Here is a 122,233-nt window from a genome sequence, read left to right as displayed (position 1 = left end):
CCGTATTTGGTTGTGTTGTGAGTATTGGGACGCACGTGAGTTGTAAACCTGATGAAGATGTTTTCTTATTCGCTGGTGTTTTTTTTTCTATTTGCATGTGTTTTTTTCTGTTTGCATGCGTTTTTTTCTGTTTGCATGCGTTTTTTTCTGTTTGCATGTGTTTTATTCATTTGCAGCGCGTTGAGCTCTCTCGGCCACCGTAATTTTGCCATGAAATGTCATTATGATTCTTGCTGACAAAAGCAATGATGGACAAAAGATCACAATTAGTGAGCCGAGGACATCTTTGAGGGCTCGTACTTGAACATGCTGTCTGGTTCAGAATGAGGATGTGTCATCATGCGCTCTATCCAGCACCTGTTTGGCCACAGGTCCTGTAGCTAAAGGTTCGCTGTATGCACAGCTCAGACTGTGAAAATGACATGATAGAGCTGCATTTAGAATCCCTGACTCATTCTCCAACTAACTTTTGCCTTTATAGATTTTGAGATGGGGAACAATATAAAGGGAAAGTGTCAGAGATTTCTTTGTCAAGGGATGGTTACCTAGCAACCAAACATCCAATCAGCGCAAAACAATGTCAGAGTGACTTTCCTGGCAAGAGTTTCACATGAAAATATATAATTATTTATATACTTTGTCTTTTTCGTACAATATATAGTGAAATTAACACATTCCAGTGTTCCCTGATGTTGTTTTAAGGAAAACAAATGGGGAAAACTATTTGGATTGTGATGGATTTGCATTAAATTAGTTTACAGCAGTTGCACACCAATTAAACTATAGGTGGTTTATGGGATGACAGTGTCATGTGTTAACAAAAAGATGATGATCCTGTTGTTCACCACTAAGGGAAAAAAAAAAGATCACAGATGTTGAGACAAGGCAACCTAAATAAATTCCGTAAGCCTTTTAAAAAAAAAAATACTATAAACAAAAGACAAACATACGGTATAGTGTTTATACGTATATGTGACACACACACACACACACACACACACACACATATATATATATATATATATGTATATATATATATATATATATATATATATATATATATATATATATATATATATATATATATATATATATATATATATATATATATATATATATATATATATAATACTCTGAAATTCTCTGGTCAAAAACCTTGAAACTCCATTTGAGCTTCATTTTGGTAAAATGTACCAAGTTCTGTCATGAAAATCTAGATTGCACAGGCTGATAGGTCCTTAACGCAACCTGATGAATTTTACATTGTGTGATACATAGTGTGATACATCTATCACTACATAACATGGCACAAGCTGATTGGTCCCTGTCATGTTTGAAGCCAATGAGCTCGCTGCTCAACATTTATATAGCTGGTTAGCATTTGCTATAGCAGTTTGAAACCCTTCTGAAACCCTCCATCTTCCCCAGCTCCACCTGTATAGATCTGCTATGGGTAATTTTATATAGGCTACTTGTATAAAAAAAAAAAAAAAAATCTTACTAACCCCTATTTTTTGAATGGTAAAGTAGATAAAGTTAAATATGCCATAAAAATAAGCAAGTCTACATAACTGGGTAAGATTATCCTAATCACAGAAATATCTGGCATACACTGTTACAAGTCAACATTAGTTCTCATGATTCAGATTTTTTTGCCAAAAGTGCATATCGGCAAACTAATCAAATGTAAACAAGTCATAATTAGAGGAATATTAATAAATCAGTTGAAATTAAGCAAAACTGTGATGTAAAAAGGCATTGAAAAAGTGCTCAGAAAAAATTAAGAAAAGAAATGGAAGGTGTGTTTTAGAGTCAAATGCAGTCCGTGCCAGCCACAGTCATGCTAGCCAAAACGCACGTAGCCTACACATATGGGCTGTTATGTACAGGCTGCTTTTATCAACAGCTCTGTGAACACCTAAAAGATCCAAAAGCAGTGTGATGTGTTTGTCAAGGGACACTACATTCAGTGCTGCTTTTCACAGGTACCTTTAAACACTATGGGAAAAAAGTTCCTCACCTCCCACTGGATATTCAACTTGAGATTAAGCTGAACTCATCTGCAGTAACACGTCTCTCTTTAGGGTCTCACAACAGTTGAAAGGGTTTTGATACTGACAGACTGAAATGATGTCGTCAAACAGTGGAAAATTATTCCTCAGAAAAAGCACAACCAGTAGATATATATTTTTCATGAAATTCACTCTTGGAGACCAATAAACCCTTGACACTGAAGCCAGAGTAGACCTTTTGCAACAAAATACTGCCATCAGACTGCTGTACACAAACTTCACCGTGTTATTCGCTTGTGGTTGTCAGCGAGCGTTTGTTCATTTTTCACTCAATGTCAAAATCGCAACCGAAAGCAAAGTGGTATCTAGAATGCATTTCCTTGAGGCGATACCTTTGCATCACCAAGGCCTATTATTACACTTGCAGGCTTTCTGGAAAAAAACTTCAGCTGGCAAGTTTAAAACAAGATTGGCTTCTGACCGTTTCGTGAACCCAGCCTCTGGTGATATACAAGCATGTAAATCTGCTTTCTATGGTCTGAGACTGCCTCTCTGAGACCTACTCAGATCAAAGTTTCACTTCTTAACTAGTGCACATGGCTAATGCAGCCTCACTTTAGCTAAGTACCATTTTAATGGTACTTCTAATATGTATGATCAAATGTTGCTCAAATTAGGGGAGATGTGTGAGATACGGAGCCTAAGAGAATAAGCTTGCACTGTTATGTAACTTTGAATTCATTACACTCACTTCTGCTAATAAATGTGTTTGTTTCGTGTGGTGATTTAGACACGATTTTTTTTATTCTTAAAGGGATAGTTCACTTTGAAATTAAATGTTGGTATGTTTTAGCTTACCTCAAGGGCATCCAAGATGTAGGTGTCTTTTTTTCCGCAGTAGTTTCAATTTTGATATTTTTAGGTCAAACCGTTCTTGTCTGTCAGTCATATAATGCAGGTCTATGGTCACCCCCTCAAAGAGCATGCACAGAGTCCAAATTAAAACAATTCCCCGTCGTCCAAATTAAACAATTCCCCATCGTAAGTACACATTGATGGCCTAAGACACGAAATGAGCGGTTTATGTGAGAAAACGAACAGTATTTATATCGTTGTTACCTCTTGAACACAACCACGTCCAAGTGATCTGAGGGCGCGGGCGGGTATAGATGTATACACTAGATGTCGCCTTGGTTACGGTTTCGTTCCAATGAACTGCAGTATTCAAGGCGACATCTAGTGTATATGTCTATACCCGCTCGCGCCCTCAGATCACTTGGACGATCACTTGGACCTGCATTAAATGACTGACAGACAAGAACGGTTTGACCTAAAAATATCAAAATTGAAACTACTGCGGAAACAAAGACACCTACATCTTGGATGCCCTTGAGGTAAGCTAAAACAAACCAACATTTAATTTCAAAGTGAACTATCCCTTTAACTTCATCCTTGATGTGGTGATGCAATAAAAGTCAATTGGAAGAGCATACAAAAGGTCAAAAGGTGTGTGTAGCAACGATGAAAAAAACAAATCAAGTAAAAAACAAACAAAGACAACATCATGCTGCACACATAGTGCAACTTGTCTCTCATGCTGAGTTACCAAAATGACCCCATTATCTGTGCATTTCTGATGGAGGGAATGGTCATTTCTGCCATAGATGTCTGTCCACCATGTTATTGTTTCTCTTTTTCTTCTCCTTTGTCTCTCTTAAGACATGGGACACCAATAAAGCCTGGTGTGCATGCAGTGCTTTCTAATGAAAGTGTGTTGGGTTCATTATTGATTCAAATGCAATGTGAAAAGAGAGAATAATGTCACTGAGAGATTAACAAGGCAATATCTGTTGCTGAGGAAACAGGTTGCTGGGCTACTGAGCACTTCTTTCTTTCTTTCTTTCTTTCTTTCTTTCTTTCTTTCTTTCTTTCTTTCTTTCTTTCTTTCTTTCTTTCTTTCTTTCTTTCTTTCTTTCTTTCTTTCTTTCTTTCTTTCTTTCTTTCTTTCTCGTATTCACAACCACCCATTAATGACGTGCAAAACAATCCATCCATCGTTTATTTGTCTATCTATCCATCTATACGTCTGTCCGTCTGTTCATTTGCCCATCTGTCTGTCCATCTATTCTTCTGTCTATCCGTCCGTCCGTCCGTCCATCCATCCATCATCCATCCATCCATCCATCCATCATCCATCCGTCCGTCCGTCCGTCCGTCCATCCATCCATCCACTTCCATCCATCCTTCTCTCCATCTATTCATTCGTATTTCTGTCCATCCATCCATTCGTCTGTCTATCCATCTATCCATCCATCCATCCGTCCATCCGTCCATCCATCCATCCGTCCGTCTATCTGTCTGTCTGTTTATAAATCCATCCATCATCCATCAATCTGTCTTTTTGTCTCTGACTGAATGCTGTACCCGCTGTGTATGTGAAAATCACAAGCACAGCATAATATAAGCTTTAAAACTATGCTGATTCTGAAATAATGGAAAAGGTCAGATCTTACAGTTGAGCACAAGCTGAGACTTTCATTAAACTCCCACAGTGGCATGAGGAGATGAATGAGAGGAGTAGACAGATGAGATGTGGGTGGTTGGTGCACGTTCCTCAAGTAGATTCCTCCCACAGACTCCTGCCAGTGCGAGTCACACCCCCAGTCAGAAGGCTACGATACACAGGACTGTACTACAGTAGAAATTATGCAAGGTCTCTCTTCAGAATCAGAGGCGGTCTAGGTCCTCTTCTGAGATGGCCTCTGGTGGAGGTCAAGTAAAACAGAGAGGAGAGAGGAAATAACTCCTGCTCTATTGCTATGGCAACTGTTCTGTGAGAGGAGAAAGGTTTAAGAGAGCATATTGAACAGGAGGCTTGCACAAATGCCTTTCTCTTCTGCAGAGAATTAAAAGGTGCTAAAAGAGTGCTATTCATTACTTTACATTGATACAGTAAGGGCAAACTGTACTTCAAAACATGAGGACTCTTCAAATGTATTCAAATGTAAATATATATTCTATCTAAAACTAATTGAGGATTCAATAAATAGCCTAAATGAGACAAAAAGAAAGAGCTGAATGTATCAACATACTGTGCAATGATGCAAGTGAATAAAATACACTCCAGCTGACGTATTTCCCAACGTTTTAAAAAGTTCATTCATCTGCAAAACAGATGAATGAACACCATTCACTGTAGCCTTCATTGGTAGAAAAAATTGAAATATTGATGAAATGGCCATTTTCAGAGATACAGTAGCAGATGTTCTTTTCTTTATTTCTAATTTCATCATCATGATCTATCACATTCTATTGTAATTACTAATTACCAAAATGTATCATTACAAGACATGATTTCTCAGGCTCAAGGTGTCTCAGAAGATCAATAAAAAGACAGACAGATAGACAGAACAGTTATTGTTTTACACAGTACAGATTTGTCAGGCACATCAGACACACAACTCTGTGAAAGAAAGAAGAGAAACTTGTTAACGGAGACTTTTAAAGATTTTCACATTTTACAATGCAATACACCATGAGCAACACTGATAATCTGCCAAACATTCATTATTCAAATAATTTCTCAGGCTCAACATCCAAGCAAACAGGCAAAACCATCTCTGAACCTGAATGTACATATATTCTTCTTATGACATTGCTATGTAAAGTGTAAAAACTCATGAGAAGCTGACTTTCAACTTGACTTTTCCATATTCTTTAAAAGTAAAGGATATGAAAAGCCCTTGCCCCAAGGTTGCATTAGGAATCTTCCTGCATTAGGAAGCCCAGTACCTGCAGTCTTCTGCTGAGAAAGACAACAATACTTTCCATTATTCCACTGATAGCACCTATTGTACATCAGACACTTGCACTTCAAAGGATGCTTCACAATTTAAAGATGTCTGAGCTACCAAGTGTATTACTAAAGGACATGTCTGAAGTCTCACGCCATTGTACATGTATAACAAATGCAAAAAAAAGTTCTCCTTTTATTTCCAAATTAAAACATGATCAACTGATGAAAGTAAGTCAGTAACAAACAGAACATGACAATCAAGATCAAAAGACAAGGAAGCACAGCACCTCGCCACTTGGTCTATCTTGAAGAAAACAACCGAGTGGAACTGAGCAACTGTCTAGCATATTCATAACAACATTCAGCTCCAGTCACTTGCTAAAAGCTTTAGTTTTCATGCTACAGCAGTTTGGAAGTGTTCTGCCCCTCACAAACTCTTCTGTACGTAACAGCGAGGTCTTGAGCTCACAGATGCTCTTGTCCTCTGTGGGACACACGTCAGGCCCACTGAGATCTCGAATGTTCATTCTATTCACACTCACTAAAAGCAAAAAGTGGTTAAAAATGCAACCAGTGAGTAACAAGCACAAGCGTTTGCTTTTTGCAAGACATTTGCTTTTTGTGTCATGAGAGAGAGTTTTGATAAAAACATACTTGTGTAGTCAACTTGATTCAAAAACTCATTGAAATCTTAGCACAAAAGTATTGCAATAACCTAAAGCACATTCAAGTTCTCAGACTCCTCAATTCTCCAGAAGATTACTAAGAGTGCCAAATACCGCTGTCAAACAGGTGTTTCTGCGCCACAAACGGAATAGCTGTTTTCAAACAGGATTTCACACACATTCCACCCATCTCCCACTGGTCAGACAAACATATCTAGTCCTGCTGCACTACTGGTTGAGCCAAAATGGCTGTTTCAGGATAGTTGGGATGCTTAAAAAAAAGGTTCTTGTTTTGATAGTGCTACAGAACCAGTAGTCTCAGCCTCAGACCCAGATTGGCTGAACTGCATATGGCACGCAAAATTGGAAGCACTTCAGGAGTTTCTAAGTCGTCATCTAAATGGTTGAATCCTACAGGATTTCTGGGAGATGTGTGTGTCGCATTTTTTAACAGTCTGCCTGGAAACAAAGGCGCTGTGATGCCAAACCCCCTCATGGAAGTGTGACAATGAACGCTTATCGGGATCAACTAAACATTGGATTTAAAATACAGTTTTGTGCCCCTAAACATGATGCGGAACAAAACAAACTCTTATTGGTTGCTTTACATGTCAGTTAGACGGCCTCTGGACGGTCCTTGGCCAATGAAAGCTGCTATGGAGTCCAGACCTTCCGTCGTCAGTCTGAAGTTCTGGCAACGCGAGACTACCAAACCAGTGTTTACACTTTTCAGGGAAATAAACATATGAATGGCTAACTTACAGTCTTTGTATATTGTCTGTAAATAACTGTAAAGAAATAGCATTAAAAAGCTGAACATAAGATTAAAGTGGTGTTCTCATTGTATCACACAGCTTGTGTACTGTACACTCAGACCTTAATAAGAGGGAAAGATCATCCATTAAATGCAAGAGTACTACCTTTAGACATTTGAAAGACATATTTGATCATTAAACCAAAGGGGAAAAAAGGTTTAATAAAAAGAGAGCAGGTGTTTTATCCTGTAGGAACTTGTCTGCATCTGTCACTGTCAGCAACACACTTTGAAAATGACAAACTACTTCAGGTACTGGCAGCGATATTGACATAAACATCAATTTCCCTCCCACCAAGGTTTTGTTATTCTACAGAATAAATCCTGATTTGAATATATATATATATATATATATATATATATATATATATATATATATATATATATATATATATATATATATTGTTTATTTTTTCACAAACATCATTACAGTTTTTGCCCTCCTGAAGCTCAAACAGTACCGCATGATTCTAGCAACGCCAAGGTTCATGGGTTTGATTCCCAGGTTATAAACTGATAAAATGTATGCGATCACTTTGGATAAAAATGTCTGCCAAATTCATATATGTTAATATTTCAAATGCGAAAAATGTGAAGTGTAATTTACAGAAAATACAAACAAAGCAGAGGCTATTTACCAAAATTATTTCAGGAAATATCTGAATTTCATTATTCACTTTAGATTTATTTTATTATATAGAATCAGGTATTCCAGAGAGCCATGTAATAAATTAAAATTGTATTAACACATTCTGGAAACTTCAATTCTCGAGGGACTTAGTTACAGGCAGAGCAATGTAAAGGTTGAGAAAACACACTTTCAAGCTTTCTAGGAGAGACACGGTGTACATCCACAGAGAAATTGCTGATTTCACAATCTCCCGACACCAAGAACGTTAGCAAATGCACTGATGTGATCCACCACGTCCTCTGTCCTTCTGTAGCCGACACAATACCTCTCGCTGTAGACATCTTCCTGACAACAGTACTTACAGGGATTCCTGTGCCGTACCGAAAAACGCAATCATCTCTGTCCAGGCTTTATTGTCTGAGGGGGATGAAAAGCTCTTCCCAGCGTTTGACCGTTATCTCAGAACGACGTTAAACAAGGTCATCTTCTATCTTGTAAGATGGATGGAGTTATTATTAAATATCTTTGCAGGCTAATGCAGGATGCCTGTCTGCACAGAGTGGCATTAAAGTTTAATGCATGAGGTGTTCCGACACAAAGAGGGAAAAAGATAAAAGTAAACCAAGAATATTTTGGGAAGATGAATCCCCTTCATCCGCAATTTGACACAAGATTACTCATGGAATATTTACAACAAAACTCAACTATTTTTTTATTTGCTAGACAGTCTCCTGGCAATATGCATCTGCTGGTCTCCCTGCCTGCTTCAGTACGACGTGCACATATTTTTTTATGCTGTTCACAAACATAAGTGGAAAATGAAGCACACTCTAAATCCTTTTTAATTGGTCCTTTGATTCCACAAAGTCCTGATAATGACGGGTCAACAAGCACAGGGAAGTTTTTTTCCCCCAGCTGAGACGCTGTTGTTTCAGGTTAGACTTATTTTCTTTTCCCTCTTTTACCCATTATAATTTCTTTCTTTTCTGTGTTTAATTCTCACTCCTGCACAACCATAACAATAAATGGCGGGAGGGCCAGTGTCAAACGGAGGCTTATCAGTCTAAAACACACGTGCTTTCTTTTATCATCAACTTTGCATACTCTTCTCACATTGGAATGCCCTTATTTTTGGTGTTCGTGTCATGTGTAATTTTATTTCGCAGCACCCCGGCCAATGAATATTAAATTGAGGAGCGAGTGGCCCTTGTTCTAACTGATTTGTATTGGTTTGCTGTTCTGTTGGTCAAGTCAGTCTAATCTACATTGCCATTACTTCAAAACAGAATAGTGAAATTAATTGAATCTTTTGAAAAGAAAAGAAAAGAAAAGAAAAGAAAAGAAAAGAAAAGAAAAGAAAAGAAAAGAAAAGAAAAGAAAAGAAAAGAAAGGCGCATTAATTAAGAGATTTATTTTTGGAATAGTTTAAAGTCTTACAGCAGCACACAAGCTGTGATAAGCAAATTCTTTATTAATTGCAGCCGCTTTATTCTGGACTTCAGTTAAATGAGCCTGTACTGAGGAACAAAGAAAAATAGGTGTGGGCCAAAATTTATATGGTTGTCATGAATTATTATTATGTATTTATTTTTTTTTTCATGCATGCATGTTGGTTCTATAAATGACCAGGTTCAGTATCCATTAAATGCCATTTAATGTGAACAAACATACAAGCAGAACTTTTACATTAGCATGGCATGAACTAAAATCGCCTTATTTCCTTTGAATGTAAGTTGTTTGAAAAAACAAGGCATGAATTCCCATTTTCTTGTTGTTGGGACACCACTGAGTCACAATGCAATTCATTTCAAGTTTTCTTTTGTGGAAACTAGAAAGCACATTGCAACAAGATGTTCTGTGCAAATTTGAACAAAGTAACACTTGATGGATATATCGTGACCATTCATGAGATTCTGGGAATTTCTGTTCCAGTCACACTGAGGTAAAATATCTATGACATACTTCATTTCTGAATTCAGAAGAAACAGAGAGACAGGAGGGAAAACATCAGACCTTCTTTGTGGAAGGTACATTTCCCACACAGCAGCTCATGGTGCTTTCAAACACTGCTAAAAATTTCAAACATTTCTATAAACTACCAATGAATCACTAATGTAAGACCGTCAAAAGTGCATACACATATACACACGCTTTGGGTTTTAAATAAATTAATACATTAGATTTATCAAACGCCACAGTAAATACATTTATAAAATTGACTTACAAAAAAATCTATTTCAAATAAACTTTCTTTACATCAAAAAATCCTGAAATAAACATATCATGGTTTCCAGCGCAACAGTTTTCAATATTGATAATAATAAAACATATTTCTTAACACCAAATCAGCATATTAGAATGATTTCTGAAGGATCACGTGACACTGAAGACTGGAGTAATGATGCTGAAAATCCAGCTTTGCCATCACAGGAATAAATTGCATTTTAAAAATATATTCAAAAAGAAAACAGTTATTTTAAATTGTAATAATATTTCACTATATATCTGTTTTTACTGTATTTTTGATCAAATAAATGCAGCCTTGGTGATGATAAGAGACTTCTTTCTAAAACACATACACTTGCACAGAGGAAAAAGGGGAAAAAAAATCCTTGTGTCAGTTGACAGGGAAAAAAAAAACCTATTTGCATGTACAGTATAATTGCATGCTGACAAGACTGTAGAATGAAAAAGAAACAGCAAAGCCAACAAACAAGTAAACTTTGGATGTCAAAGCACACAATGCATTTCTGAATATTTAAAAAGAAAATAATATATAAACAAAGCATAAAACTGATGAGTACAAATTGCACCGATGCCACTTTTGTGGCATGACGTCATTTAAGACACAGTAATGGCATTATAACAACTTCGCTATCTAATTTTGTTTAAGAGGCACATTACTTATTACTTTAGATGGGTTTATGTTGCTTTTTAGCCCTTATCAGGTGGCCTATTTACGGTTATGCTTTTAATAAGATAAAAGAAAGAATGTGAGTAATAACTCTAAGAGCAAACAATGTCTAAAATAAGCAGGAACAGTCATAAAAGTGAAACATTTCCATCAATACAATTGATTTTATAGGAAAAGCTCAGCGTTTATTCTGGCCTTCCCCCACCTGCCGCAGTAAGTTCTGTAATATCCAGTGATGGATTCGTTATAGCTTGTTTTCCCCGCCGTGTTGAGCATACAGCAGGTAATTAGTTTACTGAAACTAATGTCTTGTGTTACTTCTGCACCAAAGTCCTGCTTCACTTCACTAATTGACTGAGTAATTACACCAGTTATCTGAAGCCATATCAACATATCGGCCTGCTGACTAAGTGCCTTTTGATTCATTAACGTATACAGAGAATGACTCTATCAAACTTGTCCATTGTTATTTTTATTTTTAAAGCTACAGTCAGTAATGTTTGGTTCAAGTTTCATTGTCTTTTACATGGATTGTAAATGTGTGTACCATGGCTTAATTTAGCTTATTAACCACATGGCACATCAAACTAAAGTAGTTTATCTCTTATTTTGTTATTTTTTCGTCGCCCCCCACCAGTAAAAATTTTCATCATGCACATTTAAATGTATATGCATGGCTTTGTTGTTAAAATTTAAACTATCCACTTAAAGCTACAATATGCAAGAATTTTTTGCCACGAGAGGGCGCTACATTCCAAACAACAACAACGGCGTAGCTTGATGACGATGTGAAGGAGCGTGGAATGATGGGAACTGTCGTTTTAAACTCCACCGTGGATGTAAATCAGTCAGACGGGAATCGAAAAATCATGTTCATGGATGAGGCTAAGTTCTATTTTTATAATGACATGCTTTTTGTGGCGAGGGGGGCGTGGTTCAGCGTGGTCTGTAATGGGAGAGAGAAGAGACGAGCGTGGGATGCAAGTAGGTCAAATGCAAATGACGAACACCTGTGTCTTATTGCTGTGATCCGCGTGGAGAGACCGCTTATAAGCCGCGCTGGAACGAGAGAGAGACTGAAGAGAAAATTGGACGCAGAGAAAGAAAACCGGTGGATCCGAGCTCTCATTTTTGAGCTGTTTTGTGCCGTCGCGGTTGCCACGGTGAATGCGCGTTGTGCACGACTTTTGTTTGTTTTGCTTTATTTTAATAAAGTCCCAGTCACGCCGACCCCTGTCTTCTTCCTTCCTGACTCTTAAACCTCATCACACTTTTATTTCATTAAAATTAATTAACTGCAAGAAAAGTAAGGTTTAATACTACATTGGTTATCATAGATGTTACTGTACTGTATGTCGAATTCATTGTTGTGATAACGCGGTGCAGTTTTACGTGTTCTAAACAATTGTTGTAAAAGTACATTCGAACAAACCCACATCATTTGCCAAAATACTGATTAATCTTTATGTATAACACATGCTATTATTTATTTACATGGCCATAAACACCAGACGTGATAAACAATGTCAATGAACTAAACACAAATCTAAAGCAATAATACTTCCCTTACATAAACATAACTATTACAGAATGCTACATTTGGAAAATATAAATTTAAGCATGCTTTGTCGACAGAACCAGCTGCAATCGGTAAAGAATAATTGTGTTCCATAACGACTGCACGAAACAAGCTAACGTTTGTTGCTTGATAGACGCTACAACTACAACTTCCGCATTTGTCCAGGACTCCACGCAGTACGAGCGGAAACCGAGGGTAACGCGGATATGACACAATTGACTGGCGACTTAATATATAACACTGGCCTTGAGATTATGGGATATTTTAAAGCAAAATTCTTGCATATTGTACCTTTAACACATTGGTTTTCCTTCTCTTAAATGAAGCGTGGCAGTCCAGTGATGTGCACAAAAATGTTCTCTTAGGTATTAACAACTCAAAGTGTTGTGCTGTTGATGGAGAGGAATATTTTTCATTTAAATAATAATAAAGAGAATTACACATTTTAATTATGCAATGGCATGTCATCTTATTATGAAAATTATTTTAAGAAATCCGCATGAATGGCTTGTAAAAAAATATGATTGCAGGCTTTTCTGGTTAGTGTGTCTGTGAGAAAATAAACAATAAAATTTTCAATCACAAAGGCGTTGATGCCGTTGAGTGCTTTTGTACACATGGCAGAGTCGCTGTAAAATGAAGAAAACAAACCCCAGTGTTTATTAGAACAATAATACTAAATTAAAGACCACACAATTAATGGAGTGGAAAAATTAACATAATTAATCACACAATTTTTTTTGAATGAAACATTTCTGAAAAAAAACATAATTTCTGCATTTCACATTCAACAATGAATGCTTAGCATAGTGCAGAATCGGCTGACAACAAATCACCAGCAGGTGCTTTCAGGTTGACAAGTCTAGACAATGAGTGAATTGTTTTGAAAAAGCTATTTCCTGTAAAAAATCTCCAGCATATGATTGGTCATATAGATATGACATATATATAAGGGTTATTGATTGGTTGATCGGTTTCTGAAATGCAATAAACATTTCAAATGTTGTTGTTGTTGTTGTTGTTGTTGTTGTTGTTTTTCTCCATGACAGCTGTCCCCAAAAACCGTTAACCAAGTTGACACCTGCCATTTGGTACAGATGCTGATTTCTCACAGACTTTGGTGTCCTGCTTTGGCCTTCAAACACATTTATTTCGACATTAACGACAGATCCAACTTAACCCTTCAACCCCTGAATTTGGAACATTTTGCTTCTCATGCCAGTTGCAGAAAATGTAAAAGTCAATAAAAATGCAATTCACTGTGTGAAATTGGTTTATGGCCCCATGAAGGTTGGACATTGGGTAGTCATGGCTACCGGCGGGCAAATTACACTATAGTTTGCATTTAAGATGCTGTGTTAGAAGGTCACAGCTTCAATATTCTCAAAGTGAGAAAGCTTTTCAATATTGGTCATACGCATGCACTTTTTATTCATCATTTAGAAAATGCAACTGTACATTATCATAGCACACTTGAGCTCTAAGGTCTATAGGCCAAGGTTTTTTATACAAAACATTTTCTACCTTAAAGGGTGTTAAACCATAACCAAAGTTAAACTCACAAGAAAATACCAGATATTCATGAGACCAGCTAAACAATCAATAGCAATAACAATGGGGCTTTTTGAAAACACAATTATGTTTAACTACCTTATTTGTTCTCCATTTTGTGTTACGGCTCCCAATCACATTTGTGCTGATGCCATTACTGAAGAGAAATATGCCTCTGTAGAGAATGTAGTTATTTCATTCAGTGTTGAATTAGCTCATTTCAGTCCTTGGAGCTCTGGAGGGTCTAGATCTATTAACGGTCATATCACCATGTTAAGACACTGTAACTCATTATTAACGGTGATAAGAACACATCAGTCTCAATTAAGCCTCCTTTTTATTGTGTTTTAACCTCCTCGTCTCTTTCAAGTTTCCAACGAGCAGCAGAAAAATGTAGAAAAATTTCAAATCTCACATTTGCATTGTGGCTCTCCCAGTTCATCTCCAACACGTGTGGCGTGAGCCTCGAACCCTTTCTGTTGATGCTTCAATTACAGCTGTGTGATGAAGTGAAGTTCGCAGGCTAAAATTTGGAGCTCATTGTTTTGAAACTGATTTTGAAATCCCACTACTGGGATCTGTTTCTATTTGGCTCTATGGATGTCTCTCAAACAAAGAGGACTCCCTGAAGCCTGGAGCTCATGAGTGATTAGCACAATTAATGATACTATCGACATGGCCATTTGGTGTTACCAATGGCAACATGGGAAGTAAAACTAGGAAAAAAAGAAGAAGAAAAAAAATCAGGCTCAAACTGCAGTGCCATGAGAGCTGCAATACTGCAAAAATCAGGCTTTACTGCAAAATAAAATTGTACTGGGGTGCAACAGCTGGAGCAGTACACTTAAAAGGACAACTTTGGACAATCTACTGCTAAAATGTGCATATTAGTACCTTAGAGTAGTAAAATGTACTTTTAAGGTATTACAAGGTACAATTCCGTACATAGTGTTGGTGTTAAGGTGGAGTTAGAAGGTTGTATAAGTCTGCCGCCCAAAGAAAAAAAAAAAGAGGTGTCAAACTTTTTAAGGATTGGCATTTTTGTAAATTTCTGAATTTTTATTATCCAGATTGGATTTAAGCAGGTTGATTTTTATATTTGTAAAACCTTGGTGTATAAAGTCCAGGGGTCAGTTGCATGAAAAAAAATACCAAACTAGCATTTAGCCAAGAGGTAATCAGTCTTACTTATCAGAGTCAAATGAGACCAGTCTATGTTTTTATGTAACTGAATTCAACAACGTATCGCTAGTCTTAAAGAAAAGAATTAGAGGATCATTTTGAAAAACTGTTCTAAGCCTCAGAACTTGGTGTAAAATAAAAGTGAGCACATGGAATTTACAAAAGCTATAATTTACAAGAGTATGGATGAATGCTATTATTGAAACGAGTGAATGGGAATGTTTTAAGCATAATAAAAAAATAATAATAATTCTCAAATCATCCAGCAGTTTGACTCCTACACGTATCATGTGTTTGAAATCAACTGAACGTCCATAGCATGTCTTTATTTAGCAGACGTACTAGCAACAGGCCACAACAATATATCTAAAAAAATAACACTCTGGACACGATTCACTCAGATTAAATATTCACTGTATTTCATGCAGAGAAGACCTGACCAGTCTTGATAATAATATAAATAATGCTGAAACAAATCCATTGTCCAATTTCACATAATAATGTTTGAAACTTTGCCAGCATTTTTAAAACATCTACTGGTAATTCCATGATCTTTTAGGCTATGACATAGCAGTAGTTTAGTTCATCAGAGCATCATATAAAATCTGAATTTTAATCATTTTAGTTTTTCTGTGAGTTTGACATTTGTTTCACCCAACAAGTTTGTTGTAAAAATAGCTGAGAGGAAATGGATTCTATGCACACAGCAACTTGGTTCTTGTTAAATTTACAAATGGTCTGTTCTCTCCATTAAGACCATCAAGAGAACTGAATGGTGTAGAGAGACAGCAAAGGAAGGACATGAAGAGTCAGGCTGGCTTGGAAGATGGGAGAGAGATGGCAGCCGGCCAGTATCTGCTGTTCGGTGAAATTGATCAAGGTAAGGGGAGCTGGGTTCAGAATAATTGAATTAAGGCTGACAGAAGCACTGACCAAACTCTTCAGACACAGGTGATACTACAAGGTCATATCATACAGGATATGGACCATCATAAATGGTGAAAAATAGCACAGAGGGGAAACGAATGACAGTGTTAGATTATGTCTAACATTACCTTGATTGCAGTACGGTTGGGTCACTAGATTAGCCACAATTACATAATAAGTGGTACTAATAATGGGTGAACAAAGGTATAGCAGGACACTTAAACTTAATCACCCATAATTTCACGTATATGCTTCCATTACTATAAATCTGCATTAATCTGAAATTATGCAATTACATTGATGTGTCCATTTGATTCATGTTTCAAAAACAAAGCCAGGGACAAAATATCAGAAAGTGCCTCACTTTATATGTACTGACTATCGTTTACTTTTAACAAATATAAATTCAACTGTAGTCTTTGCACGGAAGAATTTAATCCACAACAACAAATATGAATTCAAAAACCTCCCATGGACTGCTGTAGGCTAGTAAAAATCGTACTTATTAAGTTGATTTATGTCATGAAAAGAGGACTGAATGCATTAAAAAGGAATGCGAGAATGTGAGATTACTTGCAAACATTCAGCCAAACGTCAAAGACTGAAATCATGATATTTTTAATCTATTGTAATGCTGTAATCTTTTGACAGCCCAAATTCATTGAGCAAAAAAGATTTTGTTCCTCCTTTATAAATGCAGCAAATAGTCTGAGGTGACAAAATTAACTCTCAGCCTTGAATGTGACAGAACGTCACTGCAGTAACTCCTTGCTAGACAGGTTTTTCCTTCATCAGCTCCTTACGCACACAGATAATGCTCTCCGCAGGTACACCGTCTCATCATGGCCAATTGTTTCCCCCTGTGAGTGCTTTATCTAAGCTGGTCTGAGACTGTTCAGCCTCATTGAACATCAATGGCCCTCCTCTTCATCCCCTCTTACCGAGCCATCAGCGCCAACATCCCTTGGCATCAAGGCTGTAACAAAGGCAGGGATTCTGCTGCACCACAGGAAGTGGAGGAAAAATGGGGGAACAGACGAACAGAGGAAACCTCAGACAAAATGAGAGAACATGGTAGATTTGACAGAAGCAGAGTGGGGGATTTTTGCTAAAAGTGTCACTCCTGTGAGTGGGGAAATTATATTTTGACCTTGTGAACTAGAGGTGTTTTAATAGGAAAGTCACTTTAAGTTATAATATAGTAAACAATATTTAAGTGCTCTAAAAATTGAGATCCAATCAGACATTCTGACAAAAGCAGGTTGTATGAACATACATGGATGAGCCGAAACATTATGACCACCTGCCTCGTGCATCGATGAGCCTTGGACGCCCAACACCCTGTTGTTGGTTTGTGGTTTGTCCTTCCTTGGACTACTGTTGGTAAATTCTCACCACTGCTGACCGGAAGCAGCCTTGCTCCATCGCCTTGCCATAAGAATTTGGCCCTTGTCAAAGCCCATTTCTCCTGCATCCAATACATTGATTACGAGAGCTGATTGTGTTTGCTTACCTTCTTATCTACCCAGACCTTAAGATGTGGCCTAGTTAGGAGATGATCAACGATATTCGCTTCACCTGTGACTGGTTTTAATGTTTTGGCTCATCACTGTACCATAAACTACAGCTGTGTAATTTGAAATATAACGTACAGATTTAAGCAGAAAGAGTCAATTTGACTCAAAGCGAGTCTTTTAAGGTGAGCATGCAACTTCCCGATGATGCAATGATACGGTCCATGTGACTGAATTGAGTCCCCCATCTATTTCACACTTTGCGAGCAGCCCAATTGCCATATTTATCACAATGACTCAAGACACGTAAAAGTATGTAATTCATCAACACTTCATTGTAACATCAGGCAGAAAAAAGGCAAGGTTCCAATCCATGACAGGGTCCTCATCTGAGCCCACTGAGGTTCTAATTTGTCACAGAGATTCATAACAAAACCTGTCTCTCTAAACACACTTTAATTTTCCAACTCCACCTGGGCCATGAGAACACCTGCCTTTGTAAAAACCCTTCTAGCAGTGAAGTCTGAATAAATTCCAGATATGCTCAAATGCAATTCATTGCAATGCTGAAACCAAACAATGACTTGGAGCCATATGCCTGTAACATTTGTACCGTCGAATCCTAATAAAGAATTAATGAAGCCCGGATCAAACCATCAAGCTGTTGCCATCTCATTTGTGCTGGACTAAAATATTTCCACCAAAATCTGCAGGGATTGTTGCAACCAAAAGCCACCTTCCTAAAAAAATTATGGTACCAGGTGGACCTATTCATATAGAGTGATTTCCTGTTATGGGTGGAAAGCCCATGGTTAATGACATGTCAGAATCCAGAATATTGATTCTACTGTATTGTTGGTTCACTACAATAAGGATTCCTGCCCAGCCAATAGATGAGCGCCAACCAATGAGATTGCCGTTTGCGCATTAGTTCCGCCCACTACCAGAGAAACCGGCATATCTTCAACTTGTTCTCAAAAGCTGAATAATTTCAAATGAACTCCATTATTTTGACAGGAAAATACGAAAAAGAATATCCGTCGATAGACCGTCGATTCTTCGTGGTATGTAAGAATCTCGCTCTCTCTCTTTGCGTGTGTGTGAGAAACACAGCACTCTTAGCAAAACGACGGCGAGTTGTGCGCATTCACACTAGTGTTTACAGTACGTCAAATACAGGTACCCTGCACATCCATTGAGCTGAAATACTACAGATTGCTTCATGAAGAGCGAAACTCTCAAGCGCTGTTGAGCGAGTGAAAATATATCTATGCTAAACTTATACTTCTAACACACACACACACACACACTGGCGAGTAAAATCTAAGAATGTATTAGCCAATGGCTAATGATAGACATTATTTAGTCGCCCAGAGTGAAGATTTAGTCGCATATGCACTCGCACTAGCATTGTAGGGGGTTGAAAAGTGTGCTGAAACTCGCGGTTATCATAAGGGGTGTGACATTTCGGTAGACCAATCACATGGTACTGATCCAGCCGACCATCAGAGCACACTGCGCTTTTCAAAGGGAGGGGCTTCAGGAACTAAATAGAGTGTTTCTGACAGACTGGGAAGAGAGGTATGTGAAAAGGTTTTTTGAACATTCAAACATGAAAACCTTATCTAATAGACCCCAAAAACAAAACCAAGACTTCGTAAAGGGCATGTAATGGCCTCTTTAAAACAAGTCCTTACCTTTAACCTGAACACCAATACGAAAGTAGACATCTGAGCTACTGAGGTAACGCTCCACCAAAATATAGTACCACTGCTCCCAGGATGGCAGTGGGACCTCTAGCTCACAGGGAACATTCTCTCTGCAGTCCATTGCGCTGGAGTTATGCACCGGCGGGGCTCTCGAACGGATCTTCAGCAGAACCGGACAGCTCTCCCCACTCCTGTTCTTTGTATTGCAGTCCACAAGCTGTACCTTCACCCGAGAGATGTAGTTTGGGATGAACACTCTGCCAGGTACAAAGAAGAGAAAGGTAGAGGACATCTGCTTTAAAGCTACACTGACTGTAGCTGACATTGTCTACAGAGACTGCACTGAACAAAATTAGTACGCTTATTGAAATGCCAAGGAAACATTTGAATGGGAATGTGTTTTTGTACTCTCAGGAGAACTTTAAACCTCAGCACATTTCAACAAACTTGTTGACAACGCATAAAACAGTCAAGTGATATCGCTTGGTCTTAATTTTCTACATCAATAACAATTAATCAGGAAGCTAATGCAAGTTGCCCTTTTCAATTGAACAGAGATTGAGAACGACCGTGAAATTAGAATAAATAATTAATCAAAACTATATTTTTGGCCATGACGCCATTGGCTTTGTCTGTTGGTTTTTGATAATTAACGATATGATAACGATACGATAATTGACGATATGAACAGCACACCAACTGCTCAATCAAACAGAACACAATTTGTTTACAGATCCGCTGGATTGCTTTGGGAAAAAAGCGTCTTGGAACTTGATCTTTGCAATTTGCCTTGAAATTAAAACCATAAAAAAATAATTTATTGCATGGTTAATCTATCCCTTCGTTCAATTTTATGCAGCATTGTTTTGCATTTCACAACTGATTAAATACTATGTCCAAGTTTGAATAATACAAATTCTTATAAAAACTTAATTTAATCTTTGTCAGTCTCAATGACTAGAGCTATATAAAATAGTGTATACTAAGATCCAGACATCCATTAAACAGCTAATGTTCAAGTCTCACAATATGCAATTTACTGTCCCTCCGTAATGTCCACAGGAAACCAGCTTTTAATGATACAAAAAGCCCATCTTCATAATGTCCAGTGCTCAAGGTCTTTTCTGTGTACTCTGGTGTTTATGAATGCATTTCATCACCTCTCCCTCCTCCATTTTCCTCTTTTTCATTTAGAAAGACTTTATTTGCTAATTGAGAGGAGAGCTTTAATATCTGAACCTAATGAGAGTAGAAGCCTGAAATGGAGGGAAGCTTGAGAGAAGGATGTGTGTGGAATGGTAAAGTGAGCAGAAAGAGGCAGAGAGAAGGTGAGAGAAATGCAGAGTGTGTGCGTTTGAGTATCTGATAAGGAAAGGAAGTCTGCAAAGGCACCAATAAAGAAATGTTCACATCTTAAAATAATGAATTATTACACCACTTTTCAAGAGTTTGGGCCCAGTAAGATTTTGCATTTATTTGATCAAAAATACAGTAATATTGTGAAATTTTATTTCAATCTAAAATAACCATTTTCTATTTGAATATTTAAAATGTAATGTGTTCCAGTGATGTCAAAGCTGAAATTTCAGCATCATAACTCCAGTCATAAGTGTCACATGGTCCTTCAGAAATCAGTCTAATATGCTGATTTGCTGCTCAAGAAACAATTCTTATTATTATAAATGTTGAAAACAGTTGTGCTGATTATTATTTTTGTGGAAACCGTGATAAATAAATAAAAATCAGGATTCTCTGATAAACACATTTATGAACATTTATTTGAAATATTTTAAAATAAACATTATAAATGTCTTTACTGTTACTTTTGATCAATTTAATGCACCCTTGATAATTAAAAGCCTGGTAAACCCTACATAATGGGGACAAAGTGTCCCCATAAAGATGGCAATATCCGAAATCCTTGTCCTTGAGGGGACATGTTTTGGTCCTCATGAGGAAAAGGAAAAGTTATATTTTTTGAGGTTTATGGGTAGGGTTAGTTTAAGGGGATAAAATATACAGTTTGTACAGTATAAAAATCATTACATCTATGTAAAGTCACCATAAAACGCACGCGCGCGCGTGTGTGTGTGTGTGTGTGTGTGTGTGTGTGTGTGTGTGTGTGTGTGTGTGTGTGCGTGCGTGTCATTTAAAATTAGTCACTCACTTGTAGAGTACAGATCTATTGTGAAGAGGAATCATCTGGTCAATGAAGTAACCAGGATACAGCACTGAAATGCCAATGAGCCTCTGAACAATGAGCTGAGGTTGAAAGAGGTACTGACATTCCTCATGAAGACCCTGCACAAAAAAGTGAAACAAACAGGAAATGGATTAGTTACAAGCTAAATCCACCCAGTATCCACATTCAAATAGACTGAGCCATGAAATACAGTATCACAACAAAACACATGTGTACATGCATATCATGATATGGAAATGCCCGTGGAAGGAGGGCAACTCCCACTGAGAGCCTTATGATCACTTCAAATGGAGGGAAAATGTCATTGCATATGCATCGCTTCTGATGATTTGCTGTGTGATATTTCTTATGCCCAACTACACAACAACTCCCACCTCAGACTCTAAAGAAAAAGATCAAACACTATTGTCATTTCTCCACTTGGTGAATAATTCAGATAAAAGATTTTGAACTGTCTACCATTTTAACTGATACCAAACAAGTGGAGTATCCAACCAATAGCTTGCATTTATTAATACTCCTCTACATTTACGTCTCTTCATATAGAAGACACTTTTATGAAAAGTGACTTAAAAATGAGGAATACAACATAAGTGATTCATCTTAAAGTGGCAGGAATGCTTTCTTTTTTTTTTGAGAATATAAAGAAGTGCTGGGAATTAAAAATTCATGGATAAAAAAAAAAAATAATAATAATATAGAGCTCAGGGGGAATCTGATGCATTTATTTTGCCGAATCGGATTATGCCAGACATAAAACGATCTGTCAAAAAACATTGGTTGCTTGTTGAAAGTGTAAGGTCTTAAATCCAGCACCTGTGTAAACAACAAATGGAAATCTAACCATTAAAAAAAAATCAGGTCAGTATAATTTTTTTATTTATTAATAAATAAATAAAAGAAATAAATACATGCATTTTGCAAGGACACATTAAATTGATCAAAGTGGCAGTAAAGACATTTCTATTTCAAATAGATTCTGTTGTTTTTATTTTTTTTAATTGTCAAATAATCTTGAAACAAACGAAGGTATCACGGTTTCCACAAAAATATTAGGCAGCACAATTGTTGTTTACATCGATAATAATTAATATTTAATAATAATATTTATAACAGGAATAACAGTATTCTAGAATGATTTCTGAAGGATCATGTAACACTGAAGACTGGAGTTTTCATCAAAGGAATAAATTCTATTTTAAAATAGAATTTTAAGTTATAATAATGTCACAATATTTGTACTGTATTTCTGATCAAATAAATGCTGCCTCTGTGAGCATAAGAGACTTCTTTCAAAAACATTACATAAATCTTATCGACCCCAAACATTGAATTGAATGTCACTGATATCTACAGTGTATGTACAGCTTTACAACTGACTACTAAAAACTGAACTGTTTTGTATTCACCTTTACAGGATCCAGGTTGGTAGTACTATCAAGAGATTCGTAACTGTAAAAAAACACACTGATTTCAGCATACGACAGATGTTGTGGTGTTAGCTCTAATTAAAGATCCGACAAGTTTTATAGATTCACAGACAGTTTTCACAGTGCAATTGCACGAAGAAAAGGCAGGTGGAAGGATAAAAGATGAAGAGGAGGTGGGAGAATTTACAAATTACAAGGTGGCAAATTACAATGCAGCATTTCATCATGGAAACCTCGGCTTCTCTCACGCAGGTACTTCTGCCCTAAACACATTCATCATTGTCAAAAGGCGTAGTACAACCCCTCCTCCCCTCTCGGCCAACCCTTTTCTTGCCATCTTCACAGAGAGACACAATCACACAAAACATGCAGGTTTTAAATATGTAGGAATCATGCTAAAAGAATACATTATCTTTCCCGAGTGCACATTCCCCTTTTTCTGTCGTTTGTACTGGACAACATCCAGAGACGTGGGGTCATTTTCACTGGCTTTTTCTATATGCACAGCGCTTTCGAATGTCAACCGCATATCACTGCTGGCTTCCTGTTGAGGTCAGTCAGCCATGTTATTACTTCATAAGGTAGGGGGAGAGAGTCTGCTGCCACATCTGTCAGTTCAATGCAGTTGAACAATAACCGATTGACGGCAACTTGCAATACTGAAGAGAGGGGGCGGGGCAACGGAAAGAGCTAATTGGCTTGCAGTGGATTGTGATTAATTATGCTGTGGGTTTCACTTCCTAAATAGTCATCCTGTCAACAACAAATGTGTCTGTGCTGCATTACACTTTCAAAATTCTCCATGATGTGATTTAGTATATCATGAACATATTATTGTGAAATTAACAAAGGCTTGCATCCACTAAACACTGGGACACGGATGACATGATTATGACATTGTGCATTAAAACATAGCTGGTAACATTACTGTATAATACATCATCGTGCATTTTCATTGTACAGTAGCTGTTGAAAACTGCAGTGAAATAAGCGTTCATAAGAACTTGCCCTGCATTTTTTTGGTTAAGAACACTACCATTTTTTTTTAACACTACCAATCAAAAAGTTTGGGGTCAGTAAGATTTTTTTATATATATATAATTGGCTTATATTGAGCAAGGACTGGGGTAAAGACTTTTATACTGTTACCAAAAATGTAATTTATAATTATAATTTTTTTTTTTATCAAAGAATCCTAAAAAAAAAAAAAAAAAAATATATATATATATATATATATATATATAAATATATATATATATATATATATATAGTATGGTTCTCCAAAAATAGTAAGAAGCATAACTGTTTATATTGGGGGGGGGGGGGGTTGTACTTTTGTCTGTATTTATTGTCCTATACTGTTGTCATTTAGTTCTTGTGATTGTCTAGAATGTGACTTGTAGAATCTCAGTAGAATAAAATTGCAGAAAAAAAATCTAAATCCTATAAAATACTTTACGCATCATGCACATTAGAGATGATAGACAATTAAAAGTTAAAAAGAGAAAAATTCGATTTTGTCTTTTGGGAGACTTAAACATACATTTCTGAAGTAAATGTAATGAGCTGCCGAAGCATTTTTGTAATTTTCAAGGGACTATATGTTTCAGTGCACTCGAGCGATTTTGACAACGGGAGACCTTAGAAGCGACTGACTCCCTGGCCAGTGCACTGACGACGTCCCATTCAAAAAGTAAGCAAATCATCCACCATTTATTCTTTGCAGCTTTCATTATGAGAGTAAACATCAATATCAATATTTTCAGAAGAAGCAGCTAATCAAATCCACATATTTTTCATCATTTGCTCTAATGCTTAACCTAATCTCCTAACATCTCAGAACCTTCAGTTCATAAATAGCCTTGACACACTAGAGGTATTTGTTGTAATGGCTGCAGAACACATTCTCATTTAATTAAGATCTATTTGGTGGATTTGCACCACTGGGCAGGTGTCATCGCATAGACGGTAAAGTCATGTGTCGCTCATTATCTCTGGTGCATTATCAAGGTCTAATTCGCTCTCAGCTTGATTAGACGACTCATTCATTTCTGTAAATCACTACGCCAGCCATACACCAGAACTAAGATAGTCTCAATGTCTCCTAGGTAATAAGTGAGACATTTACATGGACAGGCAAAGATTAATTCATTGCTCTTCAATTGATGGCTTTAACAATCCTTTTGTTTTCTTTCTTTACAAAAAGCTTAATATTTTTCGTAGACTGCAGTTGCCCAATGCTATTGCTCTAGTAAACAGTTTATATGTAGGCCTATACTGTACATAGTATGCAAATTTCACCTGGATTACTATAATACCAGAATTTTTTGCCAGACAATATTACAACAGTTTTACACAAAGGTTGCACTGGGGCCTAATGTTTTTGAAATAATCCTTTTATGCTCACCAAGGCTGCATTTATTTGATCAAAAGCACAGTAAAAACAGCAATATTGTGAATACCATTTTTTTATCTTAAGGTCCCCCTGTAGTCAATCATTTTATCCCTTAAAACTTATTTTTGATCACCAAAAGGACATGCAAAAAAAAAAAAAAAATTGTCATGCCTTAAAATAGCTTTAAATGTACACCCTTGCTTCATTTAATATACGCGGTCCATGGATATGCTAATTAGCCCCGCCTCCACTCACTCACACCATTTTTACTCAAGTTACTATAAACCCTGCACAAAGGTCTCGCTCTTTACAACGTCGGACACATAACGGTTATTAATATGATTAACCTTTTGCTTGACTACGTTATCAAGCAGCTAATAATGTGTTCCTAATGTTACACAAACCATGTTCCTTTTCGCCACCTCAGAGTCAGAAAGCTGCCTTCTAAAAATCAGCATCCATATAAACGCTTTGAACAACTTAGAACATCAGTGGAGAAAGGCATAGTTCATCATAACATCATAATATACATCGTATACATAATTCACCTGCTATATTGCTAAATGTACCCGATTTTTCACATCAACAGAAAAATATACCGGGATAACCTGGCTTCTCTTGAGACTCCACTGCTAGTCATAGTTAATGATATGCTAAAGCCCGCCCACACGTTGACGTGATTGGCTACAAGGTAGTTTGTGACGTCAGAAACAGCGATTTCAAACTGCGTTTATGAGACTGTCTTTGGTTCACTGCAGTTTTAAGGAGAAAATACTCAGCAATGGTGTTGACATGACTTTACACATGGTTTGTCTGAAAGCATATTAAAAACACCACATATACATATAAACAACATTTAATACAAACACAAAAGGGAGTCTTTATGTGTAATTTATTCCTGTGATGTTAAAGCTACATTTTCAGCATCATTACTTGTCACATAATCCGTCAGAAATCATTCTAATATGCTGATTTGCTGATCAAGAAGTATTTATTATTATTATCATCAACAAAGTTGAAAACAGTTGTGCTGCTTATAATTTTTGTGGAAACTGCTACATTTTTTTGACAGGATTCTTTGATAAAGTATTTATTTGAAATAGAAAATATTTCCAAGATTATAAATGTATTTAATCCCACTTTTGATCAATTTAATGCATCCCTGCTGAATAAAAAAATCATGCTGTCCCCAAACTTTCCATTAGTAGTGTAACTATGATAATATAATGGACTGGAATGGAATATAACAGATTGCTTGAGGGAGGAAATTGTTCTTAAATCTATAATGTCTGCCGAAGGGAAGTAGTTTGTAGGGAGTATTTCGATCAGCAAGTATTAGGTTTATTAAGGATTAGTGTCTTTCTGCCACGGATTCAATGTTTCATGTTAAAAGAGTAATTTTACTACTACAGAGTCTGCATGCAAGTAAATGAAAAAAAAACATCAGTTCTTAGCTTAAAATGGCAGATTGGAATTGTAGGTGGGATAATAGTGATGGAAAAGCAAAACAGCGACCATTAAACAACAAACTGAAGAAGGAGCCCCATCTGTTGTTTGTCCATGGCTGAATACATAAAGCAGGCACAGCTGGTGCTGGTGGAGGCAGACACGGCCTTGATTCTGTACCCCCGCCCTGCTCCCATCCGCCCCGCGATTTTTGCATTGTGTCTGACATGCAAGATTTGTCAACTCGTGACGCCTCTGCCCCCTTACAAATTCTTCATTGATCTGATTTGATTAGGGGGGATGTTTGCTACTCATGTGCCAGTGCAGACACACAGCACAGACAAAAGGAAGAGAGAGAGAAAAAGATGCAAATAATTGCTTCCCTTTTCACAGCACAAATTTGGCAACTTTGAGCAACTAGTGAAATAATTAGAGCCCTCTGTGCAAGCGTGCAGAGCACCAAACAGTACACAGAATTGATAGCGGCCTGTTGTTGGCATTTTGCATGTCTAATGTGGTCTCCAGCTGTGTGAGGGATAATATCTCTGACATGCTGCTCATGCAGAACGAGGAGGAGGAGTCCATATGGCCAATGAGAAAAAGATTTCTTTATTATTTATGGTGGATCACGGTTGACTCAAAACATGTGCCTGGTAATGCAACTAACCCAAAATAAAAGAAATCTCTCTCCTCTCTGTATATGATTGCACTTGAAAAAGTACTTGTGCATGAACCCGCAGCATATAAGGAACTAAGGCAGTTGAGCGTAGCTTTTCAGCCTGGTATGAAAAACATTTATCATTTGTCAAGGAACAGAACTGCAGGGATCCACAGTCTCATTACTGGTAAAGTCTGGTGTTCCCCCACAATTCTCCACTTCTGCTCTGTGCTTTGGCTCCCAAGTCTAGAAATAAATCAGCGATGACAGAAAAGTTCTGCTTTCTTACTTCTATCAACAGTTGGGTGGTTGTAGCAATCCTTTTTCGCTTTACATTAGATGCGTCACCAAGCCACCGGTATTGACGACGACCCTGGATCACAAAACCAGTCACAAGTCGCACGGGTATATGGCAATAGGCAACAATACATTGTATGGGTCAAAATTATCGATTTTTCTTTTATGCCAAAATCATCATGTTCAATGAAGATATTTTTAAAATTTTCTACCGTAAATATATATAAAAAAATATTTTTTGTGAGTGAATGCAACAATATCGCGAACATAAATGGACAACTTTAAAGGCGATTTTCTCAATGATTCGATTTTTTTTGCACCCTCAGATTCCAGATTTTCAAATAGTTGTATCTTGGCCAAATATTGTCCTATCCTAACAAAACATACATTAATGGAAAGATTATTTATTCAGCTTACAGATGATGTATACACCTTAATTTTAGAAAATTGACTCATGTGACTGGTTTAGTGGACCAGGGTCACATATGATAATGTAAATAATCTAGCACCAGTAATCTGGTTGACACTTATTAATGTAGTTGGCATATTGCACCTCATCACTGCTTGCCACTCGTCATAAAACGTGAAAAGATGAATAGCTACTACTGCAGCTCAAATCATGTTGGAGAAGATGACAGGAGATGAAAGCAAGACACTTTACTCGCACACAAAAAAAAAAAGTTAGCTCATCCGTGTGGGAGTTTTTTGGATCCTGTAAAAATGGGATGTTAAATACCCCAGTCTGCAGCAAGGTCTGATCAAAAGTAGTTTCTAAAAAAAAAAAAAAAAATTTTTTTTAAATCATTCAGATTTAGAACAACATAAGGGTGACTAAATGATAAGAGTGAACTGTCCTTTAAAGGCGAAGTAAGTCATCTTTTCACCACTGTCTTCACAGAATTGAATTTCAAATCTAATTACTGTTCTCAAACAGATTTTAAACATTTTCTATTGGCTAGACAAACCCCCAAATTCACACCATTTGTTGAGACAGTGCTGTGTGTCAAGCTGGCTAAGATGTAAACTAAATAATATTTTGATAGAGCAACGTTATTATTTCTAGTGTAACTGAACTTATTTCATAATTGATGAACTTTCATTAAACTGAACTGAATCAACACTGAACGGAATAATGGCACTATTGCCTTCTGTAGAGCTGCTTTACAGCAGAATTTTAGTGTTATATATATATGAAGTCTGCATCATTGATTAATATTTTCCTGTTTATTACCGTGAAGCTGCTTTCAAACAATCTGTATTGTATAAAGCACTATAGAAATAAAGGTGACTTGACTTATTTATACTTTTCAGTGGAATCAACCTACGGTATGATTGAATGCCTTAAAGTTTGGATGTGTTAACTCTTTCCCCGCCACCAATTAAAAAAAAAAGTTGTCAGCCACCCACCGCCAGCGTTTTTGAACATGCAATGCCTATATCAAAAGAAAGAAAAGACCCTCTACTTTTAAACAAAAACACTCGTTTTATTATAGCTTCATGCATTAATTTTTTTTAACAACACTTGAATGTGGGTAAGTTTCATAAAAAAAGCAACATTTTGAGGAAAAAGCTGAGAAAAACTCATTTCTGGTCTGGATCGGATTCAGAATGATGATCAAAACATAGATGGAGAAGATCTTTTATTTAGGCTATATGCTGTTTAATGTTGGTGATCACGTTATATTACATATACATATGATTGCATATGATATCACTTGTTTCTGCATCTTCTTTGCATTTGTTTTGATCAGGAGATTTATTTCAGAAGATGCGTAATAGCATCTTCTTATAATAATATGCTAATAGTACATAAATAGCACCCCTACCGTATAACAGTGAAAACACGGAAAGCCGGAAAAAGAAGCTTTTTCTTAAAATGACGGAAATTCCCTAAAATGAAATCTAACTAAAATGGCCGATCTTCTCCTGCTCCCTGACAATCATAGACTAGACCCTATTGAACAGTTGGGAAATATAGGAAATTAAGGCATTTCATGAAACATAAATATTGGCAACTGACCAGGCACACCTTAATAACACAGAAAACCTAGAATATGTTTTGGTTTGTTCACTATCTTAAAAAATAAAATAAAAATCAATACAGAGATAAACAGACAGAAAACTGACAGCCCACCTCCACACTTGTGTAGACCTTACCCAAAACAACAAAGATGCACTGAACGATAACACATCTCCCAAGTGCTGACAGATTCCAATTAGTTTATTGATTTACTCCAAGAATTTAGTTAGTGCAAGGCAAACTGTCAGGATGCTCCGCTTCTGGTCGCTGCTTATCCACTGAGGCAGTTTCATCCAGCAGAGACGGCCGGCTGATCTTTACTGCGTGCTTGACTCTTACTAACCCCCCCTTTCCTTCCTTCTTTCCTTTCCTCTCTCTCGGTCTCTCTCTCTCTCTCTCTCTAGAATTGGCCATCTGCTTCTGTGACTGTGCCTGTAGAGCAGGGTCCGGCAGCTCCCTGATTAGCCTCACAGACACTGTGGAGCTCATCAGCTGAGAGAACAGACTTGCACTTTGCTGAGGGCCGCTGCAGCTTTGCTCTGCTGGGATTCACCTCTGTGCACCATGTGTCCACGGAGCTGCGATCCTGCAAGCTGTTACTCCACAGTCAGTTACAGGCTTGTGAGGGGTCATAGCAGTTTACAATCATGATGTGAATTTCAAGATTGGATTTTAAAGGTGCTCTAAGCGATGCCATGCGTTTTTTAGGCCAAAACATTTTTTGTCACATACAGCAAACATCTCCTTACTATCCGCTAGCTGCCTGTCCCCTGAACACACTGTAAAAAAACGCGATCTAGACACCACAGGCTCCACAAACGGCAACAAAAACAAACTGGGCTCACCCGCACCACGAAACATAATAAACAGTGCTCCAGCCAATAACTGACAAGAAGAATTTGGGGGCGGGGTCTGGGGGGGTTAGTGCGCGTACACATGAAGGGGGTGTGTGGAGGAGAGAGAAGCATGAAGAGGGAAGTTTGAATTATGGCCGACACACGACCAAAGAGACGACGTTCCAATGAACAAATTGCAAAGAAGAGGGACAAGGATAAGGAAAGCGCAAAGTACCGAATTTACATCGGAAAAACCTTCGAAAGACCTCCGGCAGAAGGGCTTCCAATCCGACATTCAGGTTGCTCTGTTTTTGCTGAACAGGTAAATCCATTTTTCATTCTAAACTGACGTTCATGTTCGCCAGACCAACACAAGGATGTAATTAGCTAGAACTATGCAGTCAGTGTTAACTTTGGTGAATACAACATATGTTTCTAGCAGCTAGCGATCAATCTCTATTGTAAATTCACAGTAGGGCGACAATTTGTGTGAATGATTGTTTTCACCCACTGTTTGTTATGAATTTGAATGTTCATTTATAGGCTATTGACAACTTTGACTAAATTTGTTTACGACGCCGCCGTTGTTTATGCTCACTGGGAAATGCGAAGCTAACTTGCTATTATTGCGTCCTTGTATGGGAGCTATAATTATAACCTCAGGTGGCAAAACGATTTTAAGATAATGTTTCTCTTTTTCTGCATTCTGTTCTGCAATATATAAAAGCATTTATCTAACTTAGTGACATTACACATTGAATGAAGTATCAGTAAAACTTAACTTTGTTTGTAGTGACTACTTTGACTTTCCTTTATGTCGGAAGGGAGGGGAGGAGGGAGGAGACGGGATGAGGAGAAGGGAGGGTCTAGCTAGCCTCCGTTTTGTTTGACAACAATTTGAATGTCAACAAGAAGTAATGTCTCCCGGCATCGCTTAGAGCACCTTTAATCGTAAAAGTAATAATAAATTATCTTTATTTTTATTATTATTGAGATTGCTGTTGTGAACATGTGGAAAAAAGAAATAATAATTAAATTAAATTTACATTTATTTTCACAATACACATTGTTTCAAAGCAGCTTTATAGAAAATTCATGTGTCTGCATTACAATAGAGTGATCTGTTATCAGAGGTGACTGTGTCCAAGTTATGGATTTCAGAAATGTATATAAAAATAATCACGCAGTTAGCTAACAACACTCTAAAAAGGGATGTGTTCAAAAACAACACAGCATGTGTTGAAGATTTTTAACACACAATGTGACTAGACCATTATTTTCATCATGTAGTTTTGTTAAGCTCAGCAAGAGAAGATGGCTTTTAAAGCAACTCTAAGGAAGTTTTCTTTTCTTCTTCGGTCGCCCTACAGGTTGGAAGCGGAATTGTCCATTACCGCTGTCGTATATAATTTCGCCGCCCGCAGCTACTGTCGCACACTCGCCCACTGTTTATCCAGCACCGGCTTTGGAATGAACGATGTCCACAGACAAGGTAGAGTATGTTGCATGACTTCATGAAAGTATGATGTATTGTGACATCGGAAATGAAGAAAAACTAAATAATGACTATTGTAACGCTTGACGTAAAGCAAGTCAAATTTGTAGTTTTCTTATGTCTCATTCGAACTACAGAAACGCGACCTGGTTTGGCAAACTGGCATAGTGTGGTTATAGGAGATATAGGGCTGCAAAGCGAATCCAGAAGTGCCTATCACCCTGTTAGGACTTGATGAACCACTGATACGATTTTGGAAACATTATTTTAAGGTAAAAAATGTTCCTTAGTGTTGCTTTAAAAAGGTTTAGCAAGATTATCATGTTGCAATTAGCTTAAAATTCGTTTTTAAATACACAGTGCATACAGGATCTTACAGTCTACGGTATCAAACAGACATCAAGAATCAGCTATCATGAAGGAAAACGAAAAAATGGTGCCACCATAGTACCAAACTCATCCATGACTCTCAGCATGCATTGTGGCAGGAGCACACAAACTACATGTGTTAAAATCTACACAACATGTGTCATTTAACATCTCTTTTTACAGGTTGTGTTGTTTTCAATACATCATATTATAAGAGCACGCCAACACTCACCAACAATGTGCATTGTATGCAGTGTTTGCTATGTTCTCAAACAAACAGGCCAGTGTAAATAAAAGTTATTTATATACAATATTTTGTCAGTTGCTACATTTTAATTTAATTCAAAGTGCAAACTCGGTTAACTGTTATCTCTTCATGAACTTTTCTCAAAAGCAGCATTATCAGTTAGGGGTTGAAGCGTGAATAATTGAATAATGTACAGTACAGTTAATCTGTCCAGTCCTTGAGCTTCAAATATTGTCTTGTACTTTGTGTGCTCGTGCATTCTGTGCTCGACTATTGATTAAATGGTTAATATTTTTTAAATCTGCCCCTTTCGCTTAATTTTTAAAATTACATCTGAGTATGTAATTACCTGACACAATTTGTGTGTTAAAATGACTTACACATTTATTGTGTTAAATTTAACACAACATGTGTTGTCCCTGCACACTCACTACATGTTAAAACTGACACAACATGTGTCATTTTTAACACATCTCTTTTTAGAGTGAATGTATTAATTTAAGGTAGAAACAATGAGCTCACTGAAGTAATGAATACATGTTGTTAACAAATGATTAGGATATATAGAACAATTTTGCATTGGTGCATGTCGATACACTCTCTCTAAAATAAAAATTATTGTTATTATAATAATAGCAGTAGTTTTTCAGTTGTATTTCTGTATGATTGACGTTATTATTTATCATTATTAACTTCCCATGCGAAATTCAGAAATACTGTAATGAAGAGATGGGACCACCCATCAGAACAGAGAAAAAGGAAAAAATGCAGTGTTCAAAATGGCGTCCACAGCAACGAAAGTCCCGCCTTTCAGTTCAAAGCACAGAGTTTGTTTACTCTAAAATGCCAGCCTGAAAAATACTGTTTTTAATGTGATTTCAGTAAATTGGTTTAAACAATGGAGAAAGACTGAAATCTCAAAAACTATTTACCGGCAAGTAAACAAGAGCTTATTGCATACTGCACACACTGAAAATGAGGTGAGCGCCAACATTACAAAGATAGCCTCAGAGTAAATTTGTGATAGTTCACAGTCTCACAGTCCCTTTCAGCTGCACAGAAGTCCTATATAACATAACCCCCATTTAACGACACGGACTAATAAATAAAAAAATGCATTCCTCAGGGAAAACGCGGTCTCGCTTTCCACACTTCTTCCAATTACTCCATCTCAGTAGGTTCGGCCATGAGCTTTTCTGCTCCACAAGTTCTGTCATTCCCCACACCAACAGAAAGGAGAAAGCCTTCGTCGTTCCAAGCATTGTCTCTGTCTAATTGTCTGGCACTATGACCCTGTGGGCTCAGAGGAAAATGGTGCCCTTAAAGCGGAGTACACAGTGTAGAATTATTGCTCTTAATCCAGGAGAATGGCCTCCACCACCACCAAACCTGCTGCAGTTAATTAAAGAGAAAGGCTGAAGTGCAAGCCTGGTGGCTCTGAGATAAGTGAGAGCGGGGAAGGACAAAGCTCAACAGAGGGAGAGTTTTTAAGATTGTGGGTGGAGATTGAGGTAATGCTATTGTGGACGTGAGGATTCCAATTAACGTGAGGAGTTTACTCCAATGTGAGATCATTTAGATGCGATGCGCTGTAGAGATGTTGTTAAAAATCTTATATTACCAGGGAGTTAACTTAAAAAGGATTAGTTCACCCGACTCACCCTTGTATCATTCCAGACCAATGCGACTTTCTTTCGTGGAAGTTTCAATTCATGCGCTGGCTATTCTTTAAGCAATTATGGGGACTAAAACTTTAAAGCTTCATAGTGCAAAAGCACCATAAAATATTTTTAAAAAATAAAATATAATTATTTTGATGTCACACGTTAGCTTGGTGCGAGAAATCTCTAGTAAGCTATTAACCCAAATCAGCAAGAACCAGATCAGTCTGATCTGTGAACGAATCATTCAGACTGGGTTTGTAAACTGAATCTGATACCTTGCAAAGATCTGATTCAAAAGAGTTAACTATTCACAAATTGGACATTTGTCGTGAACTTTCAAAGAAAAAGAAAGTCATAAGTGTTTGGAACGGCATGAGGGTGATTACATTTATGGCAATTTTCATTTATGGCTGAACTATTCCTTTAAAAAATAAATTTAATTTATAAGTTTTACTTGCACAGTTTGAAGATGTACACGCTAGAGGCCAAAAACACACTTTGGCTATTGTTGTTTTCTAATATAATTAAAGCAAGCGCATAATCATATTTCAGGCCTTTTTCCCGAGTGTAATAGCAATTTTCTTCCATTTTACAGAACTGTCAGATATTGGCTAAATTATGCATGGCAGCACAATTAAAGCAGACGTGAGTCTCAAAGAAACAGAGAAAACGAGTTCTCCATATCTACATGCAAATATAAACTAGTGGAATCTATCCAGTTATAACTCTGTAACGCAGACATACAATTAATCTTGGCATATCCATTCATTTCAGAAACAGAAGATTGTGGCCTGTATATAATATACAATGGGGACTAAATTATTTGGACAGCTTCCTTTTAAAAATAATGATACAAACATGCCAAAAATAACACACTGGTCTTGTCATTTCTGTGGAATTCCCACAATGAAAACAAAAAAAATTCTTACAGGGAACAATTACACACTTTCATTATATCTAATATTTAAGTCTTTCACTGGATTATTTCTAAAAAGAAAGAGTGTTATCCACTACATTTGTAAGAAGAACTGTGTTTTTAAAATAAAATAAAAACTTGCCCCACATGACATTGTTGTGCAACTATTTCATAAGAATCTGTGAAATGCACTTTCTTTTACAGAATTAAAAATCTGTATGTAAGCATTATGTGAACTCAGTCGCCACTGTGAGCCAGCAGCATGAGCCCTTTAAACACTTTCCACTGGCTGATTTTCCCCCATTTAAAGGTTCCCTCTGGGCAGTAATACCCCAAATAAGAATACTACAGCCTGCTGTACATTTGTGTTTACTGGTAGGAAGCATTATTAGCCTGTAATTTAGCCACTGCTGACATGCTATTATTTACACGTCTTACAATGCATGATAGACCCCTTGTGTTTTAACATTATTATTTAAAAAAAAAAAAAGCATTTTAAACAAAGACAGCGCTCTAAACTTTTAACTTTTACTTATTTATGAAAATAGCTTTGGCGTCCTGCAGTAAGGGAGTCAGAATAAAAAGAAAATTGCGACTTTATTGATACTTTACATATCCCAATTGTAACTTTATAAGTCGTAATGTAATTTTACACATCACAATGTGACTTTATATGTCAGAGTATGATCTCTTTTTATCTCACAATATGACTTTCTTATTGTACAATTTACCTCACAATTATGCTGTTTATTCTTTACTCAAGATGTGGAAATATGCTTCCACACTGCAGAGAAATAGGTGTGTGGTTTTGTGAACAATAAGAAAATTAACAGTTTTAAAAAAGCAATGCACTTCCAGCATTAATAAGTGTTATAATTCAATATTCAGGACATTATACAAAAAAAAGCCATTGCCTTTGAGATAATGACCCAAGTGAAATAATGAGCACTACGCATATGACAGGAAACGCATATATAATCTGATTTGAAAAAGAAGTTCATGACAAGTTCTGAAATCACATCACTCACTTTTAAATTAGTACCCATGAAGGCCACCCACTGACTGTGCGGAAGTGAGCAGCTTCAATTATAAATGCATAAATGCCGAGAGGATCGTACGTGCACAACCATGAGTATAAGGCACTTTTCATCATCAACAAGCTTAGCTCTTGTTAAAAGGAGAAATGATTTTCTAATTTCTGAGCCAGTGATCACTGAATGCTTTATCCTCTATGTTTAAACTCACCTTGACAGAGATCTTCCCTTCATCCTTTGGTAAGTGTGCAGCCAGGAACCAGTCTCCAGGGAGGGGGCTGGTGACATTGAAAACTCCTGTAGTGCGGTTGGGCAGCGTCCATGTCAAAGTGACAGCGAAGGAGCCTGGTATGACGGTGTCCTTTGGAAACCGTGTCTGGAGGGGGTTGATTACAGGTGGAGCTCCTGACCTGAAGTACCTGTAAACCAAAGAGAAGGTTACATTTCAAAACAAGCTGTGGACCATTTCCTTGGATGAGACCAAATGCAAATGAATCTGTCACCATTTACGTTCCAGTGTGATGCAAATGAGGCTTGAATTTCCTATTAAAGCTGGCACAAAACAGAATTCCAAAAATAATGACTGTTTTCAAACACTCAGATATTAGTCTGTCAAACAGATAATCCCCGATTCACGCCACTGGATGAGATTGTGTTCAGTGCATCTGGGATGCTCAAAAAACAAAATGCAATTCCGTTTGGTGCCACTAGTGATGCAGAAATTACACAATTTACCTTAATGTTTTCATAAACATAGAATCATCATCAACTGTTTTACTATCCCCACAAGGATAGTAAAACCTGAAATTACTGTGAGGAGTGAGGAGACCAGCCGACGAACTCCACAAGGAAATTACTTAATAAACATACTAAATAATGTCTTAATGAACATGTAAAAATTCAGAACGTTTTCTAAAGTAGATGTAGGGACAGAAAATATCATTAACCTAGTATAAATATGATAGAAGATGTGGCAGTTCTCTAGTATGACAGACAAACTTGATTTGTCTTGACTTCTAAATCTAAAACAAAGAAAAAATCCCTAACCTCCCTTTTAAGATATCCGGGGATGTCCTCAGTTGAATGTACTAACAAACAAACAAATAAATAAATATTTTTTTTGAAAAATCTAAAAAATATGTCCTCAAGAAATTGAAAGCTCAAAAGTCAATGGGAAGTATACCCAGATTTCAAGTCCAAGATAAAGAAAAACAGATACATGTGATTGCACAAAAATTTAATTGTCATCATTTACTCACCCTCAAGTTGTTCCGAACCTTGAATGAGTTTCTTTCGTTTGCTGAACACAAAAGAAGATATTTTGAAGAATGTCGGTAACCAAACAGTGATTGGACCCATTGACTTCCATAGTATTTTTTTGTCCATACTAAATGGGTCCATCAACTGTTTGGTTACTCATATTCTTCAAAATATATTGCTTTGTGTTCAACAGAAGAAATACATTTATACAGGTTTGGAACAACTTGAGGGTGAGTAAATAATGACAGAATTTTCATTTTTGGGTGAACTATCCCTTTGAGTAAGCTAATATATAAATAAGAAACACAGAGCCAGAGAAAGCACATTGAAGTCACTGTGAATCAATTAGAATGCAGAAGATTGAGGAGGAAAATGGAACATTGTGACTAACACTAAATTATGCATTAAGTGAATCGTAAACAAATATTCCAACATTTAACTCCGCCGTTAATGTTTTGAGCAATTCGTACAAATTTAGGAGGCATTGATTTGGAACAACGCCCTGACTAGGCTGCAGTTACAAGAAGAGGAGAGACGAAGAATGAAAGAGACAAAAATCATTCACTCACATCAGACTCATTTTCATCACAAAACCACACAGCAATTTTCTTTATTTCAACATGGGAGCACACAGCCATGAAAGTAAAAAATTCTTCCCTCAGTCCCTAGCCTGTCAGTCAAGATACAGACACAGCCAGACAGTAGGAACCTGCAACAAATCATGGAATGACACTTTTTTCTAAAAGGCTTCACTGTCTGCAATTATTTTTGCTCAGTGCATGGTTTGGTGTCTCCTGTAGTTTGTCAGTCCCATCAAAAAAGGCACAAACAAAGCCTATCAATTACTCTTTTATTCTCTTTTATTCCCTGTTTTTCTCGTTTTCAGAGGTAGAAATGGCTTTGTGAGACAAGTAAAAATGGCAAAAGACAGCACAATCATATATGTGTATGACTGTCACGCAATGATTTAGAGGTGTCCATGATGCAAACTGATATTGTTATACATCACTATCTGACACATTTTTAGTGCTTAAAAAATGTATTTTTACCTCAGTCACTGTGCACAGCTAGCTAAACACCCACCCAAAGAGGTCTATAATACCTGGAAAAAACTTTGCGTAAGCATTCCCAGTCATCCTACTGGCAGTTGCTCAGCTGGGTTTATTTTTGTCCTATTAAACCATACAAAAAAAAGCACACAATAACTTGAATAGACCTCTTCTAGGATTGCTTGGTTGGTTGCTTGGCTGGGGTGCGTTTCCAAAAAGCATCATTAGCCAACTATGGTCGCAAGTTCCGTCGTTATAAGCATAGTTTAAAGAGTCAAGGAACATTCGCAAGTAGCATCTGAAAGTTTTGTGGTTGGAACGACAGCTCTTGAGCTGTGGTTAGAAGCATAGTCTCTTGTTTGCATGAAGTGGACTCAATAAATCCATATCTTGACCCAAATAAGCAAGCTGACATTCAGTACAATCTATATATTTTATTTAGAATACATACAAATGTAATTTATGTCTTTTAGTTTACGTCTTTTAGATTTAAAGCGTCCTGGATCCTTGACAGATAATAACTCAAAATACTGCTGCTGGAGCTCTGCAGGGTTATTAGATAAGTCATTTATGTCCTTCTTATACTTCTAGTGCAACTAAAAGATGTCCCATCATTTAGGGTCTTATTCTAAGACGGATACCCCATACTGCTCACATGAATGTGACGACACTGGGCAGTTGAATGTTGTTAAAGCACAAGCTTGTGTTCTGCATTGCCAGACAGATGATTTTATCTGGGTTGTGTTTTGCACTGAGCCATGAAACTTTTCCTTTGAGGCTGCAAGTGGCAGCTCCAGATTGGCTTACTAAAAAAAAATAAAAAATCCTAAATCAATTGTTTCATACATTAAGTATAAAAAAAATTAAAAATAATTATAGGCTACATCTTGAAATGTAAAAAAAAAATAAAAAATGTTAGCAGTAAAACATCATTGTTAGTTAATGATTCGAATACATTAACTAATATTAAAGAACTGAACCTTATTGTAAAGTGTTTGCTCATTTTATTCTTAATTTTCTGGTGATTATTTTGATTTTAAATGAAAGTGAAAGTGAGAGAGAAATCTCGTGCCACTGCCAAGCAAATTCCTGACAGGTCAACCACTTGCTTTTTACTGTTGCTGAAAAAGCATCAAAAACGTCAACGTTGAGCATGGTATAATATAGTGACACATGACTTGGCCATACACCAGTAATGTCCGTTTTTCTAATTAACTCAACATGTACAGTAAATACAAATTGAATGAATGCATTTAATTAAGCTATCATGCATCCTTAATGCTCTTATCTATACAGTTCAAATACTTAATCTCAAGGTTTAAAACACACGGCATGTGTATTATGACATGCCATATAGTATGCAATTTGTTGCTCCAAAAACCTGACGTCATTATCCTTTGCAGAACACGCAATCCTAGCATATTACTGCCAGGCTCATCAAAGTGATACAACCTATATGATCAGAGTCCAAGCTAAAATGGACCTTTAGCAAACAGATCATCATAATCAGATCAACATGCTCTGTAGTCAATGCATTTCCTCCCTCCGTTTAAGGTCACACTCTATGAGTCCCTAGTTGTCAATTAGACTGGAGAGAGTTTGAAACAAGGTGAAAACAAGGTTTGGTAATTAACTCGAGGCAGGTTAGCTGCAAAACACACACACACACAAATGAGTACTCACAAAAGCTGTAAGATAAAGATAACAGTGATGACATTAATTGTTACTGTCAATCTATTATAGCAAGTGTAATAAAATTAATTACATGACATGCTAATGAAAATTCATAGCAAAAAATACATAAATATTTTCTGAGCTCCTAAATGAAGGTAATTCAAAGGTAAGTAAGTAGACATGTGCCTGCATTCAGTATTATTATTTATTATTTTGGCTCCTGCGATGGGTAGGGGGGCGTCCCATCCCTGTGCGTTGAGCCGACCAGATGAACCAGTTGTTTCCAATGCTGACGGTCTTGTGCCAGCTGCTCTGCATCCTCCATAGCAACTCCATGTTGTTGGAGGTCGCCCGCAAGGACGTCAAGCCATCGGGTGCGGGGTCTACCTCGTGGTCGTCTCCAGCCTGCAGCCTTCGGATCAAACTGGAGAATGGCTCTTGTCGGATGGTCAGGAGGATGGCGGAGGACATGGCCAAACCAGCGGGTGCGACGTTGCGCAGCCAGGCAAGATGCTCTGGGCTGGCATGTGCGGGCTCTAAGCACTTGATTGGAAACCCGCTGGGGCCACCTGATGTTCTCGATGGTTCTGAGAGCCCTGCTATCAAAGCCATCTAATCTTGCAGCCAGTGTCTTATTTAAGGGCCAAGTCTCCGAGCCATAAAGCAGGATGGAGAGTACTGCTGAGTTGTAAATCCGGATCTTCGTCTTGCGTGAGATGGTCTGGTGCCGCCAGAGTGGTTTCCAGAGAGACTGCAGGGCTGATGCAGCCAGGGCTCTTCTGCGGGTAATTTCTGGTTTTAGGTCCCCGTTGTCTGTCACTATGGATCCCAAATACACAAAGTTCTTGACAGGCTCTACAATGTTATTGCCAAGCCGCAGGGAAGGTGGATGCGGTCCATCACCGACATACATGAACTTGGTTTTCGTCCAGCTCACCTGGAGGCCAAGCTTCTCAGCCTCTTCACTGTATATGCCCAGAGCGTCTCTCAGCTGGCTGTAGGACGTGCTGAGCAGGATGGTGTCGTCAGCGTACTCCAAGTCAGTCAGGTGGTAACTGCCGAAGTTCACTCCGGGGACCCGCTCACAAACCCTGGACATCAGATGGTCAATGATGCAGTTGAAGAGGTCAGGAGCAGCCACGCAGCCCTGGCGAACGCCACTGGAGATGGGAAACCAGTCTGAGTCTCTGCCGTTGATACGGACACAGCTCTGAGCGTTGCTATAAAGCAACTTGAACAGGGCAACGATCTTGGGTGGTGCTCCAAGGGCATGTAGGATACTCCACAGTGAAGTATGGCAGACGGTGTCAAAGGCAGCCTTAAGATCTATGAACCCGATATAAAGATGGCGATCTTTACGGAATTCATAGGTCTTCTCTATCAGCAAGCGAACGGCGGAGATTTGGTCTGTTGTGGAGCGATTAGGCATGAAGCCAGCCTGCTGGGGACGGCGGCTGCTTCTGATGGCTGGGAGAGCACGGGTGAGCAAGATCCTGGTAAAGAGCTTGCCGGGGATGGAGAGAAGGGTAATGCCTCTGTGGTTGCCGCAGACTAGCCTGTCACCCTTACGTTTCCAGAAGGGCAAGATGACTCCTCTGGTCCAGTCGCTGGGAATCCTCTCTGTCTCCCACACCTCATTGAATATGTGGGTAAGCCACTCGACGATGCTTTCACCGCCTGATTTTAGCATCTCAGCGGTTATTGCACAGATGCCGGGGGCTTTCCTGTTGTTAAGTTTTTCCAAAGCGGCTCTGACTTCCTCAGGTGTGACAGGGTCTGTACTGCAGACAACACTAGGGGCTGCAGCGTTAGCGGCCGATGAGATGGCGGGATCAGCCGGGGAGGTACCGTGCTGCAGAAGGAGGCTGAAGTGCTCTTTCCAGCGTTCGAGGCAGTTTGCTTCAGTTGCTATAAGGTTGCCATCAGAATCTTTCACCAGGGCTGTCTTGATGCGTGGGCCATTACGGGCTTGGCGCAGCAGACTGAAGACACGGCTCATGTTGTTGTTATTGGCCGCGGACTCTAGGTGTTTAGCTTCTGCTTGCCAGAACTTCTCCCTATCCTCAGCTATAGCCACATTGCGCTGGCGGTTCAGTCGCTGATACTCCGTCAGGTCACCTCGGAGCCGGGCCTCCCTCCGCTGGTCAATGATGTTGAGTGTCCTCTCCGATATCCAAGGCTTATTCGGGGAAGGTCGAAAGCATCCAAAGACATTGTGAGCTGACTGGATGACACTTTCCTTGAAGGTCTTCCAGTCCTTCACCTTGTCGGTAGCCAGGTTATCAAAGGTGCGGCGGATGGCGCAACTGAAATATGTGCCGATGTTTGGATCACTGAGTAAGGAGGAGTCCAGGCGAGGCTTAGTCTTGGTGTGCTGGTTGGCTCGCAGCTTTAACTTAAGCTGGGCCACCAGCAGGCGATGGTCTGTGTTGCCAAGCTCTGCTCCTCGGTACACACGGCAGTTAGTGACAAACGGCTTCCAGCGTCGTGAAATGAGGATATGGTCCAGCGCTTTCCTGGTTCTGCCATCTGGGCTGTACCATGTCCAGTGATGGATAAGCTTCCGGGGAAACCAGGTATCAGCAACGCAGAGGTTGTTGTGGTGGCAGAGAAGGAGAAGGCGGTTACCGTTGTCGTTTGTGGACCTGTCAGCAAAGGTTGTGCCGACAGGTGAGCCTGTGGACCGATCACTGCTGGACAGAGTGGCGTTGGCATCAGTGAGGATGATGGTGATGTCGTGTGGTGAGGCTTGGCCAACAGCCTGATGGAGTTGGTCAAAGAAGACATCCTTCGCATCCTCATCAGCGACATCGGTGGGGGCATAAGCAACGATTACTGTCATCTTGCCGTGTTGGTGGAGAAAGCGGGCCGACAGTAATCTGTCGCTCAGGGGTGTCCAGCTGATGAGGGACTTGCGGAGGGCCTTTGGGATGGCAAGTGCCACACCATAAAGTAATACAGTATATTTTGGTAATTAATATGCACATTATTTTAGGTATTTCAAAATACTGTGTGACTAAGTCTATGGGCCCTATTTTAACGATGTAAGCACATGATCTAGAGCGTGTCTGAATCCACTTTTTGCTAGTTTAACGACGGGGAAAATGGTCGGCACGCCAGGCGCAGGGTCTAAAAAGGTTGTCCCTATTCTCTTAATTAGTAATGGGTGTGTTTTGGGCTTTACGTGCAATAAACCAATCAGAGTCTCATCTCCCATTCCCTTTAAATGCCAGTTGCGCCATGACAGATTCACTATGACGGAATTTGATAGTGGAAAGACTGAACACATCTCCAGAGCGCAAACGGATCTGCTCGTGCGCGAGGTTAAAACGCACCATCTACGGGACAAGCCGGATTCCACCATATCTTTATGTACACTATAATAATCTTTTACATTTTAATCCTTTCATTTTTACTATTCGGCAAGGTTGTGTGCTGCTGCGCGTCCCTGTGTGTGTAATAAGCAGAGTGTACGCGCGTTGTGGATCCGCCTATAGGCGCACATTTCTAACGCGCTCTTTAAATCAAATATTGCACCATTGACTTTAGACCAGGTTTCAGTTGGTCAATGGGCGTAGTCTATTTCAGTTGCCTCAAAATAGCAACACACCTCGTTTTCAGTCCAGCACGCCCATGGGCGCACAAATGGGCGCAAATGCATTTGCCATTTAAACAATGTGGCGCAGGACGTGAAAATGATAACTGCGTCGGGCTGAAACTAGCAAAAAATACTTGCGCCGCGCCTGGCGCTGCATTGCAATGGGTGTACAGTATGATGTGTATTTTATCTGAATTGTGTTGATTTTAAGAACGCACATCTTGTCCATCAACTGGTTACAACACTGCATATATGCTACACAACGAGCTGAATAAAAATGCACATTAATTCTATAGAAAAGGAGTAATAATCCAGTTACCACAGTACACAACATTTGTCAATTTCTGACATTCGCTTGACACAGAGAAAAAAAAAGAAAGTCAAACAGTGGTTACATGTTTTAAGATTTTTATTGTCACTATAATGTTTCAAACAACACCAAATGCTTAAAAACTTACATACTTGCTTTGCTTACACTTATGCAGTTTACATTTTAATCTAGAATAAAACATGCCAGCCCAGAAAAGGTATCTAGATATTGATTGAATATGTTCAGATTTCTTTATTATTATTCTATGCTCTTTTTAACTTTACTGTGTTTAAATGTTTATTTACTTTAACTTTTTTACTGTGTATTGTTTTACAGCATTTAAATGATCAAAGATATTTTAGTTATTTAAAAAAAAAACCTTGTTATTAGGAGGACAACACAGAAGACCATCTTTTCATTTAATTCAATACTATGATAAAAGCTTCAACAATTATTGTGCTTATGAGAATTGGACATGTCACATTCCTAAAGCATTTAACAGACATTACAAAAAATGTTTTTGATGTTAATATATTGTTAATCTATATATTTGAACATGGGTTCTGTCAAACACATCTGATTCAAAATATCAGCTTGTTATTCGAGACTCAAAGACCTGAAATGGATGTATCCGATAAAGGAGAAATCTAAATGGGAACAGTGCACATTTTGTACGTCTCCCTAATTAAACACACCTGATTCAGGTCATCAGCTATTATAATTAGTAGAGACTCCAAGACCTGAAATAAAGGGTATGTTTATATGACAACGATATGCTTAAAACTGAGAAGTTTTTCCTTTGAGTTTTCCGCGTACATTCGACACCATTTTCAAAACGTTGAGTTATTCATATAACTACTGTTCCCAGGAGGAGTCATTTCCTTTGTTCAGTCCAGCTCTTCACTGAGCCTTCGACTGCGTAGGGCTCAGAGGTTTTGTACCTTCTTTCCCTCCTTCTGGGAACAGTAGTTCTATGCATAACTCAACATTCCCATGCGGTACAACACATGACTATGGGACATATTCACGCCCCAGCCAAGTCACTGAACTAAACGTAAGGGACCAGCACCGTCACATATCATGGCGTCATGCGTCATTAGCCTTTCAGGTGTGAATAAAGGTGTCTTCAGCAGATGGCGCAAGAGTGTGATATCCCATAGTCATGTGTGGTACCTCGTTTCCCTCCTTCTGGGAACAGTATAGTTATATGCATAACTCAACGTTTTGACAATGGTGTCGTTTGTAAGTGTATGCGTACCCTCATTTCAGGTCTTGGAGTCTCGACTAAACATGAGCTCAAAATGGACTTTGTTCTGTAGGTAATCTACAAAAACTTAGAGGTTAAAATGAAAAAAACTAACATGTAGTCTGTGTTTTTGTCACCCATCTCCTAGTTTATGTCTTGATTAGGTCTGTTGACAATCTCATCCCCTAGATCCCGTATTATGCAAACGAATGGCATAAATCTTGCTGTTCTTGTATTTGTCTAAACAAACAAGCATGAGATGCGGATTGAGTGCTGGAGTCTAATTGAGGTGAGGTGATTTCCATCATAGTTTTGCTGTCTCGCATTACCATGCCTCATGCATTGACTACACGGCCCCTCTGTGAGCATGTGAGATGAATTCGAACTTAAGATGATTAATGTGCATGATACTCGCTGTCTTATTATTGATGAGGGAGAGATAAAGCAAAGTCTTCAGGCTTCAGCCAAGAGGTCAGAGACAGACTGGAGAGTTGCAACTGTGACCTCAATTATAATGTGAAAGTGAACATTACATCACTTATCCCTAAAAACTTGTGCTGAACATTGATTATCCGATGTGGTGTGTCAGTTTCACATTAGAAGACTTCCCAAAGGCTTTAGCTTGATGTTTGAAGGATGATCCATCGAAAAGGGACTGCTGGGAAGACCTCAGGAGCTCTGTTTCTGCCTAGGCCTATTGGTTTGTATGGGCCACAATTAGAGTTGTCATGGTCTGTCCAGCAGCATGATATTGATCTACGGGCTGTAGCACAGGGCTGTTATCCACTGGACCCAGTCGTCCTGCTTTCTCCCATTTCTTTATCTTATCCTCCCACTTTATCTCTCCCCCGGCACGGAGTTCAGCCTGTTTTAATTACCATCTCTCTATGGCACCCCCTGCCTGCTATCTGACAGCTGAATCGACAGAATGGAGCCCTGCCTTGTTCATTATGAAAACAGCAAGACGACCTGGGGCCTCATGACAAAACTTTGTGCAGTAAATGTTCTGTACGCACAAACAGTGCAATATATGGAAATACAAAGTGATTTATAAAATAATTTTGTGTGGTTCCCTTTTATAATGTGTATATTCCTAAAATGCATAATCATTTTGATCTATCTATCTACCCATGTATTCATCTATCTCTATATCTACAGTATATCCATCCATCCTCTCTATATTTATATCTTTATTAGGCCTAATAAAACGGTTAGTTCCAATCCTTGATTCTGATTGGTCAATAGCTGTGTTTTATTCACGATAAAACACGGCTATCACTGTTTCACCCAACAGCTCTATGTATCACTACACAACACCCCTAGCAACCACTCTTTGCAATGTAAACAAATGTTTGTTCTCATTAATATTGTTCATTGAAGCAGAATATTGTGAGAGATTGAGTAAGCAGGTGTACCTGCATTTACAGTAGATATAACATTTTCCTCCAGGTCAGTCCTATATTCATAATTAAAAAAAAAATGTTTGAATGTCCGCTGTGACACCATGTTCTTTTAACAGTCAATAGTCATTTGTCAGTTGCATCTTGCTTATCCATGTTCAAAAGTTTCAGTCCTTTCAATATAAAAGTCTTTTCTACTGACTTACTCACTCATAAAGACAGTCTTAATGTAACTGCTGTTGCTGTTCACGCTTTTTTTTTCCAGCGAAAGGCTTTTAGTGATTTTACTTCATGAAAGTTCCACAGATACAGATTTTTTTTTTTTACTTTAATATTTCCGTTGTGTGGTAACCGTTTTATAAGCAATAAGGTACTTCACTTCGCGTTGTGCCTAACAACACCCTTAAGCCGTGACTTATTCACGATACAGCACAGCCTCTCGTACCTTATTGCTTATCTATATTTATCCATCCATCCACCATCTATCCATCTCTATTCACCTATCTATCATATATAAATCCTTACATCTATCCATCTTTCTATCCATTCATCCATCCATCCGTCCATTTCTATATATATATCCATTCAGCATCTCTATATTTACATCTATACCCATATCAAAATTATCTATATCCATCCATCCATGTCTATTCACCTAGGCTAACTATCAATCATCTATTCATCTATCAATCCTTATTTATATTCATCTTTCTTTACATCCATCCATCCACCCACTCATCTGTGTCTATATCTGTATTTACATCCATCATCTCTATTTTTATATCTATATCCATATCTATATCTACAAAGAATGCTAGGTTAAAAACAACCATTTCTGGGTTATTTGGCAACCAAGCGCTGGGTAAATATTGTACAGAACACATGATGGATTATTTTGACCCAGCTTGATGGGTTTTACACATTAATCTGCTGGGGTTTTTATTTTATTTTTTGTGCTGGGTCAAGTCAACCTGATCATGAGATAATGATCATAAGATTCATTGTATCTATATCACTATTTTACAAAACAGATCACAATTCTGTCAAAAAAAGTATTTCTTTTCTTTTCTTTTTTTAAATCACAGGCAGGCCATTTTTAGTACTTGATAGGCCCTGAAGACATATTTCATTATCACTCAAACTGGAACATGGGCATACTTACTGTAATTATGAAAGGCATTATGTTCCCCTGGAGTTATGACTGAATTATGAGTTTAAAATATATCATTCCAAAAGTTAACAGAGATCACTGTTTATACCGCAACATTTTTATGTAGCTTTCCCTAGAGGCTACCAGAGAGGTTTTTTCACAATGTTATATATACCCTTGGAGACATGAGTGGGTTCTTCTATATATGCAGTCTGAAAGAAATCTGCCATCAAAGAAATAAAAGAGCCAAAGAGCATACATGGAGGAAGTGCTTTTACAGTTTTTCTCAATTGTTTACACACATTTTCTGAAAGCATGCCTCATATTCTCAGAAATCTACACACAAATCCAAAAACACACACACAATGGGCAAAACCCCTCAATTCTCCTGCAAAATGAAACTTTACATTCAAAACAATGTTATTTCTTCTCAAAATGGTATTTTGTTTTCAAATGACACACACAAACCATCATATGAATAGACATTTATAAGAACGTACTCGGTTACTAACGTAACCTCGGTTCTCTCTAGAAGAGGGAACGAGTACTGCGTTTTATCAAAACGCTACGGGAAAAGTCTCTTTTCACGAAACACTGAAGCAAAAAATTATCCTTTAATTTTCATATATGTAAAACGCGTTGCGGCAGCAGCAGACAGCTATGGCGAGACGGCTTGCTCGCTCATTGGCTGCTCTGCGGCAACTGCTTAAGCCTATCGAGCGAGGCCTGAGATGGCATCAGGCCAATGAGGGCGCTTCGCGCCCTCCTCGCCACTTCCCGCCGAAACGGGCGTGGCTTACCTCTATAAAAGGAGCTCGAGAAGGCTGACTCACTTGATTTTGATCGCCGAAGCGAACCAGAGTGAACCGTACGCACGGCAGAGAACGCAGTACTCGTTCCCTCTTCTAGAGAGAACCGAGGTTACGTTAGTAACCGAGTACGTTCTCTTACGAGAGTCCTCTCGTACTGCGTTTTATCAAAACGCTACGGGAACCCCTTGCAAAACGCCGTGCGTGCTGGGATAAAAAACACTGATCACCGGAAGCTATTTCAGGCATACAGTGCATAATCACCAGATTGACTCACACAGAGTCAGGGAATAAGGGTGGGAGCCTTAATTCCCTAAACTGTAGCGTCGTAGAATAGACATGTCCACAGACGCAAGTATAACATCACATAGACAGGGTAGGGAACCTGAACTAATGCGGAAAATGTGGATCTTACACAGTTCTGCCCAAGATAGTCGGTAGCGCATAGCGCATGAGTTTCAGCGGTCTGACTAGACGGCTGAACGGATTACACCGACAAAAGCTTAGCCTGCAAGGCGGGAACCTCTAGGTTATAAAACCTGATAAATGTAGACGGCGAGGCCCAGCCTGCCGCCGTACATATATCCTGTAGGGAAATCCCGCTGGACCAAGCCCACGAAGAAGCAACGCTTCTCGTAGAGTGCGCTCTGACTCCCAACGGGCATGGAATGCCCTTGGCAGTATACGCCAGCGCTATGGCGTCAACTATCCATCTGGATAGACTTTGTTTCGAAACAGCCATTCCTTTGGAACGTCCACTGAACGAGACAAAGAGCTGCTCTGTCTGTCTGAAGACAGCAGAGCGGGACATATAAGCTCTTAAAGCCCTAACAGGGCAAAGAAAACTCGAGTCCCCTTCCTCACTCGATGCCGGCAGGGCAGCCAGGGAAATGACCTGAGCCCGAAAAGGCGTGTTGAGGGATTTCGGCACATAGCCGTGCTTAGGTTTGAGTATGACTTTAGAGTCATTAGGACCAAACTCCAAGCACGCCGGGCTCACAGAGAGCGCGTGCAGGTCGCCTATGCGCTTCACTGAAGCGAGAGCCATCAAAAACACTGTTTTGAAAGACAAGTGTTTGAGGCTAATAGACTGGATAGGCTCGAAAGGGGCACCTTTCATGGCCGCCAGGACCGTAGAAAGGTCCCACAAAGGAACTGAAGGAGGTCTGGGCGGATTCAGTCTCCTAGCTCCCCTGAGGAAGCGGATGACTAAATCATTCCTTCCCAGCGACTGACCCAGCGTTGAACCAAAGAACGCTGAAATAGCCGCCACATACACTTTGAGCGTGGAAGGGGATCTGCCCTTATCCAACAGCACTTGTAGGAAGGAGAAAACCTCCGTTACCTCACATTCGAGGGGTGAAATGCTCCGAGCTGTACACCAGCCGGAGAAAACCGACCACTTCGAAGCATAAAGCCGCCGTGTCGACGGCGCTCTAGCCTGAGTGATGGTATTCACGACTCCCTCTGTGAGACCAACGGGTATCCGTTGAGCACCCACACATGAAGGGACCACAGTTCCGGGTGTGGGTGCCAAATCGAGCCCCCGGCCTGCGAGAGGAGATCTCTCCTCAACGGCAGTGGCCATGGATCGATATCTGTCAACTGCATCAGAACTGGGAACCATATCTGGTTCTCCCAGAACGGAGCTACAAGCAGGACTAGGCATTTCGTTTCCCTGACCCGTTCCAGCACCTGTGGCAGGAGGGAGACGGGGGGAAAAACATATAACGGGCAGCGCGGCCACCTTCGGGACAGCGCGCTGTCGGTCTTTGAAAAGAACGCGGGGCAGTGCGCGTTTTCGCGGGACGCGAAAAGGTCCACCTCCGCTCTGCCTAATCTCTCCCACAACAGCCGGACTGTTTGTGGGTGTAGAGACCATTCGCCCGGGGGAACATTGTTCCTGGACAGTCTGTCTGGGCCCACATTCTGAAGCCCAGGTACATGCACTGCTCTCAGCGAGCGTAAGTTGTGCTGAGCCCATAATAGGAGGCGTTTCGCCAGCCTGTACAGGGATATGGACTTCAGACCGCCCTGGCGATTTATGTAGGACACCACAGCCATGTTGTCCGAACGGACTATGACGTGTTCGTCCTTGATGTGGGGACAAAAACGCGTCATCGCGTTGTGCACTGCCAGCATTTCTAGGCAGTTTATGTGTTGGAGCTTTTCTCGTTCCGACCACAGGCCGAAGAACGGTCTGCCCTCGAGCAGAGCTCCCCATCCCGAGGTGGATGCGTCTGTCGACACCATCCTCACTCTCGAGGAAGTCCCCAGGCTTACACCTGATTGGTACCAGTCGTCCGCCGTCCAAGGCGCCAGGGCTGAAACACAGCTCTGATCGACCTTGAGGCGTAATCGACCGGTCGCCCACGCTCTGCGCGGTACCCGCGTTTTCAACCAGAACAGCAGCGGGCGCATGCGGAGCAGGCCCAGCCGGAGAACTGACGATGCTGAAGCCATGAGACCCAGCATCTTTTGAAACTTCCTGAGCGGGGTGACAGCGCCGCGGCGGAAAGACCTCGCCGCGCGCTGAATGAGCAACACGCGCTGTGGTGACAGCCGCGCTGTCATAGACTGTGAGTCCAGAACGACGCCCAGAAACAAAATCGTTTGACTGGGGTTCAATGAACTCTTTGTCCAGTTGACTGTGATACCAAGATTCTCGAGGTGATCGAGTAAAATGGTTCTGTGCTCCACGAGCTGTGATCGTGATTGAGCTAGGATCAACCAGTCGTCCAAATAGTTCAGCACTCGCATGCCTCTGAGTCTGAGAGGAGCGAGCGCTGCGTCCCTGCATTTCGTAAATGTACGAGGTGCTAGGGACAAGCCGAATGGCAGGACTGTATACTGGTATGTCTGACCCCCGAAGGCGAATCTCAAGTATCGCCTGTGGTGTGACGCTATCTGTATTTGAAAATACGCGTCCTTCAGATCTATCGACATGAACCAGTCTTCTCGGCGAACATGCGCGAGAATTTTGCTGGTTGTGAGCATTTTGAAACTGCGTTTCAATAATACTCTGTTCAGCCGTCTTAGATCCAGTATGGGTCTGATACCGCCGTCCTTTTTGGGGACTAGAAAGTATCTGCTGTATAGTCCCCCTTCGCTTAGAGCTGGGGGAACGCGCTCTATCGCCCCTTTGCTTATCAGTTTTGATATTTCGGCTCGAAGTAGGTGAGCTACTTCCAACGAAACCGTAGTTCCGACGCGCGCTGTGAAGCGGGGAGGGCGTCGACAAAACTGTAGCGAGAAGCCTCTCTTTATAATGCCTAGCACCCAGTCCGAAACCCCTGGAAGCGCTGCCCATGCTTCTGCATGGCTGGCTAGGGGCTGGATACGGAGCGCGCTCTGTTCGCCGTGCGACAGAGGCGCTTCGGGGGATAAAAACGTAGGCGTTATGCCTGTGGCATTTGAGGCGGGGCGCGCGCTTAATACAGCGGGCGGAACGCTCGTCCTCGACCTTACTACAGTGCTTAGCTGAGTGAGGGAGGACTGAGAAAGTCTCATAGGACTCATGTGAGCGAGTAGATGTGGGCTGGGAGCGGGCACATTTACTGCTTTGGGCGCGGTGTCTGCCTGAGCAGAGCGCGCGCTCACAGGTCTCGTTTTTACAGAGAGCCTGTGATCTGTTAGACATAGTGTTCGTGGGCACTGGGAAGCGGGCACTCTCACTATGTTGGAAGCACAATCGACCTGAGTCGATTTTATGTGCGCGAGCCCTAAGTGTAGGGCTGTGCTTATGTGTAGTGATGGGCACTGAGGAGTGGGCATCGAGACTACATTTATAGCACCATCGGCCGTGGCCGGGCAGAATGCCTGCGCTCGACCCCGCTGCGGTGTTTAACCGAGCAAGGGAGGGCTGGGCGAGTCCCGTAGGACATATAATGACCGTTAGTAAGTGTGGGCGCGGGAGAGCGGGCACAATTACTGCAATGAGTGCACTGTCTGCCTGAGCAGTGTGAATGCACAGGTTTCGTCTTTACAGAAACCACAAGGCATGCAGAACATAGTATTTGTGGGCACTAGGCAGTGGGCACGTTCACTATGTTGTGTGCGTGATCGACCCGAGTCGAATATATGAGCGCGGGCCCTGTGCTCGTGGGCTGCAAAACAAACACTTCTGCAGTTGCCTCTCGGGGAACAAACAGAGTGATTTGCATTCGGCGGCATAAATATTTTCTGCCGGCAGACCCGGGATTCGAACTCGGATCCTCTGCGCGAGAGCCTAATAATCTACCACTGGACCACAGTGAAGATACATAGACAAAGTCAGCGCGAGTATTATCCACACTGGCGTTTGCTTGCAGGCATGTACCACGTGCTCGTGGGCTGCGAAAACAAACACTTCTGCAGTTGCCTCTCGGGGAACAAACAGAGTGATTTGCATTCGGCGGCAAAATATTTTCTGCCGGCAGACCCGGGATTCGAACTCGGATCCCCCGCGCGAGAGTCTAATAATCTACCACTGGACCACAGTGAATATACATAGACAAAGTCAGCGCGAGTATTATCCACACTGGCGTGTGCTTGCAGGCATGCGAGTAAGCACGACATGCAATACTAACATTTTCAGACGCCTGAAATATGCCAGAATGTGAGAAGAGTGGATATCGCCCGGTTTCAGCGGGGCTGAAAACACTCCATTCCCCTTTCGCCAGTGACGCACGGGAACCGTAGAAACGGCGTTCGATTGCAGGCAAGCGGGTACTACGCGCTCGCTGGCTGCAAAATGTATCTCCGAAGTCGCCTTCAGGGGACTGACAGAGCGAAGCATTGGCGGCATAAAAATATATATGCCGCTAGACCGGGATTAGAACTCCGGTCTCCCATGCGGAAAACCTATAACTCCGCCACTGAGCCACAGGGGGATGTAGGCTTTGAATGTGAGAAGAGTGGATATCGCCCAGTTTCAGCGGGGCTGAAAACACTCCATTCTCCTTTCGCCAGTGACGCACGGGAACCGTAGAAACGGTGTTCGGTTGCAGGCAAGCGGGTACTACGCGCTCGCTGGCTGCAAAATGCATCTCTGCAGTCGCCTTCAGGGGACTGACAGAGTGAAGCATTGGCGGCAAAGGCGGCGTCAACATGTATTCTTCGGCGTTTGCTGGCAGGCAAGCGTGCTATAACAGACTCACTTGCTGCAATGATATTTCCAGTCGCCGAACAGGGAACTGAGAAATATGAGAGAAAAGAGGTGAGACCGACCAATGGTGGGACTGAGAACACTCTTTTCTCCTTCGCCGGTGAATGACGCGCGCGGAGGCAGGGTAGCTTTTCTTGTAACGTAAAGAAAAACTAATCCCGCCGTCCGCTTCCAGGAAGGGCAGCCTCGGAAGGATGCCTGGCGAGTCCTCAGAGTCACCGTAGGCAATTGGCTCGGAGTAAGGGCATTTCGCCGTCAGCGAGCGCGAGCGCTGCATGAGAAGGCGTCTTGAAAAAGACGCAGCTCTTTTAGGGGTGAGTGTTGCAGCGAACACACACACACACACACAGAGAAAACAGAGCAATATAGCAATAAAGGATATAGGCGTCGGAAAGCGCAGCAGGTACGGCTGTAGAAGGCGGCGTTGGCCAGCGGCTTCGAGGGCTCGTCCCGCTGAAGTGCTTGCTTCGAACGACGCTTGCTTCCGTGATCCAGCGATGCGTGCGCTTCGCTGAAGAGATTAAAATCAAGTGAGTCAGCCTTCTCGAGCTCCTTTTATAGAGGTAAGCCACGCCCGTTTCGGCGGGAAGTGGCGAGGAGGGCGCGAAGCGCCCTCATTGGCCTGATGCCATCTCAGGCCTCGCTCGATAGGCTTAAGCAGTTGCCGCAGAGCAGCCAATGAGCGAGCAAGCCGTCTCGCCATAGCTGTCTGCTGCTGCCGCAACGCGTTTTACATATATGAAAATTAAAGGATAATTTTTTGCTTCAGTGTTTCGTGAAAAGAGACTTTTCCCGTAGCGTTTTGATAAAACGCAGTACGAGAGGACTCTCGTAAGAGAACCAGTTGAACACAGATGTGCTCAGAGTAAAACACTATGATGAATGGAAAACACTTCTTCTCCATTCATCATAATGACTTAGGCCTTTTTTTGTTCAGTGTTACACTTACAGTTTTTCTCGATTGTTTACACACATTTTCTGGTACTTGAGACACAATGACCACAACATGTAACTCATTCACCAACCCCCTGAACCAATTCTGCTAAACTACAAGCACAGTTCCTGCTTTACACTCAGATTGCAGTTCTAAAACACACTTTTTTCAAAACACTACACACAATTCTCTGCTTTTGGCACAATTTTCATGCAGAAAATCTCTTGTTTTCACAAGGAACACACTGCCATTCAAATATGCACACTGACTCTTCACATGGGCAAACACCCGTCACACAGTTTTACAATTAGCAATCAGAGCTTTAGCATAAAAAGGCAACAGGTCAGCTCTTCAATGGAGCAATGGATGCCAACATTGGATTTTTTTTTTACAGTTTTTTTCAATTGCTTACACACTAAAATTAGAACTTTCCCACAATTAGCAAAACTTTACACTCAAGGAGCAAAACACCGGCCTAGATTTGCACAACTGTAAGCACATTGTCAACTTCACACTTTTTGCAAAACATTACACACAGTGATTTGCAAAACACTAAACACACTTGTATGCATTTGACACAGAAATTTATCATGATGTCATTTCCTTGCAATTTCAAAGCAAAGGCTTTCAAATGAGCACACCCATGAACCAATTGGTTAAACACAGGCACCAGGTGTGCACACACACTGGTGCTTAATTGTAGACACACCAATCAGGTTAAAGCACTATAAAAAGGCAACAGGTAAGTTCACCTGTCTTCAACAAAAATGGATGGTGTCAGAGGAAGAGGGAGAGTGCGGATGAGAGGGGGAATCCAGAGAGTACCAGGTGGAGGAAGAGGAAGAGGAAGAGGAAGAGGGAGAGGGAGAGGGAGAGGGAGAGGGAGAGGGAGAGGGAGAGGGAGAGGGAGAGGGAGAGGAAGAGGGAGAGGAAGACCTGGAGGAGGGGTAGGACATGCACAAAGAAGAAGACAACCAAATCTGTGTAATGAAATTCGTGCTACAATTGTGGACCATGTAAATAAACCACGGACTAACACTGAGGGAGGCTGGATTGAGAGTACAGCCTAACCTAAGCAGGTACACAGTGGCATCAATAGTTCGGACATTTCGTCAAGAGCACAGGTGAGAAACTTCTCTTCAGTCAACAGAAAATCCATTGCTTACTGCATGTACTATATCAACAGTACTGTATATGTACTCTATATTTTGGTACTGTATATATTCCTGTGTATCATTTTACAGTAAGCTGTGTATTTTGTTTGGCCAACATAGGATTGAACGTCGTGAACACCAAGGATGAAGGGGCCCCATATTCACACAGGAGCAAGAGAGAGAGATCATAAACCTCGTTTTGGCCAATAATGCAATCAGACTTCGAGAAATTCAAGCCCATATTGTCAATGATCACCTAATTTTCAATAATGTCCAACAGGTCTCTCTGTCAACAATAGCCCGTATCCTTAAAAAACACCAAGTTGTGATGAAACAACTGTATAAAGTGCCATTTGAAAGAAATTCAGACAGGGTGAAAGTCCTGCGGCGTGAATATGTGGTGGTACGTTTTGTTCACTGACTGTAGTATTGTGTACTGCACACATAACCTTTTTACTGTACATGTAATTTTACTGTATAGCAGACCTACAGTATACTGATCTACACAATGTGATCTTTTGCTGTATTTCAGAGAGTTTTGCAAATGGATGCGGAGGAAGTCCCACATGAGTTTATTTACATTGATGAGGCTGGATTTAACCTGACAACAGTACGAAGAAGGGGAAGAAACATCATCGGCCACAGGGCTATTGTCAATGTACCAGGGCAACGTGGGGGTAACATTACCCTTTGTGCTGCCATTACACAGAATGGGGTCCTCCACCGCCATGCCAACTTGGGTCCTTACAACACTGAACTCATTCTTACATTTTTAGACAGATTACACAATATCATCACAGCAGCAAACCAAAGGGACCAGATGCAATACATTGTCATCTGGGACAATGTAGCTTTCCATCGTTCTGCTCTGGTCCAAAACTGGTTTCAACAACACCCACAATTCACAGTTCAATACCTACCACCATACTCCCCCTTCCTGAACCCCATCGAGGAGTTCTTCTCAACATGGCGGTGGAAGGTTTATGATCTCCGGCCCTATGTCCAGATGCCCCTCATTCAAGCTATGGAGGAAGCATGTGATCAAATTGAACCAGCATCCATACAAGGGTGGATTCGTCACTCAAAAAGATTCTTCCCACGTTGCCTTGCAAATGAAAATATAGCCTGTGATGTTGACGAAGCCCTGTGGCCAGATCCAGCTAGGCGGAGAGATGTTTAGTTTTTTTTTTGTTTTGTTTTTTTTTCGGTACTGAACTGGATATGTAATTTGTTACAGTATTACTGTAAGCTTAGAGTACAATGGTATGTTCAGTAATAATATATGAAAACTGGAAAATGTTTTATGAATATTTGTTCAGTATTGACTGACTTGAGTACATGAAAATAAATTATTTTCATCAGTCTGCACAATTGGTGTCATGTGGTGTTGGTGAATTTATTTTTACACTTTCTGTGTAAATGCTAAAAGTGTTTTAGGTTGAGCACAGGAGTGTTAAACTGATTCAAACAGAGTCAGACCATATGATGGTTGTGTTTATGTTATGACAACAAAATAAGGTTTTTATAAGACATTGTATAGTTTTGACAAAAGTGTTTCATTTTGCAAATGATCTGAGGTGTTGTGCTACTTTGGTGTAGTGTTGTGCTAATTGTGTGAAGGGTTTTGAAAAACCGGGCCCTGTTTTCAAAATTGTGCTTAAGCAATTGAAAAAAACTGTATTACTGTAACTGTATACAGTCAATTCTTCTGTTGTTTTGTATGTAGACCACTGTATGTCCAACTTTGTGTTGGTTGGGGATGTACACTGTGTACATTGTTTTTGTGGAAAAAATAAAATATATTCGTTACCGTGTATTTGTGTGTTCTGAGTATAAAAACAATATTCTCAGATATTTTACAACACACTTATGTATGTACTGTCTGTAGAAAGTGTAACACTGAACAAAAAAAGGCCTAAATCATTATGATGAATGGAGAAGAAGTGTTTTCCATTCATCGTAGTGTTTTACACTGAGCACATCAGTGTTCAACTGGTTCTTATAAATGTCTATTCATGTGATGGTTTGTGTGTGTCATTTGAAAACAAAATACCATTTTGAGAAGAAATAACATTGTTTTGAATGTAAAGTTTCATTTTGCAGGAGAATTGAGGGGTTTTGCCCATTGTGTGTGTGTTTTTGGATTTGTGTGTAGAGTTCTGAGAATATGAGGCATGCTTTCAGAAAATGTGTGTAAACAATCGAGAAAAACTGTACTACAGACAGTACATACATAAGTGTGTTGTAAAATATCTGAGAATATTGTTTTTATACTCAGAACACACAAAAACACGGTAACAAATATATGTTATTTTTCCCACAAAAACAATGTACACAGTGTACATCCCAACCAACACAAAGTCGTACATACAGTGGTCTACATACACAACAACAGAAGAATTGACTGTATACAGTTAGTTACAGTAAAAAACAATGTTGGCATCATTGCTCATTGAAGAGCTCACCTTTTGCCCTTTTATGCTAAAGCTCTGATTGCTAATTGTAAAACTATGTGACGGGTATTTGCCCATGTGATGAGTCAGTGTGCATGTTTGAATGGCAGTGTGTTCCTTGTGAAAACAAGAGATTTTCTGCATGAAAATTGTGCCATAAGCAGAGAATTGTGTTTAGTGTTTTGAAAAAAGTGTGTTTTAGAACTGCAATCTGAGTGTAAAGCAGGAATTGTGCTTGTAGTTTAGCAGAATTGGTTCAGGGGGTTGGTGAATGAGTTACATGTTGTGGTCATTGTGTCTCAAGTACCAGTATTTGTGTGTAAACAATCGAGAAAAACTGTAAAACATCATAACCTGAGCTTAATTAATGTTACTTTTAATGTCAATTATAAGGTCAAAGAAGTAGCAGCGGCAAACAAATTAAACATATAATAATGTTGTAATTTTAATGCAAGCTGAATGCATAAATAGCAAGCATCTGTGATGCGGATATCTGTCAGAAGAAACCAGTCCTGGAAGATTGACTCAAGGACAGTCTATCCTCCTCTTTATTATGTCACACATTAAAGACAGTCAGGAGTTCCTTCCTCACCACTTATGATGTACATTCAGTGACAGGCAATAACAAGGTCAGTGTTTTGATGGAACTTTAATGACAGCCAGTGTACTGGGATTTGAAGACCTGAGTATTCAGTGAATAATATTCTCCATTTTTTATTACCCCAGGGCCAAGACTAACTTTAACAACAGCTCTTGTGTTATAGCACACCGTGTGCTGGCTATGAAAGTGCACTGGGATCATTCAAGGATGACTTGAAAGAATTGGACAGAGAAAAATAAAGGCAAGCGTGAAAATGTGACAGGGTTTCGGTTTTCCGGGATATTCCGGTTTCAATACAAGATCAATCGACATAACGTTCATTTTGTCCATCAGTTTCTTTTACAAACCTAGGCTACAGTGAGGCACTTAAAATGGAAGCAAATGTAGCGAGTCAGTAGGCATTAAAATACTCACTTTTTCGATAGTATAGCCACAAGACAAAGGATTTTAGTGTGAAAATCACTTACTAACCTTTTCTGTGTAAAGTTTTACAAACTTTGTCGCTCGATAACATAACCCCTAAAAGTCTTAAAACAACAGTAAAAAACAAAAAAAACATCTTTATAAACAACACAAAGTGTTAAAGTAATTAACTTAAGTGCATTAATAAAATTACACAACTTCACAGTCACAAAAAAAATTCACGGTAATCAACATTGTGCCACAAATGCTGTGGACTGAGCTTAACTTGTCCTGAACCCGGAATATTATTTTTCAAATTAGTTTGAATTATTTTTATCCCATACCCTCATCAAAGCAAAAATGGCCTTTTTTTTTGGTTTTGTTTTATAACCTTGAACTGAGAACCAAAGGACTCAATGTCTTTTATGACTAATAAAAGTAGGGCCATCCTAATTTTAGAGGCCATTTAATACGGATTAGAACTCTTAAAGCAATTCTACTGAATGTGACCCTGTGAAAATTAGTAAAAATGTGAAGATTTGGATTTTAAATCTTATCTGTCACTTGGAATTTTATGCTTATGGATCTCCAGTGTGTAGTTAGGATGTGAAATCTGCCGGCACCACACTTGATAAATGCCTCTTTTTTTTTATGGAGAGCACAGAAAATGATCAGGATCTGTGAAATGATTCTTGGAGTTGGATTATTTTATCAGGGCAAACAGAGAATACTCTACAGCGTGAGCATCAGAAAGGTCATTATAATCATGCATGTGACATTTGGCTTTTACATATCCCTTTCTCTCATTTGAAACGCTGCTTGGACATATCTGACCTCATCACATTGTTGTCCTTGTCTGCCCCCACCCCTAAATGACTGTAACCTGGACGTTTAGCCAACTCACACTGTCACGTTGCGGTCTGGGCAGCTGTCTCCGAAGGTGCCCCCTTGCTCCTTGAAGGTGATGAGGTTCCAAACAGCCACCACGGTGTCTTCAGGCACGTTGAAGTGGAACAGCTCCACGCTGGCAAAAGAGCGGTAGGCATTGAGCTTGCGAGGCGTCCGGGTGAAATAGTCAGTTACAAACAGGCAATCTAGGGAATGGAACAAGGAGAGAGTTATTTAGATGAAAGATGGCAATGGGCTGGATGAGGGAGAAGTTGGGTGGGAAGAGGGTTGGAGGAATCAGTCTTAATGCGGTTTGGTTGACCTTCCTTCTAAAAGCCCCACCAGTGATTTAATCAAACTTGCCGTGGGTCATGCGTGCTTTGGCTTTGATTCAAAACCCGAGACTCTATGCAAAATTAATTTCGTTGCTATCCTTCAATACAAGGCCAGAGAGGAAGCAGCAAAATGACATTTGCAATCTGCCTTAATGAGCCGTGGCTTCCTATGGTTCCATCATCAGAGAGCCTAATGGGTTTGTAGATCTCTCTCAAATACTGATAAAAATAGCTACTTTCAAGTATGTTTAGGTTGGAACACTTTCTATGTCAGGTGGGTATGACCAATGCAAAATTAGGAACTTAATTTTATTTAAAAATTCCGCATATCAACGTCCTAGCCTAGGCAAATGTTAATACAGGCATCCAAGTAGAAGCCTGTTCAATGTAAAATTGGTTGCAAAAGTCAGGTGACACAAACAGGAAGTCAGTTGGTGCAACTGCAGTGAATGTCTCTATATGAAATAATAATAATAAAAAAAAACATTATTTAAGCTAAATAAATAATACATTTGAGCAAAGATTGTCTATTATTTAATTATTGTTCTCAAATTTTAGTTTTAAGTTAAATATGTTTGATACTTTTCATGATAATTTTAAAATAATGTAAGATGCCACTATTATATAAAGTAAAGAAACATGGGTCACACTTTATATTATTGTGGCAAGCAGGGTGAGGCCGAGTGCCTTGAGGTCGGTGGCGTGATTGATAATGAGTAACACCTGCGCGACGCACAGGTCTCGTATCTCTCACGGAGGAGCGGAAGCATAAAAGGAGGAACGATGACAGTGAAGGACGAGAGAGGCCAGGCCTGGACTATTTTATTTCATGTTTGTTTTATTTTATGTGACAGCAGTCATCCGTGAGGGGCTGCTGTCTTTTACTTTTGTTTTGTATTTGTTTGTTTTTATTATTAAAGCTGTTAATTGTTCGCCGGTTCCCGCCTCCTTCTTCCCATAACATCTAACCTCGTTACAATTATCTTCAATTAATTTATTATATTTTAATTTAATATTCCAAGTCATTATTAATGTTGTCAGGTGGCACAACTGATAGGTGCAACCATGTAAATTCTTGATTTAAACCAACAAATATTAGTTTAAAGTGAACAAATGGCTGATATCTAAATTGTGAATAGTTCTTGTATTGAATGCATTTACTGGTATACTTGTATGCTTATTTTTTATTATATTTCTTTAAAAGTAAAATCAGATGCTAAAGATACTAAATACCAATGCAAAAATTATAAATATAAACACAAAATAATAATCTGTTAGGCACTGTAGACACTCTATGGGTTACGTTGATAAGATTTAACTTGTAAATAAAAAAATTAGGAATTACACAGTATATATATCCCTAGTCAGGATTTGTTCATTTAAAACCCCATATAAATTAAATTACTAAATACAAATAGAATAAATTTGATTCTGAGTAGCTTTAGGTATTTTTAAATTATAAAGTAGCTTCCCCACCACCACTGTAATACACATTCAGAAAAATAATGTAGGGAATTAAAAATAAATGCAGTAGTCACTCTCAATACTTTGTTCAGATTCAGTCGGGCAACATAGACAGCACAACCTAAATCTCCCTGACTGAGGAGATCTGAAACGCAAAACCTCAAAGCTCAAGAGCAGCACTACAGTGTAAATATCTCTGGAGATTTGAGCTTGTGTGTGACATACAGAGAAAATTAGAAGAAATGCGTAAGACAGGCAAGCTGGATGAGCGAAGACAAATGACAGCACCTGTATGTCAGTTCTAGCCGTCTGTTTAATCTCTTTCCCGTCGAACCCTTTGCTTCTGTTATTAACAGACATAACAAATCAACTGCCTTGACACTTTTATTAAGCTGATGGACTCTCAGAGGTATGACGCCAATATGGCCTCTTCATCTGTTAGCTCAGACAGCAGAGCACATCCCACTGATGGGCTTCACGCGCAATCACTTACAGTGCGAATAAAATTACTGAGTGAAATATAGCAGATGGACCCACATCATTTGGTACCGTATGAACTGCAACAATGTCCATCCGGGGCTAAAATGTAACATTTATAACAACTGCCTCACTAGAATCTAAGGTGCAACATTATTCAATGATTGTACAATAAAAAATTAAAAAACCCTGAACATTATACAGAAAATTGTTCAAAATGCATTCACAAGAGAGATTTACTTTCTCAAGCAAGCATTTCTGTCAGATAGAAACCCTACCGGTGGTCCAGTCAGAAGTGGACAGGCTGATTACCCCTGATGTCAATCAGAAGCAGAGGCAATGTCATGTGGTTTGACTGTTACATGGGCTGATGAATTGCAGGTGTGTTAAAATATATGGCCTCTTGTCTTGACAAACCAAGCCAATGATATCCAGCAGGATACTAGGGTTCAGAAATTACACCTGCACACTGAGGGTGAATTAAAATGAACATCTCAAGTTTAACCATGCACCCACAAACAGCTTAAACAGGTGAAATCTATGCAGTATTGGGCTATGGCTTGTGTATTTATCTTCAACCAGTGTTCTATTCAACACAAACATTCCTTCTTATAAATTAGAATTAAAGTCACCATGAAATCAAAAGGGAACATTCTCATTTGTTTTTATGGTATATGGCAGTATTTACTACAAATGATTTATCCATGTACATCACTATTATTTTTTAATCCATAGGCCTCACAATATTTAATAAAAATAATTTCCCTCCCTCTTGCAGCAACATCTCTTCTCTTCTCTGAAGATGTCTTCACTGGCAAGAAGGAGGGATCAACCTGTCACTCACAGCAATAGCCAACCACAATGATCCAACGTCCCATTAGTTCCCCATGGACAAAATCACTTGGATATACATCACAATAGGGAAGAAATAACTACCACCACTTCCGTTTAATGCTGACTTTAAAGACTGAGCCTTATAAATAAATAAAAATCAATGCTATTTGCCTGTTGAAATGTACACTGCATTACTATGCCTCACGGTAACCCGTTTAAAAAATTAAAAAAACACCCAAACAATAAACACTCTCAACATCATTCCAAGCCTGTATGACCTTCTTTCTTCTGGGGGGAAAAAAGAATGGAAGTCAATATAATGGAAGTCAATGATAACCAAAAACATTCTTCTAAATATCTTCTGTTATGTACCACAGAAGATAGAAAGTCATACAGGCTTGGAATGACCTGAGGGTTAGTAAAAAAAAACAAAAAAAAAACAATGCAGACATTGTGTGCAAATAAACAACGCTATCAGCAGGCGTGATTCATTTTTAGCGAATTTCCCCCTCAGTATGCAGTAAAAACTGCCCTCCACTAAGGGGAACAATATTTATCCATTGCAAAATGTATTAGTGCTATATGATTCAGCCTGAGACTAGCATAGCTATTGCATCAGTTATAAAGAGGGGTCATCATCATTTGAAACTTAACATTGTTTTATGTTTTCATTCATAATAGAGATTTTATTTTCACTGAATACACATTTATATCAACAGAAACACATTAAGCTTGTAATGCATGAGGAGTGGCTATAGCATGTGGATGAAAACATGTCATATTCTAATTCTAAGTAATTCTGTCTCGCTCTTGCTGTTCTCACAGAGAACAAATCCTGCTTTAACACCTTTCATTACTGGCATCTCACTGTTTCTAATCAGTATTAACTATGCTCTCTAATAATGGGGACTAATTAAAAGGAAACAATAAAAAAGCATGTGTTTTTGGAGAACGGAAAGACTACCGTGTGTCTTTTATCTTTTTGCCACTGCACAGGCCACAAAAGATGATTCGCAATGGACCAGACGATAATAAATCACAAACCCTTTTATTACATTTCATGTCAATATTCCCCACACAACAAAGTTTACAGCCGCTCAATACAGGTTCCCGTCTTTCAATCTAAGCCTCAGATTGAGGAGCATTAAAATTAATATCACTTTTTTCTTGCAGTCACGTTACCTCTCCTGCAGTGATGGGAATCAATAATTAATGATGTCTCTCTCACACATATGTAGAGACCCATATTCCCCACTGTCATTGTTTCTACACACACAAGGCGCAGAGATATTGAGGTCAGATTGCTTGTACGGCATGTCTGTTCCAAAACATAGGCACACATTCATGAAAAACATTCTGTAGTCTGGAGAGTTTGCTTTGTCTAAAACATGAAGGCCTTTCAGCAAAGATATATACCTTTGTGTCAGAACCTATAGATATGTATACATACATACCACCTTAGACATGGTCCAATGGAGCGCGATACGTAAGCCGTCCACCATATTGAACAAAGCTGATCCGTGAACACTCGAGATCAAGTTGACTGCGCATTCAGCAATAAGTTAATTACGTGTGTGAATATCTATATTCTTTAACAGCTGATTTTAAAGGGTTTATAGTTTATAGCTCTTATAGATATTACTGATCATCAGAAAACCCTACCATAGATATTCAACAAAACATTTACTGAGAAAAGTCTTGATTTGAAAATAATTCAAATGCATTATTGTGGCAGATTAGAGGGAAAACATTTTAAAAAGTTAAAAAATTCATTATTATAATGTTACTATAATATATTTATATTAAAATGTAAATCAATGGTATTAATTAAACTAAACTCAATCTAAATTTACAATCTTGAAAAAAAAAGTCACACTCTCATTCTCAGTCACACCTGGTCTCTCCCTCACAAAACTGAAGGGTATAATCAATTTACCACACCATTCTGAAAACTCCCCGCACATATGCCTACTACAACCATTAGTGTTTCTCCCAGAAGCTCCACTACATGAGTGGAGGTGGTCTCTGCAGACATGAGGGAGGATTTGTGCTATCAGGCTAGTATGGAGGGAGCGTGTCCTTGCAGCAGGGGAGTTTTACAGAAAGCTTGTGGAGTTCTCAAAAAATCCTCAAATGCCTTCTTAGGACAAGAACACTGGGAACGAATCCAGAAGAAACCGAGCTGTTAGCAGGCACGCACATTCACACATAGACAGGCTACTATATTTGCGCATCTACGTCATTCTTCTCCCCAAGGTTATACAGTTTTGGTGCGTTAATTTCCTCCATCTCTTGAGTAGCATATCAAGGCAGAAGCTGTTCCATCAGTTTTCATCATGCTGGAATGCTGTGATGAAGAGATGACTTGTGACATGTGCATCATAAAATTACCATCGGATCACATCTCCAGAGAGAAAGTCATCCAATCCCCGAATCCGCAGTACTGCCTATGTTGCTTTTAGCAAGAGCACAGAGACTGGATAGGGAGAAAGTGTTTCAAGGGAGCATAAACGATGTGTAATGGAGGACCAAAAGTTGAAAAGCATACAGATACGGAAAGAGAAATATGATTTATGTATGCAAAGAGAAGTGCGTAAAGATGTTCTAATTGACACATGCCCCTTTTTAGCTACAGCCACACATGGAGTGACTGAAGTCAGAGCTATTTTACAGCAGAGTGGATACATTATTGTGGTGAACAGCGAAAAACATTAATTTGCAAATCAGTTCTCAATTTATTTCAATTCGTGGCTATGATGGTCGAGTCAGTAAGATTTTTGTTTTTGTGAAAAATTATTTTATTCAGCAAGGACGCATTAAACTGGTCCAAAGTAACATTAATAACATTTATAATGCCACAAAAGATTTATATTTCAAATAAATGCTGTTATTTCTATTCATCAAAGAATCCTGAAAAAAATATACAGTATATATTATGGCTTCCACCAAAATATTAAGCAGCACGATTGTTTTCAACATTGATAATAATATGGAATATTTCTTGAGCTGCAAATCAGCATATCAGAATGATTTCTGAAGGATCATGTGACTGTTTTGAAACAGTCCACTATTAGAAAGTGCATTGGTAGGCATAATAGGTGAGGGTAATGTGATTGAGTGTAAAAGGAGCATTTCAGTATTTGCAAGCAAGGTGGGTCATGGCTCATCATATGTACCAAATATCATGAGAGAATTGTCAAACAAAAATCACATTTCTAATGCAAGATTGCAAAAAAAAAGGGCTTTCTCCATCTACCATACATAATACTGTTAAAAGATTCAGGGAATCCAGAGAAATCTCAGTATATGTAAGGCAAGGCAGGAAACCTCAGTTGTATGTGTGTGACCTTTGAGCTCTGAGATGGCATTGCATGAGAAACCATCATGCTACTTTGTTAAATATATCCACATTGCAGTCTGCCGCTACATTAAAAAATGCAACTTGAATCTGTGTTACGCAAGGGGAAAGCTATACATCTGTTCTATGCCGAGTGGAAATGTGTGCTGCGGTCAGATGAGTACACGTTTCAGCTTGTTTTTGAGAAAAAACGACATTTGAGTTCTCAGCGACATTATCAGCGACAGGTACAAAAGCAAACATCTGTCATGATACAGAAGTGCATCAGTGCAAAAGGCATGGGTGACTCGCATATGTGTGAAGGTGCCATTGATGGGGACGAGTTTATTGGGATTACAGAGACATTTAATGGCATCTTGATCTTGATCTTCCCAAGAAGATCTTTCATGGGAAGCAAGACAATGCAAGGCTTCATTCTGCATGTGCTACATGTGGTTTCATAGACACTCTAGTCTACACCGTAGAAGGGATGTGCTTAACTGTCCTGCCTGCAGTCCAGATCTGTCTCTTATTGAAAACATATGGCCCATCAAGAAAAGGAGAATCAGACAACGACGACAATGGACTGTTGAGTAGCTGTATTTTATCAGATGAGATTGGGCAAAAAATCCACTTGCAAAACTGCAATTAGTAGTTGTCTCAACTTGTCTCAACTTGTCTCAAAAGTGTGTTGCAGCCATCAAAATCACTGAAAAAAATGACTTTTTATATTTTTACAATATACAATTTTGAATGGTAAAAAAAACGAAAACATTCTTGATTTTATTGCATTTTACAAAATGTCCCAACGTTTCTGCATTTGTAAATCAGAAACGGTTTATGATAATTTGCCTTACAATAACCAACTCGACATGCAGCTCATGAAGATAAATGAAGACCTCAATGATTCTAGATAAAATATAGAATGTTTTGACAGAAGCCACACACACTCTGCAGCTCCCTTTGCTGTTCAAGCATGTTGCCAAAAAATAACACCAGCCCTAACCACCAGCAAAATTGCTCTTGCTTCAGGCTTTAGGCAATCAGATTTATAAATTGCATCAAACACATATGCACATTTGTGGGTAGCAAGCTGGCATCCTTCAAGCAATGTCTGCATCTCCCAGACTAAGCTCTCAAGGCAGGTTGACCTGGTAGATGCTCTTCTCGGAGTTCGATTTACGCTCTCTCCGTTCATCTCCCACATCCGTGCCCAAATCCACGGATTACAACCTTCAAAGAGATGCTCACAGAGACACTCCAAGCAAAGCCTGGTGTAATCTGCTCTGGCAACATCATTACCTAGGCCGCTAGTATTTCAGCACATCCCGGAGGGGGGGGTGTAGTTAAGAAAATACCACAAGCTTAGGCCTCAAAACTCTGCCTGTGTGAAATCGCCCTACTTGAATGTTTTAATAGCCGTGAATTAGCACCCCCATACATCATGGTGACACATTGTTGCTATTTTAGCCCGTGGTTGGACATAAAGGAAATATTTCAAGACGCTGATCAAAAGAAGACGGCCACAGGCCACCAATGTGAGAGATCAATTTTAAGTGCCAGTTCTTGACCTGGCAGAAACAGTGAGACACTTGCTCTGCTCCAAAGCTGCCAACAGAGGCTGAATTTTAAGACATCAGAGCTTAAAATGTTTTATCCAAATTCTAAAGCAGCATGTATCCTTTGTGCAGAATGCTACCCCAGAATTCACTGTGAGAAGATCAGTAAAACTATCTAATGTGGCAGACGAAAAGAATGAAATGTTGATAACAAATATACTTACAATTCATTCGATACTGTAAAGTATCTACAAAAAAAAAACGATATGGAAATTTTGGACTTAATATAAATATTTATATTTTGAAGCCAGTAATTAATATATTGGCTAATATTAGATTATATCTACATTTTGAGACTGATCACAATAAATAATATGCGCTTCAATTGGAACCAAGCATCAGATTTAGTGGGAAACTAATTTTAAATGTATTAAAAATAATCTTGCAGGTTCTGAGTAAACATACATAAGGGGTGGGAATCTTTTGGTACCTTGCGATTCGATTCAAATGTCGATATGATATGTGCATATATTTTTATTTTAGTTTACTGTTTTGTGTTTCTTTTCCTATTTGACTGCAATAGACAGTTTAGGTCTAGAAAAAAAAATATCACTGAATTAATTGTAAACTCTGAAATTTATTTAGTTTTTTCTTCCCATTTTAATCAACCCAATTTTATAAAACAAACGCCATTTAAGCAGACTGCAATCATTACACACATGACTCTGGCTTCTGTAATAAAGAAAGGCAGGCCTAAAACAAATAGAAAAAACATAAATAAAATTCCTTGATACAAAACGAAAAACTTTTGCAATTAAAAAATAGTAAATAAAATGAAAATAATAGTGCCGTCAAATCGATTAATTGTGATTAATCGCATCTAACAAAAAGGTTTATGTGTGTGTGTGTGTGTGTGTGTGTGTGTGTGTGTGTGTGTGTGTGTGTGTGTGTGTGTGTGTGTGTGTGTGTGTGTGTGTGTGTGTGTGTGTGTGTGTGTGTGTGTGTGTGTGTGTGTGTGTGTGTGTGTGTGTGTGTGTGTGTGTGTGTGTGTTAAAAGACGGCTGCTCCCGGGTTTTTTCTCCAGTCAAAAGAAAAAGCCTGCTGGGATATAAAGGGTGTTTCTCTCGGGAAAAATTACAACAATTGTCACGTGTCAGACTCAGGTCACCTACATGATCAATGTCATGATTTGACATCTGCTAAAAAAGGTAGCAGATGTCAAATAGGAGGCTATCATGTTGAAGACCGGCATGCACTTTCAAAAGTGCGCAGACTCTCGTTAAAGGCCAAATGAGAGAATGTGCCAGAGAGAGCACAAGGTGAGAGAGAGCAGTGAAAGCCATCCCATAAGCATCAGTCACATTGCCCTTGGTGAACCCTGATCATGCAGTCCTGATACTTTGCACCTCGACAGCAATTTTCGACTTGCTATATAACCTCCTTGTTAAAGTAAATGGAAAGTGCTTTTTTATAAAATCTTGGGAATTGCCAGTGCAGCCCAGGGTTTCGGTAATGTGCCGCCCTGAGACTGACAACTCATTCTACCTGCATAAAACACAGTCTGTCTGTGCACACCATTGCTGTCTGCTCCATAATTAATGGCAGCAAGCAGAGTGCAGTTCTTTTCTCCTTCCACGCATGTTTCTGGGTCTCTATCCCTGATAAAAGCGCAGACTGCTGCCTTGGAGCTCTTTACCACGGCTCTGTCACTTGCCCTTTACATTCAGCCTGACATAACAACATTCAGCCGAGGTTCCACATGCAGCGATGACTGATCCAGACTGACATGAAAGGATGTGTTTCCAGCCCAGAGCTTGAATACTGGAGCGTCGTCAAGATGGTTGAAAGTCATGAGGTATTGCAGCAGCGCTTGCAAGATAATGCAATACGCATTGCGAGTTTTAATTGAGTTTCATACAGCATTACTTTTGCCAACTGTTAGGCAGGAGAAGTTGTTGTTAGAGATAAATTTGCATAAAGACTTTTAAGAAAAAAACAAAAGCATTAAGATAAACAGAGTCAAATTAAACAACACAATGCACAAGCTACACTATCGTTCAAAGCTTTGGGTAGGTACGATTTTTTTAAAAGAAATCTCTTATGCTCACCAAGGCTGCATTTATTTATGTGCAGTAATATTGTGAAATAGTATTACAATTTTCAATAACTGTTTGCTCTAATAGTTAATACATTTTAAAGGGGGGGTGAAACACTCAGTTTCACTCAATCTCATGTTAATCTTGAGTACCTATAGAGTATTATTGCATCCTTCGTATCTCCAAAAAGTCTTTAGTTTTATTATATTTATAAAAGAAAGATAGACTGTACCGAATCTTTCCGGAAAAAAACGAGCGGCTGGAGGCGTGCCGTGTGGGCGGTGCTAACACGCCGATAGCTAACAACACACAGACATTTGAAGCAGTTTGTCTATGAGTTTTACTCACCGCCTGCGGTTCCAACGCACGACTGTGAACCTTTATCGTTGGGACTGCTAAATCCGGCGTCGAACTGGGCCTTGTTTATAAAACAATCATCGTCGAAATGCAGGGAACAAACAAAGTCCTGTGACTGCAGCGAGCACAGCGCTGAGGTACTGCTTTCGCTCTCTCGCTTTGGTGGTCTATGGGTGCGCGCGCGCCCTTCCGGGAGAAGAGCCCTTAGGACCGTATAGAGCTGGTAAGTCCCGCCCCTTCCGTAAAACCCCGCTGGACCTCAAAGTTGAAAAACCGTCAATGCAAGTGAATGGGAGAAAATAATTATTTTCTGGTCCTGTTTGAACTGGTCCTGAGAAAAAAAAATATCACTGAATTAATTGTAAACTCTGAAATTTATTTAGTTTTTTCTTCCCATTTTAATCAACCCAATTTTATAAAACAAACGCCATTTAAGCAGACTGCAATCATTACACACATGACTCTGGCTTCTGTAATAAAGAAAGGCAGGCCTAAAACAAATAGAAAAAACATAAATAAAATTCCTTGATACAAAACGAAAAACTTTTGCAATTAAAAAATAGTAAATAAAATGAAAATAATAGTGCCGTCAAATCGATTAATTGTGATTAATCGCATCTAACAAAAAGGTTTATGTGTGTGTGTGTGTGTGTGTGTGTGTGTGTGTGTGTGTGTGTGTGTGTGTGTGTGTGTGTGTGTGTGTGTGTGTGTGTGTGTGTGTGTGTGTGTGTGTGTGTGTGTGTGTGTGTGTGTGTGTGTGTGTGTGTGTGTGTGTGTGTGTGTGTGTTAAAAGACGGCTGCTCCCGGGTTTTTTCTCCAGTCAAAAGAAAAAGCCTGCTGGGATATAAAGGGTGTTTCTCTCGGGAAAAATTACAACAATTGTCACGTGTCAGACTCAGGTCACCTACATGATCAATGTCATGATTTGACATCTGCTAAAAAAGGTAGCAGATGTCAAATAGGAGGCTATCATGTTGAAGACCGGCATGCACTTTCAAAAGTGCGCAGACTCTCGTTAAAGGCCAAATGAGAGAATGTGCCAGAGAGAGCACAAGGTGAGAGAGAGCAGTGAAAGCCATCCCATAAGCATCAGTCACATTGCCCTTGGTGAACCCTGATCATGCAGTCCTGATACTTTGCACCTCGACAGCAATTTTCGACTTGCTATATAACCTCCTTGTTAAAGTAAATGGAAAGTGCTTTTTTATAAAATCTTGGGAATTGCCAGTGCAGCCCAGGGTTTCGGTAATGTGCCGCCCTGAGACTGACAACTCATTCTACCTGCATAAAACACAGTCTGTCTGTGCACACCATTGCTGTCTGCTCCATAATTAATGGCAGCAAGCAGAGTGCAGTTCTTTTCTCCTTCCACGCATGTTTCTGGGTCTCTATCCCTGATAAAAGCGCAGACTGCTGCCTTGGAGCTCTTTACCACGGCTCTGTCACTTGCCCTTTACATTCAGCCTGACATAACAACATTCAGCCGAGGTTCCACATGCAGCGATGACTGATCCAGACTGACATGAAAGGATGTGTTTCCAGCCCAGAGCTTGAATACTGGAGCGTCGTCAAGATGGTTGAAAGTCATGAGGTATTGCAGCAGCGCTTGCAAGATAATGCAATACGCATTGCGAGTTTTAATTGAGTTTCATACAGCATTACTTTTGCCAACTGTTAGGCAGGAGAAGTTGTTGTTAGAGATAAATTTGCATAAAGACTTTTAAGAAAAAAACAAAAGCATTAAGATAAACAGAGTCAAATTAAACAACACAATGCACAAGCTACACTATCGTTCAAAGCTTTGGGTAGGTACGATTTTTTTAAAAGAAATCTCTTATGCTCACCAAGGCTGCATTTATTTATGTGCAGTAATATTGTGAAATAGTATTACAATTTTCAATAACTGTTTGCTCTAATAGTTAATACATTTTAAAGGGGGGGTGAAACACTCAGTTTCACTCAATCTCATGTTAATCTTGAGTACCTATAGAGTATTATTGCATCCTTCGTATCTCCAAAAAGTCTTTAGTTTTATTATATTTATAAAAGAAAGATAGACTGTACCGAATCTTTCCGGAAAAAAACGAGCGGCTGGAGGCGTGCCGTGTGGGCGGTGCTAACACGCCGATAGCTAACAACACACAGACATTTGAAGCAGTTTGTCTATGAGTTTTACTCACCGCCTGCGGTTCCAACGCACGACTGTGAACCTTTATCGTTGGGACTGCTAAATCCGGCGTCGAACTGGGCCTTGTTTATAAAACAATCATCGTCGAAATGCAGGGAACAAACAAAGTCCTGTGACTGCAGCGAGCACAGCGCTGAGGTACTGCTTTCGCTCTCTCGCTTTGGTGGTCTATGGGTGCGCGCGCGCCCTTCCGGGAGAAGAGCCCTTAGGACCGTATAGAGCTGGTAAGTCCCGCCCCTTCCGTAAAACCCCGCTGGACCTCAAAGTTGAAAAACCGTCAATGCAAGTGAATGGGAGAAAATAATTATTTTCTGGTCCTGTTTGAATTGTGCCATGAATGTGAACATATGTTGTCTGTGAATTTTTTAAATAACGGAAGTTTGAAGTTAGATACGGTTAGACTTTGTGTGAGAGCACTTTGTGGACTACAACTTTCGACGCGTTTGAAACGTCAACACACTAGCACACGGACTAGCTCACGGATCCCGCTAAACATGGCTGTGTCTTTGGTGCACTTCACCGCCTTCTTTCAGGGAGAGGACAAAATCGTTGAAGTTAGTGAAAACCACGGGTAAGTCAACTTTATGGGGTGACGTCACATAGGCGACATGTAGTCTTTCTCGTTATGTCTTTTCCACAACTGCTAGCCGAAGAATCATACCATATACTGTCAAACTCGTAACACGAAAAGTTATATAAAAAATTCACAGACAACATATGTTCAATTCATGGCACAATTCAAACGGGACCAGAAAATAATTATTTTCTCCCATTCACTTGCATTGACGGTTTTTCAACTTTGAGGTCCAGCGGGGTTTTACGGAAGGGGCGGGACTTACCAGCTCTATAAGGAAATTCCGCCCCATCTGACGTCACACACGCCCATACTCGAAAAAAACTTTCCGAAACTTGTGACAAACCGGAAGGAGCATTTTTGGTACAGAAATACTCCATCAAACGTACAACTTAATTTTTGAAACTGCATGTTTAGCATGGGAATCCAACTCTTTAACAGTGTAAAAAACTCAGTATGCATGAAATAGCATTTCACCCCCCCTTTAAAATGTGATTTATTCCTGTGTAAAGCTGAATTTTCAGCATCATTACTCAGTCTTCAGTGTCACATGTTCCTTCAGAAATCATTCTAATATGCTGATTTGCTGCTCAAGAAACATTTATTGTTAATGTTTGTGGAAACCATGATACATTTTATCAGGATTCTTTGATGAATAGAAAGTTCAAAAGAACAGCATTTGTTTGAAATATAAATCTTTTGTGGCATAAATGTCTTTACTTTCACTTTTGAGTAATGAAATGCATCATTGCTGAATATATATATATATATATATATATATATATATATATATATATATATATATATATATATATATATATATATATATATATATATATGTATAATTTAAATACATATATATATGTATTTAAATTATATATGTATTTAAATTATACATATATATATATATATATATATATATATATATATATATATATATATATATATATATATATATATGTATGTATGTATGTATTTAAATTATACCAACTTTCGAATGGTACTAGAACACAAACTATTAGAAAATCAGGAATTTTCAAAATAACTGATCAACAGAAAATCAACAGAAACAACAATTTTGTGAAAGTCATTGTGAAACTACATTCACAACCCATTTCACCTCTGTATAATGTGACGAGGATATCCAAATTAAACCGTACATTCAAGGAGGAAAATAAACGTAATTTAGCAAGTTCATTCATTTTGATGAAAGATTACAAATGTTTTCTTCTTCAGAATAACAAGCACTGATGAATTATGCACAGCAGCAAGTACTAAGCAAATAGGGTGGATTTTGACTTCATGTTGAAATTAAGGACTACTTTAAGAAGCATTACACAAAAGATTCTGCAAACAAACACACAGTTCAGCAGCCGCACAATATGTACCGACAAAATACTTAAATCCTTCACTCAACAGGGTCTAATTTCTCTGCATTTGACCCCTGTTGTATTTCTATCAATCACCCGCCTCAGCTGTCACCGGTCAGTGGAGCACAGAAGTGGATAAATGCAATCAGGGTTAATGAGTCTCATATCGCTCATCTATGCAGTGCTGTGGAGTGGATCAGCAGTGGCTGTAAACACCAGGCTTGGCTCGAGCAAGGGCAAACAAACAGGCCTGCCAAACTCTCTCTGTCTCCGTCTTTGTCTCTCTCTCTCTCTCTCTTAATACTTATCTCAGCACTCATCAAGCTCATCAAGCTAAAACAAATCCTACTATCAACATACAATGGGGAAAAAAATGGACACTGCTCATAAGGTGTGTGATGAGGAAAAGAATATGCGTACACCCTGAAAAGACATGCTGTTCTTTATTATGTCAATATGACTAATTTTAGGGCCCCTTGAGAAGGAACATATCAGGGACGTAAACTTATTTTGGGCAATTTAAAGTTTAAGGTTTTAAAACCAAATTTAAGACTTTAAAAGACATTTTTTTAAGACATGAACCAAAAAGATAATACTGTCCCTATAGAACAAACCCAAACAATCTCAAAACAAATCATCTAACAGCATTTAAACAGGCTGCATCATCATACAATTGCAAAACAGCAAATCAATTTCAATACATATATTGAATAAAATATGTCTTATGTACTAATATATCAATACATTCGAAGTGTAGATTGATCGATATTATCATACCAAGCAAAATCCGATTTCCAACGTGATTAAAGTCAATTAAAAAATGATTGTGCCGATACTAGTAAAATTTATACATACAACTTTTGTAATCTATTCAGTCTATTTAATATGCAACTGAATAGCTACATTATATACTTTCACATGCTAAAATAATGTAACGTAACACACAGAACGTGTTTTTGCTGTTAAAAACATGAGACGCAGGTCAGTGGAACGAAAAAAAACAAGGTTTAGAGACGCATTTTTAAAATTTTTTAACTTGTTTTAACTTGAACGCCACATTTTTAGAACAGTGTGTCAAGCACGAGGCATTGTTAAAGACACAAGCGCAAAACTCACAAACATATCCTTCTAGCGCATATGCAAACAATGGAAAAGCTGTGCAGTGGAAAAAAATGTGTTCTGTGTGAACGGTCAGAAATAAATTTTACATGTGATTAATTTAGTTTATTAATTGGCATAGAATTTATTTAACTATATAATTTAAACAAAACTTTAAAAGCCCTACAAAAAAACACACACACTTACACATACACAAACCTTTATAAAACATGACTTTGCTCAAGATTAGATGTGTAAAGTCTAATACCGTCCCCTGAGACTGGTTTGCCTTGTAAACTTTTATCACAAGGTCGTCCTCTTAAAACAAAAGAGACTCCTAATTACATTTCTATGCTCTCTGAATTGATTAATCACCTAAAATTAGCTTCTTAGCATCTGGGTGAAGTGTGATATAACTAACCGCTGTTAACAACTCTTCAGCCATTATTTCCTTAATGTATCCATGACTCCTCTGGCTTAATGCGCAGTGGTTTCATTGATCCAAACTGAACAATGTGTGCTTGTAAGAAAAAGAAGAAAAATAACAGAATAGATACATTTGAGAGATTAGAATGAATTTAAGCAGTATGATCATCCATTTCACATCCTTTCAGAGACCCATGAATTTAAAAAAAAAAAAAAATTCTGGAGAGGTAAAAAAAAAACAGCTCGTAATTAAAGTTCTTTTCATGGTCACAGCAAATCTCAGAGATAATGTCATGTGTGAATAGCAGCCTATTTAATTGTTAATTATTATGCAGTCTTTTAAGGTTAAGGCAAATGAAAAGAGGCCAAGGATGGTTATCAAGACCCTGAATTGAAGACTGCACATGGTTGGTCAAAAGACAAACGTCTTTTCTTGCATTTGCCTCGCTCTGTCTCTAACTCTCTCTCTCCAGTGTGTTTCCACAGCCTGTCCTCGATAAACCCAGACACTTGCCTGAGCAAATGTGACATGCCCAGCTTCACACACTAACCTTGAAAAGGCAACTGGTCCCCGTAACTTGGGATTACCATAACCTCTCTGTGCAGAAACCCATGGGACGAGTGAATACAATAGGGACGGAGCCTAACCATTGCAGTTTGTTTGTGTCTTACAGGGTGGCAGAAGGGGGTCAGCAGGATACGAAGATCTTCTAGATCTTCTAAAAATGGCACAATTCCAAAGGGCATCACCACATGTCAAAATGACAAATGTCACATGTTGAATAAGGGAGCAACCCTGGTGGGCTAACACTCTTGCACGACACTTACACGCACACAACTTCCAGTCTTAAAGGGCATGACAGGTCTAATAGAGGAGAAACGTGTCGTACTCGGAAACGAACAACATATCATGCTTTGTATTTCAGTTGAAAGAGTTCAACTTTTCTGTTTAAATCAGACTATATAGTTGGTATGTATTCCTACAATACAGTTTAAAAGTTCATCTTTTTATTTAGCAAGGACGCATTAAATTGATCAAAAGTGACAGCAAAGACATTATGTTACAATGGATTTATATTTCAAATAAATGCTGTTCTTTTGAATTTACCATTCATCAAAGAATCCTGAAACAAAATGCATCATGGTTTCCACAAAAATGTTAAGCAGCACAACTGTTTTCAACTAGCCTGGCTAACGTCAGACCTCGTCTCATTGAGATGTGGTCTGGGAACCACATGTTCATTTTCTCGTATTTGAGGCATGGTTTACGAATGCCCAGAGCCGTTTATTGGGCGCTACGAATGTCTATCAAATGCGCCTGTACATAGCTCATAGCCAATCGTTTCAATTATACCAGATGACGTATGTAGAGCGACAGAAATTCGACGAGGAAGAAGACAAAATAAACTTGCGTTCTAAACTAATTAGAGCACTATCTAAGGCTGCATCGAAAGGTAACTTCGTGTCTGATGCCATGTTGGATCCATAGATATAAACAACCTGCTTCAGTGTGTCGCATAGACGTCGTCATCGTCTTGCTGCTCCCTCCCCGTTCTGTGATTGGTTCCCTTTTTGAGGGGAAAATCTGGTCCATGGTGTCCAGGCTGCCTAGCAGCGGGAATAAAATCGCGCTGTGCTCAAGGCAGCATGGGGAAACCCAGGCTAGTTTTCAACACTGATAATAATAAGAAATGTTTCTTAAGCAGCAAATCAGCATGAATATGATAGTCAGAAACAATTTTGAACAGTAGTGTATTTCAAAAAATACCATGATATTCTTTTGTGTAATATTAAGGTACTTTTAATCAGTTATTCATGAATGCCATAAAATTACACTTTCAAATAATTTATTCCAACCGCAGTTATTTTTCATAAGTTGCATGCGTTTTTGAATTGTGATATGTGAGCCTCTATTAGTCATATATTTGGTCTCGATGTCATAAAACTGATGATGCTACAGCACACTAAAAATACCTGCTCTGCACTGAACAGAGCAATAACATTTAAAAACGCCTTTACATTACAGCTACGTGCTAACGACTATTAGCGCAGTAACATTTGCTTGTCTGGTAGTAAATGGATCATTACTAATGTGCTACTTATTAGCTCACCCCAAAAATAGTGCAGCGCTCACTCAGAGCGTATAATTATGGCGCAGCAGTGTTATAGGATAGATTGATATTTGTGGAGGCAGCTAATGTTTAGCCTTCTGACTGAGCACCCATCTGCCAAACCTAAATTAATATGGCCTCAATGTACAAGTGAAAATCTTTCATTTTAAAAACTTGCAAAACAGCGGGGGGGTTTTATTTATTTTTTACCCCTTCCTGTTTTTGACATTTTAAGAATGCAATAATGTATTTGCACTCATTTTTTTTTGGGCTTTAATACGTTATACTGTACAGTATGTACTTCTGATAAAAGCAGTTTTCTTTGTTAATTACAACCCATGTAAATGTAAAATTAAAAGTTCACATTTCAACTGTAGAAATCAAGTCTCAAGTCCGACATAAAAAACAGGACACAGTCTTCATAACTGACCTGCATCCAAAGTAAATGCAGCTTTTAAAATCGTCATCTTCCTAAAATAATTGCCCAAGTCATTTTTTTCAGGTTTCTCAGAAAACACAAAAAAATGAAAAATAACTTCAGAGGTTGAGTAGATTTTCGTTCTTCTTGATGCAGCTGCCATCTTGAAAAGCTTGTAAAATAAAAAAGTCACACTCTTGACATAGGCCATTATACTACAGGGGTAGAATTGCATGATCTGATCAACTGAGGATCAGGGCGATTTTACCAGAGGTGGCCAGCATCATGAGGAGATGACTTTTTGGCAATTATTTTAGGAAGGTGACGAAATGTAATGCATCAATGAGACAGCACTCAGACTTGGAGTGGCCATTCAGAGCATCTGAATCTACAGAGGAACTGAAATCACATACCATGTAGTACCCTTAATTAGGCCTGTCACGATAACAAATTTTGCTGGACGATAAATTGTCCAAGAAATTATCGCGATAAACGATAATATTGTCGTTCTGAGACCATTTTCATTTCATATAATTATAATGGCATAATAATGCAGGTACACCTTTTCAACGATCTATAAACTTTTATTTCTAAAGAATATTAAACATTGAAAACGGAAAACATTTTAAATATCCCAAAAAATGAACAAAACAACCAAAAACAATGAAAGCAATGGACTCTTAGTGTCTGTTAACAAAATAAATGTCTGTTAATAAATAAAATGAAACAAAATTGCACTTCAAAAAATATTAAACATTAGGCTTTAGACATTATTAAATAGTGATACATTCCATAACAGGCAAAACTGACAGTTAGGACCTTTGTAAACAAATAAAAAAAAGCCTCAACAAGCCATATCGCACAATTTTGCACTGTTACTCCTGTTACTTTGTCCTCCTGTTACTTTGTCAAGTGATTGTGTACTGTCGGGAAGGCATGCTACGCACTGAAAATACTTGGTTAGGATTAGGGGTGAGGAGTGCGTGCGTATTACACGCCATAAAGAGCGTATCATATGCACGCAAAAACTATTTTTGGCGTATAAATGGCACGAGAAATAACATTCGTGGTATAGATACGCATTTTCATGTGATCGGGCTCGCTGTCGCAACTCACAACTAGCGTCTTCTCTCTCTCCCGGCAGTAGCCGCAAACACTCCCGCCGGCGCTTTCCCATACAAAGACCATGTGACTGAGCGCCGCGGCGCCGCCTTCTCACACAAAGACCATGCAACTGACAACAAGAGGGTTCACTCCTCCTATACGCTAAAGAACCGAGCGAGAGTGGTCATCCAGTCTCTTTGGTAGAGAGAGAGAGACGAGGAAAACAAACAAGCATGCAAATGGAATTATCGCGGCCGGAAAAATTATCGAGCTCGTTTTTTTTTATCGTGCGATTAATCGACTTATCGACTATCGCGACAGGCCTACCCTTAATGCACTTGATTCAAAGAAAACCAAGCAAATACCTTAGTGTGGTAAATGTGGGCACATGTATCTGAGTTTGTGCTGGTTCGCTACATGTTGAATGGTTATCTGCATGCCTTGTATAAGTTACAATGACATAATCATTAATCACAATTGTGCCACTGAATCATTCGCAAACAGCATTTACTTCCAGGTCGCAAAACATATGCACTATTGTATTACGTTTGAAATGCCAATACGGCTTTGTGTAAATGAGAATCTAATGAGTGACCCTATATGATTTGCGCTCGTACATGTTCTTGAATTAAACTGGTAAGTCTCGGGTATTGATGATGCTTCCTGCATGAGAGCTCTTCTCATCTCCTGATATTGATCAATGTGATCATGCATTTTTAACAGTCTCCTATTGATTTGTGGAGATGGGCACTGTACACCTGTTTAAACAGGTTTGGACTCAAATGAATCTGTCAATATAGATACCCAGCAAAAAAAAAAAAAAAAAAAAAAAACAATTACAAGTGAGACAATGGAATTTCTTTCTGATTTAAGACAGAGTTTAAAAAATGATACAGTTGGTATACGTTGTGAAAAAGCTGTACATACCTATTAATGTATATTTATTTTTTACTATTTTCCTCTTATTAAAGGTGGTATCAGTGATTTCAGGCCCAAAAATATTTTATCACATTCATCTAATCTTTCCTAACGATCCGCTAGCTGCCCGCCCCATAAGCATGTCGTCAAAAAAACGCGTCTCTGTAGGCAGCCTAGGCTCTGAGATCTGCACACAAAAACAAATGGTTTAGCCAAACACTCAAAACCAAAACAAATAGTGTTCCAACCAATCACCGACAGGGGGAGGGTGTTGTGAGGTTTTGAGCCAGCTTCTTCTTCAGCTCTGACTTCGCGTGCAGCCGTGCACGAGCACACGAGCACTTAGGAAAGATTAGATGAATGTGATAAAAATATTTTTGGGCCTGAAATCACTGATACCACCTTTAAGAGTAATAGTCATAAAATCTATGAAAGTTAGTGACACAAAATATTACAATAAATCAAAGCCAACCTATATTTCAACTTCTTCAGAGTTGCTACTGTAGTACTCGTCAAAATGGGTGCTTTCCTTCCTAACCAGTCCGTAAAACTAAATAGGCTAATAGATAAAAAGGAATTAATTAAATACAAAAATAAAAGTAATAAAAGTAATAAAAATGTGGTTTTGTAAACAGATTTTTTTGTTTATTCTACACTTGTTTATTTTTTGTTTATTACTGTTTCATTCTACACATTTGAGTCTTTATAATAGATTAAAAAAAGGTCAAACCTGTCCAGACTTGGTGGTGTAGAAAAAAAATCACTGTAGTTTAACTTTTAGTGGTCTAAGACGCATTGCATAAAATAAGACTCTGTGCTGTCTCTGTGCTGGGTCTCTTCTGTAATATGTTGCTATGGTTTAATGTATCCTTATGCAACACAGACATATCCGCTTTTATGGACAAGAAACCAAACAGGCTGTCCTTCTCTATATGGTTACTAAGTGGTGAGTGCTTCCTCCATTTGGTGGGGAAATAGTCCATGGCCATTCAATTATCAACAAATATCCTGAAATGGATGGTGGAATTGACTTCTTTAAAAAAAGCAATTGATTTTTTTGCACCACTGCTAGACATCCCGAATTGGAAACTTTCAGGATGGATTGCTTGACCCAAATAAAACGTAGTATACTATATCAAACCCTAAACAGACCAGATGTTGTCTAGAGACAGAAATTCTCTAGTGCTGGTACATGCATTTTTATTTCATATAAAAGTCAGCTGTCTAGTCAGATGTTAGTCTGACCAATAGAAAACCAAAATAGACTATAAATAGTATTGGTAATTAGTGAAACCACACAAATTGACATAAGCAAAGATTAAAGAACTATTTATACCTGATCCGATTTGTCTAAAAAATATTTTTGCTGGTGCACACTAATGTATTTAGGTCGATTCAGTCAGGTTGAATACATTTGAAACATTTTATTCTTTTAGTTTATGAAATGTGTTTATTCCACATGACAATGAGTCAGGTGTGCTTTATTTACTGCCATAAAAGGCCATGTCTAAGTGTGCATATGAGATAACATCCATTGATTGCTTGGCTATGCTGTTTTTAGAACTCCTATTCAAATGAGGCTAAAGTGCATGTGACTGTCGCTGAGAGTTGGAGGTCACTGAACTGAGCAGGCTCAGGAAAGAGTGAATGAAGCTCTATCTTTATGAGGCTGGCCAAGGTGATAAACAGGCCATGATATGAAGGGGGAGGGTGGTTTGATAAACTGGACCATTCCTGTTATTGCACTGCTTGCAGAGCCCAGCCAAGGGCTTTGACCTGAGAACGACCATCAGTCTCACTCCATCTCTCCTTCAAATCGATATTCACCTTCATGAGGATTTATGACTGTGGTTGCGGCTTGCTATAATAACAGTCAAACATGAAGACACACCAAGCCAGTATGTTGTGTTGTGGTTTTGTTATTGATGAGCAAAATGTCTAAGAATAAAGAGATTGCATGTAGCTGACCTTATCTAGCATCCCTTCATGAAAGGTAAGCATCATGTCCTGTTTCTGTTTCTTATTATGAACTGTTAATATTTTGTAAATTGCATTGTAATTATTTTGTCTAATTTGCCTGAACATCGTACAACACCTAAACAAAACTCAATGTTTTTGAACGAACTGGTTGAATGACTGATTCAATGGCTCACTCATAAAGACAGTAGGTGTGTTTGGCTTGAAGCCGCGCTGCACAGACTGATTGGTGTATGAAATCAAAATACCACGAGAGCGATTAGAGAACAGACAGGTCCGTATGCTTTCGAATCACTCTCGTGGTACTTTGATGTCATATACCGCTTCAAGTCGAACACACCTAGTGAATTGTTTTGTTCCTACAGTATATGAATCAGTGTTTGAATTAATTAGTTAAGCAAATGATTCAATGACTCATACATCATTTTTGATTGATAAGTGTTTTTGAACGAATCGGTTCAATGAATGATTCAATTACCTATTCATAAAGACAGCCAATTGTTTTGTTCCTATATTAATCAGTATTTGAATGAATTAGTTGAGCAAATGATTCAATGACTCATACATGAACACAGTAACACATTTCATTTTTGATTGATAAGTGTTGTTGAATGAATCCGTTCAATTAATGATTCAATTACCTATTCATAGAGACAGCCAATTGTTTAGATGAATGTGTTTGAACGAATCTGATTAATGATTTAATAATGCTTAGACCCATAATCTATCAGTAATGTTCAGTATAACTATTAAATAAAGATGTTTTTCATTATCTCACTGAACAAAGCCTATTCATCACATTAAAGGAACTGTTTACCCAAAATTGAAAATTGTCATCCCCCTGAATTCAAATTTGAATAATGCATATTGAAATTACACTAATGAGATTTGAGAGTGACTACTGAGTATATTGTTGTTGTTTTGTTTTTCATGTTTGGAGCTTGACAGTGCCTTCATTTGTGTTCAGGGGAAGAAAAGTAAGAATTTATACAGGTTTGGCGCAATGGTTGGTAAATAATGATAGAATTTCTTTTTTGGGTGAGCCATTCCTTTAAAATCATGACAGTAATGCAGCAAGGCCTTTGAATAATGTGCCAATAAACTCTTGATTTGAAAACCTGAGGTTATATTTCTACAAAGAAGTATAAAGAGAGTCTGTTTCCATTTAAACTCCTCGATCATGCAAATATCGCCTCCACACTGTGATATCTTTCGCTTAGTGCATACTCCATCTTACTGAAATGATAGAACTAAGCTGCTTAAAACAGAGTCCAATGTGAATAAGTTTATAGGGCATATTAATTCACAAAGAGATTTTTGCATGCCAGAGGTAAATTGTGAATATCTTTAAACTTCCCATAAAATGTTTTGTCAGGTAACCTAAAAATGCGATTCATGTGGGACCATCTAATTGAAGTGGTTTTAGTCATCCTGAATATACTTTCAAATAATTTAATATAACTGAAACAAGACACTATTAGGTTACACCAATGAAAATATTTTTAAAGATCACATCAGATCAGGTAGAAAATGTTTCCTCAAATAACACCACCTTATTTTGACTTTCAATGTGTAAAAGAAGGGAAACGACAAATCAGTAATTATTTCTCACTGCTTCCAAAACAAAAGTTCTCTTTTTGAGGATAAACAAACCACAAGCAAGTAGAGCTCACACTGAGTGCAGGGATGAATCAAGTTGAGTTGAGAGTTTCAAACTAGGTCAGAGAGCACACAAGGATTTAGCAAAACTAGAAGAAAGAACAGTAGGGGGAACAGTGGGACCTGGATGAAAGTCCACGTGCCATCCCTGGTCAGGCAGTGCAAATGCTCCTGTTATGCAGAGAAGCCAGAATAGCTACTTTACATCATTTCCACCATGGCACGAGCTTGTCTCATATTCCAGGCATGCTCCAGCATTTTCCCTGAGAGACAATGACCTTGCCAACACATGTCGTATAGCAGCCCTTGTCCTTTGAGGAAATCTTGTTTCCATTTCCCCAGAAACACTCGCTGCACTTGGGGAAGATACAGCGTTGTTCCCCTGCAGCCTTCTGATTGGACAACCCGAGGCCACCACCTGGCTCTCCGTACTGATAGAAACTCTGCCGGGTAAGCATGTTTCGGTGTGTACGTTGTATAAAGGCCCATAAATCAGCGCTACCTTTGCCATTTGAATTATTCAGACTGTTCTATTAAATGTGAAGGCATCAACAGTGTTTGCGCTCATTATAAAATGACAACAAAAACTGACAAAAACTGACTCTCTCTGGGACCGCGTCCTAGAGAAAACTAAATCGAATAAATAAATAATCCAAATAAATAAATAAGCATAAATTGAGGGGGGGGAAATAACTATGTAAACGATAGAACAAAGAGTTGTTTGTGACTGCCAGGAGAATTTCCATAGCATATGCAAATTCATAAGACGCTGCATGTGAAAAGTTATCATTAATAATGACCAGGATGAACAGTTGAGAGTTACTTGCCGCAAGTGACAAGTGAAGTTTTTAAAGTAGTTGAGACGATAAGCCTGCAGCATCTGAATTCTTTATCTTGGTTTGTTGACAACGTGTTTAGAGAGAGTTTTATTTATTTATTTATTTATTTTAAAGCACAAGCACATCCTGGTAGTGAGCAAAAACTCACTTTGTATTTGTTCAGCAACTATACTCTGTTTTTGGTTCTGACTTCAAGCTTCAAAGATCATCTTTAAATGAGGATAAAACTGCATCCTTATTTTGAGCCAGATGAGTCACTAAAATGTACATTACAAAAAGAACATTACAAATTACAGGTAAATTACAGCAGTAAAGGTTTTTTTTTTTTTTTTTACTTGCATGCAGTTGGGGCAGTAGTCCAGCCCTGTACAAAATGAGTAAATCACTCGCATATGCTGCCAGATTTCACACTGGGTGACTAAAAATTGATTTAATTAGCCACTGGCTAGTAAATTGTACAATTTCAGTCATCTGAGAACTGAGAACGCCCTCTGTCACTTTCTCTCACACAGAAAGCCGTGTCCGACAGCACGCGAATACTGAATTGAGATCTCTTTCACGTCTTCTTGCACTTGAACGGACAATTTCACACAAAATTATGTCAAAATGCCAGAGTATCCTAGTAAACATCGGTTATGTCTTAAGTGAAAGTAAACAGTCGAGAATGAAAACGCATAAAGTGACAGCAGCAGCTGTTAATAAAACAACAAAAGACTCACTCAATGCTCTCAACTTAACTTTTGTAACTTTAATAAGGATTCAGATTTAATTTATAGTGAAGACTATGCAGTGTTATTTTACATTTGATTATTACATTTCCGATTCTAACTTGAAAAACCTGAAAAGCACTGTTTATTTCATTTGTATCTTTGTTCTATTGTGTTTATTTGTACTATTGCTTGTAGTTTGATTATTTGTTCTTATTTTATTACAGACTGTTTACTTGTTATCTTTTATAGATTTATGTAGATTTTACTTCAAAAGTTTAAAAAGTTGACAAGGAGAAAATTAAAACCAAATGTCTGAGAAAATTTCAGTTCACAACTGATTATCTAGCTTAAAGAGGTCTCTGGAACTTCTTTGGTGTGTAAAACACATAATCATTTATGTAATGTAAAACAAATCAGATTGTACTGTAAGTCAGTGTAGTAAGAAAACATATGCCAGGAAAATAAAAATACTGAGCCGATGCTTGGCACCCACGCAGTTGGTGTGCCTTCATCATTGTTCAGTTAGCAGGCCTTACAGAAAAAACCTCAACATTCACATCAGAGCAACTTGAAGTCTCTGCGTCTCAACTTCACATTTCTCAAAGCCAAAACATAAGGAGGAATGATCCGTGCTTTTGTGTTGCATGGCAACCTGCTTAGAACTGATGTAGTTAAATATGGCCAGGGTAAGAAAGGGATTGAGCAAAAGGGAAAGATAAGGGCACAGGAAAACATTGAGTTGTCGACAAGATGGAAAAGTGCTTTTTCTTGATATCTATCTAGTCAAATCCTTTGTAGAGGCAAGAAAAAGAGTCATGATTTTAAAGAGGTCAGATTCATATTTTCAAGTTTATATTTACCTGTAATGGTTTGACAGGGGCCTGCAATTCAATGAAAGACACTGTCTTTTTAACTGACTTTAAAACATATTTTGGTTTTAAGACAAAAAATATACTTAACCCAAGCCAGCTGTTCTTATAAGTAATCAAAACCAGATGGAAAATAATTGTTAATTTAGTCAGTTTTTCTTAGCTATGTAACACGCAGGGATAGAATACTGTACATGATTTGTTTAAAGTGAAGGTGAGGACATATTGAGTTGTACTTATGGCAGGACATCTTTTAAGACCTTAAATGCACAGGTCAGCACAGGATGGTATTTTATGCTTAATGGCAGAGGGATTCATTAAGACACATCTTTGCAAAGGGGAGGCAGAGAGCACATGTCGATAAGTACTCTCAAAGCTGGTGTAAAACCAAGGGTAAATTTGATTTGCCATTTATGACCGGCGTTAACCCAGTGCTCTGTAAATAAACTTTATGGCACAGTTGGTTTTAATACTCCACCTGTGCATCTTAAAACGTGGACTGCAATCATCAGAAAGTGGGAGAAAGAAGGCTTTTTACCTGCGTTTGACTTTTCAGACTGGCCAATGGCTGAAAAGTGATTTCGGATGAGTGGTAAGTGTACAAGCCAATCACATGTGCTCAATTTCCTCCAACATCTCTTATTTACAGAAAAGCGTCCCAATGTGTCCCAAAGTGTTCCCAATGTGATCTCATTGGCAATCATCTGCATTCATCTGTAAAGTGCATACACTATCGTTCAAAAGTTTGGGGCTAGTAAGACTTTTTTGCAACGTCTCTTATGCTCACCAAGCTGCATATATGATCAAAGAGACAATACAGTAATAGTGTGAACTATTATTATAATTTATTATTATTTTAATTATTATTAATATGTGTTTTAAACACTATTCCTCAGCACCAAAACCTTTTGTCGTGTTCTCACCCTTTTTCAAATGACTGCTGAACCATGCAGTTCGATGCAGATCAGAGCTTAATTATACAGTTATAGCATCTCATCTGAAATGTAAGAGAGGTATACCATAGAGAATTACTACTGTGAAATGCCCTGCTCAAGTCGTGCTTGCGAAGGAGGTTCGGGTTGATCACCTTGTTCTTATTGACTGTCATTATCGGACTCGGGCTCGAACTGATATGGCTAAATTGACGGCATAGTTAGCATAGTTACAACGCCTCAGGAAGCCTCCGGAGATACTCATTCTAAGCGGTAAACCAATCAGCGCTTTAAGTTTAAAGTTTAAAAAAAACAGAGCTTTCAGACATATGGTGAAAACAGGTGCTGCAATAATGTAAATTATAAGAAATTTTTTTTTTGAACATTAAATGATGTAAACATATGGACATCTAGTAAACCCCATAAACAAAAATTGGAAATTAGCATAATAGGGGCCCTTTAAAACAACGGTTTTCTGTTTTATGTACAAGTAATTTATACCTGTGATTTATATCAGTCTTTAGTATCTTCAATATCCTACTGACTAGTTGTCTGTGCATAGACAGGTTTGTATAAACACTGAAACATGCATTATTAATGTATCGGCAGCTTATAAAACATAAGCATTTTAAGTACAAACAATTTTAGAGACATACGAATGTTTTCATTTTAGGCTAATTAACGGAATTAATAGGTTAATAGTTTTATTCAATGACATTAATTATATGTTCAATACCATAATTTTTTAACCAAATTTTCATCCTGTTCTGAGGTATTTCTGGTGCCATTTTACAAAAATATCTATAAAATAGCTAAACATGACTATACAAATTAAATTTTATATAAATAATATATAATATAATAATTTATAATATAAAAATAGAGAATCCATAATGATATTTACATTTCTTAAGCTGTGCATTTATAAATACGTTTTAGATTCTGTGAAAATTTCGATATTTAATGTTTTGTACAAATAATAAGATCTGTCTGTTTTTTGGCACTTGCTTTTTCCCTCTATTCTGATGTAGAACTATGCAGATGAAATTGCCAGTAACCAGCGAAAAAAGATGAGCAATCTTCTTGAAATAAAATTACGAGATGGCAGAGTAAAATATAAGATGTGAGAGTGAGACAATGTGGTTTTCCACAGAAATGAGAAGCAGATGATGGGGGTAAAAAGTAATCCAATTAAGCAGCTCCCAGGAGGGAGGTCAGCACAGGACTTTATTAGGGTTCAGAGCCGGTCATTAAGCATTTATAACACTTCGGAAATGCAATTATATGACTACGAGGGACGTTTCTTTTGGTTACTATCCAGTGGCATTCAACTGAATGACTCGAGAAGCCCATCAGTCTCTGTGGCTCAGATCTGTCAGAGGTGTTAAGACGGCCTTTCTAATGCGTTCTCAAGCTTCTGGGGTAAAAAGACACTCACAGAATTGCTGCAGAGCCCAATAATATGCTGTCTGCAGATTAGTAGCCCAGGGCTCACATTCATCTCCAGCAGCATGAGGAAGGTCTCAGTCCATGTTGTGGGGCTTATTGCTGTTACAGAGTTTCTGTAGCCAGATATATAATTAGATTAATACTATTAAAAAGGTGTGTACATATTTCATCTGAGTTTAAGAAATTATTTGATACACATTTCAGCTTGAAAAACATGCAAATGTCAGGGGGGGGTTTCATACGAATGGCTGACTCAAACAACTGTAATCTATTAAAGAACAAATATATTACATGAAAAGGCCACCAGCGTGACATTGGCAAGGCATCAATCCAAAATAGCACACTGGCACTCAGCAGAACACTTCCCCTCAGCTGAGGTATGCTAATTGCCTTCTAAACAAGCATTGTTTCGGGTGCTAGCTTACAGTTCAAAAAAATATATATATATGTATATTCATGTTCACTCTTCATCCATCAAACCTTTAAAAAGACCAGGCCTGCCAGGCCCATTTACAGCTGCCAAAAATGAAGCCTTGTCTCTGGCGTTTGGCATATTGCACCTGACAGGACCCAGGGCAAAGACCGAGAGCCAATTTCAGCTTCTTGGCAGGGCTGCGTTGAGAGTTCGGTGTGGCCTTGCTGAAAGGTGAAAGACTGTAATAAAGAAGATGTGAGCTTTTAATATTAATGTTAGCAAGGGTGAAAATGGAGATGTAGGATCTGGTATGAACAATTGAGAGGGCACTCAGAGAGGCCTAGAGTTTGGAGAACTGCTTGCCCGCTGGGTCGTGCGGCTCTGAGTGTGTGCTGAGTGCAGGTCATTTTGACTGATTGAAGATTGTGGGACTAGCAAAGGACGCAAAAATACCCAAGCACTTCAATCATTCAATATTTAAATGCTATTAAAAAAAACAGGCTCAGTACCAGCTCAGTTTAGCTCACTTGACAGCATTTGTGGCATAATGTTGACTACAACAAATATATATATATATATATATATATATATATATATATATTTTAAAAAGGTACAAATTGAGGTTTCTCCATTTGTGAGGCACTTACAATTAAAGTGAATGGTGAAATGGAAAGCACTTACAATAAATCTCCTGTTAAAACTTGTGTATTTTCTGAGCTGTAAAGCCTTTAAATAATTTTTATAGTTGTCACATTGTCATAACAAAGTTTAGAAGAAGTCTATTAAGTGATTTGTTTCGCAGTAAAATCATGTTAACACACAACACATTTACATCTTGTGGCTATACTTTCGAAGCAGTATTTTAATGCTTATGAATCAATCAACAAGTGCTCTCGAGTCTCGACTGAGCTGAACCCGGAATATTTCTTTAACACAATAAAAGGGAAAACTATCAAAAATGAATCTACGCTACAATTTCAATACCAATAAACTGTGCATTGCAGCGATTAGGTGATTTTGAGTCACTCTCTGATGCAGCCAATGCTCAGAGTCTGAAAAAAATCTTCCCCTATTGATTTCCTCTTTTGCCTTCCTTTGACACAGGCAGACCTCCTAAGGGGAGTTTCCTCATGCCCAGATGCCCCCAGTAGCTTACTTTAGGTCATGAATCATTCAAAGCATCTTCTGCTGAATAAAGACCCACGGCAGCAGTGCAAACAGACAGCACAGGTTCAGAAGTGTGGTTGGTTCTGCTTTTAGGCACGCAGAAGAGGATATACAAATGTTAAAAAAACTGCGTGGCGAATAAGACTTTTGATCTTGTACTGACTGTTTTTAAAAGGAATACCTGTATACTGTACCTCCTATCAAAAAGAGGTTTACAAAAAACAAAAATGCTTTTAGCAAAAGGGAATTCATGACTTCGAGAGAACCAGCCTAAGGAGGTTTACTAGTCTTAGCTCAACTTGGCTAAGTTGGTGTTAAGCTGGTCTATGGATGGTTGCCCGGCCTGGCAAAGCTGGTTTAACCAGCTGGTCTTCCATACTGAACAGATTAAAAGTGCCTGCACCACCTTTCTAAAACCATTAAAACAGACAATTCTAACCAGTTTAAGCAGGCTAAGAGACCAGCTAACCACTTTAGGATTTTTGCAGCAGGGAATGTACTATATGAACTATATTTTTAATATACTCAAAAGTTTCCCAAAATGAGATATATGCAAATATCTCATCTGTAATCATTATGACTGGTACTATATTACAGCAATAAAACACATTTATATTGCGGGTCTGCATGTACCAATCTCCTTTTACTGAACTACAAATCTTGATTTAATTGACCTGAAAAAATGTATCACGGTCTTAACACTGACAATAATATGAACTGCGTCTTGAAAACACCAAATATTAATATTAGAATGATTTAGAATGACTTCTAAAGGATCATGTGACACTGAAGATTGGAGTAATGGCTGCTGAAAATTCAGCTTTGCCGACACAGGAATAAACTGCATTGAAAAATATATATTCAAATAGAAAATAATAATAATAATAATAATAATTCACAATATTGCTGTTTTACATTATTTTGATAAAATAAATGCATCCTTGGTGAGTTAAAAAAAGAAAAAATCCCACAGACCCCAAACTTTTGAACGTTAGTTTGCATGGATATGAAATGTTGGCAATTAATTGGAACTGATAATCATGAATAAAATATACATAATAAAAATATTAAGATTGGTGAATAAAAACCAGCAAAGCCTGCACAATTGCTGAAATTTGCCCAAAAGACAGATCTGTAATCATGACAATGGCAGCAATAAAATGTATATTTATATTGCATGTCTGCCCATAAATTGCATGTCTGCCCATCAAAGCCAATTCATTGTTGGGCCATTTCAGCCATTATGACTTGCCCTTTTAAAAGGGAACAGCAAAAAAATCCCTGTGACACTTGGGCATTGCATAAGCAATCAAAAAAGAAAAAGCCGAAAATACCACACTCAAGAGATGTCACTGCCCAGACTAGGTCTGTTGGAAATAAGCTCAACACCCTTGGCAGACACAAAAAAGACGCCCACACACACACACAGAGACACACAGACAGGCTGCAGCAACTCTGTGTGTGTAGGAATCCCCTCTCTGCCTCTGTGAGCTTGATGTAAATGGGCCTCTGGTGCGTTGATAATAATTAATGATAATAAGAGGGATGATGGATGACGTTGCTACTGCGCTAGCAGACACAGCAGAAAAGTTCTCTGCTTTTCCTTTCTCCCTGTAACTCGTTCCCCTCCTCTCAGCATCCAGACTATCCGTCCGCAATTTTATCTGTCAGGCCTCTCAGCACACCAGCCGCTCTGGATGGCCACAGGCAAAGCAGCTGTCAGCCTCACGCTCTCGCTTTCGTCTCTCTCCATTTCTCTCTCCTGTCCTTGTCACTTTCTCAGCATTCATATTTACGCTCTCTCTTGCTTCCTCTCTCGCTATTTCGAGAGAAGATATAAAGTATGGTCCATAGATATCCTAATGGAAAAAGTGACAGGGCCTGGTTTTGACCTTGGCTCATTGGAAAAATGCACCTCTACCTACATTTTTGCAAAACTCCAAAAACAGAATTCACTGCAGTTTCCAATTGAAAATAACACTAGTGTCAGTAAAACACTAACAACTTTAATTCCTTTTCAGATCAATTATAATTGCAGGGGCTTGATTAATAAATGATTGATTAATAAAGACTTATTTTCATGTGGCTGCTTGCACAATACTATGTAATGACCCCCACTTTTCTCAGAAGAAAAAGTCAAACAGGTTTGATGGTGAGTAAATGATGACAGATTTTTCTTTTTTGGGGGGGTAACTATCCCTTTAATGTTCACACACACTATGTCAAAATGTCCATCTCTCTTATGTAGACCAAAAGCAGGTGGTTCTTCCCCACCAAGAGTATCACAATATCCCAGAGGAAACTTTAGTTAGGATGGAGCTGGATTACATGTGGATTAGTGTTCCTAATGGCCCTGATCTCTCCTAATTCCCATCAATCCTTCTCATCTGAAACATGAAGAACGGAAAGAGGAATCCCAAAAAACCCAGCTTACACAAATCGTAAATTTCGGTACGCACTGAATTTTCTGTATAACAGAAAGGCAAAGCTGCTCGGATCAATGACACGACGTGCATATTTTTGTGTCCAAGTGAATTCTTTCCTTTTAAAATAATTTGATAAATTCATGAGATGTATCCCTTTATAATAGTATCTAGTTTGAATTCATTTTCAGTACATTCAAATAATACATATTATTTTAAGTTTTGGTATCTTAAACCCACAAAATATCAGGTGGAGCAACCGGATGTGCAAATGAACAGACTAAGAAAACTATTTAAAATGGTGTTTTAATAATAAGAAAATCTTGTGAATCTTGAAACCTTTCATATAAACAATTTTTATATATGTATAAGTAGTTTTAAAGCTGTTGAGATTAAAGTTTAAAGCTGTTAAAGCTTTTGTCCAGGAATTTGTATATTCTCAAATGTCAGGATGGGACAACTGCAAACATGGCTCTTTTATTGTGAATTGATAAGGTAATAACAGTAATCATGTTAATGCGGAATCTAGAGGAGAAAACGTTTGTAGATATCTCTCAAATACTGATAAAATCAGCTACTTTCAAGTATGTGTAGGCTGGTACACTTTCCATGTCTGTGGTACAACCAATCTAAAACTAGGAAACTGCTATTTTATCATAAACTTATTTATTGTATTTAAAAAATATATGTATGCAATATAAGCAAAAAGTAATACAGGCATCCAAGTAGGAGCCTGTTCAAAGTCAGGTGGTGCAACTGCAATGAATGCCCCTATATGAAATAATAATAATAAGAAGAATTAAGCTAAATAAATAATTAATTTAAGCTAAGATTGTTCTAAAATGTAGTTTTAATTTAAATATGTTTTACATTTTCAATTATTTTCATGATAATAAGATCAATAATTTTAGATGCATTATCATATCAAGTAAAGGAAAATCGGTCACACTTAATATTAAGTGTCTATACTATTTACACACATTCAAAAAAATGGTTAGGTCTGATGTACTTGTTCATACGAGTAAGGTACACGTTTGAGTAGGTTTAAGGGTGGGTTAATATTTAAGGGGCAAAGGGTCAACAGATGCCAATACAGAAATTAATTACAGATGTACTGTAATATGCAGGCATTTTTTTAAAAGTACAAAGTAAAACTTGTATATGTACACAATAAGTGCATTGTATCAAGTGATTCATTTAAATGTTAGTACATGGTAGTTAAAGAGAACTCAGCACGACAGGAAGAGCATTAAAAATGATCCGGCTGCAAGAGAAGCATCTTGCAGAAAGAAAAGAGAGGTGATTAATCTTTATCAGTTATTATACAGTGTTCCATTAAAGTTGCTATGCATTTAATGTTTTTAACATTTTGATGAATGCATTTTTGATATTTTAACTGACTTAAGCTGATCATTTTTTTTTGTATCAATATAAAACACGACTTTGTTGTCCATCACAATCAATTATTACAGTGTATTCTAAACAATCTATTGCACTGTAACCAAATGTGATGTTACGGGATTTATTTTGTTTTTGATCAATTTAATACTTTTACTTCAATAGAGACTGTTGACTAAAAGACTTGTATTTATTTATTTATTTATTTATTTTTATATGTAATTGAAACGGGGGGGGGGGGGGGGGTGTCAGATAATTAGCATATCCCCAGTCATTATTAATGTTGTCAGGTGGCACAACTGATAGTCATCAGATGGTGCAACCATATAAATTCTTGATTTAAACCAACAAATAATTGGCCAAAGTGAACAAATGGCTGAAAACTAGATTGTGAATAGTCATTGTATTAAATGCATTTACTGGTATACTTGTAAAGATTCCAAATTCCTCACCACTAGAATGCAATAATTATAAATACATATGAATAAAATACATAATCAAAAAATAATATGTAGACACTATAAGGGTTACTTTGTTTAAATTTCACAATAAATAGGAATATAGGAGGAAAATACAGTATAGTATACAGGGGTTGGACAATGAAACTGAAACACTGACCACTAGTATTGGATGTTTCACGCCTATATATGAGTGGCCTGGTGGCTAATCTTCACTGATTTTACATTCCATCAGTAAGAGTGTGAAGGTTGAATATGCACAGCTATGCATAAAATATTGCAATCCACACAACATACTAGGAGACAAATCAGAGTTCAAATGAGGACATATTGTTGGTGCGCGTCACGCTGGCTCATCTGTGACCAGGACAGCAAGTCTTTGTGGTGTATTGAGAGCTATGGTATTCATGGTAATGTTGGCATACACCACGTAGGTGTGATGGTGTGGAGAACCCCAAAGAGGCCTAACACCCTCGGATTGTTGCTGCCCAGAGTGAAGCACAGTGTGGATCAGTGATGGTTTGGGCTGCAATATCATGGCATTCCCTACTGTGCTTGATGAGCGTGTCACTGCTAAGTACTACCAAACCATTCTGGAGCAGCAAACCTTTTTTGAAGCTTTATTTGATCTGCTTAATGATTTTCAACTTTTTTCCTCCAAGCCATTGAACTCGAATCAAGAACTTGAACTTGACTCTTTAACTTGAGTCTTTCGGAATTGAAACAAGAACTTTCCTCTTCAGACGGTTCCGCTAATTAATGTTTTCTTGAGGATGAGAGAAATGTGTCGCGGTAACCTTTCACAGCAAGCTGCGTGAATTGGAGGATAGTGTCATGGGGAGCAAGAGTGTGACTGAAAAAAGAAGGCATAAGAGATTCTGATGAGGGAAAGAGAGCTCTTTTCCCCTGGTAGCAGTTGGTGACTCAGTAAGAGAACGGATGTGCAGAGCCGAGTGCAATTAGCAAAGTGGCCCTAATGCCAAAATCACACAGAGAGAAGCAGAGGATGACAGACCAGCCCTCTGGAGTAGAACACAAACCCTGGTGTAGTGTACATCGCACCGTACATCTCCTCATTCCAGCGAGAAGAGTATCGCTGGTGTAAATTGAATAAAGCCGCTGGATCAGAAGGTGGCACTCAAAACAAATGCAATCTGATAATGCCATCCTCCTCTCTACTCAATATGCGTTTTGTTGGTGTTATGCTCAAAAGCGTTTAGAATCACTTCAGCTGTCACTCGAAAAAGTGCCATCAGTGTCAGTTAATGGACGGCTTTATATTACATTTTGGTTTTGACTTTTTTTGTGATCCTTAAAGTGATTCATGGTAAATATAGCTTGGCAGTAATAAATGACAAACAGGGCGTCTGATGCAGATATAATAAAATCAAAGTGATAAAACTGTCATCTTCACGAATAAGCTAAAACCAAGAACATATTTGGGTTCATCAGTTACCTTCTGTATTTCCTGACAGTCATAGCAGTGAGCGTTTTCTTGCTCTCTCTGCATAATATACATATAATATATATGTTTGTTTTATTGTTGTTGTTGTTTTTAGATAAACACCAGGACTGCATTGTCCACATTACTTGTACAACATAATTTCACCCACTTGGTGAAGATTTTTTTTTAATTATGTTTTGTGCACTACTTTAGTTTTGAAATTGCTGAATATTATTTTCACAGTCAGACTGATCTTTAGGTCCGCAAGCTATTTCATAGGTTTCTAAAACAAACTGGGAAAAGAAAAAGAAAAAATAGTTTATTTTGTACAAAACATGTGCAACGAGGAGGGTTGTCTATTGGGGAAAATGTTTTCCATTTCCACTGAATACATTTTTCTTTTTTTTTCTTTTTTTATTTGTGTGTGTCTACTTTACTTACTGCTGACGAGATTCATAATGCAGAAGCAAATCATAAACATCACTTGATTAACAGGGCTTAAAAATGTGAATTATCCCACCATGATGATTCATTCATAATGACTCATCCTTGCTAAGTAGAATTGGAAAGTTCATTTTCGATTGAAGTCTTTTAGTGACCCTGGGAAATATCTTGGTTTTAGCACCAGGTTTTGTTCCGCACCTTATTGGCACTTAGTGTGACTAAGGTTATAAGCAACAACAACAAAAAAGAGAGCAGAAAGTTAAAAGAATCTACATTATGACTTAGTCACATGAACACAGTACATTTTCTGCTGGTTTTGAATATTAAATACAACAAATATGTTCGCTTATTGGTCTTATATCATATGATTATACTTTCTGTGATGGATGAATTAATTAAAAAAAATGTTTTGGCATAATCAATTAGCAATTAGCAAACACGTTTTTTTTTTTTTTTTTTACTAAATTATTTAAACTGACTGCATCAGTTTACTCATACACCAATGCAATTAATTTTTAAGGGTCACATTAGGTAGAAATAGCTCCATATCCCTATAACAGGCTACTAGAGCCAACCCGATCTTCTTACGCGTTTTACGAGGTGGCTAATTCGTACAAATTCATACAACCTCACTCGTACGAATTTGTACGATTTTTGTTAAAGTTTCCCAATTCGTATGAATTCGTACGAATGAACTACCCCTGACCCCACCCCTAAACCTACCCATCACTGGGGTTTAGACAAATCGTACAAATTCGTCACCTACTCACTCGTACGAATTGGTCGTGGTAGAGCACATTCTGAGTCATAAAAATCTTGAACTTGATTCAATAATCTCTGCTTTTTGTATGCTGTGTTAAGCACAAAAGATATTAGTATTACTGCAGTTTTCAAGAATACACAAATAATTTCAGGATTTAAGAAAGAGTGAAATCACTCATTATGTGTGACCATATTCATAGATCTTTCTAAGGCATTTTTATGTAATACAATTTCAGAGAGCTTGTTTTGTTCTTTGTCTGGTTGTGCCAATTAACAACTGCATATTTTCCTTTAATTTCCTTGATTTTTGTGCCCTTTCATTCAGAAGTTAGCTAGATGATTATTGTTGTTCTCCTAGCTATTTTTCTGGCAAAGCAAGAAGAATTTGAGAAGCATTCATTATATAAAATGCAACAGACCTTAGGACATTATGAATTATTTTTCTCAATAAAGGAGGAAGCCACAAGGATGCCCCAAACATAAGATCTTGAGGAACAGATCTAGGAAGCTAGAAGGTTTCCATCTGTAAAAACTTTAAGAATTTATCCAGGGCTCCATATATTATTTATAAATGCTTTCTTTCCTCATCTTTATTTCTTTATCACCGACTGTAAGATTTTCCCACAGTTTGGATGCAACATGGCTCAACCATCTGAAGACCTTTTTGACAGTGCACAACAATTTAGACATCACAAAAGCAGATTTCCATTAGTTACCGGAGACTTTGAGATTAGCAGCTCGGTGCGGTGCATATTGAATTATGCGATGGCGTCGCATCAATCAGAGAGCAGTGACGCGCATTCAGCGGACTGAGCAAAGTAATGAAGCCCTAAATCTCCCTGCGGGTTTGTTGTGGCGCCGTTCATCTTGCAGTGTTTTAATTGATTTCAGACTTGTACGCGAGTAAAGGTGATATGCGTTGCTGCAAAGGGACAGCTGATGAAACCCAGGTTTACGCTGCACAGGAGTGTAACTAAAGCAAGGATGTGGAGACTTTGTGGGTTATTATTTCACATTCATAAAAAATGATTGTCTATATAAAGTAAGGCCTCACACAGAGGTACAGAAGAGATGGCGTTTATTTGAGAAGTAGAGTATAGCAGAGTAGAGTAGAATAGCAATGGGTTCCCTCAGAAAATTCCTAAGGGTTTGCGGAATAGCTCTTTGGATTTCTGAGTGAAATTTGGTCTGTGGTTATTTGAAGAGACATAAAATACCTCTAGTGAATTTAAAATTTTTATTTTTTATTTGTATCATCAATGGCTATTTTCATGGCAAACCAAAGTATTTTTAAAGCAACAAACAATAGTCAAACAGGCAAACTATTTAAGAACTTTGCTAAAAAATGTGCTAAAATTTTTCTAAACGTTTTGAATGTGTGACCCTGGACCACAAAACCAGTCACATGGGTCATTTTTTTTAAATTGAGATATATGCATAATCCATTGATCTATGGTTTGTTAGGAAAGGATAATATTTGGCCGAGATAACTATTTGAACATCTGGAATCTGAGGGTGCAAAAAAATCTAAAAATCTTTAAAGCTGTCCATTTATGTTCACTATTGTGCTGCATTCACTCACAAAAATAAATGTTTTATATATTTACGGTAGGAAATTTACAAGATATCTTCATGGACCATGATCTTGACTTAATATCCTAATGATAATTTGGCATAAAAGAAAAATGGATCACTTTGACCCAGACAATATATTGTTGGCTATTGCCACAAATATACCCGGGTGACATGTGACTGGTTTTGTGATCCAGGGACACATATTGTTGTGTGCTTCAAAAATGTAAGTTACAAGCAAATTGCTACATAAGGAGCACAATGATTATCACATCCTTGTGTCAGTTTTAGTTTTTTGTTTAGAAACATATACATTTAGAAACCCGGCAGCAGCTTCATAATTCAGACATGATGCAAAACACGTAAGTCTCTTCAAATAATGTTAACCACAGAATTTTTTTCTACTCTATATTACTCATAAATCTTAAATTATAAACCAATCTAAAAACCGATAAGAAATCCACAGTCCAAACTATCCAGTTTTATCACAATTAGGCTATTGGTTTCACAACAGGAAAAAAAATCTTCCACATCTAAACTGCTGATACAGATGAGCCACAGCCACGGCTGTCATCCTCATATGTTTAGCTTCAGTTCAGTTCAATAATAACACGTCACCTACTTAAACAGTAAATGTGAGTGTTAAGTAATGTACTAGCACTCAGTGCAAAGCTTCCCTTCACGGGTCAAGTCTCAGCATAATGGGATCTCGCAAGCATGCCTCGTTTTGACATAAAAGTCACTATCACATTCGAAATACTAAAAGGTTTTTCACACAAACAAACACTGTAGATAGATAGATAGATAGATAGATAGATAGATAGATAGATAGATAGATAGATAGATAGATAGATAGATAGATAGATAGATAGATAGATAGATAGATAGATAGATTTCATGCTTTTGTCCCAGCAAATCCCATCTTGACAGTAACAGATAAAAATAGGGTAAGATCGAACTAAGTCAAAACATTAAGAGGTGTGAGTGATTCCAGAACGAACAACTAAGACAGAGGCACAATCGGTAAGCTGAAAGTCTCTTCTCTCGCTCACTGAGTCACAGCCCTGCTCTTTGTCTATGTCTGTCACATTGAACTGTTTTCTTTGGTCTGCTCTGAATTGTTCTCCCATGAGACTGGATGGCTCATTGGTCTTGCTCCTTTGTGCTAGCCTCAGAGCATCACTCCGTTCCTGCGGCTTGTCAATACTGTGATCAATGCGAGTGCGCAGCCAAGTCCTGTGACTGTGGCGGATCACCTTGCAATGTGTTCGGTGCCCTGTTAATCAAGTGATGTTTATGAATTGCTCCTGCATTATGAATCTCGTCAGCAGTACGTAAAGTAGACACACACAAAAAGAAAAAAAAAAAAAGAAAAATGTATTCAGTGGAAATGGAAAACATTTTCCCCAATAGACAACCCTCCTCGTCGCACATGTTTTGTACAAAATAAAGAGTGCAAATTCAAGATTCAAAAATTTCTGTATAAGGTCAAAAAGTTAAAAGAATCGCCACTTCAAAATAATAATGCTCACGGTAAATGTATATCAAATCTAAAACTTAACGTTAATTGCAACCAATAAAAATCAAAGTGGGGTTACACTTTATTTGAAGGTGTCATTGTTACAGTATATATTTAAGTACTGAGTAATATCAACTAACAACATGTACTTACTATAAGGTTAGGGTAGGATTAGGATTTGGTTGAGGGTTAGTTGCATGTAATTATGCATAATTTACTGTTATTACTACATGTAACAAGGACCCAATATGTATTCGTCTTATTAGTTATAAATGAAAAATTACAGAATCTGTGGATGGAAAAAAAAAGTGTTATAATAATGATGAAAACATTTTACAGTGCATATATAAATACAAGCTATTTCACCAATTTTTCCAAACAAACAACTGCACGCTAAGCTTGTCAGGTTTCCAAAATGAACCAGCAAATATTTTAAGTTTGTGATGTGTGCTACTGTGCGTAATCAAACAATTATTCTGCATGTATAATGGAACGGAGTAAAAATAGAGTACAGAAGACAAACGAGACCACAGTGCCAGTTATTCCTCAAGCACAGCAAGTCCGTGAAGTCCGTCTCGGAGCTCAAGTACAGCTGACAGTAAAGCAGCACAGCATCCATCAGATGCGCTTTCAGGTATTGTCTTGCTCTGGCAGCCAGATTTACTTCCTTATCGATGCGATCTACAAATGCATCTCGAGATAAACAAGAAACAACTCGGCGCTCTTCTAGCGCTATCGAGCGTTTGATGACTAGAGGTAAGTCTCGAGACTTGCACGCTGACATTAAAAAGCAATAATTGGATAATTGGCCTACATATTTCCCGAAGGCAAGTGATGCTGATACTATGGGAATCACGCTAAACTAAAACTGCTTATTGGCTACGGAGTTAAAACAATATAAGCCAGCATACACTAGGGATTCAAGGCAATAAAGTGCGGTTCGATACGGAACATAATACATAGGCTACTTTGCTCTCAGTTTAGCCCGAGATTATACTACGATATAAGTCTTGCTAGACATAAAGAAGCATCCACTTCTCGCGCGAAGCTCCTCAAGAATGTAGCACACACTGTAGTCTGTGCTCTATCCTCGGGGATGTGCCTAGGACAACATTAAAGCATAAAATAAATAAGACACCAGAAACGCATTCCACCTGCTGTGTGGCCAAAGTGCACTAGCATTGAATGTGATGTAGGCTACGGCCAAGCCATTCAGTGCAGAATAGTTCAGCACCAGCACAAAGGACAGCTCCACTGCATCAAGATAGAGATCTCACTTCAACCCTCACTGATCGACTCACCTCCGAGAGAGCAGAGCAAGGTGTAAACAAGCAACAGGATCTCCAGGCGGCCCATCCCCGACCTAAACCCTTCCAGCCACCACATCGTGATAAACTGACTGTTTACGCCCCGACGGCACGGACGCGATTTTTATATCGCTACGCTTGTCCACATTTTCAGCTCTTGCAACGGACCAGCTGTTCGCGCATGACGTAATAGCGAAGAGGCTATTCCGAGAAAGCCCCGCCCCATCTCTGCAGCGATTGGAGGTTCGCCACACATCCATTCAATTGATTGGCGGATGAGAACGTCGGTCAAAGGGACTGGCGTCTCGCTCTGTCCTGGTAGGAGACATGAGCAGTTTGTCCGACAAATGAGCAGCATTTCAAGTTTACTTCCTCAAGAAACAAGTTACGGCTATGGTGCTCCGTGCACTTATTTTCCAAGAAACCTTTTTATGGCTGTAATTTAATTAATTTCATTTACAACATCTGGATGAAATCATTTCGGCTAGCCTATGAGAAAATGCGTCGGTTAAACGTAATTATTTTGCTTTTATTTATTTTCTTGACTTGAATTGTCACTATAGCGTTATTTATTTTTACTAGTTCGAAGCTAAACAGAAAGGGATATTATTTTGCAGTAATGAAATACGGATAAATTTGAGATAATGTTCGTTAGATTTCGTTGAACCTGTCACCCTGTCGAAGACGGAGGGCAATACTGCCATCTATTGGCCGCAGACTGAAACAAACATCTCTCGGTGAAGTTGGAGAAGAAACGACAAAAAAATCAGCTTGAACAGCTGGAAGCTGCTGTGACCAGCTGGTAATGCTGGTTCTTCTAGCTGGTCTACCCGCTTGGCCAGCCTGGATCAGTGCCAGCAAGAAACGAGCTTAAACAACCATGTTTCGAAACACAAATGGGCCTCAGCTGCCTGAATCATGAATTTATTTTGAATAGTGTTTAAAAAGCCATTGTAAACGCGGTTTTTTTTTTTTGTTGTTTTTTTTTTTTGTGATTGCATCGGAAACTGTCCATCACTGATAAAACTACGTTTACAAGGTAGCCTAAATAATATGCCACCAAACTTACATTTCGTCAGGGAAACGTTTTGTAAAACTAATACTGTATGACAACAGTTAAAAAACTGAAGCGGTCGATGGGTGAAATTTACTTACATTTATAGGCTGTTTTCTTTATTAAGACCACAACTTAGAAGTGTTGGACATCTTCTTGGCACAATTGTTTCCACGGAGATTTTAATTATTATTTAATAAATTATTTGAATGCAATACATCTTGACTTATGCATACCGATGCCACAAACAAGTCTAATGTTGCTAGTCAGACTCAGGTGCACTGATGATCATCACTTCTCTCAATCACAGCCTTCATGCTTTCACCGCAAGGTGTCGCTCCTTCCACATCACTGATCAGCAGTGCCAGGTACAGTTGTTCTCCATTCTCTTTAATGATGGACTGAACTGATTTAACATTAGACGTTAGATTAGATTAAAGATTACATTTCCATTCTTGTATTTGCTAATTATTATCTTCTTTGGTATTTTATTATAATTAACACAGGCTAGTCATCATATGTTCCATAAACAGTAAAGAATTAAACTAAAATTACTTCTTCATCCCCTGCTGTTTCTCATCCCAACCAACAATCCCATTTTCACAAAATCTGAGCAAACTGAAGAAGGACATCATGTTTATGATCATCTGATGCTGTTCGTTTTCACCCTGAATATAAAACAATATCTGAATAATGATTTAAATATAATGGACGCATGCATCTGAGGGAGCTAAAAAGCTAAAAAAAAATATAAATATATATATATATTTGTATATTGTATCGGGAGAGCCAGTCTATTGTTTTTAATTTCATTTTCTTAAATGCTAATTTTGTCACCTAATAATAATAATTAATAATGTTTTTTTTTTGTTTTAGATAGAGAGCAAAAAAATCAAAATGATGCATTTGTTGAGAATGCATTGAATAATTTATTATTCTCAGTTAGTCAAACACCATCACTGTTTTTGACAAGTCTTTATAGTTCCCAGATGCCTCTCTGTAGCCCTGAGGATCCATCATGCTGTTTTACTTTGGCCAGCTGGCCCCCCCACAGCTGCTTGAAGCTCACGTGCTCACAGACCTGCATGAGTTCAGGCTCTGGAACTGGAATGGAGGATAGTGTGGAAACTCTGTCTCTCTGTGTGTGTGTGTGTGTGTGTGTGTGTGTGTGTGTGTGTGTGTGTGTGTGTGTGTGTGTGTGTGTGTGTGTGTGTGTGTGTGTGTGTGTGTGTGTGTGTGACATGTTTTTCTACACCGGTGGGGACTTAAACCTGAATGCACACAGACTAATGGGGACTCGTGTCACCGTGGGGACCTAAATAGAGGTCCCCATGGGTACAAAAGCTTATAAATCATACAGAATTAGTTTTTTTGAAAATGTAAAAATGCAGAATGTCTCCTGTGATGGGTAGGTTTAGGGATAGGGGCAGTGTAAGGGGATAGAATATACAGTTTGTACAGTATAAAAACCATTACGTCTATGGAGAGTCCTCACAAAGATAGTGCGTGTGTGTGTGTGTTTGTGTGTGTGTGTGTGTGTGTGTGTGTGTGTGTGTGTGTGTGTGTGTGTGTGTGTGTGTGTGTGTGTGTGTGTGTGTGTGTGTGTGTGTGTGTGTGTGTGTGGAGGACCACCCACATTACCCACTGCTTAGTCAGCACTTGTTATGTTTCTTGTCTTGTCCTCTCTGCTGCTCAGACTATATAAACTATATGAGTCCCACAAGCAGTAATATGTATGTGTACACTGCCATGCAAAAAAAAAAAAAAAAAAAAAAAAAAAAAGAAAGAAAGAAATTAATACTTTTATTAAACACAGACACAGTAAATTGGTCAAAAATGACAGTAAAGAAATGTATAATGATACAAAAGATATCTTTTTCAAATAAATGCTTTTCTTTTGAACTTCCTATTCATCAAAGAATCCTAAAAAACTGTATCACAACTGTTTCAACATTGATAATAATAATAATAATAATAACTGTTTCTTGAGCAGCAAATCAGCAGCATATTAGAATGATTTCTGACAGATCAAATGACACTGAAGACTGGAGTAATGATGCTGAAAAGTCAGCTTTGTCCTCACAGGAATAAATTAAATTTTAAACTAAAATAAAATAGAATTATTATTATTATTTTAATGTAATATTTCATAACATTACTGTTTTTACTGTATTTTTAGTCATTATATGTTAATTGCAGTCTTGGTGCATAAGTAATTGTGATATTAAGTTGAAAATAACAAAAACAAAAGTCACAATAATGTGATATAAAGTCACATTGACAGATAATTATGAGAAATACATTTGCAATTGTGAGATATAAAGTCACAATTACCTTTATATTTCTTTTACTAGCAAAAGCTGCATAGATATACAGAGTAGGCTACATACACTTTGTAATAATGTGTTTTTTGTAATATGAAGGCTGGCTAAGAAATCCAGTAGAGATGGATCTAAATGCATGTTTACTTTAAGGATATAAATGAAGAAGATAACAACCAAGTAACACAAGGAAACACTGAGAAAACTATACAAACAACATCCATGGAAGGACAAAAACCAACAACGAACAGAGGAAACACACACACACACACACACACACACACACACACACACACACACACACATATATATATATATATATATATATATATATATATATATATATATATATATATATATATATACACGCACACACACACTCCTGGGAACAATCAAGACTAATCAACAGAGAAAACTACAACAAACTACAATAATGGCACGTACACTTCAGGACTATACTTAAAGAGGAATACCCATCAAAATCATGTTTGTACCATGTATTTTATTTTTCAGTGCAGTCAAAACAACAATATTTAACAGAGATTACACTGTCTGGTATTAATGTAGCATGTACTCCAACTTTACTGTACAGGCACATGTTTGAAGCAGGAGATTTTAGGGGAGATATTAGTAATGGGAGATATAAACGATATGCGATATGACGCAATCTACCCGCGAAATTTAGAGCCACGAGCTGCACCCGGCTGCAACGCATCATATTCGTCGTCATCTTGAGTAAACATGACTGAAAGCGAAACGCGGAGGAGCTGGTGAAAAAGATCGGTGCAACATCCATTATTTGGACTTGGTTCGGATTTAAGCCGTCTGACGAGCAGCAGCAAACTAAACAGAGTGCGTGTGGCAACAGTACGGTAACACACACGACTAATCTGTTCTCTACCACCTCAAAACGAAACGTCACTGAATACCAGCGCGTATTCACAAAATAGTGGTGTAAACCTATTATTTACCGTCATTGGTGTAAACACATCTCTGTGTGCCCGATTTTAAGATTCGTTGGTGTGTTGCTTTTTAACTGAGAAGACATCAGTTGTTCATGCTCTTTGCATCTTTTGTGTCCTTTAAGAAAATAGCCTAACTAAAACTACATTTGGTGCCTTCTGCACTGTTTTGCACTTTTTACTGTCTATGGCATGGCACTAATGTAAATAAACTTTTATACTTGAAGCATTTTCTTTAGTTGACGTATACAGGTGAGCCTCGAAAAATTAGAATATCGTGCAAAAGTAAAAGGTGAAACTATATAGACTCATTACATGCAAAGTGAGATGTTAAAAGCCTTTATTTGTTATAATTTTGATGATTATGGCTTACAGCTTTATGAAAAGCTTTTCACAACATTCTAATTTTGAATTTGGGGTTTCATAAGTTGCTAGCCATAATATAAACATTAGGGCTACTTAAAGTCTCTGCAGCTAGTTTACGTGAATTTTATTTATCTGCAACATTATGTTGTATAGTTACAGTTTTGCACAATAAATGTTCTCAAAACTACATACACCGTTTCTTTCTTTCTTAAAAAAAAATACATTTAGCAGTTGTTTGGCTTTCCTTAAGGTCTGTGTAACCTGTTCTGAAATGGTTTTATTATAATTTATATATCGTGATATATATCGTTATCGCAAGAGGCTGCAATGTATATCGCAATATGGATTTTAGGCCATATCGCCCATCCCTAGGAGATATCCTGTTGTAAGGTCATGTTCTTAAATTCACTGGGGTTCTGTGGTTTTGTCGGGGCAGTAAACACAACCTGAGTTGGGCCAGGAAACCATATCATGTGCATCCTGAAGAAATTTCTTTCCTGTTTGTCTTATAGCATTTACCAGATTGTATATTCTAACTGAGTCACAACTAGAAAAAAATGCAGATTGTTCTTTCAGGGACAATGGAATCAGAAAAAAAGAGCTGATCAGACAAATAAAGATGGTTGCATTTCATCAGAAGTCAGTAGCTTTCAGGAACTCGTGTGCATGTGATTTCATGTTCTGGAGACATTCATCCTTTTTTCCCAAAAGTGACAATGCAATTCTGCCCTAAAATGACCCGCTTCCATCATATCATCCTGCGCAATACTTAAAGACAAAATTATGGAGAAAGCGAGCGTCATAAACATAGAGAAAACACGAAGAAAAGGAGTGTCATAAATCCCTCTTGGAGTATTTAAAACTATAATTGTGACCACCAAGAGAAAGGGATAAAGAAATGCACTTTCTTTTCACACTATGAATTAGTGCTGTTTTTCCCAACCTGAGTATTATCCTTCTGAAAACAGTTCAGTAACACTACATAAGTGGGGGTTTTGATGAAGATTTCTGCTTTGAATGCACTCAGGCCACTTATGGTGTTGGAGGAGTCCTATTGTCAATGCACTGTTTAATGTCACTCTAAGTCTACCCACAAACAATGCAGGCAGACTTTGAATAGCTGAAGTGTTCCAGGGCAGAAAGCCACTTTACACCAGAGTCAAATGCAGCATTTGTTCTTCATCATTCCCATGAAAGCATTTCTTCCATTTATTCAGAACGAAAAAACAGATGGCTTACAGTGTATCCATTACGGACTAATAACATATTTTGCAAGAGTGAAAGAGTTCACTCTGCGCTCTCTCTTCTCACATAATCAAAATAATATAACCTAATTTCAATTCAAATCTAAATTGTTCATTATCATACACTGATAATGGATAAGAATGAAAATGTGAGTCGGCTTATCATTATCGCAAAACAAACCTATCAGTTTAAACCCTAATAATTTGAGACTATACTCAAATGAAATACTCAAAACTCTTTCTCTCGATTTAATGATTTAATTGAGTAATGGTGCCTCTCAAAACTTTCCATTGAATTAACTTAAATATTTAACTACAGATAACTTAAAAAGCATAGTCTACTTAATTAAAATTTGTTGCATTTACTTATATTGAACAAGCAAGAAGTCGTCAAAACTTGCTTCACATCAACAGCTTTATAAAGGTTTGATCCCTTACATTTCATTGCTGAACTTCAATAAATGGTGATTTAACAGCATATTAACCATACTTCATCAATTAACAAAATACAATTATGTTAAAGTATAGGCTAGTTGTAAGTAACCCTATCAGATGATAACTAGTGACTATGTATCGTCAGAACTTCAAATCATATGCTGTAAGGTAAAAGGTTTTGACAGTTGTGGTAGATGCAAGTTCACAAACACAAAGATGAAGATCAAAACGGAAGTCTTTAATATTCCACAAGGTAAACACAACGCATATTGCTCACGTCACATCGACGAGACCGGACCAACTCAAATGAAACAGAGAGACTTAAATACAGGAGATTGTCATAAGGAACTAATGAGGGCACAGCGTAAAAGAATGAGAAATCAAATCAGAAGCCATAGAAACAAATAATGAACACAGGCAGGCGGAAAGAAGGCTAATGACTGAAAACAAACTCTAAAACTCCCCCTCCCTCATCTGTATACATCAGCAGGGTTCTGGAGCAGGGTATGAGGGTGGGAGGAGCCAAGGGGAGACCCGGAGCATGGGATGCCTGGTGGAATCCCAGAGTCCAGCCGAGATGGAGGTCCATGGTGGCGTCGAAGGAGGGAGGAGCCATGGCGGGGATTAATGGCAACAGAGCTGATGGTGGTGGAGCCCCAGGCGCAGACGGAGAACTGATGGAACCAAGCAACCCCAAAGGCTTCAGTGGCCGCGACGGACTTCAGTGACGACCCCCCCGAGTTGGAACGCAGGTCCGGCTTGCAGGTCCATGGAGCCAGATGGATGACATCCGACCAAGGTGGAGCCAGTGATCCAAAGGTAGCCCGGTGAAGCTGTAAGCCAGATGGTCCCTTGTGGAGCCTAGGGAGGGAGGAGCCATGGCAGAGAAGTCAGGGTGACAAGCCGAAAAGGCGCGACGGGATTAGCGGTCGGAGGCGGAGCCAAGGGATCCCCTTGTGCAGGAGAAGCTGAATGATGGAAGGCCAGAGGTGGATCCACGTCACAGAGGGTAAACAGGGGAGGAATCGGGGGCTGATAGAGGACAGTGATGATGGAGCAGATTAACTGGTAAAGTGTTGAAGAGGTGGCGGGAGAGGGAGGCTGGGCGGAAACACTGGAGAAACAGGAAGTTCATCCTCTTCAAACATTAGCACACAGTTTATAGAGCCCAGTATTGACACACACTCTGTGGCGGGAGGTGGGCGAGGCTCCTTTCCATCCCCTTGTACTCCACAATGACTCCCTCTGTGGCGCATGATGGTGCCGGTTCATACAACAGTGTTAAAGATATAAAAGACTGGATGACGCGCAATTTTCTTTTATTAAATCCAGACAAGACAGAGGTACTAATCATCAGTTCAAAAAACCGCCCACAAAACCTCTCACACTACAACTTTAACACAGTAGGATGTCCTGTTACTTTATCCTCTACAGTAAAAGACCTGGGTGTTATACTAGACTGCAACCTGTCTTTTGAAAATCATATTTCATATGTTACAAGAACAGCCTTTTTCCACCTTAGAAACATTGCTAAGCTACGTAACATGCTATCAGTTTCTGATGCAGAAAAGTTAGTTCATGCATTCATGACCTCGAGACTAGATTACTGTAATGCTTTATTAGCCGGTTGTCCTGCATCCTTAATAAACAAGCTACAGTTAGTCCAAAATGCCGCCGCAAGAGTTCTTACTAGATCAAGAAAATATGATCATATAACACCAATTTTATCATCACTACATTGGTTACCTATAAAGTTCCGTATTAATTACAAGGTATTGCTACTGACTTATAAAGCCCTAAACGGCTTAGCTCCAGTCTATTTAACGGACCTTCTATCGCCCTATAATCCATCGCGCTCTTTAAGATCACTAAATTTGAGGCTTTTGGTCATACCTAGGATATAGGTCCACCAAAGGAGGGAGAGCATTTTCACATTTAGCTCCAAAACTCTGGAATAGTCTTCCTGATACTGTTCGTTGCTCAGTCTCGCTCTCCCAGTTTAAAACTAGATTAAAGACGCATCTCTTCAGCCAGGCATTCATATAGTACTTTTAATCTTACAGTTAAATCTGAGCTCTAGTTTATAAACGCCAGAGGAGAACTGGCCCCCGACTGAGTCTGGGTTACCCAAGGTTTTTTTTTTTTCTCCATTAGTTCACCTGATGGAGTTTTTTCGGTTCCTTGCCACTGTTGCCTTTGGCTTGCTCAGTTGGGGATATTTAATTTAATTAATCAATCAACAATACTATTGATCAGCATTACCAAACGTGGACGTTTCCACTAGAAACAAACATTGATGTATTATTTTAATTTAATACTGTGAAGCTGCTTTGATACAATCTGTATTGTGAAAAGCGCTATATAAATAAACTTGACTTGACTTGACTTGACTTGACGCCTGGTCAGACGTCTCGTGAGATCCAGGCTTCGCGGAGATAGTGCGCTCATCCGCTTCTTTTTTGCGTCAGGTCTTCCATCGCGGCAGGCGTTGGCTCTCCGTCTGCGGGGGGCTCAGGAATCATGTCCACGCAGCGGGGTGGTGTAGGGTTGGACTCGGGAGTGGGGCTGGTGATGTCCAGGCGTGCCTTACTCTGCTCACTAAGGCCAGCATGGTAAAAAACACAGAGTGAGTTGTCTGGGTAGTGCGTAAGACACGCCATATCTAAAATATGTAGTTATATAGACCATAGAAACATATTACGAACACAGGCAGGCAGAAAGAAGGCAAATGACTGAAAACATAATTGTGACAAAAGTATTTTTTCAAAGGACTCTTCCCATCTGTCTCACGTTTACTGCTCCAGTCTGCCAAAGCCACTGCATGAGGAAAACACAGCTTTTAAATTTTGAAAATACCTTGCAAATAACATTAAAATAAAACATGTAATGACATTAAGAAATAGTGTAGACATATTTTAATGTCTACCTACCAATTTAACATTCTCAGTGTACTTTCATGAGTTTGTCATATATATTCATATATTTATAATGATTTCTTCAAGCATCTTGAAGACGTTCCCGCATTTCTTCTGGATTTAGTTTGTCTCAGTTTTTTTTCTGTTTCTTTATGTAATCACAGACGGACTCGATGATGGTGAAATCAGATCATCCTGGCTGTTGTCAGATTCCTTGTGCATACAGAAATCTCAATGTAAATTGACAATTAATGGCAAAAATAATGTTTGGAAATGTAAACTGATATTTCCTACTGACACACTATAGCAAAAGATATAAATAACTGACTTAAAACATTTGGGGGGGGGGGGGGGGTTAACATGCCTAAGACTTTTGCACAGTACTGTACATTATTTGACTTAAAATCTAAGATTAGAGAATCTAATGAATCTATGGAGTTTTAGAAAAAGTCCTGGGATTTGATGTGAGAACAGACTCTAAATGTAGTAAACAGGGTGTTAAATGTCGCTGCAGGCTTTTGCAGTAATACTGGCTGTAGTGGATGTCCTCAGGTGGTAAATCTGTCTCAAAGAGCTCAACGACTCTCTGGGTGGCTCTTCTTTCCTGAACAGCTTCTTGGCCAAAGGATAGATGCCACTCTATCTTGTTCAGATTTCCCATTTGTGTGAGTACTTTCACAAGAGATGTTTTATTTCTTTTTAGTTTAGTAATCCACACAATTGCTAATTTCAACCATCTTATTGTTGCCTTAAAGGTGCACTGCATAATTCTGGCTTCTCTATGATCATCTGTGGCTGAAACATAAAATTGGCATTTGAAATGGCCTATATATCTATGGCTTCATCATATCAGAACAGATCTCACTTTTGGGTTGCACTTTATTTTACAGTTTATCTAAGAAAGTACTTAAGTAATATAAGGTAATATAAGTTAACTACATGGGTTAAGATTAGGTTTGGGGTAGGTTCAGGGTTAGTACCTGGTTATTAACCAGTTATTGCAATTACTATTATAAGTACATAGTATGTCGACGGGGAACAGGAATGTAAAATAAAGTGCTACCCACTTTTGTTTTGGGATAGTTCACACAAAAATGAAAATTCTGTCATCCTTTATTCACATTTATGTCATTACAACCCTGCCTGTGGAACATAAGGGAAGATATTTTGAAGAATGTTGGTAACCAAACGTTTCGGTTCCCATTGACCTCCATTGTATTTTTCACCAAATATAAGGCAATAGGAACCAAAACTGTTTGTTTACTAACATTCTTCAAAATATCTTCCCTTATGTTCCACAGAAGCAAGAAAGTCATGGAGGTTTGGAATGACATGATAGTGAGTAAACGATGAGAAAAGTTCTCAAGAGCACATGGAAAGTGTTTACTTAACTGAGCCTCGTCTACACTTTTAAACCTCAACAAAAAAAGAAAAAAGAAAACCTCTGTAGTGTACCTGTAGTTTTATTTGATTGATTTTGGATTGTTCATTGTTTTAGTGTTGCTTGGAAAGTCAATCTAACTTTACAGTATATATATTTTTTTTAACTTTACAAAATAGACTACGTGCTGTTAAAACAAAATGATGAAATCATTTTTGCAGTGCATGTACACATTGTCTAACTACCATTACATCTCTAGATTTGTTATATATCTCTGTGGATTGGTGCCCTGTAGTTCCACAATAGCATTTCTCTTGACTTTAGTCTTCTCTTAGCACACTAATAAGTTCCATATGTGGGTCTGTAAGATTTTTTTCTCTCCATCAAGCACAGAAATGTTTTACTGGACAAGAAGGAGAGGGGTACGGCACACTGTTGTACATTATATTCAGCATTCGACAAGGCAGCCTCTGTTGTACCTTGGGCAGCAAGCCAGGCTTCCCTACCTAATACGCTAATACAGCCACTAGTTGGTATAAAAAGGTACTTTGCTCATGTTTGGGCAGCATTGTCTCTTCTAGATTTGAACACACTCAGCCACAAAACACATAAATGCTTAAAGTCCTTTGTGCTCGCTGTGTAAGACCGCAGGAGCCGGGCCAGGATTCTCAGAGCGACTGGCCTCTCACTTCAAAGGAGAAAGACCACTAGCTTCCTCCTCTGACAGGGAAAATGAAAACACTAAGTGACTTTAAGAACGCTCAAAGACACTTGTAGAAATTGGGAGCCTCTCTTAGGCTGGAAAGAACCGTTCTGCTTGAGTTTGTGAAGGGAAATTGAAATGTAAAGTCTGTCACCCACTGAGGCATTCCTCACCAGCTTGGCACGAGCTGCAGGGTCCTTCAGTGTCCACTTGTGAGGTGACTTTTTAGAAAGACTATGGTAAACAAACACAAGAGTACTGACTAACTCACATGCAAGCACAACAATGTCAGAAATGTGCTGCAAAACAACACAGGATTTACTGGAAAAGTTGTTTTCTGTTCTGTTGAAAAAAAGTTTGAAAACACTTCTAGGCATCTGTTACAACTTCATTGAGAGAAAAGGAAAAAAGCAGAATTTTGGGAAAGGATGTACCTCCTACATTCCGGGAATGCTCTGTCTCTGTCATTCCCTCTCTTTTTTCTACTTTTCCTGCTGTGAATGGGATTTAATACATTCCAGACTGTCATTGTAAAAATCATGAGCATTGTGGGGGAAATACATCTGGTGTCCATTTATAGATGATAGCCTGTTCTTGCTTACGCCACTCACATTGGAAGTGGTAAGAGAGAACGATGGAAAATGAAAACCAAAATTGCTCATCATATGGTCATTGTTCCTTGATTTACCATTTTCATACCACACTTAGAAACAGAAAACGTTCATGATCTTTGACATACATCTTGGGATCGTTTCATGAATTGTTCTGATTTGAACTGCAGTTTTCTGTCAGATTCGAGTGTTTAGATGTAATGCGCTCTTCACGATGAGCTTCCGCCCTCCCACACACACTCTGACAGTGCAAACTTGGCACATGTCTGTCTCACCGGCTCTTGGAATGTAAGTGTCAGCATTCTGGTAAAGGCAAAATACTCAGTGAGAAGAACATTGCAGCTCCAATGGGGTAAATGTGATTCATTTTTGAGTCGTAAAGAGCACCACCGCTAAGGCATTTACTATAAATGCATCTTGTTTTTATTTATTTATTTATTTTAAACATTCTTTATTTTTCTACATTTTTACTTCTGCTTTAGCTTCTGTACTACTCTAGCTTACTCTTGAAATTGACATTGCGGCACTATGAGCTTGTGAATTTTTTTATGTAATGTTCCTCATTTGTAGGCAGCTTTGCATATAAGAGCATCTGCTAAATGACTCAAAGAATTAGACAGTATACTTTCATGTTTCTTCTGATAACAGCAGCAACATGAAATAACTTCATAAGGAGAAAAGACTCGCTAAAGCTTTGGAACATTGTTGTGGATAAACATTAAAGGGTTAGTTCACCCAAAAATGAAAATTCTGTCAGTAATTACTCACCCTCATGTTGTTCCAACCCTGTAAGACTTTCGTTCATCTTCGGAACACAAATTAAGATATTGTTTATTAAATCTGAGAGCTGTATCACTCCTCCACAGGCTTATGGACACTATGGGCCCTATCTTGCACCCAGCGCAATTGACTTTGTACACCAATGCATGTATCATTCCTATTTTGCACCCGCGCAAAGCGCGCTTTTCCCTCCACAGAAGCACGTCGCTGAACTAGGGAATGAACTTGCGCTCCCTGGGCGGTCCAGCGCAAAAAAAGGAGGCGTGTTCCGGCGCAAACGTTCCTTCATGCTATTTAGCAGGTTTAGAAAACAATTGCGCCACTAACCAGGAAAAAATAGTTTAAAGTCAGTGGCGCATTGCGCATGTTATTCATATGCTATTTTAAGGGCGCATGCTTGGCCATAATCAATGTAGCGTGTGCACAACGCGCATACACTTTGATTCTCTCATCTACACAGAAGCAGCAGTTTTCATTTTTGCAAATCATACATTATTACGATAGATAGATAGATAGATAGATAGATAGATAGATAGATAGATAGATAGATAGATAGATAGATAGATAGATAGATAGATAGACAATTTATTATAAAAGCATACATCTAGCTTACACATTTACCCAAATTATCATACGCCTTTTTAACCGAAGTTAATTTGGGTGGGTTTCTCCATCCCCAACGTCCCTGACGAGAACGTCTGTCTCCTTGGCTGTGAACCGCTCCTGGCGCGCGCCTGGCAAATCCGCCGTTATAATAGGAATCCGCTTTAGAAAAAGCGTGTCTGCTCTTAAGGGGAATGTGAGATGACGCTCTGATTGGTTTATTTCACGTTACGCCCAAACCACACCTATGAATAATGAAGCTACTTCAGACCAACCTATTTTAGATTTGCGCCTGGCGCAAGAGTCATTTATCCTGCCGGTATAATAGCAACAGCGCCAAGACCCGCCCACAAATTTACTTGCGCTTTGCGCTTTGACACTTGCGTTTCAGATCGTTAAAATAGGGCCCTATAACTTGCTGTCCCAGAAAATGTATTAAAGACGTTGTTAATATTGTCCAAGTGACTCCAGTGGCTCAATCTAAAGTTTATAAAGCGATGAGAATACTTTTTGTGCGCAAAAAACAAACAAAAAATATAGCTGCGAGCAGCGATTACGGGCCCAAGCCGGTGGCACCGCAACCCCGGTGCCTTTAAAGGCCCCGGGGTGGCGGCACCGCCGGCTTTGACCCTTCATCGCTGCTCGCAGCTATATTTATATATATATATACATATACAGTATGTATATATATATATATATATATATACACACACACATATATAAATATATAAAAGACAGAAAATATTACTTAACTTACCTTATTCTGATTTTACGATACACTCAAAATATTCCACAACAAATCCTTTAAATTTAATGTAAAAATAAAAATGAAAGTAAGCAGTGTTGGGTTCACGTAACCCTGTCATTAGAATCAAAATGTTTCAACATTTGCCATGTATTTGTATGCTAAACTATTCTTTATTATAGGCTTTGTTCTTCACTCGTGTTCCAATATTGATGAAAAAAATCATCCTCTTCACATGCGCAAAAATGTGCTTGGAAACATCACAGTGGAGCGCTGCTTACTGTGAATGTACGAATTGTACTACTGACTATTTAGAGCAGTGTAATTTTTATATGTTAGGTTGACTATTTTATTATTATATTTTATTAAGGCTATAATGATCAGGCTGCGATGTCAAGATTGCAATGCTGGAATGTGTGTGTGTGTGTGTGTGTGTGTGTGTGTGTGTGTGTGTGTGTGTGTGTGTGTGTGTGTGTGTGTGTGTGTGTGTGTGTGTGGCAGGCCCGGAGTGGGTAATCGGGAGAATCGGGAGAATTCCCGGTGGGCCGCTTCACTTTTGGGCCGGTCGAGGAATTTATTATTTTTTTTTTTCACATTTCAATGTCACGTTAGTTACATAGGCTACACACGTTTCGCATTCTGACACCGCAGCGCGCAGCCTCTGCATGGGTTGTACCATGTGAGGGAGTTCTCCCCTCCCCTCCTATAGAGTTGGTTGGGTCCATAGTCCGTCTTTTCCTAAACGTTTTCTCAGGAAGGCTACCGCGGCAACGCCGGCGCCTACCGATAGCTGGGCCGGCCCTACCGTAACGCGTCAGGGAGGATGGATGGGAGGAAGAGGCCAGGAGGTATAGAAGCTTTTTTTAAGCCACAGAATAAAACATTTTAAAAGATAATTGCGACTTTTTATCTCACAATTGCGAGTTTACATCTCGCAATTCTGACTTTATTTCTCAGAATTGCGTGATATAAAGTCGTAATTGTGTGTTATAAAGTCAGAATTGTGAGATATAAATTCAGAATTGTGTGAAATAAAGTCGCAATTGCTTCTTATAAAGTCAGAATTGCAAGATATAAAGTCAGAACTGCGTGAAATAAAGTCGCAATTGCTTATTAAGTCAGAACTACAAGATATATAGTCAGAATTGTGTGATATAAAGTCGCAATTGTGTGTTATAAATTCATAATTGTGTGAAATAAAGTCACAATTGCTTATAAAGTCAGAACTGCAAGATATATAGTCATAATTGTGTGAAATAAAGTCGCAATTGTGTTTTAAATTCAGAAATGTGTTAAATAAAGTCGCAGTTGTGTGTTATAAATTCAGAATTGTGTGAAATAAAGTCGCAATTGCTCATAAAGTCAGAATTGTGTGATAAAGTCGCAATTGTGTGTTATAAAGTCAGAATTGCGAGATATAAAGTGGACTGCGTGAAATAAAGTTGCAGTTGCTTATAAAGTCAGAACTGCCAGATATAGAGTCAGAATTGTGATATAAAGTCGCGTTATAAAGTCAGAATTGCGAAATATAAAGTCAGAGTTGTGTGAAATAAAGTCGTAATTGCTTCTTATAAAGTCTAAGTGAATTATTATTTAACTTTTACATTATTTGTTAACCCATGGTATTAATACAAACTACACAATAGTAAGAGCTGAACTGTTGCTTCATTTATCCAATTTAGAAAAAGTGCTAATTTGGAATTCCGCCATGGAAAAAGTGGGCCGGTCTTGGGCCTGAAACTCCCGGGCTGAAAAGTGGCCCCACTCCGGCCCTGTGTGTGTGTGTGTGTGTGTGTGTGTGTGTGTGTGTGTGTGTGTGTGTGTGGACATGTTTTTCTACACCGGTGGGGACTTAAACCTGAATGCACACAGACTAATGGGGACTCGTGTCACCGTGGGGACCTAAATAGAGGTCCCCATGGGTACAAAAGCTTATAAATCATACAGAATTAGTTTTTTTGAAAATGTAAAAATGCAGAATGTCTCCTGTGATGGGTAGGTTTAGGGATAGGGGCAGTGTAAGGGGATAGAATATACAGTTTGTACAGTATAAAAACCATTACGTCTATGGAGAGTCCTAACAAAGATAGTGCGTGTGTGTGTGTGCGTGTGTGTGTGTGTGTGTGTGTGTGTGTGTGTGTGTGTGTGTGTGTGTGTGTGTGTGTGTGTGTGTGTGTGTGTGTGTGTGTGTGTGTGTGTGTGTGTGTGTATGTGTGTTCATGTTTTTCTGTCCCGGTGGGGACTTTAACCTGAATGCACACAGACTCACGGGGACTCGTATCACAGTGGGGACCTAAATAGAGGTCCCCATGGGTAAACAAGCTTCATACAGAATGAGTTTTTTTGGAAATGTAAAAATGCAGAAAGTTTTCTGTGATGGGTAGGTTTAGGGGTAGGGTTAGTGTAAGGAGATAAAATATACAGTTTGTACAGTATAAAAATCATTAAATCTATGGAGAGTCCCCACAAAGATAGTAAACCGTTTGTGTGTGGGTGGGTGTGTGTGTGTGGCGTGGGCACGATTGAACAGTGGACACATAAAAACATACTCCGTCATTATACAGGACGACATTCAAACTGCAAAGTCTTAACTTATGTTTGTGTACAGTCGCAATAAACACAACATTGTGCTTTTGTAAAATAATTTCAAGCAATCCTCCCCCCGAAAGGCGCTAATTTTAAAATTAAACTAAAATGCTCATGGCTGCACGGGCATTCATAACGGTGCGCATCCACGGCGAGGAACGAGCAGAACAGAGTGAACGTTTTTCAGTTAATTCCTACTTCCATAGGAATTCATTTGAAACGCTCGCTCAACCACTATCAATGTCAGTGCGGACGAACATATTTTACTTTCGTTTTTAAGTTGGCGATTCAAAAGCCCACAGCGGTGTCACACATCGATTAACCGGTGGTAAAATATTCTCACCGTCACATACCTAGTATATTTTTATGTAGATAAAATAGGCCTACCTGATTTTGAACACAAGAGGGCAGTATAGCCCTATGTATGACTTGACTTTTATGGGACTAAATAGTACAATTACTATTTTTAAACTTATAAATAATTATTAAATTGAAAAAAAAAGAATAAAATGGGTTTAGTTGTGATATTTTTATACTTTTATATAGAAATAAATGGTGTTACATTTTTAGAAGATGAGGCTTTAAGTGTTACTTTACTTTAGTCCCTCACTATAGCAAAACCGTTTGAGATGTTTAATATCCGTTCACAATTTAGCATCTTTAATGTATCTTTATCATTTTGAAAAAGTTTGGTGTGAATAAAAAAAACCAGTTAGGAAGAGTAGCTAAAAACTCAGAGTCTGAAATATCCAAAAAATCCACATTCAAACCAAAATATCTGACTTCCTTTTGCTCTGAGCTAATAACTGTAAATTAGAAAGTTGTCCGGCTCGGTGAGACCAATATATATACTGATTTTTGTAACTGTTGGTAAAACTAACCCCCCCACTTTTGTCAAACGCATGTTGAAAGTGACACACTTCCTGCTGCCAGTTGGTGGCGCTATAACTTTGACTCACAATAGTTACATCCATCTGATCGGCCTCTTACCACGAACACACTGCTAAAGTTTCATCAAGATCAGTTAATGTATGCAGAAGTTATAACACTTCGTCTCCTCTCTTTTCTCGCCATAAATTTGTTTCCTCGCCACGGCCAAACCGTTCGTGATGTTTCCTCGCCACGGCCAAACCGTTCGTGATATCAAAAATCCGTCCGCAATTTAACATCCTCAATGTCTTGACTTCATGCTGACTGAGTTTGGAGGTGATTGAATGAATTCTCTAGGAGGAGTACATCACATTCCAAAGCAAGCGTTTTCCAAACAACCCATAATAGCCGACTTCCTGTTGGGCTGGCATGAAACTTGACAGAGGGAAAGTTGTTCGGCCCGATGAAATCTATATGTGTACCGAGTTTCATATTAATTCATGCAAGCGTGTTTGATATATGGACCAAGTTTTCAGACCCTGTTCAAGAGGGCGCTGTTGAGCCCCCCTGCCACGCCCGTTTCTGAAACTTTTCACATGTCTACTGGCTAATAAGTGTTATGTGTCTGTCTAGTTTCATCCAATTTCAAGCATGCTAAGAGTCTCAAACGCATCCGAAAAGAATATTAAAATTTGATGCGTTGCCACGGCAACAGTATCTAAGATATCAATAATCCTTTCACAGGTCTACATCTGCCGTGTGTTTACATTATACACATAAAGTTTGAAGCAAATCGGGTAAAAGTAAGAGGGTGACTTCAAAGCATTTTCAAAGTGACACACTTCCTGCTGCCAGTTGGTGGCGCTATAACTTTGACTCACAATAGTCACATCCATGTGATCGGCCTCTTACAACGAACACACTGCGGAAGTTTCATCAAGATCAGTTAATGTATGCAGAAGTTATAACACACTTCCTGTGTCCCATTATTCGCCATAAATTCGTTTCCTCGCCACGGCCAAACCGTTCGAGATATCAAAAATCTGTTCGCAAGAATTCATCCTCAATGTCTTGACTTTATTCTCACCGAGTTTGGTGGCGATCGAATGAAATCCCTAGGAGGAGTATTTCACATTCCATTGTATGCGTTTTCCAACGTATAATAACCGACTTCCTGTTGGGCTTTTGTAAAATTTAGAGCACGAAAGTTGTTCGGCCCGATGAGATCTATATGTGTACTGAGTTTCATATTCCAATTTGATTTATGGACCAAGTTTTTGGACCTCATTCCAGGGGGCGCTGTCGAGCCCCCCTGCCACGCCCCGGTACCAGCATCAGTCCGGCCCTGATGGCCGCAGGTTCTGACGTGTGTGCAAAATTTCAAGAGTTTTTGAGCATGTTAAGGGCCCCAAAAGTGGCAAAAAGTCAAAAAAAAAAATAATGAAGAAAAAAAAAGAAAAAGAAAAAAAAAAAAATCCTTACGAAAACAATAGGGCCTTCGCCCTTTCAGGGCTTGGGCCCTAATAACGACTTTATTCCACTTTTCATTTCCTTCTCTCTGGGCCTCGAGTCTTTTCACGTAGTGTTTATGCGTAGCGCGTCTGTGTTTCACGTCACCACGCATCGCACACATGACCAGCATCGCCCAATAGTGAAGCCTGTTTTATACTTCTGCGTCGGACCTACGCCGAAGACTCTACGCTGTAGGCAACGCGTTGGTTTTCATTTATACTTCTGCGTCGTTGTCCGCGTTGACGCACAATTACACTTGCAGAGGGAGCATGTGAAACCCGAGGGAGGGGTTCTAGCAGACCAATCACAGCGCTTGTGTCCACGTAGAGTTGACGCGTTGTTACATTTTTGGAGAGGTGCACGTCAGGGTACGCCGAACGGTACACGCGCTACACACAGCCTACGGCGTAGCTACGGCGTGAGTTCGACGCAGAAGTATAAAACAGGCTTGAGCCTATGTGGTGACGTGCAACACAGACGCGCTGCGCAAAAACACTACCTAAACTAACTCGAGGCACAGAGAGATCGAGAATGAAATGAATAGTGGAATAAAGTCGTTATTTTTGTTTGTTTTTGCGCACAGAAAGTATTCTCGTCGCTTTATAAACTTAAGATTGAGCCACTGGAGTCACTTGGACTATATTACCGATGTCTTTAATACATTTTCTGGGCCAGCAAGTTATAGTGTCCATAAGCCTGTGGAGGAGTGATCCAGCACTCAGATTTCATCAAAAATATCTTAATTTGTGTTCCGAAG

General features: G+C 38.7%; 1 protein-coding gene across 1 annotated transcript; it reads right to left on the bottom strand.

Moving 5' to 3' along the window:
- Nucleotides 1-19,265: 19,265 nt before the first annotated feature.
- LOC308690369 (post-GPI attachment to proteins factor 6-like) lies at nucleotides 19,266-102,467 on the bottom strand (the record flags this gene model as incomplete). The annotated part of the gene is made up of 5 exons (XM_081364771.1): nucleotides 19,266-19,551; nucleotides 21,462-21,595; nucleotides 36,516-36,723; nucleotides 60,395-60,584; nucleotides 102,383-102,467. The coding sequence occupies 5 exons, from the start codon at nucleotides 102,465-102,467 to the stop codon at nucleotides 19,266-19,268; spliced, it is 903 nt and encodes a 300-aa protein (XP_081220897.1).
- Between the last annotated feature and the right edge of the window lie 19,766 nt (nucleotides 102,468-122,233).

This window comes from Scardinius erythrophthalmus (genome assembly GCF_964197995.2).
Source record: "Scardinius erythrophthalmus genome assembly, chromosome: 5".
Lineage (NCBI taxonomy): Eukaryota > Metazoa > Chordata > Actinopteri > Cypriniformes > Leuciscidae > Scardinius > Scardinius erythrophthalmus.
Note: the sequence above shows the minus strand (reverse complement) of the source record. Positions and strands in the feature narration are given on the sequence as shown.